The sequence below is a fragment of the Mustelus asterias genome, chromosome 15 (assembly GCF_964213995.1).
Source record: "Mustelus asterias chromosome 15, sMusAst1.hap1.1, whole genome shotgun sequence".
NCBI classification, from domain to species: Eukaryota; Metazoa; Chordata; class Chondrichthyes; order Carcharhiniformes; family Triakidae; genus Mustelus; species Mustelus asterias.
Window position 1 is genome coordinate 10,917,877 of NC_135815.1, and position 144,179 is coordinate 11,062,055.

Consider the following 144,179-nt stretch of genomic DNA (forward strand, 5'->3'; position numbering starts at 1 on the left):
AAGGAGCATCCAGGAGGACTTCTTGAAACAGTATGTAGACAGTCCAACTAGGGAAGGAGCTGTACTGGACCTGGTATTGGGGAATGAGCCCGGCCAGGTGATTGATGTTTCAGTAGGGGAGCAGTTCGGGAACAGTGACCACAATTCAATAAGCTTTAAAGTACTGATAGATAAAGATAAGTGTAGTTCTCAAGTTAAGGTGCTTAATTGGGGGAAGGCTAATTACAACAATATTAGGCAGGAACTGAAGAATGTGGATTGGGGGCAGATGTTTGAGGGCAAATCAACATCTGGCATGTGAGAGGCTTTCAAGTGTAAGTTGATAAGGATTCAGGACCGGCACATTCCTGTAAGGATGAAGGATAAGTATGGCAAGTTTTGGGAACCTTGGATAACGAGAGATATTGTGAGCCTAGTCAAAGAGAAAAAGGAAGCATTTGTCAAAGCTGGAAGGCTGGGAACACACGAAACAAGTGTGGAATACAAGAAAAGTAGAAAGAAAATTAAGCAAGGAGTAAGGAGGGCTAAAAGGGGTCATGAAAAGTCATTGGCCAGCAGGATTAAGGAAAATCCCAAGGCTTTTTATACATATATAAAGAGCAAGAGAGTAGCCAGGGAGAGCATTGGTCCACTCAAGGACAGGGGGGGAATCTATGCATGGAGCCAGAGGAAATGGGCGCGGTATTAAATGAGCACTTTGTGTCAGTATTCACCAAAGAGAAGGATTTGGTGGATGATGAGTCTGGGAAAGGGTGTATAGATAGTTTGTCATGTTCAGATCAAAAAGGAGGTGGTATTGGGGTTCTTGAGAAACATTAAGGTAGACAGGTCCCCTGGGCTTGATGGGATATACCCCAGAATACTGAAAGAAGCAAGGGAGGAAATTGCTGGGGCCTTGAGAGAATTCTTTGTATCCTCACTGGCTACAGGGAGGTCTCGGAGAAATGGAGAATAGTTAATGTTGTTCCTTTGTTTAAGAAGGGTAGCAAGAATAATCCAGGTAATTACAGGCTGGTGAGCCTTATGTCAGTGGTAGGGAAATTATTGTAGAGGATTCTTCGAGACAGGATTTACTCCCACTTGGAAATAAATGGACATATTAGCGAGAGGCAACATGGTTTTGTGAAGGGGAGTTCGTGCCTTACTAACTTGATCAAGTTTTTCTAGGAAGTGACGAAGATGATTGCTGAGGGTATGGCAGTGTTGTCTACACGGACTTCAGTAAGGCCTTTGACAAGGTCCCTCATGGCAGACTGGTGCAGAAGGTGAAGTCGCATGGGATCAGAGGTGAGCTAGCAAGGTGGATACAGAACTGGCTCGGTCATAGAAAACAGAGGGTAGCAGTGGAAGGGTGCGTTTCTGAATAGAGGGCTGTGACAAGTGGTGTTCATGATGTGGAGATGCCAGCGTTGGACTGGACCTGGTTGGCTGTAGAGATTCGCATTCTAATCAGTATTCTGTAACTTGATTTTGTGTCTCTGTATGCCCTGTTTGAGAGCAGATATCCACTCCATCTGACGAAGGAGCGGCGCTCCGAAAGCTAATGGCATTTGCTACCAAATAAACCTGTTGAACTTGAACCTGGTGTTGTTAAAACTCTTACAAGTGGTTTTCCTCAAGGGTCAGTGCTGGGACCTTTGCTGTTTGTAATCTATATATAAATGATTTGGAGGAAAATATAACTGGTTTGATTAGTAAGTTTGCAGACGACACAAAGGTTGGTGGATTTGCGGATAGCGATGAGGACCGTCAGAGGATACAGCAGGATATAGATCAGTTGGAGACTTGGGCAAAGAGATGCCAGATGGAATTTAATCTGGACAAATTTGAGGTACTGCATTTTGGAAGGTCTAATACAGATAGGAAATATACAGTAAATAGCAGAATCCTTAAGAGTATTAATAGGCAGAGGGATCTGGGTGTACAGGTACCTTGAAAGTGGCAAAGTAGGTGGAGAAGGTAGTCAAGAAGGCATACGGCAAGCTTGCCTTCATTGGCTGGGACATGGAGTTTAAAAATTGGCAAGTCATGTTGCAGCTTTATAGAACCTTAGTTAGACTGCACTTGGAATATAGTGTTCAATTCTGCTTGCCACACTACCAGAAGGATGTGGAGGATTTGGAGAGGGTACAGAAAAGATTTACCAGGATGTTGCCTGTTATGGAGGGCATTAGCTATGAGGAGAGGTTGGAGAAACTTGGTTTGTTCTCACTAGAACGACGGGGGTTGAGGGGCGACCTGATAGAAGTCCACAAGATTATGAGGGGCAAGCACAGAGTGGATAGTCAGAAGCTTTTTACCAGGGTGGAGGTGTCAATTACTAGGGGGCATAGGTTTAAAGTGCTAGGGGCAAGGTTTAAAGGAGATGTATGAGGCAAGTTTTTTTAAACAGAGGGTGGTGGGTGCGTGGAACTCGCTGCCAGGAGGACGTAGTGGAAGCAGATATGATAGTGCTAAGGGGCATCTTGACAAATACATGAGTAAGATGGAAATGGAGGGATATGATCCCCAGAAGGGTAGGGAGTTTTAGTTCAGTCGGGCAGCATGGTCGGTGCAGGCTTGGAGGCCGAAGAGCCTGTCCCTGTGCTGTAATTTTCTTTGTTCTTTCTTTGTTCTTTGTATAGTGCAATGTCTCAACGCACTATATAGATGGGACAATGGGCATTCAATGGTCAATGGAGATGAGTTAAAGGAAGTGATCAAAGGTGTAGGTAACGAGATGGAGGTTTGAGGAGTGGAGAAAGAAGGAATGATTTAAGGAGAGCACCTCAGGTTGCAGGTCCAAGATGTCTGAAGGCTTTTTCATTGAAAGCTGAGCTGAGAGTGGTAAATGTAAAGGAAAGCAGAGTCGGAAAAAGGCAGTATCTGCAAAGGCACATACAGCTGAAGAGTTTGTTTTATTATTCATTTAGGGGATGGGCATCACTGGCTATCCCTAATTGCTCTTGAGGTGGTGGGGGTAAGCTGCCTTCTTGAACCACTGCAGTCACTGTGGTGTAAGCACATCCACAGGTGAGATATTCAGTTCACCCACATCGACTCTTAAGGACGACACTGTTGGGGGTAAAGTCTGGAAACTGAAAATTAGAAGTATGCCGATGTGGATAATATATGGTTAATAACATGGATGGTGGATTGGTTAACAGGCAGGAAACTGAACTTAAGGATAAACTGGGCATTCTCAAACTGGCAGGCTGTGACTAGTAGAATGCTAGAAATTCCAGCAAGTACAGACCCAGAGTCCTCAACCATCCCTCATGTGACATTGATATGATACAGAGATATGGATAAGTTAAATGGCTGGGAAATAAGGTAGGCAAATGTAGTTATTCATTGTGGTGGTATGAATAGAAAGCAGATTATTTTTTAAAAGGCATGACATTTTTAAGTGTTGATGTTCAGAAAAAACTTGCATGTACACAGAAAGTTAGCATGCTGGTACAACAAGCAACTAGGGAGGCAAATTGCATGCCAGCCTATTTTGCAAAAGGATTAGAGACTTTTAGGGGGCGATCTTCCCAAAAAAATTCAAAGTCCTGAACTAGTATGAAAACGGGAGCAATTCATGCCGATTTTTTGGACGACTTAATATTGAATCTTACCCGACTTAGTCTAAATCTTGGCAATCTTGAAATCCACCAGCAGGGAGAGTAAATCAGCCTAAAGCTGACTGTACCAGCAGAAGGCACCATTATGCATGTGCAGATGCCTATGCTCTGAGAACATAGAAACCTGTCACTTCCTTCACCAGCTATAGCTGGCCAGCCTTCGAGGCCCATCACCCTCCACTGGGGCTCGGTGGCCAATCACCAACCACCCCCCACCTGGCCTGGACATTTATAGGCATGAGGCTTATCTCACCAGATATCTGATGCCTGTGAGATCGTGAGAGGCAAGATATCAGGCGCAAACCTGATTTCTCAGCTTTCTCGTGATCTTACTGGCTCGCCCCACCCATCGGCCAGCAGGGCAAAATGGTAAGATCGCCTCCTTGGTCTCAAAGAATCAGGGAATATGGGGAGTGTGTGGGGAAAGTGGTGTTGAAACTGAAGTTTAGCCAGGCTCCTATAGAATGGCTTTGAGCAAGTTCAATGGACTATATGGTGAACTCTTCCCTTTTAATGCTAGGTTTTATTCTATTCAATAGATTAGTTACCGAGTGCAGTCATTTTGTCAAGTAGAGTTCAATCCTAAATTAATCTTGTCAGTTTAAATCAATCTCAGACACTGAACTCAATTACAAATTTATAACCAGCAAGCAGTTGATGCTGAATTATTATAACACATCTGAACTAACCTCCATTATTTATTTATTTAACAGCTTTGACAAAGGGTCATCTGGATTCGAAACATCAGCTCTTTTCTCTCCTTACAGATGCTGCCAGACCTGCTGAGATTTTCCAGCATTTTCTCTTTTGATTTCAGATCCCAGCATCCACAGTAATTTGCTTTTATCCATTATTTATTTAACAATTAACCCTATCTGCTAATTATTTAGAAGTTTAATATGAAAGTGTTAATTCTAAGGCTACCAAGCAATTGTTAGTTGTCATTCGACTTATTTGATATTTGGCAAAGTTAATTAATTCACTCAAAGGTTGTGTGGATCATGATAATTCAAAACAGTTGTGTAGAAACATTTTTCTAACTCAATAATTGATCACTGCTGTTGTGCCAATATCACTTACAGAGCTTCGTGTATTCAGTGAAATTCGACCTTCCATGTTGGTGTAATATCTGAGAAGGACATTTTGAAATTAGAACAGAATTACAATGCAGTATATTCTGTTTAAAAAGGCTCTTGTTGATCAGTTTATTTTTAAATTTATGAACTACAACTCTGTAAAAGAGTCATAGAACCCTACAGTGCAGAAGGAGGCCATTCGGCCCATCGAGTCGGCACCGACCACAATCCCACCCAGGCCCTATCCCCATAACTCCATGCATTTACCTTAGCTAGTCCCCCTGTCACTAAGAGGCAATTTAGCATGGCCAATCCACCTAACCCGCACACCTTTGTTTGTGGCAGGAAACCGGAGCACCCGGAGGAAACCCACACACACACAGGGAGAACGCGCAGACTCCACACATACAGTGACCCAAACCAGGAATCGAACCCGGGTCCCTAGCGCTGTGAGGCAGCACAGTTACCACTGTGCCGTCCCTAAATTTGTAAGCTATGAATAGAGATTGCGGATTTAGGATACTATTGGAAACAACAATTTATATAGCGTCTTTACCATATTAAAACATCTCACAGGAGCATAATAAAACAAAATATTAGGTCAGATGACCAAAGATTTGGTCAAAGGAGTAGATTTCAAAAAGTGTTTCAAAGGAGGGTGAGGCAGAGAGATGTTGGAAGGGTATGCCATAACTTAGAGCAGGGGCAACTGAAGACTCAGCCAGATCATTGCACACATCTCAGAGGATTGTGGGAGTGGAGAAGATTATAGAGATAGGGAGCGACCGGGACATTGAGGGATTTGAAACCACCAAGAGCAGAATTTTATAATCAAGACATTGCTCGACTGAGAGTTAACGTAGGTCAGTGAGCACAGGGGTGATATTCTGGAGGTGGAAATAAGCGGTTTTAATCATGGCACGAGTAAGAGGTTGGAAACAGCTTATCTCACATTGGTGGTGTCAGCTTGATGGGATGAGGAATAACTAGAAGGGTAGAGATGCATACACAGCCCAAGGCAGATGAATAGTGTAAAGGTGCAGCATCTTCCTTCTAAAAGTTAGAGATCTCAGGATTCAGAAGTCCACCTCCTTGAAGGCAAATCCTGAAGGTTGTGAGTCCATGGAGGAAACCAGGGTGTATTATTGTCTGCCATTTTGCAGAACTGTCATACAATAACTATACTGATATTGGCCGATACAGTATATTAAAGCTTGTTGTTGAAAATACAATAGGGGCAGTCACTCCAAAGTTACAGGACCTAACGGAAGAAATCTACTAAAAATAACCTTGAAGGCAAATATGAATTTAACAGAGTTTGGCTATGACCATTTAAGTCTCATTATTAACAGGATCAGGGTATGGATTCAGTAAAAGAACTGTGGGAATTTATTCAGTAATCACATTGAAACAAATAAATCCCTTGCTCTGTATATTATCCAGGGTGAGGAATGAATCAATTGGTTTTCCCCAGATATCGTTGGGAACTCTGGAATTTTGTGCGAACTGAAAGTAACGCATCCTTTTTGAAACACCCTCTTTGGGCTGTTAGTCACGCAAACCCCTTTCCTAAGACTTGTTTTGAATACAGATATCAGGAATGGGGTGTTTACTGGCTGGGTTGACTCTCTCTCTCTCTGGTTGCCTACCTCCACACTCCACCTGACTCCCCGAACAGCAGCATCGCCACCGCCCAGCGCCACATGTTCACCACGTGATCCAACCCCGCCCGACCGTTAACCGCCGCGTGCCCGCGCGAGGCCCCGCCCCCTGTAACCGTCTCCCGACCCGCTCGAGCCCCATCCACCCCCAACCGCCCCGCAGCATCGAAGCCCACCCCCGCGTCCCAACCCCCCCCTCCAACCACCCCCCCCACTCTTCACTCCAACCACACCCCCCACTCCAACCACCATCCCTCCAACCCCCCCCACTCCAACCACCCTTTCTCCAACCCCCCACTTTCCCCCACCCTGCTCCAACCACCCCCATCTCCAACGCTTCTTCCCCCGCCACCCCTCCTCAGCCCCTGCTCCAACTGCCTTCCCGTCCATCCAACCGCCCCACCAGTTTCCCACCCAATCAACAGCCTTCACCCTCACTTCCCACTGTTCAACTGCCTGCACCCTCCCTTCCCAACCATCCACACCCTCACTTTCCACGGTCCAACCGCCTGCACCCTCGCTTCCCACCTCTCCAACCACCCACCCATTCACTTCCCCCCCCCGCTTCCTGCCCCTCCAACCACTCACCCACTTCTTGTCTTTACAACCGCCCCAGCCCCTTCAACCACCCGCTCCCTTGATTCCCGCCCCTCAGACCGTCCGCCCACTTCGTGCCCCTTCAACTGCCCACTTACTTCCTCTCTGCCCACCAGCCCACATCCTACCCTCCAACCACCTGCACCCTCACTTCCCGCCCGTCCAACCGCCCACACCCTCACTTCCTGCCTCTCCAACCACCCACCCACTCACTTCCCACGTCTTCAACCACCTGCTGTCACTTCCTGCCCCTCCAACCACCCATCCACTTCTAACCCCTCCTACCACCCACCCACTTCTCACCCCTCCTACCACCCACCCACTTCTCACCCCTCCTATCACCCATTCTCCGGCTTCCTGCCCGTCCAATCACCCACTCCCTCACTTCCCACCCCTCCAACCACCCGCTCGCTATGCCTGGCAGCTTGTCAACAGAATTCAACCCCCCCAATTGGCCAGCCGGTCTCACAACAATCAAATTTTTGATTCGACATCACCTCACCACCCCACATGTGCAATCGACTGAACGGTGGTAAGTGGTACATAAACCTGTCCCTCCCCACCCTCACTTTGAGTTTTATTCAGTTAGATAAGACACCTGACCAGATTTACACAATCTGGATTGGTTCCTACAAATTGGAGGATAGCTAATGTAAGCCCGCGATTCAAAAAAGGGAGGTAGAGAGAAAACAGGGAACTGTAGACCAGTGAGCCTAATGTCGGTACTGGAGAAGTTGCTAAAATCCATTATCAAGGATTTCATAACTCAGCACTTGGAAGGCAGTGGTATAATCAGACAAATTTAGCATGGACTTACAAAAGGGAAATCAAGCTTGATGAATCAATTGGAATTCTTTGAGGCTGTAATTAATAGAGTTCACCAAGGAGAGCCAGTGGATGTGGCAAGGAATAGTGGGAACCAAGAGGAGTGGGAAGCCTTTAAAAGTCAGCAGAGGACAACTGAAAAAGCAATAAGGGGGGAGAAGATGAAATATGAGTGTAAGCTAGCTAGTAACATAAAAGAAGATAGGAACAGTTTTTTTCAATATATAAAAGGTATGAGAGAGGCAGAAATAGCAATTGGACCACTGGAAAATGAGGTTGGAGAAGTAATAATAGGAAATAAAGCAATGGCAGAGGAATGGAATAGTTACTTTGCATCAGTTTTCTCGGTGGAAGACACCAGTGGGATGCCAGAGCTCCAGGAGAGTCAGGGGGCACTGGTGAGTGTAGTGGCCATCACTAAGGAGAAGGATGGGGAAGCTGAAAGGTCTGAAGGTGGATAAATCACCTGGACTGGATGGACTACACCTCAGCATTCTAAAAGAGGTAGCTGAGGAAATTGGAGGTATTGGTGGAGATCTTTCAGAATTCACTGGAGGTAGGAAGGATACAGTAAGAAGTCTCACAACACCAGGTTAAAGTCCAACAGGTTTATTTGGTAGCAAATACCATAAGCTTTCGGAGAACTGCTCCTTCGTCAGATGGAGTGGAAATCTGCTCTCAAACAGTGCAAACAGACAGAATCAAGTTGCAGAATACTGATTAGAGTGCGAATCCTACAGCCAGCCAGGTCTTAAATGTACAGACAATGTGGGTGGAGGGAACATTACACACAGGTTAAAGAGATGTGTATTGTCTCCAGACAGAACAGCTAGTGAAATTCTGCAAGTCCAGGAGGCAAGCTGTGGGGGTTACTGATAATGTGACATAAATCCAACATCCCGGTTTAGGCCGTCCTCATGTGTGCGGAACTTGGCTATCAGTTTCTGCTCACGGTAGGGAGGATACCAGAGGACTGGAAAGCAGCTAATGTAACACTGCTGTTTAAGAAGGGAGGGAGGCAGCAGACGGGAAATTATAGGCCGGTTAGCCTGACTTCGGTCATTGGCAAGATTTTAGAGTCCATTATTAAAGATGAGCTCGCAGAGTACTTGGAAGTGCATGATAAAATAGGACTGAGTCAGTACGGCTTTGTCAAGGGGAGGTCATGTCTGACAAATCTGTTAGAGTTCTTTGAGGAGGTAAGAAGGAAGTTAGATAAAGGAGAACCAGTGGACGTGATATATTCAGATTTTCAGAAGGCCTTTGACAAGATGCCGCATAGGAGACTTAAATAAGTTAAGGGTAAGATCCTGGCATGGATAGAGGATTGGCTGACTGGCAAAAGGCAGAGAGTGGGAACAAAGGGATCTTTCTGAGGATGGCAGCTGGTGACAAGTGGTGTGCCTCAGGGGTCAGTGCTGGGACCACAACTTTTCACAATATACATTAATGATTTGGAGGAAGGAACTGAAGGCACTGTTGCTATGCTTGCAGATGATACAAAGATATGTAGAGGGGCAGGTAGTATTGAAGAAGCAGGGGGGCTGCAGAAGGACTTGGACAGGTTAGGAGAATGGGCAAAGAAGTGACAGATGGAATACAATGTGGAAAAGTGTGAGGCTATGCACTTTGGAAGGAGGAGTGGAGGCACAGACTATTTCCTAAATGGAAAATACTTGGGAAATCCAAAACACAAAGGGACTTGGAAGTCATTGTTCAAGAATCTCTTAAGGTTAACTTGCAGGTTCAGTCAGCAGTTAGGAAGGCAAATGCAATGTTAGCATTCATGTCGAGAGGGCTAGAATGCAAGAGCAGGGATGTACTTCTGAGACTGTATATGGCCCTAGTCAGACCCCATTTGGAGTACTTAGAGCATTTTTGGACCCCATATCTAAGGAAGGATGTGCTGGCCTTGGAAAGGGTCCAGAGGAGATTCACAAGAATGATCCCTGGAATGAAGAGCTTGTCGTATGAAGAACGGTTGAGGACTCTGGGTCTGTACTCGTTGGAGTTTAGAAGAATGGGGGGCGGGATCTTATTGAAACTTACAGGATAATGCGAGGCCTGGATAGAGTGGACATGGAGAGGATGTTTCCACTAGTAGGAAAAAACTAGAGCCAGAGGGTACAACCTCAGGCTAAAGGGACAATCCTTTAAAACAGAGATGAGGGGGAATTTCTTCAGCCAGAGAAGGCTGTGGAGGCCAGGTCATTGAGTGTCTTTAAGACAGAGATAGCTAGGTTCCTGATTAATAAGGGGATCAGGGATTATTGGGAAAAGACAGGAGAATGGGGATGAGAAAAATATCAACCATGATTGAATGGCAGAGCAGACTCGATGGGCCAAGTGGCCTAATTCTGCTACTATGTCTTATGGTTTATTTAGACTTTCAGGCAGCTTTTGACAAGGTCTCATAACAGACTACTATGTAAATTAAAAGCACATGGGATCGCAGATAATGTCTTGAGATGGATAGAAAGCTGGTTAGCAGATAGGAAGCAAAGTGGGCATAAATGGGTCTTTTTCTGATTGACAGTCAGTGATTAGTGGGGTTCCGCGGGGATCTGTGCCAGGACCCCAACTGTTCATGTTATATATTAATGATTTGGAAGAGGGAACTGAATGTATCATTTGCAAATTTGGAGATAATACAAAGTAGGGTGGGAGAGTGAGCTGTGAGTAGGATTCAGAGATGCTTCAGCATGATTTGGACAAGCTGAGTGTGTGGACATATGAATCATAAAATCCTACAGTGCAGAAGGAGGCCATTCGGCCATTGAGTCTGTACCGACCGTTATCCCACCCGAGTCCTATCCCTATACCCTAGCTAGTCCCCACTGACACTAAAGGGCAATTTATCATGGCCAATCCACCTAAACCACACACCTTTGGACTGTGGGAGGAAACCGGAGGAAACCCATGCAGACACAGTGAGAATGTGCAATTATAAACTCCATTTAATACATAATACATTTCTACCCCTGTTCAACTGTGAAAAAGTCTTCCAGGCTTGAAACGTTGACTCGGTTTCTCTTTCCACAGATGCTGCCAGCAGCCCCTATGCTTTCCTCATCACCCTGCAAATTCAGTCTCTCGTCCCTGCCATCATCCTGAATAGTTGAGCTCTTTAACATTCATCCACTTGAACAAACAGGTCCTTCCTTTTAAACTTTTCATAGAAGAACAGCATCTAGCTGGTAGTGCATTATTTATTTAGTATCCCAATGTTCTGAATTTGATATATAATCACTCAAATTCAACATTGGATCATAGAACGGTTACAGCACAGAAGGCAGCCATTTGGCCCACTGTATCTGTGGCAACCCTCTGCAAGAGCAAATCACCTGTGCCACACTCCCACCTTCTCCCCATAGTTCTGCATTTTTTTCTTTTTCAGCTATTGATCCAATTCCCTTTTGAATGTCATGATTGAATTCACCTTCATCACTCTCTCAGATACTGCATTCCAGATCCTAACCAGTACCTTTCCAGCAAAAGCTTCTTTACCAGCTTCCAGACTGACACTTGCAGAGTTCCTGGAAGTTTGGATACTCTCTTGCCTACAACATGCTGTGCTTCAATAACATTATAAAGGCACTGGACCAGCTCCCATATATAGTTAGAATGCCTGCCCACATAACCTGGATGAGTCACAAATTATGCCACAATCTCCATGCTTTTGCCAATCGTCTCTCTCTTCCACCACTCAAGATGAACCTGAGCACTCTCAAGCTTAGATTTTGATTTGACCCTAACCTGAACTGTAAACTCACATCTTACCCATCAGCAAAACTGCTTGCTACCAACCCTGCAAGAGTTCTATCTCCTCACCTCTGCCATCAAAGCCTCAGTGGTACAGCGGTTAGCACTGCTGCCTCATAGCACCAGGGACCCGGGTTCAATTCCAGCCTTGGTTGACTATCTGTCAGAGTTTGCACATTCTCCTCTTGTCTGTGTAGGTTTCCTCTGGGTGCTCCAGTTTCCTCCTACACTTCAAAGATGTGCAGGTTAGGTGGATTGGCCAAGCTAAATTTCCTCTTAGTGTCCCAAGATGTGTAGGTTAGGGGGGATTGGTGGGATAAATGCATGGACTTTTGGGAATAGGACAAGGGTGGGCTAGGTTATGATGCTCTGTCGGAGAGTCGATGCAGAATCGATGGGCCAAATGGCCTTTTTCTGCACTGTAGGGATTCTATTCTATGATTCAAAGCACTTTTCTCCAGACTTAACTGCTCTTAACATTTAATTGTTGGTTTTCCTTCCTTCCAAGGAGGGAAAAAAGTGAAAAAGTTGAACGAGATTGTTTTGAAGGCGACATTATACCTCAGGATCAAAAAGCTCAGGTTGGGATGGGGACATTGGAAGCAGAGGAGGCTCGAGTCAGAGGAACCCAGTGTTAGAGAGGGAGTAAAGGGCTAATGTAAAATGGTGAATTTATAAATGCAAAAATTATTTTGAATTGAATATGCTGGGGCTCTTGGTGTGTCGCACTGATTATAAATGCAAGGAATTGGTATGGTTAGAGATTATTGCGGTAACTGATGAAGCTCAGGATATAGTGGGTTACAGCTGCCACCTTCTGACTACTGTCTGGTAATTTATAGGTGATAACACTTCAAGTACACAAGGTGAATATTAGGAATCACCATCACTAGATTAAATACAAAAGGAACCCTAAAAGGAACAAAAGGAAGAGGATGAAGCTGTACATGTATGTGGTTATTTCTTTTAATTTACAAAAACAGGAAATTAAAAGTTTTGTAACTTGTATTTTATGTGCATAATTGGGCTCCTTTCATGGAAAGGATGACAGTGAACATAAAATATGAAGCTCACATTTAAAACTAAATATTCAACAACTATACAAATAACAACAGTTCATCTATATTATATAACAATCATTTAAATCTCCTAGCAAACGCTTTTAAAGTTTCATAGATCAAGACAAAAACATTACCTAATTGTTTAATATGTAAATAAACAGGGTACATTTGTATAACTAATTTTCACAGTGTTCTGTTATAATACTGCAAAGTTTCATATAATATAAAATGATTGTTCTTCAGCATTTTAAAACAATCCTTAGCAAAGTACACATATCCTTGTTGTTTCCAAATCACTACAAAAGAGGTATAAAAAAATCAGTGTTAATCTTATGCTTTGTGACAACAAATGCATGTTCATGTTACATACTTAAAGACAATATAAATAATACAGCATGGAACAGTTCAGGCATTCAATTCCTCAGTTCAAAACATACTGGCAGAGGGATAATAAGGGAGAGAAATAGCAAGCAGAGAAAGAAGAAAACAACTGGACGTGACAGCAGAGATTTAGCAAAAGAATTCTGATCAATGGGAAAAATGTAAATAATTAACCCATCAAAAGTTATGAATTCATCAAGTGTACCCCATTTGATGACACTGATTACATTATGGGTACTTTTATATAAGAAATTGTACGTACAAATTGTAACCGCAACACCACTATAAATAGTTTGACATTATCTTGAAAAAGTCATGGAGGGAAGAATTCCCTTTGGAGAAGGATAATAACCTTGTAAATAGTAAACATTCGTCTGTACTTTGTAAATTTTAGCCATAGTTTTACTTCATCTAATTTTATCGTATTATTTCTGCAGTCTCTTGGAGCACGAAAGCTACATTGTCACTAATGTACAAATCATTGGCACCTGAAAAATGATCAGTCCTGCAGATCATATTATGTACCAATGCAGTTGGCTTAGCTTAGACAAGGATCAGCACATTACCACATTATTAATATTAGAAGTGAAAGCATTGGTTAAGTAGGCAATAGCAGACCCAAACAAGTTAATAGAGCAGGGTTCAGTTGAATGAATTTGTAAAGGTTGCCTCTTGCTTGATTAATTGAAGCTTGAAGAAAATCTCAAGATATAAAAACAGTTAATAGGATTGAAGGTGCTAGAAAAAATGAATTTCCAAAGTTATTTGACAAGGCACTACTGAAAAGACTTATGAGGAAAACCGTGGCACATTAAATTAAATGTGCTCACATAAATAGAGAGAGCCCCAAAAACCGGAAGTAGGAAATAAGGGACAATGGATGTTTTCCTTATGTGAATAGGGGGTCTGCTCCAGACAGCCACCAGAGGCTAAACCTTGTTGATAATACCAACTTGGGGAACGGCAAACAGAGGAAGAATGTAAGTGGGCACTGATAGGTTAGTGACATTATTGACGAGGTGGTATCTGTAGTTCAATGCACAGAATGTGAACCATAACATTTTGAGGAAAAGAAGAAAGTGGAAGTATACCCTAATGGTTATATTCTTTCTAAGATATCCCATAGTTAAAATGCAGTAGCTCTTTAAAGGTAGAAACACAGAATCATAAAAAGTCAAATTGTTTTGAGTTTTGACAGATGCATTGAATGCAAGGTGAGGAAGTGATGTTGAGATTGTAAGACATCTGGTTGGATGATGCCTTGTACTTGCATAATATTAACATTTTTAGGACCGTCCAACCGACGGGATGACTTGAAGTGTAGTTACTGTTGTTACATAGGCAAAACATGCAGTCAATTTGCATATAGTGATGCCCCATAAGCAGGGCATGAATGAATGACCAAATATTGTTGAATGAGTCTGCCCTAAATAAGTAGTTACAGTTTTAAAGGCTGGCTTTAAAATTTGGAGCTCTTTCACTGGAAGAACAAAGATTAATAAGGGAGACTGGAGAGGATTTTCAAAATTAGGAAAGTTTGACATGGTAAATAATGAAAAATTGTTTGAACTGGTGAATAGATAACGCGGGAATTAATACAAGATCACTAGAAGAATGGGAGGCAGATTTCGTACACTAGTGGGTCAGTAGAACAAGGAATGTTTTACTGAAAGTGACTTGGAGACAAAGCTTACATCATCATTTGAATAGCAACTGGATAAATACTTAAAAGAGAAAGTACAAAAGATATGGGGAAAAAAGAGAAAGAAATGTACTTGGAGAGCTAGATGGGCTGAATGGGCACTATCTATGATGTAATTTTAATCATTCTGGGGATTATAGAAAAAAAAGTGCAACAACCAGAATATTTGTAAATAGGATGAAAAACGAAAAGGAATAGATTCTGTCTCTCCTCATCCCTATTGCCTGGACTTACTACATCATTTCATGAAACGGAATTCCATTCCCCCCCTCAAGTAGGCTACATTTGCACATCTTGGTCTGGCATTGCTTATTTTCCATTCAGTTCATATTTCTCAGTCGATAAATACCGAGAATGTTGTTGCATATTCTCTTACTCCAACATCAGCATAAGGCACGTGTCAAAGATACATTTCAGAAGCAGCGCAATATTATTCCTTTGTTATCACATTCAGTGCATTTTTGGTCTCCATTTACACAGACACAGAAGAGCAATTTACAATTCTGTTTTTAATTAATACTTCCAGCACATCCCAAAACCACCTGGCCCAATTGAATGCAAGCTACCTGTCATCTGTATCACTGTGCCAATGCAGATTAGTTTAGACCAAGGATGGGTAGCAATGTGAAGCTGGAGTCTACTCTGACCGTGCATATTTAAAATGGTGATCTTGGCAACTCTGCACAACCTGGCTTGAAACCAGTTTTTGAAGAGGATAAATTAAATCTTGTTTCCTAGCCTCTCTTAATTCTACTCCATACTTGCCGATTGGAGGTGTACAATGGTAAATGGTGATTGGACCAATCTCTAATTTTTCTATTTATGGGAAGATCATACAATTGCTTAGCATCTCCCAATAATGGCACAGTATTGATTAAGAATTCATTGTTAATTGGAGCATTGGTCACTCTGTTGCCACTGAAGCATACCTTTCTTTAAATGATCAAAATAATCATTCGTTAATATTTGCTTGAATATTGTTCAGTTTAAGCACCTTCCTCCAATAAGAGCAGTGCCCAGAAAGTAATTCTGAATGTGTACTCTGGATAGATGGTCATATTGCTGTTCTTTGCAGTGGGGTAGGTATTAAAAATGAACTTCCAGGTTAGCTGAAGCGCGACTCCTTAAATACAGGTGCATCTCCCACCAATTTTGTTGTGGGGAAGCTTAAGGAACACTGGATGAGACACCAACAAAGGTCATTCATTCTAGTGATTCACTTCAGGTAGATTTATGATCAACAAAAGAGTCAAGGGTTATTGGGGAGGTGGAGGGGGGAAGGTGCAGGAGGGGTGACAGAAAGTGGAGTTGAGGCTACAGTCAGGTCAGCCATGATCTTATCAAATGGCAGAGGGAGCCCAAGGGGCTGAATGGCCTACTCCTGTTCCTAATTCTCATGCTCACTGTTCATTGCTACTCAACTCATATTGAATGCCTCACAGGTAAGATGAACTATCTGTACTTTTCTCATTTGGACAAATACGGAATTGTTTTGCAGAGAAGGCCAGTATTGACAAAATCCTTGTTCTGAAATAGAAATACTTAAGCATTTTCCATTTGTTTTCTATATATAAAATAAAACCCATTGCAAAATTACCACAGTAAGTCCCAAAATTACTCAGACAGTTGCTTCTAACAATGAATCTTCAGTTTGGGCTCCAAGTATTGGTGAGGTATACAGTAATCCGTTAAGTTTGCAGAAATTACTGATAGGCTCATGTTTTGGATCTTCCACACTGTTGATTCCTGTTACAGGACATCTTCACATTATGTTTCATAATGCAACTTCCTCAAATCATAATTTAACCCTCAAAAATAGATGTCCAAGGCTTGTCTAATTAGCAAATTAACCATGATGATCGTCATTAATTATACCACAAATTCTGTCAGTTGTTCTTCTCCAAGGAGGTCCAGGGATAGACAGTTCATTGAACGTTTGCCGTAAAATGTAGACTTAGTCTTGCAATCTGCTGTGGAATAAGTGTAGCAAAATTGGCTATCTTTGTCTTCATAGATGCAGCCAAAAGTGTAGCTCTGGGAGCTGTCTGAAGATAAAGTGTGACCTAAAGGTGGTTGCTGCTGGTACAGACGTACATCATCCAAACTCTGACTATGACGGTCAGTTGAGTTTCGCGGCTTAGATCGCGTTGCCTGTAAAAGTAAAGACACATTTCTCCATTCAGTTTTTTGAAGGTCTGAAAGATTTTTAAAAATTATACTTTCCCTAGAAGAAACTTTTAACTTCCCTTTCTAGTATCTGTGTGTATTCATAACACTGATTTCATTACCCTAGCTGCTTTTAGATATCACAAATGACTTAACAGCAAAGTAAGAACATAGTACAGTGATTGGTTAGTTTACCAAGCAAAATTATGGGAGACCCAAATTATTGGTCTGCTGATCTACGTTGCAAATATGAGTTCACTTTTATATTTCTATACCTTCTGCTGGCCAAATAGTTGATTACACAGCACCTTTTAAGATAGTGTTTAAGCAAATCTGGTTTAATGTGTGAACACAAAGAACTGGGCTCCAGTTTCTTCACAAGATGGCAAAGACAAGACTTCATACCTGAGAGAGCGAGTCCACACTTTGTCCTCGAAGTTTTACTGAGGGATCACACAAACTCAGAGTGGTATCATTGGTAATATCTAAAAAGTAAAACAGACTTCATTGCTAAAAAGACTAATATGATTTAATTTATGATATTTTCAATGTAGGCTTTCTTTAGATTATTTTACTAGCAAATTAAATCATTCCTGTAAGATTATGAGATATTGATGATTTCACTTTCTAGAGTTGTATTTGTTTATAATTAGACCTTTGATCCATGTTGACTGAATAAGTCTATTTATATTGGCTAGAATTCTCTGGCCGTTCATACCAGTGGGGTTCTCTGGTCCCAACAACAGCGCACCCCCCACCACGGGTTTCCCAGCAGCATGAGGTGACTTCAATGGGAATTCCCATTGACAGCGGCGGAACCCAAGGATCCTGCCGCCAGAAAACAGTGTGCAACCTCCTGCCACTGAGAATGACACTAAGGGGATGCCAGAGAATCTCACTCACTGCAAGATGGGATAGTAGTATTTTTCTGTGTGTTTTGAGGATTGTATTCTGTGATTCCACACATCAGTGGCTTTGGCCAAGGCTGTCACTACGGAGCTCTGTCACATGATGTACAGAAGAGATTAATTGAAAATCTTTACAGTTCAATATGTGCCAACAACAACTTGTATTTACTCAGCACCTTTAACATATGAACCACCCCAAAGTGCTTCACAGGAGTGCATTCAAACAGAATTTCACATTAGGGCAAATAACTAAAATCTTGGTTGAAGAGGTACCTGTTACGCACCTTGAAGGTAAGAGAAACAGAGATGCAGAGTGGTTTAGGGAGAGAATGCCAGAACTTTAGAACACTGGCAGCCAAAGGCACAGTAAGAAGTTTAACAACACCAGGTTAAAGTCCAACACAGCCAGTGATTCTCAAAGAGGCCAGAATTGGAGGAACACAGATACCTTGGAGGTTTGTAAGACCTGAGGGATTACAGAGAAGCTATGTGTATGGCCTTTGATAGATTTGAAAATAAGGATGAGAATATTAGAATTGAGAATACGCTTAACTGGAAGCTAATGTAGGTAGTGAGCACAGCGATGATGGGTGAACTGGACTTGGCCCTTTGGATAAATTTAGAAGTTGGGATATGAGGGCTGGCCAAGAGTGTGTTGGTATTGTCAATTCTAGAGGTAACAAAATGATACCGAAGTACTGGCCAGCACATCATCTAATCATAATACCTGTACTCAATTTTAATCTTTAAATAAAAACTATTGATTGGAAAGGGTTTTGTTTGTAAATTGTTCCTAAAATTAGTCACTGTTGTTTTGCAATTTTCTTTGAAGCCATTGGTCACACGTTCCATTCCATAATATTGAATCCATCTCCCTCCATGACCACCCTCTCAGGCTGAATCAGACTGTTCACAACATTGACACATGTGATCTTTAGCTGAGCGGCCAATCCCTCATCACAAAGACTGCCTACTTCCATTTTCATAACCTCTCCTATCTTTGTCCATAATGCAGTCCATCGGTTGATGGAAACTCTCATTCATGCTTATGTTATTCACCAGACTCAACTATTCCACAATGTGTATCCTATCTAACAATAAGTCCCTTTCAACCATTACCTCTGTGCTCGCTGTCCTTTGATTGTTTTTGATGCACAAATCTCTCTGTTTTAAAATTCTCATCTTCCTGTTCAAATCCCTCCATAACCTCACCCTTCTCTATCTCTGTAACTTCCTTCTGAGAACTCTTTACATTTTTCCAATTCCAACTTTTTGTGCGTACACAGTTTCCTTCGCCCCCATCATTTACAACTTTTTGACCATCTAAGCCCCAAGCTCTGGAATTTCCTCCCAAAATCTCTCCGCCTCTTTCTCTTTCAAGAGACTCCTAAAAACTTATCATTTTGACCGAGCTTTTAGTCATCCACCCCATTATCTCCTTGAGCAAGTGTAAATGTTGTTTGATTGTCTCCAGTGAAGTGCCTTGGAACCATTTACTGCATTAAAGGCACTACAAGTTGATGTTATAGTTTTAAATCACACCAGTGAAATTAAGGGGGCTGCATTCACATGGTTCCTTCAGAGCTGCATGCAAATAATAGGACCCCAGGCTGTCCCTGTATATTTTAATGGCTTTTGTTTGGAGCCAACCACATATGCTTCAGTCGGCTCTATGTACTGATCACCAGTGATGCGATCACAGCACAACTACTATGATCATAGCCTGTGAATCTCTACCTATGATCTTTATTTCTACTGACACCCAATCCTACTACAATCTTTAGCAATTTTCACCCACTTAACTGGAGTCTGAGACTCAGCCCTGATCCCTTCTCAGTGAAAGTTACTGAATCAGTGATGATCGTTACTGAGCATGTATCCTATAACCAGTCTGCTCACCTTGCCAATGGTCTTGCTTTAAAATGGGATAGTCAACAGATTCACCTTCGATTATAACATTTTCCTGAGATGTCTCAAGTGGATCATCCACAGGGACCTCCACTTCTGTAGAAGGAAAGAGTGGTAGTTAGTTATTGAAGAGTTAGGTTTAATCAGCAAACAGCCTTATAAAACAAACCTCTTTAAATTTTAAGTCATGACTAGTGTTTTTGTTGATTGATTTAGAAAGTAAAAACAATGCAATGAGGCACTCATCCAATGTTGTTCTCCATGTATGTTATATGCAATGCAGTGCATACTTAAACAACTACTTCACTGCAGTTGCACACTTGACCAACTGAATGGTTTGTAAATAGAATTTGCTAGTTGCCAATATTGTATGAAAACTTGCAAAAAGCAGGTATGTTGTGTAAATCAGCTATCATCAATTTTATTTCCATTGAAGGGAGATCAGTTTGGCTTTACAATCCAGCAACTGTGGAAAGCAAAGTAATTCATTTCATTCATCATTGGGTGAATTAGTATTTAGTTAATTTACTAAAAAGTGCTGCACCCCTGTATCTCTTTGACTTGACTATCATTGACAGAATAGTGTTGGCTTCATGGGTTTAGTTTGAATCAAGTCAAATTGATCTCCACCGATTTCTCCAAACCCTTAGGACGGTCTTAAATTCACTCCATAGTAACAGCTTGTGCATCTAATTTCAAAGTATTTTTGAAATTCAAAGGCAGCCTCCCCCAAACAAAACATTTGGGCTGTTTCTTTGCCTGAATCGGCTGTGATCTCAATAAATGTCACTCCTAAGAAGCTCAACACAAATGCTAAACTGTGGTAGTTGTTACTAGACCTTTTGTACAAACTGCTATAGTAATGTTAAGTGACTGGGAGAATGGTCATATAACTGAACTGATTTAAAATAATTTGCCACCATTCTTACCATCATCATCCCTCCGGTCTTTCTCTATTCCTGATGTGTGGGAACTTCTGCGGCTTCTCATTGAACTATGGTATTTAACCATACTGTGCACTGGCTCCGCAGAAAATGGTTCGTCCACTGCCATCTCCGCTGACATTCTGTGCCTTGAGTCTGCCTCAATTCCAGAGGTATGTGAACTACTGTGGCTAACGGTTGAATGACGGGACAGCTGTTTGTTCCTTACGCTTCCTTGACTGCTCCCACTGCCATGTGAATGCTCATCTAGTCGCTCTAGATCCATCTCAAAGGCATCGCTGATATACGATTCTCTGTAACGCTTTTTCTCTGCATTGTACATTGTGAAGAGATGTAAACGTTAATGTAAATATGAAACATCTTTTCCCAAAAATAATGTAAAATAAATGATTCACTCTCCCAAATATTTGAGAAAGTTAAGAATTAATTGACTGATGTGGCATGTCTAGATTGAGTTTCTAAAGTAGGATTACTCAATGAGGCGCAGTTTTCTTTTTGCTCAAAATCCTTTAAAGTATGGTTTCTAGAGTGGGAATACTGTGCACATTAATCGGTAGTTCCTAAGGGGAGAAAATATCTGAATTGGAAGCATTTCTGAAAGTGATTCACACTAGAATAATGAGGAAAATGAATGTTTCATATTTCTTGCTGGTAGAAGGTGGATGGCCTTTCATAAACAGCCCACAAGATGGCAGCAGTAGCATGATACAACAGAAGTCCAGGCTGGTTAAATTTCAATAAACTTTTTGGTTTAAAGTAAAAACCTTTATGCAAGTTTAATCCGTGCATTTAAGGCTTTCTGCCCTTACCTTCCATTTCTTCAATTTTTCGAATCTGCTTGAGCAGGGGCTGAATATTCATGTACAGTCGATGACTGCTACTGAGGAGCTGCAGCAAATGTCTGGATCGGAACGGACAGCCTGTGTAATAGATCAGCTTCCGAGCCGAGGGTAAACCGTCCGGCTGGATCTCAAACTTCTTCCCCTGCAGCACAAAAGGAAGCAACGGTTTAAAATCGCATGACAAAACTCAACTCGCGTTGGAAATAACCTTAATAATTGAAACAAGAGGAAAATCCTACTACATTCTCCTATGAACCACGGTTGGGGACTTTAGCATTGCTGTCAATGCCAGCATTTGTTGCTCATCCTCAATTGCCCTCCAGATGGTGGCGGTGAACCATCTCATGTGATGTTATGAAGGGAATTCCAGGATTTTGATCCAGCAACATTGAAGGAAAGGTGATATAGTTCCAAGTCAGGATGGTGTGTGTCTTGGAGGGGAATGTGTGATGGTGTCACCTTGAATCTGCTGCCCTTGTCCTTCTAGGTGCAAAGTCTAGAACAAGTAAAGCCTACTTGACCTATCAAGTCCACTTCATGCAGAGTCCATATGTTATTCTATCAGAAACAAGCCATAATCACCACCACCTTTTGGTCACCTACTTTACAGAACACAAATCTACCCTGAAAAATATTAGCTATTGAAAATATCTTCATAATGTCTCAATTACAGTTGCACAGTGATTTGCACTGCTGTCTCACAGCGCCAGGGACCCAGGTTCAATTCCGGCCTTGGGTGACTACAAATTCTCCCCGTTTCTGCTCCAGTTTCCTCCTACAGTCCAAAGATGTGCAGGTTAGGTGGAAAGACCATGCTAAATTGCCCTTAGTGTCCAGATACGTGTGGATTAGCCATGGGAAATGTACGGATAGAGCAGGTGGCTGGGCCAGGGTAAGATGCTCTTTCGGAGAGTTGGTGCAAACTCGATGGACCGAATAGCCTCCTTCTGCACTGTAGGGATTCTATGTTTCTATGGTTCAGCTTCTCAACATTACATTAATTGATGCAAACAAACTGGAGTAAAATAAATGAGTTGCCCCTTCATAGGCAAATACTTGTAGAAATCAGAGATATTCCAGAAGAAATTACATCTCACTTTTCTGCAGCAAGTATTTGATTCACTGCTCTGACACTTGCCTCTGTGGTTAGAAAATAATGCATGTGATAAAATGAAAGGGAAATAGGGTCAGAGAATAAGTCAAATTAAATGCAAGCTTAAAAAAAGCTTTCATAGGACAGTGAATTGGACTTGAAATTTAGAATGAAATTTCTCCTGGAAAGAAAATCCACACTGGAGTGATGTACATGCATGTTCCATACTGCACTGAATCAGCTGTGAAACCTACAGAAGATCCCTTAACAAACTACGCAGAAGTTCTGTTTGGCTAAAGCACCATTATTGATCAGGGAGTATTGTTACACTCTAGTAAGTGGGAGTATGTGCAACGACAGCACATAGGTATTTAAAATGTAATGTTTAAGATCAGGTTATTTCTTCAACCTATCTGCTCTGAAACCCTCATCCACACCTTTGTTACCTCTAAACTTACCTACTACAAAGCACTCCTGCTGAGCTCCCCATTCTCTGTGAATTTGGGGCCATTCAGAACTTGGGGTGATACCTGCTGGGTAAGAGATGTGGGACCTACAGACGCCAACAAGGCCAGTTCCTCAGAGACCGAGGTGCCATTTTTAAATGGCACCCCAATCTCCAGACAACCCTACAGAGATTCCCCCTGGGCATGAACCATATTACGTTGCCTGTGCAAGTAGGAGGAATCTCAAAATGAGTTCTCCCCCAACATAAATCCCGCTATGGCCCCTCTCGCGCGAGTCTCTGGCCATAATGCGATTTGTGCCTGTGCACATGTGAGCCCAGAGAACCACCTCCAACATGTCCAGAGCTTCCTTGAAATTGAACAACATTTGCGGTTAGAAACAAATATCAACTGGACAGTGAGGGGAAACATCTGAAATGCATTTTTGCTGGTTAAAGAATGAATTGTTCAAAACTAGCCTTACAAGATTCCAACACTGGAAGGACAGCATTCCTTCACTTACCAGGAAAGTAAGCTTGCCAACATTTGACCATGGAAAGTCATACAACAACTGTCTGACACGCTGAGACTCCTATAAACAGAACCAAAACAGAAAGTGAATATGTTTGACAATTAATTTCTCCAGAAATACAAAGTGCAAAACATAGGAATCCTAAAGGCAGCTCAATACGGTCACTAATAAAGCATTAGATGAACATTACATTTTTACAGAGTTAGATCCTTATTTGTACCTGATAAATATGTATGCCTTTCAAAGTTAGCCCAAGCACCACCGAGGGGCGCTCATCCTTCTTGTCCTGCAACAAGATAAATTGTTAGCATATGTAAAGTTCAGGAGGTCATCCAAATCTCTGTGACTAATGTCCTAATTTGTACAAAGTCTCATTCACCCATCACCCCCATGCTTAAGCATTTTAAAATTTTCAACCATATTTTCAAATGACTTTTTGGCCTCATCCAATCCCCATCACACTAATCTCTCCCAGTGTGACGTTAGTGTACCTTTAAGAGACTTTTTAAAAGATCATGATCTCTGCAGCTCTCACCATCAGTGCTTCACAGCTCACAGCCTTAGCTGATGTTACCATCTTGACTGAAGGTGTCCTTTTATTGCTACTTAAATGGTTTAAATGGGGTTGTTTGTGTTGACTCTGGGATTAGTTTTATCATCCTCCATTGTTAGGAAGACGGTCATGTGTTTTTGGACAGGGTTTTTTCCCAGTGACCTTAAAGTTTCATTTTCAGTTCTGAGCTGCTGTTGGGTTTTAACAGGGATAGCAAGCTGAACAGAAATCTCTCTCTCCCTGTTTTATTTGGAAATTCTGCTGGTGATCTTAAAGCAAGGTTTTGCCTTCCTGAAGGAAAGAATTTGCTGTTAGTAATTTGCCTAAGGTCCCTGATGTTCTGGGAAGCTGTTCTGACTTCAACCTGTTCTGAGTGAATCAAGACAGAGTTTTCAATTCTCCAACCAAAGGACTCAATTTCTAATATCATGTCAGCATTAGTCTGTGCTGTGTTAAACCAGTTCAAAGACTCTTTTATCAATGGGATTAATTTGATTGGAAAATTATAGATATCTTGATTGTTATCATGATTCTTTATTTCTTGTTTGTAATTGATAAAAGTTTTTGCTCATTTTTGTACTATACTTGTTAACTATATTCTTAAATAAACTTTGTTTGATAAAAGCTCCCTAGTGGGTCACTTGAGTAATACCTGAAGTGGAACACATCATGTTTATCCTAGCTAAATTCAAGATGCAAAAATTATGATCCATAGAACACTACGGAGTTTCTGACCTGAACCATAACACCAGACTACAACTCTCCAGGATATCTGTGGGCCTCTCATTCTGGTCCTTTGAATCTCCTTGATTCTAATTGCTCCTTCATTGCCAGCCAAGTCTTCGGCTGCAAAGACCCTAAACTCAGGAATTTCTTCCCCAAACCTTTCACCTCTCTGCTTCCCTTTCCTGATTTAAGATGCTCTTTAAAACCTATCCCTTCGTAACCCTCTCATCTAATATCTCCAAATATGCCTTGGTGTCAGATTTTGTTGGATAATGCTTCGGTGAGAAGCTTTGGGATGCTTTACTACATTAACAGCGCTGCAAGCAATTGTTGTTGTCAAGATTCCTGACCACCTAGACAAAGTTTGAATCGCACTCTGCACAGCTGGTTAAAGCAAACATTTCAACAACTAAATGTCAACCTGTGTACTTCAGAAGCTGAGCAACCTGAACGTATAGCACATTATGACACAAGTCTTTAGACCAAGCTCCTGCCACAGGCTAGTCCAGATCCAGGTTGGCAACAGCTAAGTACTGATGGAGTTTAACCAGCTGAAACCTGACAGGCTCACTGACACATATTACCGAGAAAATTCTACCTTCTTGCCCAGCTAATCATTAGGCTGACAGAGTTAACTAGAATTGAATGGGAAGAATCATGGGCCCTAGCTAACGGATCCCATCAATGAGCCTGATTGGTTCGAGTACTGCAAAACTGCTTAGCTCCGAAATTGAATTAAAATTCACATGCAAGAAATAAAATTGGTTCATCCATAAACCTCTGATCCAACTAGGTCAGATATTTCAGATAAAAATTGCCTTTGATGTCACTTATTTTTTAAATTAGCTTTTGTTGCATCAGGTCAATGTTTAATAACACACAGAGAGACACACAAGCTAAAGACTATAGACACCAAAACCAGCAGCACGTATAGTATTTGTTCTACAAAATTACTAACTTCCATCTTATTATTACCGGAATGAACGATAAGGAAATATGTTCCTTACTTTTTGGAGCCTGTAATAATGAATGGGTACGTCCTCCAAAAGGCAAGCCTCTTTAATAAATCTCAGCAACCCCTCCTTAGGAGTCAGGCCACGGTGCTCTCGGTGCATTTCTGGAACGTGCTTCAAAATGTAATCACAACCCCTTTTGTTAATTACCTATGAGTAACAAAACAAACATTATTTCATGTTTTAGTTAAAGCGCTAGGCACCACAATATCGTCATATGGGCTAGAAAACACATTTGTTGTTTTTCTTTTGTTACTCGTTCACGGGATGTGGGCGTCGCCAGCTGGGCCAACATTTATTGCCTATCCTTAATAGCTCCTGAGAAGGTGGTGATGTGTTGCCTTCTTGGACTGCTGCAGTTCATGTGGTGTAGGTACACCCACAGTGCTGTTAGGGAAGGAGTTCCAGGATTTTCCTAGTGACAGTGAAAGAACAACGATATATTTCCAAGTCAGGATGGTGAGTGGCTTGTTGGGGAACTCGCAGGTAATGGTGTTCCAATGTATATGCTGCCTTGTCTCTCTAGGTGGTAGAGTTTGTGGGTTTGGAAGGTGCTGTCAAAGGAGCCTTGTTGAGTTGCTGCAGTGCATTTTGTAGATGGTACACACTGCTGCCATTGTGGGTCAGTGGTGGAGTGAGTGAATGTTTGTGGAAGGTATACCAATCCAGTAGGTTGATTTGTCCTGGATGGTGTTGAGCATCTTGTATGTTGTTGGATTTGCACTCATCGATGCAAGTGGAGAGCATTTAATCACACTTATGACTTGTGTGTTGTAGATGGTGGCCATGCTTTGGGGAGTCATCAAATGAGTTATTGTCTGCAGAATTCCCAGCCCCTCACCTCTTGTAGCCATTGCCCACAGTGCAGCATGCATCTGAACAGCAGCACTCCTACAGATCCAAACTACTGTTTTGGTTGCACACAGTTAAGTACATGAAGTGAAATATTGTAGTAGTTGTTATTTAGTCTTTCTTTTAAGAACTGACTGGTCTAAGTGCTTTACTTTCAAGAATTCACAAAACAAGTGTGAATAGAACAAATAATAATTGCGCAGCCCATCAAACCCATTCTAGAGCTACCATAATTACTGTTACTATCCCTTTCCCTCACTGATAGCAATTCAGGCAAAGCAGGAGTCCAACCAAATCATTCAGTTATAGCTTTCTTCAGCAATACAATTAATTTGGGAAAGAACATTGAACTAACAAGGCTACTATGACATTTTGCTGGTAGATACGTTAAAAGTATCACACAAAATCATTTTAGCTTAAATGTATTTTGTATTTATGTCCCTATGTTGTAACAGGACCTGGATAAGCTTAAAGATCAAGACTAACTCGAGAGCAGTGTCTTCTCCGGATTCTGAAGTTCAATGGGGTGGGAACCCCTGGAGGAGGCAACTCAGACCTTGAGTTTAATACCTTGTGGAATGCAACTCCAGTGAGGTGTAAAACCTGCCTTTAAGAAGTCCATGGGCGGGATTCTCCAGCTGGTCATGCCTGTGGGATTCTCCCATCCCGCTGCAGTGAACAGAGATTTGGCTGAGCGCCAAATTCTCTGTCCTTTCTGGCAGTGGTGGCGAGGTGTGAACAGCCAGAGAAGTGGTGGGGTAAGAGGAGGGCTATCTACTGGATCCTCTGTGTATTTCCTAAGCAGACTCCGAATTGAATCAAACCTTGAGAAAGTACAGGTGCTCTTACCAGTGCTCTCAAATACATATTTCCAAGTTTCATCTCAGCTGCAAACTTTGAAATTATACCCTGTTTATCCAAGTCCAGATCATTATATATATATAATATATCAAAAGAGCAGCGGTGTTTATACTGACCATAAGGGGTTATCACTAGACACTCCTCTCCAATCAGGAAAAAGAACTGTTCACTGTTATTCTCTGCCTTCAGTTCACCCTATTATTAGATTTTTACATGGTACTTTGTCAAGCATCTTTTGAAAATCCACATACACATCAACCACGCTATCTTCATCAACCCTCTCTATTCCTTCATTAAAAAACTTAATTAAAGTTACTCAAGCATGTCTTTTACAAATCCATGCTGATTTTTGTTTATGATGTGGAGATGCCGGCATTGGACTGGGGTAAGCACAGTAAGAAGTCTCACAACACCAGGTTAAAGTCCAACAGGTTTATTTGGTAGCAAATACCATAAGCTTTCAGAGCGCTGCCCCTTCGTCAGATGGAGTGGTAACCTCTCCATCTGACGAAGGGGCAGCGCTCCAAAAGCTTATGGTATTTGCTACCAAATAAACCTGTTGGACTTTAACCTGGTGTTGTGAGACTTCTTACGATTTTTGTTTATCCAGCTAAAGATTTTCCAAAAGCCCAACAAAGTTTTCCTGAATTACCATCTTTATAAGTTTCCCCATTGTTGATATGAGGGCTGACAGGCCCATAGTTTCTGAACTTATCTTTCTCTCCTTTTGAATAATGATGATGTCACCCGAATCTTCAATTAGTTTTACTTCCATCCATTCAGGATCCTTGATGTCAGACTGTGAGCAAAATCCACATGACTTAGCGCTGTCTGCACTCTCAGGAGTAATTTCTGTGTCCTGACTCATGCACAATTAAATACAGCCTTGCTTATAGCTGTCAGATCTGGGGAATGTCACTAGAACTCAAACAGGACAGACACACCACTCATTGCCTGCACTTCAGCTACACCTGAGCAAAGCAGTTCCGCCTCAAGAAGGGGAGGGAAAACAGGTTTGTGGGGATTTGTTTTTCCTTCATTGTTCAACCTGATTTCAACGGAATGGCAAAAGTAAATGCCAGATAGTCACATCTTTGATTTACTCATGAACAGGTTTGAAAGCAGCTTGTTTCCTGACCCGATATCTTGTTGGTCTATCTACTTTTTCCAAACAATTATTACATTACTAGCTTATTCTTCAGACTTTTTGAATACATCCATATCTGATAAAATTAAACCTACCAATTATACTTTCAGAAAACACAATTTCCATAAGAATGTTAAAGATTTGCCTCTCTGAAACCCAATACCATTGTCGCTCCTCTCACAGGCCCAAACAGAATTGTTCCTTTCCCACCTCAGCCACCCGCCTCCCCCAGTGTTCTTTCTGTTCTTACCCATTCCTCACTGCTTCCGTGAGCCCAGTGGCATGAAATATCACTCAGCTTCTCTCCAATTCTTCCCCATGGAAGTGCAGAACAAGCACCCACTTACAAAGAAGTCTGGGTTAGTTGAGGGGGTGGCGGGGTTGGGGAGTTGTCAGGAGGAGAGTCTCGCAGGTTTTAGGCTGGGCGGTGTCCCGTTGTGTGCACATGCAGTTCTGTTTTGATTAGTTGCCAGGCCAGGCTGAAAACCAGGCTTCTCACCACTGATCCACTGCTACATTTTGTTAACTCTTGTCTGGGCATAAGGATTTTTATAAGCCCTTAAAATACGTCGCGGTTATAGTTTAAGGCAAGACAATCTGTTATGACCATCATTTCTCTAGTTTCAATGTGTTTTCCACATTGAAGTATTTTGTAGAACTGTTTTCAATAAGTGTCATAATTATCCATGAATTAGTGAGGAGGGCAGAAATTCTCTTCTGTTTACAAGGCAGACAGGATATGAATCATAAGACCAGAAGACATAGGAGCAGAATTAGGCCACTCGGCCCATCGAGCCTGCTCCGCCATTCAACCATGGCTGATAACCAGAATTTCTTTGTTCCATTGACATGTGTCATTGAGGAGTAACACTTTGTACAACTTTAAAAATGTGACGTGATGCAGCAAAATTACATCTGTTAACCTAACAGAGGCCTTTAGCATTATGCAAAGTTATGGTGCAGCAGATGGTGTCTAAATTGGCCATTGATTCAAGATAGTCATCAGGAAATCAAATGATGAGCTCAGAAAAAACTTCTTTACCCTGAGACTAGTACAAATTTGGAACTTACTACCACAGGGATATAGTTCAGATAAGTGACAGAGGTACATTTAAGGGAAAGCTGAAGAAGTATATGAGGAATGGGAACAGCAGGTTATGCTGAGAGAGTTAAATGAGGAACAATGAGAGGAGGCTTGAATGGAGCATAAACACTGGACAGGTTGGGCCAAATAGAATTTACAGCACAGAAACAGCCTATGTTATTCGATGTAGTTATAAGATGTGTATTGGCAGAAGCTAAAGCCAATTATAAACTGAAAATACGTTCTTTGGGTTTGACATGGATTAGTCTTTGGACTTGATCTGAAAAACATGTAGTTTGTGTATTTGAGCTTTGGCGCCAAAAAATGAGATTGAGGAACAAAAGGAAAACCTGACTGAGGAGTTTTGGGCAAAGGGTTTCGGATGGGGGAGTATATGGTTTGAAACTATGGATGAGATTCTCTGGCCTCCCTGCCTGCGTGTGTTTCCAGTGGCGGGAGGCGGCATGCCGTTCGCCGGCATCGGGATCTTCTGGGATTTCCCATTGATTCCACCCCATGCCACAGGGAAACCCATGGGGGGTGTGGGGGGGGGTGCTGTCAGCTGGACCGGAGATTCCCGCCGGTGTAGAATTCCGGCCATAATCTATAAACTGAGTCAGCAAGCAACAGTTTATTAGTTAGTAGGCCCCGATGGACCGGATTCTCTGGCTGAGGGGGGACATGATTGAGGTGCATAAAATTATGAGGGGTATGGACAGGATGAGTAGGGAGCAGCTATTCTCCTTGGTTGAGGGATCAGTCATGAAAGGGCCTAGTTTTAGGGTGAAGGGCAGAAGATTCAGAGAGGATTTAAGAAAAACCTTTTCATTCAGAGGGTGGTGAGAATTTGAAATGCACTCCCTGGGAAGATAGTCGAGGCCAGAAACCTTACACAACATTTAAGCATATGGAACAAGTCATGGAAAATGGGATTAGAGCGCCTTTAGTGGTAGATACTGTTGGTGCAGACTCGATGGGCCAAAGGACCTTTTCTGCACTGTATGAGCTCGCTCGCAGCCAGGATTCTCCCATCCCTCTGCAGTGAACAAAGATTTGACTGGGCACGTGTAATGACTTCAATGAGGCCATTGAGGTTGGCCTATTGGAGTATGAACTCCCTGCTTAAGGATCCAATTGATGGGCCAATCAGGGAGTCTTTGCCTTGTACCTAATCGGGAGTGTCAGTTCCTCTGACACCCCCAGAGATAGACTGGTAACTGCTCGCACTCTGTGTACTGCTGTAGAGTTTGTAAATAAAGAGATTTTGGTGAAGGGACTTATTACAGCACCAAATTCTCCATCCTTACTAGCAGCGGTGGCGGGACGCGAACAGGCGGAGAAGTCCGGCCGACATGTATTTTATATTGTCCCAGCTGTTAGATGTTTTACTCACAATAGATATGCAATATAACACTGCATGTTACAAATGCCGACTGTGCAAATGTTCAGTCTACCTTGAAACTTTGAGGAAAGAAACCCAAAAAGCATATCTCAAACATTTTTTTAAAAAATCTATCAACGTGTTTCAAAATCTTGCAACTGCACAGACAAAACCTGAATGAATTGAAGCAAACAAAACCAAATACGTTTCTTACCCATTGAGGGAAATAATGCTGAGGCTCAAAATATTTTCCAACGTGTACGTGTTTTTTGTAATTCCCCAAGTCCGCTTGCAATGCATACGCTGCAAGCAAAAAATAGACTTCCTCTTTGCTCGTGCATCTCGAACTTAAAACTTGTTCTTTCAGTTGACAATAATAAAAATGCCTTGCCTTCTTGTCACTGCAGGGGGATTGAGAATTTTATGAGAGTTAGGAAATAAACAAAACAGCTGCTGATGGAAATAATATGCATTCAAAGGATATTGTTTTTCACGTGGTATTGCAACCTGCTCATGAAAGCTGTGTGGAACTGAGCTTTGCAGACCAGGAAGATGCTAGAAATGACGACCCAAATAAGGCTGCACTGCAAAAACCGATCCTAGTTCCTGGAACGGTGACAGAAGCCCGGCATTTGTGAGGATGTGGATCAAAGGGTGGGGAGGAAAGTCAGTCACAGGTTAGGTGGATTGGCCATGCTAAATTGCCCCTTAGTGTCCCAAGATGTGTAGGTTAGGGTGATTAGTGGGGTAAATATGTGTGGTTACAGGGATAGTGTCTGGATAAAGTACTCCGTCTGAGAGTCAATGCAGACTCGATGGGCCAAATAGTCTCCTCCTGCACAGTTGGGATTCTAGTTTCAATATTCCCTCTCCTCTCCTGCCATGTGCAGCAGCAGCGAAACAGTACTTCTAACTGCACAACAGAGTCAGAACGGAAGAACCTTTGAAACTACCTTCATTTAAAATGGTTGCAACATCATTGGTGGGCTTTTCCGGCCGTTCCCACCACTGGGATCTTCCGGTCCTGCTGAGCGTTCAAACAACAGGAAACTCCACTGACAGCAGCCAGACCTGAAGATCCTGCTGCAGGCCAATGGCGGGCTGCCTCCGCAACAGCAAAACACATCACGGGGGGGGGGGGGGGGGGGGCGGCAGAAAATCCAGCCCCCTGCCCAATTCGCAGGCCCTACCTTGTTTATAAGTCAGAAATCAGCAGTGGCCAACAGAATTCATTTTGGAGCAGGTGTGCCTTCTGTTTTTCTCTCAGAATTATTTTATCTCCAACTTACTTATTTTGATGGTAAGCAAATGGAAGCAGCTATTTGTCAAGGACACAGTGTTAAACAGTCACACAGTAAATGTATATTTATTACTGCCAGGCTCCCTTATTTTCATATCAGATTAAATTATTCAGCAATTTGTTTTGTGCAAGATTTGACCCACAGTAGGTGTTCATAGAATCCCTAAAGTGCAGAAGGAGGCCATTCGGCCATTCGAGATCCTACCCAGGCCCCGTTCCCGTAATCCATGTATTTACCCTGCTAATCCTCCTGACACTGGGGTCAATTTAGCATGGTCAATCAACCTAACCCACACATCTTTGGACTGTGGGAGGAAACCGGAGCATCCGGAGAAACCCACACAGACACAGGGAGAATGTGCACACTCCAAATAGACAGTGACCCGAGGCCGGAATTGAACCCGGGTCCCTGGTGCTGTGAGGCAGTAGTGCTGACTACTGTGCCATCATGCGTTCTGTGGAGATGGTCACTGAATAGATATGCTTACTTTTTTTCATAAATTTGACTACTGAACAGGAACTCTGTACCTTATTACTTTCCCGTTTTCAACATAGTACTGCACCCTTAAACAAACGACGAATGGAGCGCCAAACATTTCATTGTTCTGTTAAAAAAGGAAAAAGGGGAAGTAAATAAAGAGATGGCATCATTAGAACATAACTCTATATTTCTGCCAAGATTAAAGCTCCATTTTAACCTAACCGCATGGGAAGGGATGGTGTAAGTCAGGGTCAGAAGCTGTTTTGCACAGCTACCTGACTTACCTGACTTCAATTTATATTCTCAAGTTCTACATTCCTGGTTTGATTTGAAGTAACCTTCCATATTACACAACATAAAACTCTCATTTTATATTAGCACCTCTACCATTAACAAAACATCCCAAGTGCATCACACTGCGGATTAAGCCTCAGCAGCAGTAGGAGGAAGGTGGTCAAAGCGCTTTTTAAGTGGTTGCTTTTAAAACTGGACTGGAGATTACCCAAATTAATCGCACATAATATGCTTACAATCTTACAGCAGACAGAGATTTTCATCCCATTTTTCCACAATTGTGTAGTGGAGGTCAGTTAGATCAGTTAAAGTTTAAAGTTTATTTATTATTGTCACGAGTAGGCTTACATTATCACTGCAATGAAGTTACTGTGAAAATTCCCTAGTCGCCACACTCCGGTGCCTGTTCGGGTACACTGAGGGAGAATTTAGCACGGCCAATGCACCTAACCAGCATGTCTTTCAGACTGTGAGAGGAAACCGGAGCACACAGAGGAAGCTGTCTGTGCGGAGTCTGCACATTCTCCCCATGTCTTCGCAGACATGTGCAGACTCCACACAGACAGTGACTCAAGCCGGGAATCGAACCTGGGTCCCTGGCGCTGTGAAGCAGCAGTGCTAACCACTACCTAGATGACTAGAGTATGATGCAGAATGATGCCAAGACACGGGTTCATACCAGATTTGCCCCACGCTTGCCCCTCAGTTATATATAAACAACTATCTCTCTCTAATGGAGAGAGATGCCTGTGGTCTTTTTGTGTACAATGGCTAATTCCTGTTCGCACGCAGGTTCCATGTTTAAAAAAATTAAGATTTCACCTATAATGACACAAATTTCTCAAATAAAAAAAAACTCCTAGCTAAGTGTTTTAGTACACGCTAGTTCAGTTGCAAAGAGAAACATAAAATCCACAGATTGTTATCCTATTAACAGCAGAACACAGGAACTCAAACTAAGCTATCCAAAAGACTCAGAAACTGCAATTGTACTTTCAGCACCCACAATATTTTGCTTTTATAATAAATAAAACTTACTTTGCTAATTTCTTTCTTCCATTCCTTGGGAAAATATTTCGTGAGCTTCTGCTCCAAGTCTATGAAAATGTGTTCATTGTCTGGAAATGTGAAAGTAACACTTCAGTTACCATCTGAGAGAGTGATTGAGAGAAGGACAGCCTGGCCCAAGCTGCAGTGTGGCTTAACATCTCGTTGTTAAACAAGAAACAGAGAACATTTCGTAAATAACAGGCTTTCCAAAATGCTTTATCATCAGGCTCAGCTTTAATGCCTCTTGCAACTGAATATTCTTGGTCTGGTTCACATGTGAGGGATGAATGGGCTACTTAACTAAGGTAGAAGAGCTGTTGGCAACTGTATGTTGTTAAAGGCAATAGGGGGAGAGAAAGAAAACCCTTCACTGTTACTCAAGATGTGTTCCGCATTCAATACTGGTTTACAAGTTTTTTAAAAACCTTTACTCAATCCTCCTGCCAAATAGGTCTGAAAGCCTTCTTCTTAATCCTAATACAGTATGATTCTTTACATTCCTACTTAACTACATCAGTCTCCATTACTCTTGGTCAACTATTGACGTAGCTCAGCAACATTTCCTCAAATACTTAACTGTCCACATAAATTCAATTAGCATTAAAAAAAACTTCTATTTTGCAATGCTACGTTTACATGTCACTCTTTTGTATACTCTCAGGTCGACTGATTTTATAAATTTCTGAAACCCAAACCCTCTCCTTTACTAAAGCATCCAGCAACCACTCTGCTGTTTCTCAATTAAATCATAAATCTTCTGAAACACCCCTGCAGACATGTGCTCATCTCATTTTTCTTTTGTCATTTTCCTAGTGATGGTCTAGCTAATCGCAAATGCTGCACAATTAACATTCTGGCCTTGCAACAGGCTCCCCTGCCAGAATATTTTGCAGCATGTCCCCTGCCTTTGTTTACTAGCCTTGAGCACCATCTGTCAACAGGAGATTCTTTACTCAATCTTCCCGATGACACTGAGCTTTTCAGCTGGTTATCCTATAGCCTGGGGTAGATTCATAAATGTTTTAATAAAACAGTCAGCATTAGTTTGCAAGCTAACAGAGAAACGCACAATTAAGCATACTTTCAATTTGAATAGTGATGAACAAAACCCTTCCTCTTCATTTCAAATTATTCAGAATCCCAGATTCCACTAATAGACCAAAAATGAATCAATCTGATCCAAATAGCAAAATAAATTTCAATTAGCGAGCTTTACACTACTCAACACATCAATTACAAATTGTGTAACACGTGCCAGTCATTCACTGAGCATTTTATGAAAAGGCAACATTTTGCTGAATTAAAACTTTTAATTTTGACTAATTTAACTTGGGCAAATAGTTCAGAAGGAGCAGTCCTAACCAAATTTGTGATCCAAGCAATTTGTGTCTCTCAGGATTTAACTCTTCTTCACACCGAAACTCGCTGAAAGACTGACGAATGTGAGCAAGCAAATTCCAATTCAGGCAACATGAAGCCCTCACTTTTCATTAATATTGAACAAGAAACCAGAGTCAAACATATTTTCATTCCATCTCTCAGTTGTCAAAAGTCACATCACACGTACTGTACCACCCTTACCACTCAGTCTCCAGCTATTACTGTAAATGTTTAATCATAAGATCCCTACAATGCAGAAGGAGGCCATTCGGCTCATCAAGCCTGCACTGACTTTCTGACAGAGCATCTTACCCAGACCCACCCTCCACCCTATCCCTGTAACCCCGTGCATTTGTCATGGCTAACCTACACATCTTGGGACACTAAGGGGCAATTTAGTATGGCCAATGCGCCTAACCTGCACATCTTTGGACTGTTGACAGATGAATTGATAACATGATTAGCATGCTTTGTGATTAATATGTGGAAAGTTCAAATTAATTAAAGCACCTGTTCCACAGAACAAGAAAGGTCCCAGATTTGATTTCTAGTTTGTACCGAGTTAGCAGATCTCACCCAGGGCAGTAGAGACTGGAATCAGCCTCATTAATTAAGCTGAAGCAAGAGAACACAAGCGGGGACAAACAAAAAAAATCAGCCAGTGTGCCTGATCCCAATCAATGCCATCTACTGATCTTCATTGCAAGAGAGGGAGGTCAATTGTGTCACACAAGTTTGGGTAAGGCTTCTCTATGATGGTCCTTGATCAAATGTTTGACTTGTATATAAAGGGCAGCCTTTTGACTGGGAGACTAAAAGGATATCAAAGCTTATTGAGCTCTCCCCTGCAAAGGTTATCACCTTCAGTAGGCAGATAATTGAAACTAAAGGGGGGGCGGGTGGCGGGGGGTGTAGAAATCACTATCTTAAAGCAACTTGATCTATGACTCTATTCATCTCCCCCTGATTAAAGGAATTCCATCTGCATTCCAGACTTAATGAACATATCACTGGGCTTCATACTTGTGGTGAGTTGTCATATGGATGAAAATAACTTGTCTTGATAATGGCTATTCATTCAGTTTAGCTTTTAAATGCATCCTAAGGTGCATGCCTAGACTGAATTCAGTACTCCAGATGCAGGGTAACCACAGCTTTATACAATATTTTAGAAATGTCTTGTGGCCACCAAGCACTGGCTTGTCAGAATTGATGAATTCAGATATTGTAATATGGATGCATTAGCGTGAAATGGAAAGTATTAGAGCCTGATTATTTTCTTTCCTTCTTAATAAGTAAAGCCCCATAGAAAAATAAATGTTTGAACTAATCATAGACATTCCAGACAAATCAAGCAAATAAGCATGTAGTGTTACCACAAATGATCAAAATAAACCAAGCGCTTGTCAAGAATTATCTCTTGACCAATCCATCTTATTTCCTCACAAAGAAGTTTAAAATATTGAATCCCAGCTTACTTTGTACCATACTCAGTCCAAAGAAGTGACCATCCCTGATCTTCAGCATATCACATACTTGGTCGTAGAGGTCCTGGCCAGTAGCTTTTACCTAGAAATGAACAAAAACGTCAGAACAAGAGAGGCACGGCACAAAGCATTTTAAACAAGCAATATAGTCTGTCACCCAACATCGCGTGCTTACAGTGCTCACAGTGAGTGAAGATACTTAACAAAAACAGTGTCATTGTCCAAGAACTTGAGAAAGAGTGACGGCAATGTGGAGTTAATCATGCACACTGCCAATCATCAGTGCAAATCCTGAGCAGTCATGCAGCTTCAAGTTTTAGAAGATACTGGAAGTCTATTTTTAGATCAGTGGGAGCAAGAAGTGGCTACTACCAGGGTTTCTGCTTTCTGCTATCAGTATTTTACTTGCACAAGATCAACCTTTGTGAACTAAGTGTAATGTATCATTTCTAAAATGACAGCAATTTGGCTAACTGTTCTGAACAATAGAATGGAGAACGAGGTTGGTGGAGCATCAAGCTGAATCCTGATTTTTATTTGAATTGTTCTTTACTGAGCAATGTCAATAGTTGGCAACAGATGAGGTGCTGAAAGTGATCTTCTGCAGCCTTTAACATGTTTTTAAATTCCTCCATGAGATGTGGGCATCGCTGACTGGGCCAGCATTTACTGTCCCTGAGGAGGCAGAGGTGAGCTGCCCTCTTGAACCGTTGTAGTCCGTGTGGTATAGGCACACCCATAGTGCTGTTAGGAAGAGAGTCCCAGAATTTTGATCCAGTGACAGCGAATGAACGGTGATATATTTCCAGGTCAGTTCTTTGAAGCACTCACGTGCTGTGGATAAAGGGGAATCAGTGGATGTACTGTACTAAGATTCCAGAAGGCTTCTGCTAAGTGGCCACATCAAAGGTTGTTGTGGAAAACAAAAGCTCATGTAGGTAACATATTGGTATGGATAGAAGATTGGCTAGCCAACAGCAAACCGTTGGTATAAATGGGTCTTTTTCTGGTTGGCAGGATGTGATAAGTGGTGTGCCACAGGGATCAGTGCTGGGGCCTCAATTTATATAAATGACTTGGATGAAGGAACGGAAGGTATGGTTGTAAAATTTGCTGACATAAGGATAGGATCATTTGTGAAGAGGACATAGGGAGGTTCAAAGGGACATGCATAGGTTAAACGAGTGGGCAAAGATCTGGTAATGGAGTGTGATGTGGTAAAACGTGCAATTCTCAATTTTGGCAGGAAGAATAAAAAATAAGCTTATTATCTAAATGGTTGAGAGATTGCCGAGGTCTGAGATTCAAAGTGACCTGGGTCTGCTAATACATGAATCACACGAAGCTAGTATACTGGCCCAGCAAGTAATTAGGAAAGCTAACACAACGTTATTTATTGTCTTTTGTGAGGGGAATTGATTACAAAAGTAGGGAGGTTATGGCTCCAGGAATGAGAAGCTTCAGTTATGAGGATAGGTTGGAGAGAAGAAGGCTGAGAGGAAATTTGATGGAAATGTCCAAAATCATGAAGGGATAGGATAGACCAGATAGGGAGAAATTGCGTTTCAGAAAAATTCGGTGTAATTATGATCAGCCATCATTTATGCATTGTTAACTATATAAATGAAGTGTTTCCATTTAATGTTCCTAAATAAAAAGCAATTAAGTATTTTTGCATACACGGTGTAACAGAGTTGCCTATCAGAATTGTGCCAAAAAGGCCCAACCTGAGCCCTACTTGATTTATCTTGATTAACACATCAAATTACTAAATGATTGGCAATGGATATTATTAATGTCAACATCAAGCGCTCCTACATAAAGTAAACTCAATTAGTAAACCTCCCTCTGGCCCCTCCACCAGAGTCCAAATAGTAAACCCCTCCACAGTGCAGCACTGCAAATTGTCCCATTATATTTTCTCTTTAAACTGAAATTAAAGTACCTGGCTTTTAATTACTTCCCAATTTATTAAGTGCAGCTTCAACTGTCAACCAATTTGTAGCTTCAAAATTAATGTAATATTGTGTTCAAAGTACTCCCCAAAGTATCCTCCTTCATTTCCATAAAGAAAATAATTACATGTTACCAGCACTAAAATACTTATTTACTGGTTTCTGTCATTTCAGCTCTTCCTTCCTCCAGATTCACTTCTGAAACATCAGTTAAGAGGCTATATACATCCCATAGCGTCTCCGTTCATTTCCATAGGTGGCGAGTGGGATGGGTTAGCATTTTAGATTGGACCTCAAACTAATCCAGCATTATGCAGACCCAGATCTGCTCCTAGGTCGGGCAAGTAGACCAGCCTCACAATGAAATAAATTAGACCACTGATTTGACCCCTCTCTATCTATCACTACGACGCAACACAAACTGAAAGGTCAATGAAATCAGAAAATGAACAGCAGATAAATAGTGAAAATGCTTCAAGTTAGGACAGATATGAGACAAAGAGTACTTTGAACAGAAAATACACCTCAGAGTCTTCTCACAGAATTCCTACAGTATAGGAGGAGGCTATTTGGCCCATCGTGACTGCACCAACACTTACCCAGGCCCTAACCCCGTAACCCCATGTATTTACCCTACAAATCCCCCTAACTTGTATATCTTGGGACACTAAAGGTAAATTTAGCATGGTCGATCAAGAAACTTCTCTTTAACATAGCATATTATTTAATAATCATTTATTTGTGTGATGAAGTTCTTCCTGATTTCACTCCTCACTCCACTCGGACCTAAAAATTAAAGCTATTTTAAGTTTATTTATTAGTGTCACAAGTAAGCTTACATTAACACTGATTTTACATTAGCAATGAAGTTACTGTGAAAATCCCCTAGTCGCCACACTCCAGTGCCTGTTCAGGTACACTGAGGGAGAATTTAGCATGACCAGTGCACCTAACCAGGACAGCTTTCAGACTGTGGGAGGAAACCGGAGCACCCAGAGGAAACCCACACAGACTCAGGGAGAACGTGCAAACTCTGCACAGACAGTGACCCAAGCTGGGAATTGAAACTGGGTCCCTGGTGCTGTGAGGCAGCAGTGCTAACCACTGTGCCATCATGCCATATCAGTTCCAGTCGATGAAGTGTTAATGTGAGAGTACTGCTGCATAGCTGGAGTTAATCAGAACCAGATGTACGGATTGATTGTTTATGTTTGGGTTGTGACTATGGCTCAAGGCTCATTAAGAACTCTCACAACACCAGGTTAAAGTCCAACAGGTTTATTTGGTAGCACAAGCCACTAGCTTTCGGAGCGCTGCCCCTTCATCAGGTGAGTAGGAATTCTGTTCGCAAGCAGGACATATAAAGACACAAACTCAATTTACAAAATAATGGTTGGAATGCGAGTCTTTACAGGTAATCAAATCTTAAAAGTACAGACAATGTGAGTGGAGAGAGGGTTAAGCACAGATTAAAGAGATGTGTATTGTCTCCAGCCAGGACAAGAGATGTGTATTGTCTCCAGCCAGGACAGTTAGTGAGATTTTGCAAGCCCAGTCAAGTTGTAGGGGTTACAGATAGTGCGACATGAACCCAAGATCCCGGTTGAGGCCATCCTCATGTGTGCAGAACTTGGCTATCAGTCTCTGCTCAACGACTCTGTGTTGTCGTGTGTTGGGGAGGCCGCCTTGGAGAACGCTTACCCGAAGATCAGAGGCCAAATGCCCGTGACCGCTGAAGTGTTCCTCAACAGGAAGAGAACACTCTTGCCTGGTGATTGTCGAGCGGTGTTAATTCATCCATTGTTGTAACGTCTGCATGGTCTCCCCAATGTACCATGCCTCGGGGCATCCTTTCCTGCAGCGTATCAGGTAGACAACGTTGGCCGAGTTGCAAGTGTATGAACCGTGTACCTGGTGGATGATGTTCTCACATAAGATGATGGCATCTGTGTCGATGATCCGACACGTCTTGCAGAGGTTGCTGTGGCAGGGTTATGTAGTGTCGTGGTCACTGTTCTCCTGAAGGCTGGGTAGTTTGCTGCCACTCACCTGACGAAGGAGCAGCGCTCCGAAAGCTAGTGGCGTTTGCTACCAAATAAACCTGTTGGACTTTAACCTGGTGTTGTTAGACTCCTTACTAGTTTGCTGCCACCCAGCCTTCAGGAGAACAGTGACCACGACACCACACAACCCTGCCACAGCAACCTCTGCAAGACTTGCCGGATCATCGACACAGATGCCATCATCTCACATGAGAACACCATCCACGAGGTACATGGTACATACACTTGCAACTCGGCCAACATTGCCGACCTGATACGCTGCAGGAAAGGATGTCCCGAGGCATGGTACATTGGGGAGACCATGCAGACGCTACGACAACGGATGAATGAACACCGCTCGACAATCACTGGCAAGAGCGTTCTCTTCCTGTTGAGGAACACTTCAGCGGTCACGGGCATTCAGCCTCTGATCTTCGGGTAAGCGTTCTCCAAGGCGGCCTCCACGACACACGACAACTCAGAGTCGCTGAGCAGAGACTGATAGCCAAGTTCCGCACACATGAGGACGGCCTCAAACGGGATCTTGGGTTCATGTCACATGATCTGTAACCCCCACGACTTGCCTGGGCTTGCAAAATCTCACTAACTGTCCTGGCTGGAGATAATACACATCTCTTTAACCTGTGCTTAATGCTCTCTCCACTCACATTGTCTGTACCTTTAAGACTTGATTACGTGTGAAGACTTGCATTCCAATCATTATTTTGTAAATTGAGTTTGTGTCTTTATATGCCCTGTTTGTGAACAGAACTCCCATTCACCTGATGAAGGGGCAGCGCTCTGAAAGCTTGTGGCTTGTGCTACCAAATAAACCTGTTGGACTTTAACCTGATGTTGTGAGACTTCTTACTGTGTTTACCCCAGTCCAATGCCGGCATCTCCACATCAAGGCTCATGACCAGGGCCCTGATCACAGCAGACAGTTAACGTTAACATTGCCAGGCAGATAACAAGATCAGAATGCAACACAGGGAAGGCCCTTGGTGACAGGGTTAAAAGGAAAGGATTCAGAAAGGTTCTTTGTCCAGATTTTGAAGATGATAGAGGGAGGGAAAAAACAACAGAAGTCACAATCAGCCATGTGCAGCATCTAGAGTCAGTGGGAAGCAAGAACCATCTGAACCAGCATGTCTACTGCCTTCTTTTGTTAAGTATAATTTTTGTTACTTAATAAATTGTTCTGACACCACTGCATCAAAGGGCTCCTTGTCCAAGTTTGGTTGTCCGGGCTCTAAACCTTTTGCACTGCAGACTTCTGAATGTTGCGCGTGTGGAAAATGTTCCCTGACATTGGAGGTTACTGGTAGATCATAATCAAAAAATATTTTTGAACACCTCACAATGTACAAGGTATTAATTTCAGATTTCTAAAGAACCAAAGCAATGTAAAAATAAGAAGGTATAGAATCATAGAAACCCTACAGTGCAGAAAGAAGCCATTTGGCCCATCGAGTCTGCACCGACCACAATCCCACCCAGGTCCTACCCCCATATCTACCCGCTAACCCACACATCTCAGGACATTAAGGGGCAATTTTAGCATGGCCAATCAACCTAAACTGCACATCTTTGGACTGTGGGAGGAAACCGGAGCACCCGGAGAAAACCCACGCAGACACGAGGAGAATGTGCAAACTCCACACAGACAGTGACCCCAGCCGGGAATCGAACCCAGGTCCCTGGAGCTGTGAAGCAGCAGTGCTAACCACTGTGCTACCGTGCCGCCCATAACATTAAAATTGGAGAGACTTGGAATGGGGAAATCCTAGATTAAGTGCCTGCTTGACTTGTACCAGGTTATGTTTCGGGATTAAGCTGGTCCAGACATTTAAGCATTTTCTTTGCTGCAATACTAGTGACTATTGTCGTATACAAGTTGAAAACTAAGAATGTGGCCAGTCCAGGGAGACTGGAACACCACCACATGTTATAATCTACTGTTATATAAAAGATGCAGCACACTTGGCAGGGTGGCACAGTGGTTAGCACTGCTGCCTCACAGCGCCAGGGACCCACGTTCAATTCCGACCTCGAGTGACTGTGTGGAGTTTGCACATTCTCCCCGTGTCTACGTGGGTTTCCTCTGGATGCTTTGGTTTCCTCCCACGGTGCAAAGATGTGTAGGTTAAGTGGATTAGCCATGGTAAATACGCAGGATTACAGGGCTAGCACAGGGGGGTGGGTCTGGGTAAGGTGCTCTTTTGGAGAGTGAGTGCATACTCGACGGCCTGAATAGCCTCCTTCTGCACTGTAGGGATTCTGTGGTTCAATAGTTTTGATACCAAGAAATGGCATAATGATGTAACTAACTTGCCACCTCCACATAGTTAACCTTTTCATTCGCGTCAAAAATCAATTCTGAAACCCACTCGGAATTACAATAGGTAATATCAATTGATACTCCAGCTGCAATAAATACTAAGCTCTAGCCAGTGCCACAAAAAAATCCTACTTACTCCAACGAGAACTTCAAGCTGTTCCTTGTTTGGCAGAAGTACAGAAACAATGCGTTGGCCTGGCATCATTTTATTTTGGAATAGCTGGTTACTCATGTCGAGATTGTGGGAAGATTTCAATTTAATTAATCTCTGTCCAGCCCAGTTCTGTCTTCTACAGGTTATGACGCTCTCTTCACTGAACGCAGGACCACATCCAGTCTGCCCTCATCCTCCCTGCCAAATAACATGTTCCAACGTTAATGAATGAAAACAAAGCAAGCAACACACTAGGATTTGTGGATTTAAACACGTAGAGGCATAAACAATTTAGAAATTCATGCCACAGATGGGGTGCATCATTTAAGTGTTACACACAAACATAAGCATTTTTGGCATCCAAAGAATGACGGAAGCGGGCTTAAGAGAATTCAGACTCCTAGTCGAACCTAGTCATCAGCATTGACACAAACTTTTATGAAATAAAATCAGATTCATAGACAAAGACAAGTCATTCCAGAAAACTTTTCTCCCAAAAAAGGCAACCATAACACTGAAGGTAGCGTTGGAAACAACTAAAAAGTTTTTTAAAAAACATCCACCCACTTTGAGATATTGAGCAAATAGATACAAATGCTTCCAATGATCACCTGACTTAGCAGATCCCTTATGTCCCGCTTTATCTGTGGTGCAGTCCAAAATATGTGACAAATATCAACTGTGCCATTACATGCATTCATGTACATTTGTATGTAACAGGTCTTTGAGCACATTGTAAATACAACCAAATCCCCAATTTAATCAAACATGCCTTACGAGAGAGGAGGAGGAATAGACCATATGAGCCATAGAGCCTGCTCTGTCATTCAATTTAATCAAAGCTGATCTTCTATCTCAAATTCCCCATACTGCTTAACTCCCTGAGCGATGAAAAATCGATCTGAATATACTCAACGATGGAGCATCAAAACCTGGTAGAGAATTTGAAAAATTCACAACCCTAAAGAAATGTCTCCTCACCCCCATCTTAATTGATCAACCCATTATCTGTGCCCCCATCGTGTTCGAGATTCTCCAGTCCCGGGAGACTGTCTAGCCTGTCAAAACCCTTCGCAATCCTGTACATTTCAATGAGATTCTTCTAAGCTCCAGAGAGTATAGGCCCAATTTACTCAGCCTCTCATCATAAGACATGCTACTGTGCAACACGCACTTTCGAGGATTTTGATGATAAATGCTTTGTCAGAATTTCTTTCCTCCAACTGTAGTTTTTCTTTTAAGAATTTTACTTTTTCTCTTCTCAGCCTTGGTGTGCACCCGTGCTGTGTGCTTTGGCCCCTCACATTGATTGCTCTCGATGAATAACACAAAAAACGTGCTCTCAGCAACAAAGGTAGGAGGGGCTCAGACCAAAGTCAAAAATAGAAAAAGAAGCCATGCAAAGACTGTAAATAAAATTTAAGATGATCAAATCCCTTGAAATTTATGTCATCAGAATCAGCTGACTAAATTCTAGAGTTGTAATTCACTCCCACCTATCCAATAACTATGCAATCAATTTACCATACAGACTATATGTACACATCAGTTACATTATTCCGGTCCTAATTAAATATTAAATATGAGGTTGAGCAACACCTCGATTTTAAAATTCTCATCCTTGGGTTTAAACCTCAGCAGAACCTGGCCCATCCTTATCTCTTTCAGCTCCTACAACCTTATAACCTTCCACTTTGTGTGTTGCATAATAACATATTGCAAATAATTGGGGATTTGGTGGTATTTGCCATTTCTGGAGGATTTGTTACATACGTATATATTTCTGGTGGCACTGTAGATATTTGTCACATATCTTGGACTCTAACAGGTAAAACTGAACACCAGAGGTCCACTAAATCAGGTGGTCTTTGGAAATATTTACATCTCTATGCTCAGTATCTCATTGTGGGTGAACTTTCTTTAAAACAGCATTTTTCTCCCCCAAAGCTGTCAGTGTTATCTGAGTATAGTTTTCTACAATGATTGGCAGTAGCCATTATCAGGGGGCTCCTCAAATTCTGGCCTCCTGTGCATCCAAGATTTCCATCACTCCATATTGATAGCCGTGGGGGAGTCGGTTTAGCTCAGTTGACTGGACGGCTGGTTTGAGATGCAAAACAACGCCAACAGCATGAGTTCAATTCCTGTACTGGCTGATGTTATTCATGAAAGGCCTTACCTTCTCAACCTCGCCTAAGGTGTGGTGATCCTCCAGTTAAACCACCACCAGTCAGCTCTCCCCCTCAAAGGGGGCAACCAGCCTATGGTCATCTGGGACTATGGCGACAGGATTCTCTTAAAGTTAACTTGCAAGTTGACTTTATAGTTAGGAAGGCAAATGCAACATTAGCATTCATTTCGAGAGGACTAGAATACAAAAGCAGGGATGTATTGCTGAGGCTGTATAAGGCTCTGGTCAGACCACAGTTAGAGTCTGGTGAGCAATTTTGGTCCCCGTATCTAAGGAAGGATGTGCTGGCCCTGGAGAGGGTCCAGAGGAGGCTCACAAGAATGATCTCAGGAATGAAAAGCTTGATGTATGAGGAGTGTTTGAGGACCCTGGGACTGTACTCGATGGAGTTTAGAAGGATGAGGGAGGGATCTCATTGAAACTTACAGAATACTGAATGGCCTGGAGAGAGTGGACTTGGGAAAGGTGGTTCCATTGGTAGACGAGACTAGGATCCGAGGGCACAGCCTCAAAATAAAGGGATGACTTTTTAGAACCGAGATGAAGAGGAATTTCTTCAGCCAGAGGGTGGTGAACCTATGGAATTCATTGCCACAGAAGGCTGTGGAGGCCAGGTCACTGAGTATATTTAAGACAGAGATAGAGAGGTTATTGATTGGTAAGGTTACGGGAAAAGACAGGAAAATGGGGTTGAGAAATGTATGAGCCATGATTGAGTGGCGGAGCAGACTCGACGGGCCGAATGGCCTAATTCTGCTCCTATATCTTATGGACTTTATTGATAAATCTGACTTCAGCTGCCTAGGCTCCAAGTGCGGGAGTTCCCTTTCAAAACCTCTCAGCCTTTAGAAAATTCCTGACATCCACATCTTTGACTAAACTGTCCTATGTGGCTTGGTGCCAAGTTGAAGCTCCTGTGAAGTTAGGATGTTTCAAAATTTTAAAGGAACCACATAAATGCAAGCTGTTGCAAATCAGGTATTGTTGCCTCCCAGGAAGTGAGTGTTCCCTCTAGGAATTCAGACTATGCATTTATCCCCCCACCGAATGCAAAGACTCCAAGCAGACTATAAATTAACTGTAATTAATATCATAGACGGGGGTTAATCATCTTCTCATGCAGTATGAATTATTGTTCCCTTTATTGTTGATATGCTTGCAATATGTCCTGGTGAGTCATTATGAAAAGCTTAGACAGCTTGTCTCTTTTTTTCAGCAATACTATAGACTCTATTAAAACTATAAGAGTCTTAAAGAAGTGTGTTTGCATTGAACATAGAACATAGAACATAGAAAGCCACAGCACAAACAGGCCCTTCGGCCCACAAGTTGCGCCGATCACATCCCCACCTCTAGGCCTATCTATAGCCCTCAATCCCATTAAATCCCATGTACTCATCCAGAAGTCTCTTAAAAGACCCCAACGAGTTTGCCTCCACCACCACCGACGTCAGCCGATTCCACTCACCCACCACCCTCTGAGTGAAAAACTTACCCCTGACATCCCCCCTGTACCTACCCCCCAGCACCTTAAACCTGTGTCCTCTCGTAGCAACCATTTCAGCCCTTGGAAATAGCCTCTGAGAGTCCACCCTATCCAGACCCCTCAACATCTTGTAAACCTCTATCAGGTCACCTCTCATCCTTCGTCTCTCCAGGGAGAAGAGACCAAGCTCCCTCAACCTATCCTCATAAGGCATGCCCCCCAATCCAGGCAACATCCTTGTAAATCTCCTCTGCACCCTTTCAATGGCTTCAACATCTTTCCTGTAATGAGGTGACCAGAACTGCGCGCAGTACTCCAAGTGGGGTCTAACCAGGGTCCTATAAAGCTGCAGCATTATCTCCCGACTCCTAAACTCAATCCCTCGATTAATGAAGGCTAGTACGCCATACGCCTTCTTGACCGCATCCTCCACCTGCGAGGCCGATTTAAGAGTCCTATGGACCCGGACCCCAAGGTCCCTCTGATCCTCTACACTGCTAAGAATGGTACCCTTCATTTTATACTGCTGCTCCATCCCATTGGATCTGCCAAAATGGATCACCACACACTTATCCGGGTTGAAGTCCATCTGCCACTTCTCCGCCCAGTCCTGCATTCTATCTATGTCTCGCTGCAACTTCTGACATCCCTCCAAACTATCCACAACACCACCTACCTTGGTGTCGTCAGCAAACTTACCAACCCATCCCTCCACTTCCTCATCCAGGTCATTTATGAAAATGACAAACAGCAAGGGTCCCAGAACAGATCCCTGGGGCACTCCACTGGTCACTGACCTCCATGCAGAGAAAGACCCCTCCACAGCCACTCTCTGCCTTCTGCAGGCAAGCCAGTTCTGGATCCACAAGGCAACAGCCCCTTGGATCCCATGCCCTCTCACTTTCTCAAGAAGTCTTGCATGGGGGACCTTATCGAACGCTTTGCTGAAGTCCATATAGACCACATCCACCGCTCTTCCTTCGTCAATGTGCTTGGTCACATTTTCAAAGAACTCAACCAGGCTCGTAAGGCACGACCTGCCCCTGACAAAGCTGACTTTAAGGGATACTGTCAGAGAAGTTAGTATCTAATAATGCAACCCCTTCATGCCAGGCCCAATTCATTAATCCAGAGAGCTGCACCTAACTATGAGAGTCTAAGCTGTATGGGCAGACCCATGCACCAATCAGATATACTAACGATTGGTGTTCCCAGGTGTTTAATTTAGGGTGATGTTGGGGTGGAATGGGAAGGGACAGAAAGAATTCTTTCAACTGGTTTATAATTTGAAAAGACGTGACGATGGCTGAGAATCTCTTCATAAAGGTCACACTCAGATGCCAATTGGCAGCTCTTTCAACAGATCTTAAAGTCTACCTGAAAATAAAATGTCAGCAATTACAAAGAAATGTAAAGGAGAAGAAAAAGCCAAGCTGAATACGCACAGGGCAGAATTTTCTGCTCCCGCCCACTGCGTGAATTGAGCTGACAGGACAGAAAATGCAGCGGACCATGTAAAGGTCCATTGACCTCGGGCGGGAATTTCCGGTCTTTGGGTGTCGGCAGCCAGAAAATCCCACAGTTAACAAAATTAACACTCTTGCAAGTGAGAATTTTTTCCTTATTCTTTAATGGGATGTGGGCTCTACAGGCAAGTCAAACATCTGCTTCCCATCCCCAATTGCCTTTGAGTGGCTTGCTAGGCCACTTCAGAGCACAATTAAGAGTCAACCACATCACTCTGGGTTTGGAGCCATATGTAGGCCAGACCAGGTAAGGATGGCAGATTTCCTTCCCTAAAGGACATCAGTGAACCAGATGGGTTTTTACTTCAATTAATGATAGCTTCATGTTTACCATTAGTTTTCTACTCTGGATTTATTAAATTCAACCAGCTGCCATGGTGGGATTTGAACTCATGATCCCTTAACATTAGCCTGGGCTTCTGGAATTACTAGTCCATTGACATTGCCACTAAACCACCATCTCCCCCTATATATGAGGAGAGACTAAGTCGGTTAGGATTATATCCATTGGAGTTTAGAAGAGTGAGAGGGGATCTCATTGAAACTTATAAAATTCTAACAGGATTATGCAGGTTAGATTCAGAAAGAATGTTCCCAATGGTGGGGGAATCCAGAACTAGAGGTCAGAGTTTAAGGGTAAGGGATAAACCTTTTAGAACTGAGGTGAGGAGAAAATTTCTTCACCCAGAGAGTGGTGAATGTGTGGAATTTGCTACCACATAAAGTAGTTGAGGCCAAAACATTGTGTGATTTCAAAAATAAATTAGATATAGCTCTTGGGGCTAAAGGAATCAAGGGATATGGGGAAAGGCAGGATCAGGGTATTGAATTTGATTATCAGCCTGGATCAAAATGAATGGCGAAGCAGGTTCGAAGGGTCGAATGGCCAACTTCTGCTTCTATTTTCTATGTTTCTATGTATACGAATGAATAATCGCTTTTAACAGACCAGGAATCAGTTGATCAGTTCAGAACCAAGTCAAAGATTTGAAAACAGTCTGATCAACCACACACAAAGTGAGGGCTAACAATATGGCAGGCAGAGGCACCGGCATATAGGTGGACACACCCACACACGTCTGGGATTTTCCAGTCCCACCGGCGGCGTGAATGGGTGCATGTGAGACCAAAAAATTTGGAGAGCATCCAAAAGTCTATTGGCTTTGGACAGGAATTCCTGGTCCTCAGCTGGTGGTACAGGAAATTCTGCCAATACACACCAGACACTTGCTAATGCACGAGTTAGTGAGCCAGTTTCGCACTTGCACAGATAACATCAGCCTCAATTCCACATGCGTGCGTGATATTTTTCACAAAAGCTAACATTTCAAATATTAGCCCTGTGACACCCCTTCCACAACCCCCCCCCCCCCCCCACCCACGACCCCCCCCCCCCCCCCCCCCCACCCACGACCCCAGCCCCATTGCCATGACCATCCAAAATACAGACTACTCTGGTCGAAAATCCAGATGGGTTCTCACCCTACTTTCGGCCGGAACAAAACCTGGATTTACTTTTCAGTAAGCCGCTTGCTCGGGGAGGTTGTTTTTGTTCTCCCAGCAATTAAAAATAACAAGGATTTTCAACAAGGAGCCAGGGAAAACCAGCCCAAGCATGTCCATTCTTTGACCCACACCTACTCAGGTACACACCATGTCGTTCCATGGTAAGTAAAATAGATGTAGTTCAAGAGGGATAATAGCAAAGCCCTGACATAACAGTAATATGGATAATGGACAAAAGGGATATTACTTAATCACCACCTCCCAATGACAAGATGTTTAGTGTAAAGGCGATCAGCACAGTTTCATCAAAACCAAAAAGGATTAGCAGCTAAAGATTAACTACAATCAGTATGCTCTCTCTCTAATTCTTTGATCATAATTCATAGTCCCACACCTTTGGGTAAGCCCGCAACAACACACACACACAAAATTCACTGTCACAACATTTATTTATGAATCTTATGTACAGTCAAACAGATCCAAATTCCCTCTCCACTCCCATAATAAATGGAAACCTCCAAGCAGACCAGAAAGCAGCTCTTGGCCACTGAGAGCATCTGTGGTATCGATATTTAGTTCTGAATAGCCAAATGGATCCATCAACAGAAATTAAAGCCCCAGGTTTTCAATTCCCCTCCCAGAATGGGCACCGGGGGGGCTAAATGGCCTACTCCTGTTCCTATGTTCCTAATATTCATCTGCTGCTCTAACCTTGAAATCAGACAGATTTCTCAAGTATTGACTCCCATTTGGATGACGGTAGGAAGTCAACATCTTTCTGCAGTCTCATTCCAAATGCAAACACCAGGGGCTGGATTTTCTATGTGGAGATCAGGACCCTGTCAACAGGCCCAAATGGCTTGTGTCAAGACAGTTGAGCATTTTCCCCGAATTGGCCCAATTATTGGCCAGAGCTGTCTACCGGGCTTCTAAAGCTGGGAGAACAGTGGGCGAGACTCCAGCTCAGAAGCAGCATCAGGATGCCAAAATGGAGGTGCCCTCTCTCCAACTCTTATTTTTAAATGAAAAAATTAGTAGCCAGGACAAATTGAGAGCTAGGGGAGACAGGGGAAAGTCTTGCACAGGGAGGTCTATTGCTGTAGATGAAACCAGGCAGGAAAGGAGCCTGGAGTACTGGCTCCTCAGTTGGCCTCCAACAATAGGCCTTTAATTGGCTACTCGCCACTGGTGGGCAAGTAGCCACCCCCCCCCCCCCCCTTCATTATACCTCTCAAAAAATGCCCCAGGAATGGGACGAAGCCGGGGAATGAGCCACTGGCGCAAAGTTCCACACCTGCCTGTCTCAGTCTCCCCTGTACAACCACCTCCACCTCTTCCACCAGAGCCTAAAAATACAGCTCAGCCATTGATCATTGGAGAGCTATTCAACAATGGAAGGAAGTGTTACTGCTGATTCCAAACCTGCCCTGAATGGGCAGTTTCCATTGCGAGTTACCAGGGTTTGGATACCAAGTTTCTCTGCTCCTCAGCCCAGAGCACTGAGGTCAATTGTAGAACCCCTATTGGCAGGCTATGTGCAGATTAGCCTCAAAGCTTTCACTAAGAATTCCAGGAATGTCCATTCCACCCACTGAGTATCAAGATCCAAAGTGCAGTTATTAAAGCATTTTGTGATAAACTGGCGCCTGGCTCAATATATGCATTATTTGTCTCTATCACAAAACAAACAACTCAGTTGACTGATGTTGGGGAAAGTATTAATCTGTAAAGATCATTCCTCACGAGTTACAGGACATTAACCTCTGTATCATAACAAGCCAACTGATTCATGCTGCAGGGATTTGCTGTAATCAGATATGTTAGGTGTCCAACAAACCTTTGTACTTTACCGTTTGTATTTATATTGATACAGAATTATTTGACTGCACATCTCCCCCAGCTCCAAAATGCTTGGCATTGTAACTAAAAGCAGTTGCATTATTGTGGCTGAAATGTTTGATCAGCAACAAGTCACAGATAAAATAATTTTAGCTTTGATTTATACATTAGAGGAGGAAAAAAGAATAAGGTTTTTTCGATGGGGTGAGTTGAAGTTGGGTGAGAGGAGGCTCAAAAACTGTTTGGGCCAAATGGCCTATTTCCATGACTTCATTCTATGGCAGTCTAGATTAATAACAAATAGGTTTTCAAAGTGGAACCCCAAGCTTCTGGGACTCCAAGAGTGCAATAACTCAGGAAGCCAACTGGAAAGGAACAACATTTTATTTGTCAAAGTAAAAGTTAAACCACAGTCCTGTGGTACATGTACATGAATCCCATCTGGGACGATAGAATAGATCCCACTCAGGGGTCTGCCTTATCAAGGGCTCAGGATAGGATTTCCACTGGGTTAGGCAATTGCCTATCACCACTGGAATTCATATTCCGCAAGTCCTACTGGAAGGTCAATCAGTGATTCGCCATGTAAGTCCTGGTGGTTATCACAGAGATGATGGTCAGATTTCCCTGAAGGCTCCACCCAAGATACAGCAGGGGTTGCTCGACCGTCCACTCTTATTTGCACAAGCCTAAACAATGGGTGTTGTTGGCCAGCTATTTGCCTGAAATCTAACAGCATTCACACTCATCTTCGCCAGGGGGTGCTGATAGCGATCTGGAGTAGGCATTGTAGTGGCAGGGTGGGCACTGTAATGACTTCAATCAGGCCATTGATGTTGGCTGATTGGAATATGAACTCCCTCATTAAAGATCCAATTGATGGGCCAATCAGGGAGTCTTTACCTTGTACTTAACCAGGAGTGTCAGTTCCTCTGACACCCCCGGAGGTAGACTGCAAACTGTTAATACTCTGTGTACTGCTGTTAAACTTCGCAAATAAACGGATTTTGGTGAAGGGATTTCTGTCTCCGAAGACTTATTACAGGCACAAACGGAGTATCATTCTGAGATGAATAGGTCAATTTGCATCACCTACAATCTCTGAAATGCTATACGCTGATTATATTGGTTAAAGGAAGCACTTCAAGATGAAAAGCCAACATCCAGTTATTACAGTTAAAGTTTGTGATATGTATTTTCAATTTGGGCTTCCTGAAAGAGTATAAATCATCTCTGTTGCAATGTCACATTCAATGCAGATAAGTGTGACAGATCGTACAGAATAAAGGGCACATACGTTATTAAAGAATGTATGTAATGTAGGAGGACACACTCAAACTGTGTGCATTGTGGGGAGAACACCCTACCCAAGTGCATTTCATTCCTCTTTGAAGCTTCAGCCCCAAAGGAATTCAACCACTCGGGCCTACGCACAGTTGAAAGGGCAATGGCACCATGATGCATCATGCACCGTTCCCTTTACCGCAACACATGTGACAAACCTCAAAAAAGAAACGCTGGCACCAGACCAGGTAATCACTTACACTGCTGTCAGCTCACCCCGATGCTGTACTCCCAGTTTGAAATATTTCAGTACCTACACTTAGGTATTTGGAAACATCCATCTCCATGAACCATGGTGGCAGAGCGGGTAGGGTGATTCTGGGGTGGGAGCAGGTGTGCCCCTGAGTGGCTGAATTTCTTTGGGGCTGAAGCCTCAAAGCGGAATGAAATGCACTCAGATAGGGTGTTCTCCCTGCAATGCACACAGCTCGAGTCTGTCCTCCTACATTACGTACATTCTTTAATAACATACTTGCCCTTCATTCTGTACGATCTGTCACGCTTACCTGCATTGAATGTGATATTTCAACAGAGTTGATTTGCACTCCTTCAGGAAGCCCAAATGTTCAGTTTAATGTACAATGTCATAAAAGCCAAATCAAACAGTTAAGAGAATGGTTTACAAAAGAAAAGGAAAGCAGCAATTTTCCTTTGTTTATCCCAGGGTAGAAGCTAGTATTTATTGCTCATCCCTGGCTGCCCTGGGAAGGAGGAGAGACCTTCTTCTTGAACTGCCAGACTGCATGATGACAGTGCTCCCACATTGATAGCAGGAAGGGAATCCCAGAGCACTGACTCAGTAACGATGAAGGAACATCAATGTACATCCAATTTAGCTATCAATACTACAGAAACCCACCTCCATAACCTTCAACTCCCTTGTCAATCAAAAATCTCACTCAGCCTTGAGTATATTCAATGACACTGCCTCCACTGTTCGGTGGAGAGGAAAATTTCAAAGTCTAATAACCCTCAAAGAAGAAACTCCTCCTCATCTATGTCTTAAAGGGGAGACCACTTATTCTTAAACTGTCCCCACTAGTTCCAGACTCTCCCACAAGGGGAACTATCTGCCAAGCATTCATCCTTGTGTTGCTTACAATGGCTCAAGATGTTCCTTTTAGGCACAGAAGATTGAAATGAGCAAATCTCAGGGAGCTTTCATCAGTCAGGTGGCTACACTACAATAATCTTCCCTGCTCACCTTTACACCCTACAGAAATCCGAGTGAAAGAAACGCTTCTGCTATTTTCCAACACTTCCAAATCAGTGTCATCAATGTGATTTTATTAAAGCCACTGGTGCAATGGGAAATGGCATAAAGTACTTCAGCATGAATCCATGCACAGGATTCTCTGGCCTTTCCATGACATGTATCTCATGGGGGGGTGGGGGGGTGGGGGCGCTCCTTCTGCACCCACCATTTCCCATTGACTCCACCCCAAGCCACCGGGGTGTGTCGTCGGCATGCCCGGAAGATCCTGCTGGCACCAACAGCCAGAATGTTCCGGCCCATGTTTTCAGGGAGCAGAGGGCTAGCCAACAGAAATGGTGAAAGGAAATAAAAAAGATTCAACAGCCCATGCAAAGAAACTTGCATTGGCCTATTTGACTTTGAGTACACATGAGGGGGGATTCTGTGTTACCCTTTTCAGGAGTGGGGGGCATCGGCGATGGGAGCAGGAAATCGCACGGGAATCCCAAAACATGGTTTATGCTGGCGGGAGTTGCTATCCCAATTGTCCCCACCAACACCTCTCCCCCCAACCCAATGACATTGAGCTTCAGGATCCCCATTTAAATGCATTTAAATGTAATTATTAAGCCTTTATGCCTGATAATGCACCCCCGCCCCTCAATCCTCCTCGCCACCACCCCCTCAACCCCCCTCACCCCCCCACCCCCTCACATTAGATTGTCCATTCACATGAGGGCCCTTTGCTAACATCTAAAATTTTAGAAGCTCCAAAGCCAATAGGACAGCTCATACTTCACTAACATTGCACCATGATTTGAATTTCACACAAATGCTTTGCTCCATTTAACCTAAATAACGTGGTTTACCAGGTAAAACAGGGCAGTCTGACTCCACTCCAGAGACCCATGTAAATAATCTTGTTGACTGGCAGTCCCAGTGCATATTGAGGGTGACTGCTTCCAAAATGGGCTTCCTATTGGCCCTCCAGCTCCGAAAACCTGCTCACCTTCCTTAATTGGATGGCAAGGTCACTCTCTCTGGCTATTAATTGGCAAAATATCAGGTGGGTGACTGTTCCTCACACAGTGCGGGCTTCTGACCCCCATTCGAGGCTGACAGCCGGGTCTTGAAGACCGCAGGAAAATTCTACCCCAAAGAATTTTCACTTTAAAAAGTGGCAAAATTCACAGAACACCTAGAACCAGGTGTCACTGTTTAAAGATAAGCGGCGCCAATTTAAGACAGAGATGAGGCAATTTTTTTTCTCTCAGAGGATTGAGAGTCTTTGGGAATCTCTTCGTCAAAAGGCAGTGGAAGCAAAATCTTTAAATATTTTTAAATCAGAGCAAGATAGATTTATGATAAGCAAGGTGGTGAAAGGTTATCTGGGGTAGTTCAGAATGTGGGGTTGAGGTTCCAATCAGATCAGCCATGATCTTACAGAATGGCAGAGCAGGCTCGAGGAGCCGAGTGGCCTACTCCTGCCCCTAATTTGTATGTTCGTATGTAACATGTTTAATGTGAGAGCAAACAAGCTTGGGCATATTTCTGGAACAAGACTCTTTCAGTTTAGCAAAGAGAACCTTTTCACTGAACAAGTTAAATTATATAGGGCACAGCTTGTTCTGAAAATGCACACAAATCTAAAAATAAAGGGAAGACATTTATTGAAGCCTACAATTTACAGCCTATCATAACAATTCAAGATTTGTAATGAATATAAGGCAGTCACCCAGTCACTGGTTTAGTAAACTTTTAAGAGGTTCCATATTCTTATCAAAGACATACAGGTAGAGTACCTCAAATCTGACTACTCAAAACTGCAGTGTCCCAAAACCAGACATTTTTATAATGTTCCATGCAACAATTTCAATTAAGTAATTAAAAACAAAAATATCTGAACAATTCAGCTAGGAGCTGCATTGGCACCATGTGGCTCCAGACCAGTTACTGGCTTCGGGTGCCACTCTGACCGATGCTCCAAGCAACCTTTGACCCCACTCAACCTGGCATGACCCAAGCTGCTCATGGCTGAAACCACCAACTCGAAATGCAGCAATATCAGAAATCCGGCACAGCCTCGGTTCTGAGGGTGCCGGATTTAAAGTACTGTACCTGTACCTCCTAAAATTCTTTAAAACATTGCTTTGCCAGACTGAAAAGCACATGATTCACCTCATAAATCAGAAGCAGTCTTAGTGCTTTTCCCTCTACCACCATTTACACTTAACTATCTGCTGTGTTTCTCAACAACCAGGAATGGACCCTGTGTTCAAGGTACACTCAGGCCAAGGCACTAAACAGTTCATTTAGGTTTTCCTCTGACTTGTAATCTGCTCTTTTAGTTATATTGTTTAGCATTCTTCTAGTCTTGTTGACTGCTGCTCTCCATTGGTTGCAAATGTTGAGTCTACTAAAATACTTATACTTGTTGAACAATCCAACAACCAATTTAAGATTATAAATCAAGTTCATAATATGGCTCATTTACACTTAATTGCTGGAATTGACACACTTTCATACGCAGGGACCAGTTCTCTGCAAACAAAAGGAATATGTTCAAGGCTTAAACCTTTGCTGAAGTGCCAAAGAGTTAGGGGAGGTTACAGTTTTCTGTGGCTTTCTCCATGGTGATGCCTCAACCAATCAAGAGTCAACTTGCGAACTAATCAGCACCCTTTTCCCCTTAGTATAAATCGTGATGGTTGAAAATTTGATATTCTTGTGCTTGTCCTGATGAGTCAAATAAGAAAAGCTTCAGGAACATGTCTCTTTCCAGCAATATTCAAGTTCTGTCCTCCCAAGTGACTGTTTACTTAGATGTTCTTTCAACATCCTCCCCATCATCAGTCAGGAAATAGGTACGTTGCCCATGTTTTCTTTCCTATACACGACAGCTTAAATTTAAATTTCATGTGTCATTATTTGATCCACCCACCTATTTTTCTTAACCTGTAATTTCTTGGCTGTCTTCTTGGATTCCACTGCCCCTCCAAGTTTGATAACAGAAAAGATTTTCTGGTTCCAACTGTGACAGGACCGGTCGTGGGCAGCCAGCCAGAAAGTTCATTGACTTCCGGTGGCCCTGGAAAATCCCAGCTGTGTGCAGGACAGGAAGATCCCAGCCTTAATCACACTAAACAAGAACCAACATCCATAAAATATCTTAGCCACAAGGTTTGGTCTGCTGACAAAGCAATTGCATTCTCTCTCTCAGTTGGCTCCAAAGAACTGAAGCGCATTGCTTGTGATATACCTCTCATACCCTTTGACCCTTGAGGAAGTTAAAGTTGGCTACCATATTTAAACAAGGCTGCTCAAATTTCCTGGGCCCTCCTCAGATGGTAGACTTTAGCATGTTACCTAGCCCTTTTCCTTCCAAGTGATTGATTTCACAACAAAGCGTGCCCTTTCTTTTAAGTAGTTTCTACTTATTTTGCTATTCCCATTGAAACTACCTTTGAAGTGATATATTGGATACCAGTCACTCAGACATACCCGCTCCAACTTGTGTACAGGAAGTTGGTGGAGGGATAGAAGCAACTGAGGGACATTTTCTCACAGTAATCAAATTTGAAGTAACCAGCCATTATAAATATGTTAAGTCTTGCAGGTAGTCAATATGTTCTGTGGGTATTATACCTGCACTAAGTAACACGTTTTCTGCCATACTTCGTTGATAACCTCTTGGATTATATGAAGTAGCTCACTGAGCAATTCCACAGCAGATTTACTTTGGATATGAAAATTATAGATGGGACTTTGCATAGAAATACAACATGGAAGCAGGTGTTCAGTCCAACTAGTCCAAATCTCATATGCTCACTCAGTTCCTGCAAACCTTTAGTTTCCTTTACTTGAACCAGCAGGTTGTTAAATGTTGATATTGTCTCTGTTTCAATCATTGCCTCTCGACATGCTTTCCACAGCCAAGTTATTCTCTTAGCCTCCTTTCTTTCAGTCAGCTAACCTATTCTTAAGTGTTGACATGGTTTCCACTTCAGTCACTAACTCCAGCAGCGCATTCCACACTTTCACAAAATGTTTCTTCTCTGTTCTCTCCTAAATCCCTGACATTCAATCTTGAATCTTTGTCCTTCATCCTGGGCCACCCCAGCCACTGCAAAACTTTCTGCACTGTGTCCCATCCCTTACAGTGTGAAATCACCTCTGTATAATGTTAAAATGTCCCCATTTTTCAAGTTTGTGCCCACATTTCCTTGAATCAAGCAGAGTCCGAAGGAATCTGCACAATGGAATTTTGATCCATCACTGAGCTTAATCAGATCATATTCACTTCATGACATAAATTGTACTTATAGACTGAACCTTAAACAGGGCAGAAACGATCTGCACTCAATTTGAACAAGTGACTTTTTTTCAATTCAAGAAAGTCAACACAAGTTTGTTAAGGGCAAATCTCGTTAACTTGCTTGAGTTTCTTGATGAGATAACAGAGAGAGTTGATGAGGGTAATGCTGTTGATGCATTGTACATGGACTTCCAAAAGGCATTTGATAAAGTGTTGCACAACAAACTAATGAGCAAAGTTAGAGGTTACGGAATAAAAGCAACATGGGTACGATATTGACTGAGTGACTGGAAACGGAGAGTCGTAGTGATAAAGTTTATAGTGGAGTTCCCCAAGGGTCAGTGTTAGGACCCCTGGTCTTCCTGATATATCTTAATAACCTAGACCTTCGTGCAAAGGGCACACTTCCAAATCTGCAGATGATACAAAACTTGGAAGTATTGTGAACTGTGAAGTAGAACTTCAAAAGGGCACCAACTGGTTGGTGGAATGGACAGAGAAAAAGAGAAGAGTGAAGTGATTCATTTTGGTAGGAAGAGTGCAGAGGGACAATGTAAAATAAAGGTACAATTCTATAGTGGGTGCAGAAGCAGAGGGATTTGGGTGTAGATGTGCAGAAATCATGGAAGGACAGGCTGAGAGAACAGGGTTAATAAAGCATTTGGCATCTTGGAATTTATCAATATAGGCAAAGAGTATAAAAACAAGCAGGTTATGTTAAACCGGTATAAAGCACTGGTTCAGCCTCAACTGGAGTAGTGTCCATTTCTGGACACCACACTTCAGAAAGAATGTGAAGTAATTAGAGAGGGTGCAGAAAAAATTCACAAGAATGGGTTCCAGGGATGAGGAACTTCAGTTAGGTAGAAAGATCGAGAAGTTGAGACCACTCTCTTTGGTGAAGAGATGGTTGAGATGAGATTTGATGGAGGTGTTCAAATCATAAGGGTCTCACAGAGCAGATAGGGAGGAACTGTTCCCATTGGTGGAAGGATTGAGAACCAGAGGTTTAAGGTCATTGGCAAAAGTAGCAACGGTGACATGAGGAAAATCTTTATCCACACAGTGGGTGGTTAGGATCTGAAATGCATTCCCAACAGTGTAGTGGAGGCTGAGCTTTCTGAGGCTTTCTAAAGGGAACTGAATCATTATCGGAAAAGGAAAGATTTGCAGTTTTGGGCGAAAAGGCAGGGGAGTGAGACAAGTTGAATTGCTCCTTCAATGGGCCAGCAGAAACATGAGGTGCCAAATGGCCTCCTTCTGTAGCTGTAACCATTCTGATTCTCAGTGCAAGCACAATTTTGTTTAGCCACAATGCAAGCTACCCAAACATATCACACAGGACAAAACCGCTTCATTGTTATGGATTTACCATGGTTTGGTTGCTTGTTTATGAACAATCGCTCGATGGGACTTTATGATATTTGTAACTTAACACAACAATCCCAGTCACGTGTTTCCAAAGACTTTACACAAAAGCTAAAGTGCGCACCGATGTACAGGTAAACTTTTCCACGTGTATAAAGGCAACTGAAGCTCGACTAACGTCCCAGTGGTGTGAAGCATATTTAGTGGATACACATCGAGATTATTCCAGTTCAGTCAGCCTTCTTGTAAAAAAGAACCACAAGCCCCCCCCGATCCCCCTCTCGCAATTAGCTTTCAGTATTTTGTTTCATTCACCAGAGGTACTGACAGGGGCTGCCATCTTTGCAACATATCTCAGGCTGGCTGATGAGGAGCAACCACCTACCCCCCCCCCCCCTCCCCCTCCCCCAAGGGCATTCAAGATCTTTAGCATCCGAAAAGTCACATTTCAGTTGCCAGCCTCTCGAAGCAGCAGCAAAACAGGTGGCCCTGATCAGGAGGCCCAGTATTGTCTGATGGCTTCTTTTAAACAGGCAGAGGTTAAATGGTTCAGCTGGAGTTAGTCTGCTGACCCACATAACTCCCAGGATGTGTCACGTTAGGTAATCTCAGCAAAGGCAGGAACAGGGACATTATAATTGCCAGTGGTGCCCCAGACGAGCAAGATGGCAGGGGTTGTGCAGGGAGGGGAACTGCAAGGTTTCCACTCTGGAACACGACTCAGTGACCCTGCAAATGTGTGGATCTGGCTGTCAGATGTGAAGATGGATAGGTTCAGCTGTCATGTAGCCTCCAAACTTCCCCTGGTTATATCTTCTGCTGTTACCAAATTACTAGCACCCATCACCGTCATTAACAACCAGTGACGACCATTGTTTGGACATATATGAAGAAGGGTAACTTTGGTAAGGTACCACTGAAATCCCAGTGAAATTTGACAAGGCGAGATTTTCCGGCCCTTCTCCCCATTTGGACCTTCTGGGCCTCCACACGGCGAGTCAGGAAGATCCTACCGGCAGCCAATAGTGAGCTGCCTCCACAGCTGGAGAGAGGGGGCTGCAAAGTCCCACCCAATGTCTTCAGGGGACAGGAGAATCTTGGAATGGTAACAGTCCAATTCCTCCCTCTCCAGCTTGCGACACGGAGGAATAATAGATAGCTGGGAGTGAACCACAAAGCCATAATCAAGGAGTTCAGGTGGTATCAAAGCTAAGAGATTAGGTTACAGCCTGGCAACTCCATTGCTGATACTTGTGTGTGTTATAGAATTACACACATCACACAGCCTGCACACATATAAAAACAACACTTCTGAAAAAGAAAAAGAACAGCCTAACCAATCACAAAAGTTGCCTGGGAATTGTTGAAACAATAAACACTGAAAAGTTTAATTGCTAAAAGTTAGCCAAAAGCTACAAAGCAGTTCAGCAAACATAGCAAGTGATATGAAATGTTCAGATCATGTCTCCATGATAAAACACTTGATGTTTAGACACCCTTTATTCATATTAAAAAGAAAGCTTTGAAAGATTGATATTGTGCACATCAGCCCTCAGGACATTCCAAAGTAATTTACAGCCACCAGCCAGGATCTTCCGGTCCTGGTGCAGTGAACAGCTCCCGCTACGACGGATGCGGCAAGCCATTCAAAAGTCCATTCACTTCAGTGGGATTGCCTAGATCCTGTTGACGAGAATGGGCCGGAAAATTCTGGCCGCTGTTATAATGTAGGAAACGCAGCAGCCAATGTGTGTACGGCAGGGTCCCATAATTCTCTATTTTTAGTGGCACTGGTTGAGGGATAAATATTGGTCAAGACACCTCTGAACATCTTTGGAATCGTTCAGAAAGATCTTTAACATCCACTTGGAGGGCGGGGGTGCGGTCTTTTGTTTAATGTTTCATTCAAAAGACAGCACCCCCAACAGTGCAGCACTCCCTCAGTACTGCACTAGATTGCCAGCCTGCATCTGGTGCTAGAGTCTCCGGGAGTGAGACCTGAACCCACAGCCTTTTGACTTGGGGGCGAGGGACTGTAGCTGGATCGTTTACATCCACTCGAGAGGGGCAGACAGAGCCTCGGTTCCCATCAAAAAATGGCATCTCCAACAATCCAGCACCCCTTCAGAATTGTACTGAGACTTTCAGCCGGGATTATGGGCTCAAATCTCTGGATTGAGGGCAACACCCACACGAGCCACAGCCAACACTGCGGTGATAGTGGGAGCAGTTGAAGAGAACCATGTTTATAAAGCATATTAAAGACTTTTCCTGTTACATGCTGATGCCGTTGCACTAAGTAAACCCGGTGACTGTGATATATGTATTTTCTGGATGACTCCCTGCCCCCACACCAGAGCTGTCAGACGATGGCCTTAGCCAGCAGTGCATGTCAGCTGCAGTACTATGAGGGTAACCCGAGTATGTAAGGCCACTAACCTGCTCATCTAATCTCCTCACAGGAGCACAGCTGTTTGCTGTACTTCAGCCTATAACACAAGGGAACCCATTCCTGACCCGACCCCCACCACTTATTTCTTTCACACTGCTGCCTAACACTTTGTAGGAATCCAATGAAAGCCAAAAAAACATTCAAATCAAAACATTAATTTTTTTAAAAAGTAAACCAGATCAAAATGCTCATCAGGGGAATGGCAGCTTTTGACAAGACACAAGCACATTGCTGAATATTCCAAGATGTCAGAGATGAAAAAGATGGCAAACGAGTGCTTTGATCACGTCTGTTTTCCATGATTCAATCTTTCCTTTCACCACATTCCCAGCAATGGGCAAAAGGGGTTTCTTGAAGCACAGACAAGAAAGGCTTCCTTTCACCCACATGTTAAAGGGCTTCTGAGCTGCCCTGTTTCTGCTGAGCATAAAGGTGTACTTAGGTGCGAGGGCAGACTTCATAGCAACATCACTGCTGAGACTGGACGGCACTGCAATGGTGAAAAATCCTGCACACCTGCCTCCGTGGCATCTCAGCTGATGGTACAGCAGTTAAGCAACACCAGAAGAGTGTTTCGCTTTTGATATTTCCAGCTTGCTTTTGTCAATTTTATTTGAAATATACTCTACAAGTAGTTTCCAATCTAGAATCAGGCTGCATTGTTTCTACGTGTGTCATGTCACTGTAGCTGAACTGGATCTTAGGTCCAAGGGCAGTGACAAAAGTTGGTGGATTGACAAGGTGAGGCACGGGAGTGAGTGGGGCATGGGTGGGGGTGAATGCGAGAGTAATTTCCGTTATTTTTTTCAGACAACTTGTGTTGGAGGTTATTGATGTCCAGCATCCTGGTGCCACTGACATTTGGGTTCATGCATACTCACAAAATTATAAATCTTTTAGTTCCCTGTGTGCACCCCACTCACCCACTTTTACAATTGGCAACGCCAGCTGGGCTCCACAGTGTGTAAACTGAGAGGACAACACCCCAAAGTTGGCTTTCCTGGAATGAGCACTCTTCACCCAACAGTAGTTTGGCATTCCAAATAACTTTGGTTCTCTGAACCCCAATTATTTCACACACAACAATTGACTACAATCACCCACCACAGAAACATTTCTAGAGTTGTGTTCCCAATCTCAGTCAAGCCAATCTGAGGGAGCGGGCGATGGTGTCAAGCAGAAACAATTTGAGGAACAATGTAAGGAATTCTGCACACAGTTCAATCCAAACCATGGGCTACATGTCTGGGATCAGATTTTGTACATTAGGCGGTATGATGCGGAAGGCTGGGGTGACATCTTGGTGGGGGAGGGGTGTAAGTGTGTCACTGGTATGTGTAGGGCAACTCCCTAAATGAGGTGTCCCTCTCTTCCTCCCCATCCTTTTTCATGTAGGCCACAGAAACTGGCCTGCCCATGTCAGCTGTATTCGGGAATAGACCTTGTATTATCCAGGTCAATGAGGCTTGCTAACTAAGGTGATTATCTTTATGGTGGGCGGGCTTCCGACTGATGCCCGCCCAGCTTGAGCATTATGAGTATCAGCTCAAGGATGGGCAGAAAGATGGTAGGCTAGGCATCTGAACGATTTTATGTGCTCCACCAAACTCTCACCAAAAACACAACTAGCAGGGGTCACGTAAAATCCATCCCATTGTTTACTGACAGGAGGTTACAGAAGATTGGCCTCAGCTACAATGCTGCATACAGTTTTGGTCTCCTCACCTAAAAAAATGACAGTAACATAGGAGGCAGTGCAAAGGAGATTCGCCAGGCTAATTCCTGGGATGAGAGGATTGTCCTATCAAGAGAGACTAAATAGTCTGGGTCTGTATTCTTGGCGTTTAGAAGGGTGAGGGGTGACCTTATTCAACCATGTAAGATCCTGAGGGGGCTTAACAGGGTAAAGGTGAGATGTTTTGTCTAGTGGAAGAGTCTCAAACAAGGGGACACAACTACAAGATAAAGGGCCGGTCATTTAAAACTGAGGTGCGTAGAAATTTCTTCTTGCAGAGGGAGGTGGATCTCTGGAATTCTCTGCTCTAAAGGGTAGTGGGGGCTGGATCATTAAAAGTATTTAAATGGAGGTGGATAAATATTTGATAGATTGAGGAATAGAGGGCAATGGGAAATGGCACAGAAAAGGAGTTGAGGCCAGCAGAGATCAGCCAAGATTGTATTAAATGGCGGGGCAGACTTGAAAGGCCTCCTGGCCTACTCCAGTTTCTAATTCTTGTGTTCGTGATTGTCAGAAAGTTAGCTCCCTGGCCTCTCAACAGGAACAAGACTAATAATTCCCAATTTTAAAGAACTTAAGCATTTTTAAAAATACTCTCAGCATGACTGAGGAAAAGATAAAAGGAAGATGGACACTAATGGTTGTTTACTTTATGAAAAACATCAAGGATGAACTTTACCTGTAAACAAATATTTTGATGCATTAATTCCCTGTTGAATGAAATAAGATAGCCTGTCATACCGGTTTCCTTGGAATAGAGGTTTACTCTCTTGTAACATTTAAACAGCATCATAATGCCGTGTTTTTGCCATGTTTATTTTGAGGTCATCAAGATCACACTTCACCGACACAAATTTCCAAAAGAATCTCTTGCTCCATTCAAAACTTGGTCTTCTATCTATACAGAGGCTTTTCTGAAACTCCAAAAACTTTTCATGCTGCTTATTTGTTCAAAATAGGGCAAAACCAAACACCTATTTCTATTCAATGGGGAGGGAGGGATTGGCGCTATGGTATTGTCACTGGGCAAGTAATCCAAACACTCAGGGTAATACTCTGGGGACCTTGGTTTGAATCCCACCGCAGCAGATGGTGACATTCGACTTCCAATAAATATTTGGAATTAAATGTTGATTGTCGTAAAAACCCACCTGCCTCACTGATATTCTTTAGGGAAGGAAATCTGCCATCTTTACCTGGATTTCCCACATGTGGCTCCAGTTACACAGCAATGTATTTGATCCTTTAATGCCCTCTGACATGGGATGGGAATAAATGCTTACATTCCAGGAATAAATGTGCTATTTAACAAGATGGTACAGCTTTATTTGGTAGGCTTTATTTATTTGAAACAGCAACAGATAATGATCCACCTATTTAAAAAGTATCAGTGATTGGACACAAACTACAGGACATTTCCAGTTGGAGTTAAGAATAGACCGGGAATTCTCTGGCCATTCACGTCCCACCGTCGCTGCCAGAAAGAACGGAGAATCTAGTGCTGAGCCATATCTCCGTTCACTGCAGCGGGACCGGAAAATCCCAGCTGTAGACGAGGTCGAAGAATCCAGCACTGTACGTTCTGCGTCATTACTTGTGGTCTCACCTTTCTGCGGGACAGGCCGTATGAGTCAGGATTTTGAACTGTACAAACACCATGGCTAACACTAATGGAGTTAAGTGAGGTTTGATCGGTATAATCACGCCTAGTGGATCGGAGAGAGAAAAACAGCTGCTGCCACTGACATCTGCACCCAAAGTCTTTTTGTTAATGACCCATGGCGATTGTAGATCTAAGGTCTGAAACAGGAGACCGGAAATCTGTCAGATGATTTAATGCAGTTGGCAGAAGGTGTGGTGTCATGATGAAGAGTTTAAAATACTTGTCCTCCTTATTTTTCTCATTAATTCTAAATTTGGAATGGGATTTCACACACAGCTAGTTGCTATGATATGCCACTCATCCAATCAAATACAAGTAAAGATTTTCTGATGAAAAATAGGGGGGAAATCCTTCACTTTCCAAATTAAAATACCTGAAATGATCAGTGGAAATTTCTACAACTTTTTACTGATTGAAGTTATCAGTGGCTCAGTTTAATGTATGTGGTTGACTGTGACACACAACTAACGTCAAGCATGTCTCAGATATATTTCCGATCATCAGGGAGTTATGTGGGTGCATTGAATACATCAGATTGATTTTGAAAGACTGAATGCTCCCAAACTTGCTCAAAAGCAGACACATAGATGGAATATTACATCCAAATGCCCAATAATTAATGAATGGGGTGGGAATTCTCATCAAAGAGTGAAAATCCAGAGTTTGGCTACCTTATCCTGCTGAAAAATAAGTCTCCTTTTAGCTGATTGCAGAACTTCATTGGCATCAAATGGGAGGAAGGGGCATCAAGTCTGGAACCACAGGCTCAGAATAAGAGGTAGGCCATTTAGGAATGAAATGAGAAGGAATTTCTTCACTCATGAGCGTTGTGAATCTTCTGAATTCTCTACCCCAGAGGGCTGTGAAGGCTCAGTCATTGAATATGTTCAAGACAGAGATCATTAGAATTCGAGATATTAAAGATATCAAAGACTATGAGGATATTGCAGGAAATTGGCGTTGAAGTAGAAGATCAGCCATGATTTAGTTGAATGGTGGGTTAGGCCTGAAGGACCGAATGGCCTGCTCCTATTCCTACTTCTCACGTTCTTAACTGCTATAATGACTGACTGCTCTTCCCAAATGGGTTATGGAGAAGACAAGAAAACATACCATCTACAAAGTTAAGAACATAGATATAGGAGCTGAAGTGGTCCATTCTGCTCCTTGAGCCTGCTCCGCCATTCCTGAATATATTCAATGACCCAGCCTCCACTCTCTCCCTGGGGGAGAGAATTTCATACAGTAACCACCCTCAGAAAAGATATTCCTCCTCATCTCTGTCTTAAAAGCCTTCTTTTGAAATAACCTTTATCTTGAAATAGTACCCCCAGTTCTAGATTCCCCATGAGGGGAAACATTCTTAACATCATGCAAGATCTACAATGCTGAAGAGATAAATACAAATATTTGTTGGTCTAATTTTATTCAGGTTCAACAATATAAAATATCTTGGCTTTAAAATTCTCCATGCCCTCACTCCTTCCTATCTCAAATGTCCTCAAGTCCTACCATCCTCCAAGATCTCTGTTCACCCAATTCAAACCTCTTGCACATCCACTATTTAAATGGTAGCCATGCCTTCTATTGCCTAGACACCAAATACCGACATTCCCTCCCTTAACCCCTCCACATCTCTCTCTCCCTTCCTTTAAAATACTCCTCAAGACTTATCTGTTTTAGCAAGTTTTTGGTTACTTGTATAAATAAGTGGCTTGATATCAAATTTTGCCCAATTTGCTCATGAGTAGTATCTTTGGGTGTGTCAGTTAAAGGGTACTATATAAATGCAGCATGTTACGGTTGAAGAACAACAGATCTCCAGTAACAGGACAAAGAATGGATAGTTGAGCACTGGATCAGGTTGTTTGCTGTTGACATGGTGGACTATCCAGTCGAGACAGAGCAGGTGGAAGTCCGTCCATTAACACTTGTGCAAAGTGTGTTTGAAAATTTTAACCCCAATTTGAACCAACAGCACAAAAGTGACACAATGGAATCTGGCATTCAGAGAAGCCACTGTGTGTGGAAAATGGAAAATGTCCATTGTGGAGTGCGCTTCCAATTTTCAGGCTCAAGGGGCATTACTGGAGGTAGAGTAGAGAGAACCTTACTCTGTGTGAACTGAGTACTTGATCATCGAATCCCTACACAGGCCATTCGGCCCAATGAGTCTGCACCAACTCTCTGACAGAGCATCCCATCCAGTCCCTATCCCTGCAACCCCATGTAATTACCCTGCTAATCCTCCTAACCTACACATCTTGAGACACTATGGGATAATTCAACATCGCCTATTCACCTAACCTGCACATCTTTGGACTGCAGGAGGAAACCGGAGCACCCGGAGGAAACCCACGCAGTCAGGGGAGAACGTGCAAACTCCACACAGTCACCCAAGGGCAGAATCCCCCGCCAGTACTTGGAACTGAATCTGTCCATGACTTAGCTTCAGGCAAGGAAGATTGGGGAATGTGAACGGCCGTTGAGTCAAATTAGGTTACATCCTGAGCTGCCATTCTTTCCCTTCCTCAGAAAATAGCAAACAAACACAACAAAAAGACAGCACTTGTGTGTCTGGAATCAGTAACAAGAAGTGTTCAGGCGAGTCTAAAATATTCCACCACTTAAAGCAAGGTCAAAATAGCTGTGCTCCTCAAAGGAATAAGGAATATAAGCTCCTTATTTTGGTTTAGCGAAACAACTTGATTTAAAGGGAAAATCACAATTTAAAAGCAATTTTTAAACAAAATTTTGAGGCCCAGAATGCAAAAGTTTTTATTCTGTCCCTTCATGAAGTCGATATCTAAGCATATCATAGAATCATACAACACAGGAGGCCATTCAGCCCATCATGCCTGGTATTTGAAAGTTATCCAGTCAGTCATATACCTGTAAAGTTTTCAAATATATTATATATAACATATATATATATATAATTCCCCTTTGAAAGTTACTGCTGAATCTGCTTTCATCATCCTTTCAGGCAGTACATTCCACATCTTAACAACATTTTGCTTTAAGACATGCTCCACAACTGCCTCTCCTCCCAATTCTTTAGCCAATCACCTTAAATCTGCGTCGCCTGGTGGTTACTGATCCTTCTGCCAATGGACAGTTCTCCTTATTTGTTCTATTAAAACCTTTTGTAATTTTATACATCTCTATGAATCATAGAATCCCCACAGTGCAGAAGGAGGCCAGTCAGCCCATTGAGTCTGTACCAACTCTCCATGGTGCCCCCCGTTACCTTACCCGATTGCCCCATGTATTTACCACTATATATCTTTGGACACTGAGGGGCAATTTAGTATGCCCAATCTAACCAACCTGCACACCTCTGGACTGTGGGAGGAAACCACAGCACCCGGAGGAAACCCAGGCAGACAGTGCCCCAAGACTGGAATCAAGCCAGGTCACTGGTGCTGTGAGGCAGCACTGTGCCACACTGAAATCTCCCCTTAACTTTCTCTGTTCTAAGGATAACAATCCCAGTTTCCCTAATCTCTCCACATAACTAACATCCCTAATCCCTGGATCCCTGATACATCCACCGCACACTTCAAGAAGCATGATCCCAAAACTCGATACCATTGAGTAGTAGCTTCAAAGTGACTTGCCAGATTAAACAGTGCCATCTTGCTAAATAGTACAAGTGTTCCACACTTCAGATCACCCATCTGCAATACAGCTAATATACCTGGGGATTTCTTTATCATTCAATATTGGATTACGTTATTAAGAATCTTAACAAGCACACGTTTCTCCCATATTTTAAAGCAAAGAGCTCCTCTTGAATTCTTTAAGTCCTCTCATTACACGCCACAATGTCAAACACTAATTAAATTGTTTAAAAACTCTGACGCAAACCAATAAAGTTACACAAACTAAATGTAATGAGCGGCATGGTGGCTAGTACTGCTGCTTCACAGCGGCTAGCACTATTGCCTCACAGCAGCTAGTATTGCTGCCTCAAGGCGCCAAGGACCTGGGTTCAATTCCTGGCATGGGTGACTGTGCGGAGTCTGCACATTCCCCCTTATGTCTGCATGGGTTTCCTCTGGGTGCTCTGGTTTCCTCCCACAGTCCAAAAGATGTGTTGGTTAGGTAAAGTAAAGTTAAAGTTTATTTATTAGTCACAAGTAGGGCTTACATTAACACTGCAATTAAGTTACTGTGAAATTCCCCTAGTCGCCACACTCCAGCGCCTGTTCGGGTCAATGCACCTAACCAGCACGTCTTTCAGAATGTGGGAGGAAACCAGAGCACCCAGAGGAAACCCACGCAGACATGGGGAGAACGGGCAAACTCCACACAGACAGTGACCCAAGCTGGGAATCAAACCCAGGTCCCTGGCGCTGCGAGGCAGCAATGCTTGCCACTGTGCTGCCCTTGCATTGGCCATGATGAATTCACCCTCAGTGTACCCAAACAGGCGCAGGAATGTGGCAACTAGGGGATTTTCATAGTAACTTCATTGCAGTGTTAATGTAAGCCTACTTATGACTAATAAATAAAATAAATATACTGCAAAATGAAGACTAGCAGAGGTTTGTGAAAAAACTGGCCACATGACAAACAGACCTACATTACATTACTGCTACAATGAATGGCTTTGTTTCTGAATTCTTAAATCAGACTAACAAGTTTCCGATGTTCCTTTGATTATCAACTGCGGAAAAATATGATTCCGATGCCATTGCTCGTCACCAAGTTGAGCTTAATTAAAAATTCCAAATGCAACAAAATACAACAGCAGAAAGTGAACTGCTTGCAAGAGCCAGCACAAGCATGAAGGTAATGAAACTAGGAATTGCTGGAAGTGCTCAGCAGTTTCTATTGGGAGAGAAAGAGGTCGGGATTCTCTGGCCATTCACACCGGCAGGATTCTCTGGTCCTGCTGCAGGGAGTGGAGATTTGGCTCAGCGGCAAATTCTCCGTCCTTGCTTGCAGCAGCGGCAGGGCGTGAACGGCTAGAGAGTTTACGTTTCAGGTCGATGATCCTTCATCAGATCCAACTGATTTCCAATATCTGCAGAACACAAGAATTAGGAGGAGTTGGCCATTCTGACCCTTGGGCTTGCTGTGACATTCAGTAAGATCATGCATTAATCTAACAGTGGCCTCAATTCCAATTCCTTGTCTGCCCTGTCCCCACCCACATAACCCTTGACTCCCTTGTTGATCAAATATCTATCTAATTGAGTATTGAATATATTCAATGACCCGCAGCCTCCATGCTTTTTGGGAAAAGAGAATTCCACAGACTAACAGCCCTCCAAGAAAAAAAAAGGTTGCCTCGTCTCAATTTAAATGGAAGACGATTCTTTGGTTTTAGACTCCCCAAAAGGGGAAACATCCTCTCAGCATCACCCTGTCAACTCCTTTAAAGATTTTCAGCATAACTCTTCCATCCCACCCGAGGTGGATTTGGTAATGGGCAGGAGCGGAGAATCTAGTGGGAGCCAAAGAGTCAGAGGCCCACCATCTTAAAATCACGCTGTAATTCTCCCAAAGGCAAGTTAATGGCAGGGCGCCTGAGGAAGACCAGGGGGGCATTGTGGAAGGAGGCCGGTGCAAGGAGTGCAGTGGGAAGGTGAGGCTCATGATGCTAAGCAAGGAGATGGATGAAGAAGATGAATAGTAGAAGACAGAGGGAAGACTGGGGATGCGAAGCAGCACTTCAACCAGGCTACATGAATCAAGAGAGTCAAAGGGATACCACATAGTTTACTGGAAGGGGATGGATGAAAGACTCTAGATGCAGTGGGTAGACATCTAAGTGATGTGCTCAGGGGTATTTGGTTGAATCAAGTTAAAGACTTCCTCTTGAGGCTTTTCCCTCTGGGTTGCTGACATCCTGCACTGTCTGGTGAAGACAGGTGGGCAGGAGAGAGTGATACGAGTGTGCTGGACTGATATTTAAATATGGTGCCAGGACCTTCAAACATGTCAGTTCAGGCTGGATGGATGAATAAGCTGCCAGCCCGCCAAGTGACTCAGAGGGAAACTCGCCTGTGCATAATTAATGAGGTTCCAAGCGTGGGATCCCATCATTCTGGCCAGCGGGAAAGATGCTGCCAGAGCCATCCACCACCACAATTAGTCTAAAAATGGGAGAATTCTGCCCCATATGTTTCAATCAGATCACTTCTCATTCTGCTAAGTTCCAGTGGGTATAAGCCCAACCTTTCCTCACAAGATAACTTCTTCATCCTTGGAATCAGTCAACTGTACATTCCCTGAACTGCCTCTCTTGCAATTATATCCTTTCTTAAGTAAGAGGCCAGAACTGTACACAGTACAGCAGATATGGCTTAACTAAGGCCCTGTACAGCTGTAGAAACATTTCCCTACTTGTGTATTCCATTCGCCTTGCAATGAATAACAATACTCCATTTGCCTTCCTAATCGCTTGCTGCACCTGCACACCAAAAATTTGTGATTCATGTACCTGGGCACCCAGATCCCTCTGTATTGTAGAGTTCTGCAATCTCTCCCCATTTAATTAGTATACTGCTTTTCCATTCTTCCTGTCTTAGTGAACAAGTTCACATTTTCCCACATTATACTCCATCTGCCAATTCTTTGCTCATTCACTGAACCTATCTATTTGTGAATTCTTCTGTCATCTTCACAACTTACTGTCGTCAGCAAATTTAGCTACCATACATTTGGGTCCTTCATCTAAATCATTGATATTACTTGTAAATTTCTGAGACCCAGCAATGGTCCCTGTGGCACTCCACTAGCTACAGATTGCCAACCCCAAAAATGACCTGTATATCTCCACTCTCTGTTTCCAATTTAACCAATCCTCTGTTCATGCTAATATGTTACCCCTTATACTTTGACCTCTTAATTTCTGCAAAAATCTTTGATGTGACACCTTGATCTTTTAGAAATCCAAGTACACCGAATTGAAAGGTGCCCTTGTATTGACCTTGCTTGTTACTTCCTCAAAGAACTCGAATAAATTAGTCAACACAGAATTTCCCTTTCACAAATCCATGTTGACTCTGCCCAATTGTATTATGATTTTCTCAATGCCCACTATTAACTCTTTAACAACAGATTATAGCATTTTCTCAATGACAGATGTTGAGCTAACTGGTCTATAGTTTCTTTCTTTCAGTCTCCCTTCCTTGAATAGAGTTGTGCAGTAACAATTTTCCAACCCTTTGGGACCTTCCCAAAATCTCTGAATTTTTGGAAGCTCACAACCGTTATCCTTGCAACTACCAAGACCCCAGACTTGGGAATCAGGGACTTCTCAGACTTTAGGTCTAATAGTTTTCTCTTTATCTCAACTCTCCTACCAACATCCAGCCCATATTGTAAGGGTGAAGCTTGCTGGAGTTGCGGACATGCTGGGACGAAAAAATTTGAAAAGAATTTGAGTACTGGGAACCTGGGAGGATGGGAAAATCCTACAAGCAGGCAGCAGTTTTGCAGATTGGGGTGTGGGGAGAGGAGGAAGCTGAATGGGGACTTAAAATGTCAATCAGGTCTTGGAATCTGTTGGGTAGAGGAAAGGGAGCTGAGGATTGTACAGAATGTAGTCTGAAGGGGAGGCAGTGGTGCAGTGGTATTGTTAATAGACTAGTAATCCAGAGACCCAGAACAAGATCTCAGGACCCGGGTTCAAATCCCGCCAAGACAGATGATGAAATTTGAATTCAATAAAAATCTGGAATTAAAAGTCTAATGATGACCATGAAACCATTGTCGAAAAAATCCATCTGGTTCACTAATGTCGTTTAGAGAAGGAAATCTGCCATCCTTACCCGGTCTGGCCAACATGTGACTCCAAAGGCACAGCAATGTGGTTGACTCTCAAATGTCTTCTGAAATGGAGGGCAGTTCGGGATGGGCAATGTGATGCTCCCGTCCCATAAAATGAATTTTTAAAAACTAAGAATCTAGGGAGAAGGGGTGGGAAAGGGGGGCTGAATATTTTAAAGAAGAGGAGATGAACTCAGAGCTGGAATGAACGTTTAAGAATCAGTAGCTGAGAATTTTGAAGGAGTAGCACCAAGAAGGCCAGAGAGCCGAGACTTTCGCCAGGAATATGAGAAGGGGGGCCAGGAAAGCAGTCAGAAATTGAAAGGAACAGAACTAACTCATCAAGAAGATAGGCAGGCAGCCAACAGAGGATCAGTGACGGGATAGAGAGCCTGTACAGTGCTGTAGTGGTGGGCAATGGAGCCAACAATGCAATGACAGACAAGTGTTTACAATGGGAAAAGGTCTTTGTTAATGCTGATATTAATTAAAAAATACACAAAATGTTGTCCAGCAAGTGCATGCACATACAGTACATTTCACCGAGATGGATTAAAATACTGAAGCCACACACACACACACATACACACACACGCACGCACACACAGTGACTAGCTTATTTGTAGCTAATAAGAAAATTAAAAATGCTGGCTATCTGAAATAAAAACGTAAAAATGCTGAAAAACAATCAGCATCTGGAAAAAACCTGTTGAGACATAAGATCTGGCCCAAAATCTTAACATGTCTTAAAAGCAGAGAACCATAGAAAAGTTACAGCACAAAAAGAGGCCATTTGGCCCAACTTGTCCATGCGAGCCCAAGGACACCCAGGTGTCCTTTCTAATCCCACTTTTCTGAACCTGGCCCACAGCCCTGTAGCTTACAGCACTTAAGGTGCAGATCCTGGTACTTTTCAAAAGAGTTTCGGGTCTCTGCCTCCACCACCAACTTGGACAGCAAATTCCAGACACCCACCACCCTCTGCGTAAAAAAGTTCTTCCTCGTGTCCCCTCTATACCTACTGCCATTTATCTTGAATCTATGTCCCCTGGTTCTAGAATTCTCCATGAATGGGAACAATTTTATCCCGTCCACTCTATCTCTTCCTCTCATAATTTTGTACAGATACTGATGGACCTGTAGTGCATTTCCTGCATCCTCTACCGTTATTCTTGCTGGAGCCTGACATGTTCAATAGCTACAATAACAGTTTTAAAGACACAATCCTGCTCAGCTCCTCAAATGTCCTATTACACCAAAGTGAATCAAGATCCAGCTTGTGAAAAATTAAAGTGTCAACGGGATGTCAGGTGCACAGGTCGTGTGTCCCAGCGATTAGCAGAGCACCTCAAACAGCATGTTCTTTTGGTTGTTTGTAATAGATGCTCAACCAGCCCAGGCTTGCAAAACCCAAAACAAGATGTCAACAGTTAGATGTGATTCCATGATTGGGCAGCACTTAGTGAACAATCCTCAAATCCTCAGTGCGCTAATAGCTACACTAACAACTGATTTAAGTTAATCAGTCAAGCTCATAACGTGTCTCATTTACTTTTGCCAGAAGTTACACATATATTTATATGAAGGGACTGGTTCTCTGCATACAAAAGGAACATGTTCAAGTCTTTCGCCTTTTTTGAACTACCCAGGAGTCTATATTTAAGAGATTTATAACTTCACGATCGGGACCATATATAAGGTAGTGTGCAGTGTATTTCCTCATACCGCTAACCTCTGACCTTTGTCTCATGTTCTAACTGACAGCAACCTGAGTCAACAAGGCCTGTTGGTGTCAAGTGCACACAAATCTTACGCTACAGCTCGCAAGAGCCATCATACAATGAAGATTTTAAAATTCAAAGCATGGGTAACTTGTTCCACTGTCACCTAGCATCTACACAGAGCATTAGAATTCCTCTACTTCACTGCTCCCCATCTCTGTATCCTCCTCCAGACCCACAACTCTCCGAGAGCCTTCCTCCAATTTTGGCTTCTGGTCCATTCCACACTTGCTTTGCCCTGTCATTAGCGATGGTAACTTTAGATGTCTAGGCCCTAAGTTTTCAATCTCCACATCTCTTCCTCTAAGATGCTATTGAAAACCTACCTCTTTCACTGGGTATTTTGTCACCCATCCTTGGCTCCGTATCAATTATTTTGTCTGATTATGCTCTTGCAAAGCATCTTGGGATGATTTACTGTGCCAAAGGTGCTATATAAATGCATATTATTGTTGTTTGCATATTTCTTATTCCTCTACCTCCAAATTAGCAGCAGAACGGGGAGCGTGCCAGACTTCCCACAATTTATTTTTTCCTGATGCAACATTTGATACTGGTTGCCTCATTTTTTTTTAGAAACTGTATAATTTAGGTGGTTGTCTGGGAAGGCCTGGAGGACATTATTTTTAAAGACATAAATGCAACATTCCAACAAATTCATTTAATTAACAAGGAAAGACAATTTTAGATTCAGGCAGAGTGAACATTTCATTTAACAGCTCTTTAACCTGTTGAAAAATTGACATACAATAATTAACGCTGCACTTAAACAGCTCCAGGGACTCAGGTTCAATTCTGGCCTTGGGTGACTGTGTGGAGTTTGTACGTTCTCCCCGTGTCTGCGTGGGTTTCCTCCGGGTGCTCCGGTTTCCTCCCACAGTCCAAAGATGTGCAACTTGGGTGGATTGGCTATGCTAAATTGCCCCTTAGTGTCCCAAGGTGGGCAGGTTAGATGGATTAGCCATGCTAAATGAGCAGGTTGGGAACAGGGAGGTAAACCCGAGGGTATTTTCCAGCCTTTGTCCACGGATGACGAATGCGATTGCAGTTGTTTGTAAACAGTAGGGCCTGGATATCTGCACACGCCCACTGAAACCTTTCAAAGCACAGTAGTGTTTATGAGTGTTTTAGCATCGTCAGTGACTGCCTCAGCCAACTCGTTCATCTGTCCCCGGGGCAAACGAGCTGGTGGTGTGGGAGAGACAAGCACAGACTTTAATCACAACAGCTACAGCTTTAAGCATAAAGTCGTCTATCTTCTTTCCATTTTAAGAAGGGTAGAACAACTTCAGATGAGGTGTGATCTACATGAACTCGGTTGAAACGCCTGCTGCTAGTCTTTATTCTCCCCTTGTTACAGAGACAGATTTTTAAATAGTCGAAAATTCTCCCTTGTGCTATTTTTGTCAAATGATAATCTCCAAAATGATCATTCAATGACTTAAGTACTTGGTTACTAGAGATTATTTTACTTATTATCAAATATATGGTCCTATAGGGTGAAGAAATGTTGATCGCGATTAAGATTTTCTAAAAAAGAGATTTATTTTAACTTTATTCCTTAGAATGTGATTTGCTGGCTGACAAATGGGTTGCATTCTTTAATCCACAGATAAAATGCACCATTTACCAACATAACAAAGGCGCAAGGCGACACTGAACTATTCAACGATACAATCTGAGTATGGACAACCTACCGAGTGACTTCAGGACCGTAAGGCGACCTGGACCTTATTGTAACCAGCTTCCCTGTTGCTGCAAGCCAAGGGGAGAGGTGGCTAAGATGGCAAATGGAATTCACAGTTCCCTTCGCCACCCAGACAGATTCTTCTCCCCACACTCCACCATTCACTGCTGTTTCTTTTTTTAATATTCAGATAAACGCCTAACACCCCCAACAATATTGATCGCGATTTGTATCCACCCCCACCCACTTCCCCAAAAGATAAAGGGCAGCAAGCAGGCTGTTAGACTGAGAGGACACGACGCCAAGTTCATAGTAGTGGGGACTTGCCAAACCGTCTGCTTCCTAAAAGCTTTAATCTGTTTACATGCCTGGACAAAATGAATCTTCCACAACACGCGTTAGATTGTAATTTACCTTGTACCGAGGCTAATAAATATCAATTCCCGGAAAAAAAACTATTAAAAACAAAAACGCCGAGACCATAATAATCCAGACTCTGCCTATTGCTAGCAGAATACTTAGCCTGGATTGCAGGCTAATGTTTAAATCTGAAGCCTGTGTTTAACTCCTGATCTAAACCAAGCAACAGGTTCGGCATGTAATTACACCGCCACCCAGTTCCACCATTCCGCAAACAAGGGAGACACTTGCCACTCACTGCCAAGGAGATGAAGCTAAAATTGTTCCTTGCCCCGTGTCGCCGTCTCAATCCTAATTCCAAGAGCCGCCTCGTCAAGCACTGGTGGTGATCTCTCTCCCTTCCCTCTCTCCAATATCTGGTAGGCAGTGACAACTGGCCTCCCTTATTTTAAGGGGGCAGCGGTTAGGCGTGAGTCACGGAGTAAACACTGGGCGCTTGTGAATGAACTGCAGCAATGTCACTGTCTGGATTTCAGCCTTTACAAGGGTAAATCGGCGAGATATTTACAAACACACACTATATAAACTTGCTACCAAACACAAATGGCTACAAACCATAGATCTCGTCCTCCTTTCCCCAGCTATGGTGTGAATGGGTTTGCTGATACAGGGTTGCCAGAGCTGGGATTCCCAGCCGCAGTGTTGCAACATGATCTGTGAATGGGGACGCAAAGGTGAGCCTCCTGTGGGCGTGCACACGCGGCGGCAGGAGACTGAGTGCGCGGGGGGCGCGCTTTGCAACGTGCGCGTTCGCGGGGCGTGCGCTCGCGGCGCGGAAGCGTGGCCCCAACACACAAGGTGGAACACGAGCAGATTGCTTCATTGCTGTCAACAGTCTGCAAGGCTAATGCAGCAATTAAAGAATCCTGCTGCATATCCCTTGAGATGATCAGATTCAGGGTTAAGCTGCCAGGTGGATTTATAGAGCTTGTATAAACCTGATCCTCCTCCAGCTACTTTGTGGGGGGGGGGTGGGGGGGTTACATTCTGGGAATGCCTCTCAGATAAGGGTTGGGACTAAAAGAGTCGGTGGATCTGTAAGCTTGCTAAGTGGCATAACATGTGGGTGCCTAGAACATCACCATCACTGGCAAGCCATCAAAGTAAGTCCTGTTACCCCGGTGGGGGGCAAAAAACAACCTTAATTTGCTGATCACAGCTGCTAGAATTTGCATTTGAGAAGCATTTCTAAAGTTTTGATGAAACTGGAGAGACACAGACGCTTACCCTCCAGCTGCTTATGGCAAATGGTTTGTGTCAGGAAAGTACCAGTAAGTTCACAGACTTCTAGAGAAGCTGCGCTGCTGACAGGGAAGAACTTGCAGTGGATTCACACTGTTCACAGAGTCAAACCAATGCTTTTCAGTGGCCAGCTGAGAACTGATAACCACCTAGCCACCCGCAGGAGATGCACTGGCTTATTTTATCAAGTAAGAAGTTTAACAACACCAGGTTAAAGTCCAACAGGTTTATTTGGTAGCAAAAGCCACACAAGTTTTCGGAGCTCCAAGCCCCTGCTTCAGGTGAGTGGGAATTCTGTTCACAAACAGGGCATATAAAGACACAAACTCAATTTACATGAATAATGGTTGGAATGCGAATACTTACAACTAATCAAGTCTTAAAGACGCTCCATAAATCACTGCTTTTTTGTCAGTTTCAGTTCGGACACGTTCCTTTCAAATCAATGCCCAAACTGAGAAGTGCTCTTATCTAGTCAAGCAGTGGGAACCAGTCTTAATCTGTGTTGTTTTAACCAATTAAATCTCCACTGTACTTTTGTTTTTTATTCATTGGAGATAGGTATCGCTGGCTGGGCCAGCATTTGTTGCCCATCCTTAATTGGACTGAGTAGTTTGCTTGGTTTAAGAATCAACCACCATATACACTCTGATTTCTCTTGATCCTATAAATATTTTAGAGGATCTTGCTTCCTCCTGGAGTGTAAGAGGCTTGAGGGTGATCTTATAGAGGTCCATAAAATAATGAGGGGCATAGATAAGGTAGATAGTCAACATCTTTTCCCAAAGGTAGGGGAGTCTAAAACTAGAGGGCATAGATTAAGGTGAGAGGGGAGAGATACAAAAGGGTCCAGAGGGGCAATTGTTTCACTCAGAGGGTGGTGAGTGTCTGGAACAAGCTGCCAGAGGCAGTAGTAGGGGTGGATACAGTTTTGTCTTTTAAAAAGCATTTAGACAGTTACATGGGTAAGATAAATATAGAGAGATATGGGCCAAATGTGGGTAGTTGGAACGAGCTTAGTGGTAAAAACTGGATGGCATGGACAAGTTGGGCCGAAGGGCCTGTTTCCATGCTGTAAACCTCTATGAGTCTATGACAGTGAGTCACAGACCGATGGCAGATTTCCCTCCGTAAAGGGCATTGCTTTTACAACAATGGTTTCATGGTCATCATTAGACATTTTAATTCCAGATTTTTATTAAATTCAGATTTCACCATCCCCCAAGGTGGGGTTTGAACCTGGGTCCCAGAGCATTATCCTGCAACGAGTGACAATACCACCGTGCCATCACCTCTCTATTTCCTAATTTTTGCACCTAAGTTCCTTTGGTCTTGGCTAAGTGGCGTGTTCCCTCATGTCAATGAGAGTATGTGTACTCCATATCAGGAAGCAGGAAAGTGGAGTTGAATCATAGAATCCCTACAGTGCAGAAGGAGGCCATTTGGCCCATCAAGTCTGCACCGACCTCAATCCCACCCAGGCCCTATTCCCCTCACCCAACATATTTACCCTGTTAGTCCCCTGACCATGGAGTCAATTTGACATGGCCAAACAACCTAACCCGCACATCTTTGGAGGCTGAGATGAGATCAGCCATGATCCTATTGAATAGCAGAGCAAGTTCAAAGGGCTAAATTGCCTACTCCTGCTCCTAGACCTTATGATATCAGATAACTGCAACTGCTTATGCAGGAAGGCTTAGTTTGCAGTGTCTTACACACACTTGAAGTAGATTTTTCTGTGTCTTTGCAGCCAGGGGCATTCGTAATTCATAAATACTTGCCAAAAAAAATCAACCAAACCCAAGTTGAGGTGTTACTGTGTTATTCATGTATTTTTTAAAAATCTTTCATGGATTGTGGGCATCGATGGCGAGGCCAGCATTTGCTGCCCTAATTACCCCTCAAACCGAGTAGCTTCCTGGGCCATTTCAGAAGACAGTTAAGAGTCAATCACAAGACTGTGGATCCGGAGTCACATGTAGGCCAGACCCGGTAAAGATGGCAGATTTCCCTCCCTAAAGGGCATTGGTGAACCAGATGGGTTTTTACAAAAATGAGTGATAATTGCATTACGGTCACTATTACCAAGGTTTGCTTTATCTCCAAATTTTATAAATTGAATTCAAATTTCACTAGCTGCTGTTGTGGGATTTGAACCCATGTCCCCCGTGCATTAGCCTGGGCCTCTGGATTACTAGTCCAGTGACATTGCTCACTGCAAGTCCACCCCCGCCACCACACCTGCATTTCCTCATCGTTTTATGTCAATTCCTGCTCTCTTTTGCACATCGGCTTATTATATTGGCATCATCTCCTGGGTAAAAGAGTTTCCTACTATTACAAAATCAAAATAAATTACTGCGGATGCTGGAATCAGAAACGAGAGCAGAAAATGCTGGAAGATCTCAGCAGTTCTGACAGCATCTGTGGAGAGGGAATGGAGCCAATGTTTCGTGTCTGGATGACCCTTTGTCAGAGCTCTGTAGGTGCATTCAGTGATTCCAGTGCTAAATGGGTCATTTTGGAAAGTATTATTTTCTCCTTGAGTTTTTACACAAAATCGCTCGCATTTCACCAAACATTAAATTTGTCATCAGGCAACGTTTTCAAAATAAATCTGCTATTCCTTAATATATTTAAGAATGGCAACTTGGCAAAATTTGATGAGTGCAACTGAAAATTGGTTTGACACAAAACATAAGGGTTTTGTACCATAGGATCAATCCAACACCTATGAGGAATCCAACTTAAAATGACTGACAATGAGTTTTGGAAAATGTGCAAAACTATCATTTAGTGAGATTGCATACAGTAGCCAGTTCCTTGATAGCTTTAAAAATAATCATTCTGGACCTGACAAAGAAAATCTATTACCAAAAGAGAAAGTGCTGGAAAATCTCAGCAGGTCTGGCAGCATCTGTAAGGAGAGAAAAGAGCTGACGTTTCAAGTCCAGATGACCCTTTGTCAAAGCTAAAAGGCATAGAAAGTGGGAGATATTTATACTGCAGGGTGAGGGAATGAAAGATGTCTGTGCGCAATCAGGACCCTGACCTTCCGGTTGCTTGCCATTTTAACACACGATCCTGCTCCCATGCTCACATGCCTGTCCTTGGTTTGTTGCAATGTTCCAGTGAAGCTCAACAAAAACTGGAGGAACAGCATCTCATCTTCCGGCTCGGCACTTTACAGCCTTCCAGTCTCAACATCAAATTCACCAACTCCAGATGATTTGCTCTACCCCACCTCGGCCCCTTTGTTTTCATTCTATTTTATTTAATTTTCTACTATTCTCTACCTTTTATTTCTTTATTGTCTTTCTTCATTTTCCCCCTCCCCACTCTTTCCCCCCACTTTATCCCCCTTCCCTTATCTTTTGTCCCCCTTTTCTAAATTTTACCTCAGTCCCATCCATCCCACCCCCCCCCCCCACCCCCGCTCCCCCAACATCTTCATCTGTCATAGTTTACAGCTTCTTTGTCATTTGACCATTCACACCCTTTATTCTCTCTGCGGATAGCCATCGTCTTTTCCCCTGGTTTCTGTGGCTATGATTCATCTTTCATTCCCCCACCCTGCAGTATAAATATCTCCCACTTTCTGTGCCTTTTAGCTTTGACAAAGGGTCATCTGGACTCAAAACGTCAGCTCTTTTCTCTCCTTACAGATGCTGCTGAGAATTTCCAGCATTTTCTCTTTTGGTTTCAGATTCCAGCATTCACAGTAATTTGCTTTTATTGAAGAGTACCTATTGGTGTCCATGCACCCCAAAAATCCAGCTTAATCTTTGGAACCCCCTCAAAATTGCTTGTTTGCACAATTAGCGGCAACTAGTTCACCAGGCAAATCAGCCTCTCATCCACTGACTCCGTCTACACTTCCCTCTACCTCAGAAAAACAGCCAGCATAATCAAGTACACCACGCACCCCGGACATACTCTCTTCCACCTTCTCCCATTGGGAAAACCATACAGAAGTCTGAGATTACATACCAATCAACTCAAGAACAGCTCCTTCCCTGCTGCCTTCAGACTTTTGAATGGACCTACCATATATTAAGCTGATCTTTCTGTACAGGCTAGCAATGACTGTAACACTATATTCTGCACCCTCTCCTTTCCTTCTCCCCTATGTACTCTATGAATGGTATGTTTTGGCTGTATATTGCACGAGAAACAATACTTCTCACTGTATCCCAATACATCTGACAATAAATCAAATCAAATCAAACTATTAGTTAATGAGATTAGTGGTAATTTATGCACAAGACAATATTGGCGAATGAGTGCACAAATAGGCATAATTTCCAATTATGGCCCCTCAAGAAAGTCCATGCCACTAATGAATTTTCTATCTGTGTCAGTAATAAAGTCTGGGCTTTCTTCCTTGATTACAAATTAGTGTGGGGTTCATCCTCCCTCAGGTACAGCACCCTATGAGACCATTGGTGACCATGGACATCCATTGGATTGGTCCATGATCATGCTTGGCAAAGTACTGCAGTGGTTCTTCTGCAATATGACTGACCAGGAAACTCTCCCACTCTTATCACCGGCCATCAGGCGTATTGGAAGGATTTACAGGCTGATAATCAACCTGTTTGGCCACAGTATGAACACCCCTATCCATGGCCATCATGAGCTGAAGTGGGACTTGAACCTGGAGTATCAGGTTCAGAGGTAGGAATACCACCACTGCACAACACTTCCTAACATGGGCTTATGTTTGAATTTAAACTGTTAGCTACACTGCCTGAGCGATAAAGACCTTTGCATGTTATTTAACCTTGGAGGAAAAATAAAATGGGATGTTGGGTTGGGCACTTGATAATTATCTTAACATTCCATCAAATTAATCATGACTGTCATCTCCAAATGGACTGACGACATTGTATGACTCAGATTTCCAGAGAAATTTAATGAATGTCGGAATAATGTTATCAAATGATTATCAAGAAAATGTAGGTGACCTGAATATAATGTTAGAATGTGAAGCTGATATTAAGATATCCATTATCTACAGGGCTGGGTGAAACTGAAGGGCATCTAAAAGGAGCCTTAAATCTAATTCCACCTCAATTAAAAGAATCAATAATAATGCAACTATGACCACATTCATTCTAAGCAGTCAACTGAAATTATCGCGATTGAGTCCTAGAGTCCTAGCACAGAATAATACGGTATATTGCCGGTAAATGTTGAGCGTTAGAATAAGCCGTTAAAGTCTGTTCCCCCACCGTTCAATCAAATTGTGGCTGAACTGTTGTTCACTATTGTTTAGGAAACTTTACACTTTACTCCCAAGAGTGTGCGGTGTAGGATAATAAAAAGAAGGCCATGCTCAAAGACCTGCGCAGGAAATTAGAAGGAAACTCCAGTAGACAATAAAACATTGAGTGCTTTTTATCTGTAAGTTTATTTTAGGTAAGTTTACTTTTCATGCTGTTTTATTAAATGATGTTTTTATCTGATGACATTGTTGAACATGCATTGCACAACAGCATTGGAATGTTGGCATGTGCCATGACTAATTGTGGTGTCACACTTCATTTTGAAATCCGCAGTCGGACTTGCATTTTTATTTGCCAGCTATTAACTTTTAAAGGGCCCAAATGTGTAAATGGGTTTGACTGAAATGCATTCTAAACAGGGGCATATTAACCTAGAAAAGGGAAGGGAAGGGTGCAAGACTGGCCAGAGAAAATCAAAGTTCCAACCGCACTCATTGCTCCCATTCCCACTCATATTGATTAACGGTCTAATCAACAGTGGAATTTGAGTATTTTACTGGGTCACATGCCCATCAGTCATTGTGCTTGCCTGGGCCTTCCTCTGGCGCATTCCTGGTTTGAGTAGTAATGAGAGTTTCTGTGAGAGGGCACCTTTAATTCTTACAGTGGGAAGTGTCAGTGGTCCCTGCTGAGAAAGGAAATTGCCATGCGGGCGGCTCGGTGGCACAGTGGTTAGCGCAGCTGCTTCACAGCGCCAGGGGCCCAGGTTCATTTTGGCCTTGGGTGTCTGTCATAGTGGAGTTTGCACGTTCTCCCCATGTCTGTGGGTTTCCTCCCACAGGCCAAAGATGTGCAGGTTTGGGACTCGGAAACTTGCCGGCACAAATCGCGCTTTCTGGATTTCAGCAGACAGAGAGTGCAGGCTCAAAATCACCCCCAGTATAATTACCTCCCTTGACGTTCAGTGGCATCCCCGTTGCTGAATCTCCCACTGTGAACATCGTGAAGGTCATCATTGACTGGAAACTTATGAGACCAGCCACATAAATATTATGGCTACAGGCTTGGGTCAGAGGATGTATATTCTGCAGTGAGTAGCTTGCTTCCTTTCCACCATCTACAAGCCACAAGTCAGGAATGTGATACTCGCCGCTTGTTTGAACGAATGCAGTTCCAACAAAACTCAAGAGGCCTGTCACTATTCAGGACAAAACAGTGGGCAGGATTTTCCCTAAATTCAGCAAAAGCCGATAACGGGCAGGAAAAGTGACATTGAACCCGTCGGCACCAACTTTCTCCGCTGTATTATTCGGGACTTAGGCTCAGAAACTTTGAGGGGTGGGTCCTAGTAGGTCACACTGGTGAGGTGTGTTCTACCAGAAACTTTGTTTTTCGAAGATTGGGGCACCGTTTTACAGGTAGCCCCTGTGCACAGTAGTTCACCAAGAACACTCTCTCCACGCAACACCCCACGCCCGGCACTGACCCCTGGCACTGCCTAGGCACAACCCCTTCCCCCCCTGTGCGACGCAGTCTCCTGAGCTCCTCTGGAAGATCTACTCACCAGGTGCATGCCTTTGGAGACCAGTTGTGATTGACTTTCCTACGGGGAAATGATTCAGGCATAGAGGCCTGATAATGATACGCTGATGTACGGAAATTATGTTGTGCTATGTCACTGGCGGGGCAAGAGACAATCGCGTCATGCTTTTCCATCAGTGTGAAACACAGTTTGGACATCCTCTGAGATTTTCCCCTCCCATTACTGAATCCGCCAATGAAAATGGGAGCAGAAAATTCCAGTCCACATCTCAAATGCTGCGTGCAGTTTTAGTCTACTGATATAAGGAAGGATGTAAATGCATTGGAGGCAGTTCAAAGGAGGTTTACTAGGTTGATACCTGGGATGAGTGGGTTATTGTATGAGGAAAGGTTAGACTGACTGGGCTTGTTTCCACTGCAGTTTATAAGGGTGAGGGATGACTCGATTGACGTATATAAGATCCTAAACAGTATTGACAAAGTGCATGTGGAAAATATATTTCCTCTTGGGGCATTGTTTTAAAATTAGGGGTCACCTTTATAGGACAAATGAGCAAAATGTTTTTCTTTCAGAGAGTTTGCGACTTTGAAACTCTGCCTCAGAAAGTGGTGTAAGTGGGGGCCATTGAATATTCTTACGGCGGAGGTAGATAGATTCTGGTTCGGCAAGGAAATCAAAGGTTATCGGGCATAGATTGAAATGTGGAATTCAAAACACAAACAGATCAACCATGATCTTATTGAATGGCGGAGCAGGCTCAAGGGGCCGAATGGCCTACTCTTGCTCCTATTTTATATGTTTCTAATTTCGAACAACAAATAAAGGTTGAGAGTGCAACAGCTCCCAGGCTTTACAAGGTGGGATGCAAATGTCAAGTTATGAGTGATGCACCTGCAACTGTTTTCCCTTTAATGGCTTAGCAATCAGAAATTAAATTTTGTGATCTGTCAGTCTGCATGCATTAATATTTCACAGAGACAATATCCTCTCCGCATGGTGGAAGTGTAATCAATATATGAACTTTCCGTCATCTTTCAAAAGCATTATAATCTGGTTGCCTTGGTCATTTCTTCTCGTCACCGGTACAACTTCAGGGGTAGTGTTTGATTCAACTTTTCATCCTTAAAAATTATAGATGTATAATGTGCATATTTCAGAATGAAAACTCTGCCAGTACCAGAACCAATGCCAAGCGGCAGATGGATTGATTTTATTTGATTTCATTTTGTTGATTTTGTTTAACAAATAATGAAGATTCCTTTGTGTCCTACTGTGTGCAAAGGACATGTAAAACCAGCTCTAACCCAGCAGGGATTCTAGAACAGAAATTACAATGATGGGTTACTAATTAAGGGAAAAGGAAGCAATGTGCAGCCTAATGTCATAACAACTCAACTTTGCGCTGGCTGCATTGAACTAAGCAGGCCTGAGAGGCATTTCAGGGTGACCCATATGGGTTTATTAGCCTAACAAGTGTGCAAAAAAAAAAATCAGCGTGTATTGACAGCAGTACACAATCAGTACCTAAACAGATCGATTTCGCGCTGAGGAGATTTATTAGAATGGGACCAGGGATGAGGGGCCTGAGTTACACGGAGATGAGAGAGAAACTGGGATTGTTCTCATTAGAGCAGAGCGGTTAAAGCGAGATTTAACAGAGGTGTCCAAATTCATGAATTGTTTTAATCGAGTAGAAAAGAAGAAGCTGTTTCCACTGGCAGAAAGGTCGGTGACCGATAATAGATTCACGCTAAATGACCAAAAGAGTCAGAGGGAAGAAAAGGAGGTTTTATTTTTAACACAATGAGCTGTTGTGGTCTGGAATGCACTGCCTTTACGGGAGGTGGAAGCAGGTTCAACAGTAACTTTCAAAAGGTAATTTATAATAAAAGGTAATATTGTTGAAAAGGAATAAACAATTGCAATACTATAGGAAAAAGTAAGGGAGTGGAACTAAGTGGACAGCCTTTTTGACGATCATGCACAGAGATAATGGCCAAATGGCCTCCGTCTTTGCAGTATGATTCTAATGTCAGAGTGCCTGATCCAAAATATCACTGAGATTCCTTTCACTGTATTCTTTCCAATTTCAGAATGCAGTGTATCCCTGCTGTAAAGTAATAAATGCCAGTTATTGCGGTGTTGCAATGCGTCACTGGTTTTACTGTATGAAACTAGGGCTTGTAAAACAAATCACAAGAACTGAATCAGAAGCTAATTCTCCCAAATGAAGAGAGGTTGTTGGTGCATCTCTCCCTTGGTAATAATTAAGACAGTACATATCAGTCACAACAGGAAAGAATGTTGGAATTCTTTTAAATTTATGAATGGGAATTTTATTCCTCCACACCTTAAATATGTGGAAATCAAGTCTCTTCTCATAGTCTCCATCTCTTCATTCTCTCTGTTGTTAAAAAATGCATTACCGCTCTGTCTTTCTTCATTTACACAACCTTCAACTAGTTAAAGGCCAAACCTGGTAACATTTAACCTCAGTTTCCTGAGATACCCATGACCTTTAGTTAACTCAGCACAGAGCGAGAATCAACCCGAGGACCTTCTGATCCATATTCCTCCCAAGGTCCTAAAATTACACATGTGCTTCGCAAAAAAAAAGTCTTGCATTTATGTATTGCCTTAGCGTATCAATGGGAATGGTTTCAATATGCTCCACACAAATTAAATTTGAAATGCTATAATTGTTGGTGTGGTTAAAATGGGATCCTCGAATCGAGAGGAGTTTCAGCAAAGCCCAATGGTGCACTGATAGCCAATAGCCGGATTTGGTGACAAACAGTTATATTGGTTGTGTGCCATAGTTGCGTGCCATAGATGTTCAAATCCATGTGCCTTGAACTTAAGGTGGCATATATGGCAACCGAACCAAGTGGAAGGACCGGGGTGGATGAGAGTAAGGGTTTTTACAGGGGCCAAGGGACAATGAAGCTGAAGGTATGATTGAGAAAATCAGTAACTGCAAATGCATTATGGCAAATGGAGTGCTAAAGGCTACACATCTGGGAATTTCAAAATACCATTGGAAGCAACTTGGAGGAAAAAATCTCCAGCTCAGCAGTGTTATCACTACTGGCTACACCATTCACCTGTTTTCCATTCATTGTTCATAGAATCATAAAATCCCTACTGTGCAGAAGGAGACCATTTGGCCCATCGAGCCTGCACCAACATCAATCCCATCCAGGCCCTATCCCCATAACCCACATATTTACCCTGCTAATCCCCCTAACACTAAGGGGCAACTTACCATGGCCAATCAGCACATCTTTGGAAGGAAACCAGAGCACCCAGAGGAAACCCACGCAGACACGGGGAGAATGTGCAAACACCACACAGACAGCCACCCAAGGCCAGAATTGAACCCGGGTCCCTGGTGCTTTGAGGCAGCAGTGCTAACCACTGTTGAGTTTTGTTACATGTCTCCAGCCACTATTAATTGGTCACTATCCAAGCAATGTGGATTTTATGCCAGACACGGCAAATGTTTTTTCCCGCTGAGATAAAACCCAACCGTTTGTTGGTTGGTTGGTTCAGCTATTGTCTTCTTGCCTGTGAAATATTCTGGGAGGTACACCTGTTGTTGGAAGTCTGACTGCATGGCAAGTATTGTATAGCGTCCTGAAGGCCTTATTATTTTGGCTGAGCCTTGAGAGTCACTGAAGATTTTCTAAATAGAATTACGGCGTTTGCTCATTTTGCATACATCGCATTACATCATCCAACAAAGCAGCTTTCAGGCCGTCTTGCTACAATATAAAGAGGTTGGCTCCTTTCAATTGAGGTTATTTGTTGTCCTGGCAACAGTGCATTCCAGGATCAGCTGCTAACGCGCAGTGCGTAGCACTGGAACCTGGACAGACATAGACCATGGGAAAATTCCAGCATACTTCAACATCAATAGAAATAGACCTAAAATAACCCTTAAAATAACCTGCATCTGTCATTCCCAGCTCTTCACTGTATTAAAATTGGCATAATGCTGCTGAACATATCCTGATGTACATGAACTGCATAATCCAGGGATCATTTGCTAATATTTAGGTGACAACAGTTTGCAGAGATTGTGTTAGAATCATCAGTCAACTCCAAAATGCGAATTAACTATCAATGTCCTCTGAGCACTATTCCAGTAAAATGAGTACAACATTTCACATACATCTTCTAAATAGTGACTCTGGACTAAACCAAAAAGCATCCACAAGCAACACTGGAATAGAAACTCTCAAGCTGTTTTGTTAATGTAAAGACACCAAGAGTGGTGGGGCTGGGGTGGGGAGGGGGGCTTGCTGTGTACACTTCCACTGACTACAAAAAATAATTTTTACAAAATAATAAAATTCCACTCACCTTTGAGAGAATTTTATCTCTTCCTGTTTGTTCACCTTAGCGAATAAGTGGTTCAGTGAAATGAAAATAAAATCTGCAATTCCAACGTTTTTAGCCATTCAGACCAAACAGTTACAAAGACTGCACCCTGTATCATTTGGAAGCATCTTATTAGGATAGATCTTTGTTCAGTGGTGCACAGAGCACCAATTTTGAAATCCTTCAGAAGGCAATAAAATACGAAGAAAAGCTAAAATTTAGTTTTGCAAAATAGTTATCAACAGATAATACTTTATCTGATTTCTAGCAAATGCTTTGTCTTCTAAATACAACTGTTACCACTCCTATTGCTTTATGTCCCATTGACACTTTTCATTACATTCCTCTGCCCTCTACCCTATTCCAGACATTCCCTTTGTTCTTCCTCCCCCTCCCACCTCTTTTGAAGACATGTAACTCACCACATTTCTACCCCCCTTCAGTCCTGAAGGAGAGTCATATTCAGCTCAAAACAATGGCCAGAATTCTCCGGCTGTTAGCTGGCAGCGGGATCTTCCAGTCCCGCTGACAGCCCACCCCCTGCCACAGGTATCACGGCAACGTGGGTTGGATTCAATGGGAAATCTCACTGACAGCGGCGGGACCAGAAGATCCGCCACCGGCAAATGGTGTGGCATCTCCCACCGCCGAGAAACACGTGTCCCGGAGGCCGAAGAATCCCGCCCACTAACTCTGTTTCTCTCTCCGCTGATGCTGCCAGACCTATTGAGATTTTCCAGCATTTTATGTCTCTATGTCGGATTTCTGGCATCCACAAAATTTTGCTTCTGTCAGATTTACATGTCAGCTATGGCACAGTTGGTAGCACCCTCGCCTTCGATTCACAAAGTTCTGGGTTCAAGTCCCATTCCTGCTTACATGGGCACATAAATCAAGGCAGATACTCCAGTGCAGGACTCTCTGGGTGAGATATTAATCCGAGCACCAATCTTCTCTCTGAGATGGATGTTAAAGATTCCATGGCACCAATTGAAGAACAGTAGGGGGTTATCCCCTGTGTCCTGGCCAACGTCTATCCCTCAATCAACATCACAAAACAAAATGACTGGGCTTCATCCTTGCTGAGTCAGAAAGGTTCCGTGGACCAGGACCCTAACCCAGGATTCCCGGCATTTTAAGGACGCGGGACTGGTTTGGGATGTGAGCCCACAGCCTGCATTCCCGACCTGGCTTGCTTCATTCTGGGGCTGGGTGTGTCTTGGTCCTCTGCAATGTCATGGAGTCAGGTCAGCTTTGCAAAGAGTCGTGCTTCACTGCACCTCTGTGGTGTCATGAATCATGTGTGTGAAGGAACCTTTTAAAAAGTAAGTTTGAATGGTACCCATTATGCCCCCCTCATGCCAAGGGACACTGTTCACACATCCCATATTGCCTGTCATGTCCTCTATGCCAAGGAATGCCCTTACTCACCCCTTATGATTTTGCCATGCTAGGCTATGGTGCTTCCATGCCCATTCACCTACTATACACTACATGGAACAAATGACCCTATAGTGAAAACAGAATGAGTAAAAAGGCTTTTTTACAAATCAGTGATTCATTGATAACTTTCTGCCTTCTTTAAAATAAATTCCTTTTTACTACAGCCCAATAAAATTTTCAATCATCCAGACCCTTTAAAATATCAATAGCTGAAACTGAAAGCACTTGAAACATCTTTATCTTCAATAATCAAACATTGTGCAATTGACAGCATAGACCAGAGAGCCAGAGCTGTCAATCATGCAATGTTTTCCCAAGGGTTCAGGTGTTTCAAAAGGCAAATCGATTTCTAATCCAATCCCCCCAACAACATCCCCATTCCCATCTTCAATGTTATACAATATTTTATATCTGGTGAAGAGAAAAGTTCAAAGAAAAATTTTTTAAAGTAATTTTTTTAATGTCCTGATGGTTTTTCTCCAGGGTTGCACACAGCAGGGACCTGGAGTTTGAGCTTCAATTCCCGGAGGCTCCAGGCCAATCCTGGAGAGTTGGCAAGCCTACTTCCAGGTATGGGCAGGCAGAGTTGGGAAGGGGGATGAAAAAACAAACAGGACCCTTGGCTTTTTAAGTAAACACATGGAGAGCCGAAAGCACGGAAGTCATGATAAACTGTCTAGTTTGCAGCATTGCGCATGCGCTGATCTGTCAGCGCCAAGATCAGTGCATGTGCAGTAGTACCACGCTGCCGGCCTCCCAATTGCTGGCAAGCCCCGCGACCACCGCAACGCCGGCTCTCCACGCCCCACGGCCCGATCTTACTGGCCCCCATGCATGCCCGGCCCAGCCTCAACCCGCCCCCCTCCCGATCCCCCCGCCCCCACTGCAGTTCAGAACACACACCTTCCCCAGTCCCAACCCTCCCCCAGCAGGCTGGTGCCCCCTCCACCCCCGATCGCTGGTCTGCCCCTCCCCCACTGATCCCAACTGCAGAATGGCAGTAGGGCCCCCCCATCCCCACCGACTGTCCCACCAGGCCCTACACCGTCAGGCCCTGCCACCCCCCATAGGCCCCCTGGGCATTGGCACTTTTCCCCTTGGGCAACACCAGGGGGCATAGGCTGCCAAGATGCCAGTGCCAAGGGGGCACACCCCCCCCCTCCCGCGCCTGACCCTCTGCAGGGCCCCAATTGCCCCCGCTTCACTCCAGCGTGATCAGGCCACTAGCTTCCCGAAAGTGGGGAGCTATAGTGTTCCCTGCAGGAGCGAACCACTCTGGCGGCAGGGGTGAGATGCTAGCGGGCACGGAGACCTCAGTCCCGGGCCCGCTAATGGGATTTAAAATACATGATAATGAGTCATAGTTTATGCGTCTCCCCACCGATTTCCAGCATGGAGATGAAGCACCAGAAATCCGGTGCTGGGAGACACTAGCGAGTTGGGATGCCCAGCGTGATTCCGCACATTGGGGGCTGCTGGAATCTCCTGGCCCGCTGCACTAAAAAATTAGCACTGCGGGATGGGAGAATCGCCCTCATGGTCTTTTAACCACTGTTCCATTCTGGGATCTTCCCATCTAGTTATAACATCAATTGGATTGTAACAAACAGAAACAACATGAGGAAATTTATTTCACATCAGCAAGTCATTATGATCTGGTATTCAGGATGGTGGGAACAGACTCAATCAAATCTTCAAATGTGAATTGGGTGAACATATTAAGGGGAAATTTTGCTGGGCTCTGGGATTTATCACCTAAAGAGTTGGCAGCAGCATGATGGGCTGAAAGGCCTCCTTCTGTGCCACATGAGTAACTCTATGGATCTGCCTGCAGCAGGTCAGCCATGCTGTTTCCCAACTTCCTGGCCATCCCAACCTTCCTCGCTATTCAACAGGCATCCAGCGTGCAGAAGTGAATCATGTGACTCTGGGACAACTGCACAGTTCCAATGTATCTGCCAGTGTTGTGGAGTCTGTTCCGTAATATCAGTCGAGTGAATTATACAAGGCTATTACAGAGCCCTGTTATCTGAAGCAGTTCAGTACCATAAACCCAACTTAAAGTGCCACTATAATGAAAGATTACCTCTGAATGCCTTGTGGGAAGATCTGGTGTGTCCACTGTTTCCCACAGAATTGTAAATTGGTTCTTTTAGAACGTGTTTTACAATTTTACTGATAATTGCGAGCAGAGTAAAGCTTCCCACCGTGTTTACGATGTCAATAACACTCAGTGACCACAGGAAAAGTATCCCCCTGTGTTTACGACATCACTAGTACACACTGATCGCCAGGAAACCTCTCTGCAATGTCCTTACTCTTCAGCTGAAGTTACAGAAATGAGATTGGCTGTCCTGGGCCATTTCAACCTCCTCAGAGTAGGCTTCATTAGAGAAGGGGCCCTGACTCCGCCCAAACAGGTACTTAATGTTCCAAATGTTTCCATCACACAAACCAGCCTCCCATCCATTGACTCTGTCTGCATTTCCCGCTACCTCAGAAAAGCAGCCAGCATAATTAAGGACTCCACGCACCTCTGACATACCCTCTTCCACCTTCTTCCGTTGGGAGAAGATACAAAAGTCTGAGGTCACATACCAACCGACTCAAGAACAGTTGTTTCCCTGTTGCCATCAGACTTTTGAATGGACCTACCTCGCACTAAGTTGATCTTTCTCTACACCCTAGCTATGACTGTAACACTACATTCTGCACTCTCTCCTTTCCTTCTCTATGAACGGTATGCTTTGTCTGTATAGCGCACAAGAAACAATACTTTTCACTGTATGCTAATACATATGACAGTAATAAATCAAATCAAATCAACTCAAAAGTGCATAATGGCATCTCCTAATGATAATTAAGAGGGATAACAGTGACATAGTAACATTTGGCTGGCTGCTTTATGTGCAGTTGATGTCAATAAGGAGGCTCAGGGCACGAATACTTAAGTTTAAGTTTATTTATTAGTGTCACAAGTAGGCTTACATTAACACTGCAATGCAGTTACTGTGAAAATCCCTTAGTCACCACACTCTGGCGCCTTTTCGGGTACACTGATGGAGAATTTAGCATGGCCAATGCACTTAACCATCATGTCTTTCGGACTGTGGGAGGAAATCGGAGCATCCGGAGGAAACCCACGCAGACATGGGGAGAATGTGCAGCCTCCACACAGACAGTGACCTGAGTCCCTGGCGCTGTGAGGCAGCAGTGCTAACCACTGTGCCACCAATATTGTTTTAGATCATCTCATTTTGATTTTGATTTGATTTACTATTGTCACATGTATTAGTATACAGTGAAAAGTATTGTTTCTTGCATGCTATACAGACAAAGCATACTGTTCATTGAGAAGGAAAGGAGAGAGTGCAGAATGTAGTGTTACAATCATAGCTAGGGTGTAGAGAAAGATCAACTTAGTGTGATTCAAAAGTCTGATGGCAGCAGGGAAGAAGCTGTTCTTGAGTCAGTTGGTACGTAATTTCAGGCTTTTGTATCTTTTCCCAATGGAAGAAGGTAGAAGAGAGTATGTTCGGGGTGTGTGGGGTCCTTGATTATGCTGGCTGCTTTTCTGAGGCAGTGAGAAGTGTAGATGGAGTCAATGGATGGGAGGCTGATTTGCATGATGGATTGGGCTACATTCATGACCTTTTGTAGTTTCTTGCAGTCTTGGGCAGAGCAGGAGCCATTCCAAGCTGTGATACAACCAGAAAGAATGCTTTCTATGGTGCATGTGTAAAAATTGGTGTGAGTCGTAGCTGACCTGCCAAATTTCCTTCGTCTTCTGAGAAAGTAGAGGCATTGGTGGGCTTTCTTAACTATAGTGTCAACATGGGGGAACCAGGACAGGTTGGTGGTGATCTGGACACCTAAAAACTTGAAGCTCTCGGACCCTTTCTACTTCGTCCCTGTTGATATAGACGGGGGTATGTTCTCCTCTACGCTTCCTGAAGTTGATGACAATCTCCTTCGTTTTGTTGACATTGAGGGAGAGATTATTGTTGTTGCACCAGTTCATCAGATTCTCTATCTCTTTCCTGTACTCTGTCTCATCATTGTTTGAGATCCGACCGACTACGGTGGTGTCATCAGCAAACTTGAAAATCGAATTGGAGGGGAATTTGGCCGCACAGTCATAGGTGTATAAGGAGTATAGTAGGGGGCTGAGAACACAGCCTTGTGGGACACCAGTGTTGAGGATGATCATGGAGGAGGTGTTGTTGCCTATCCTCACTGATTGTGGTCTGTGAGTTCGGAGGTTCAGGATCCAGTAGCAGATGGAGGAGCCGAAGCCCAGGTCACGCCTAGAGATGAGTTTCGTAGAATAATGGTGTTGAAGGCTGAGTTGTAGTCAATAAATAGAAGCCTGACATAGATGTCTTTGTTATCTAGGTGCTTCAGGGTTGAGTGTAGGGCCAGGGAGATGGTGCCTACTGTGGACCAGTTGCGGCGGTAAGCGAACTGTGGTGGATCCAGGCAATCCAGGAGGCCGGAATTGATTCGTGCCATAACTAACCTTTCGAAGTACTTCATAATGATGGATGTCAGAGCCTTAGGATGATAGTCATTAAGGCACGCTACTTGGCTTCTCTTTGGTACCAGGATGATAGTCATCTTCTTGAAGCAGATAGGGACTTCAGATTGTTGTAACGGGAGGTTGAAGATGTCTGTGAATACCCCTACCAGCAGATCTCATTTGGAGAGGGAAGGATTGGGAATCATGCTGCAAATTCAAGATGCAAATCTCTTACTTATGTAAAAAGATGTGATTTCTGAATGATCCACCAGTCAAAAGATGTGAAGAAACCATCAATTCTGGCTCTGAGAATTCAAAGAGGAAAGGGTCAAGTCGGAAAAGGAGATCATAGAATCATAGAATCCCTACAGCGCAAAAGGAGACCATTTGGTCCATTGATTCTGCATCGACTCTCTCTGTCAGAGTATCTTACCTGGCCCTCTCCCCCGCCCTATGCTCATAACCCCACACATTTACCGTGGCTAATCTCCCTAATCTACACATCTTGGGACACTAAGGGGCACTTTTGCATGGCCAATCCACCTAACCTGCACATCTTTGGACTGTGGAAGGAAACCAGAGCACCTGGAGGAAACCCACAGTAAATTAGAAGTTCTCAAACTGTGGGTCATGACACACCTGATGAGGTCACAGAGGTCACATCTGAGGTCGTGAGCTCACCCTCCTCTGAGACAGCAATGGTTCTATGGGGCAGAGGCTCTGGCTGGATGCTCTCCGGATCACTGCCACAAACAGCAAGGGGCAGGCAATGAGTCCACGGTGCATTTTAATCTTAGGAATGAGTACGATATGAGCCAGGGGACCCTGGGCATCTCCAGCCCATCTGACATCCCCCTCCCTGTGAACGATACACTTCCAGCCACTGACACTGCGGAGAGAAGCAGACGCATGTTCTCCCCATGTCTGTGTGGGTTTCTTCCGGGTGCTCCGGTTTCCTCCCACAATCCGAAAGACATGCTGGTTAGGTGCATTGGACATGCTAAATTCTCCCTCAGTGTACCCGAACAGGCGCCAGCGTGTGGCAGCTCAGGGATTTTCACAGTAACTTCATTGTAGTGTTAATGTGAGCCTACTTGTGACACTAATAAATAAACTTTAAAAAAAACTTTAAACTTAAAACATCTATGCTACCCAAAAGCAGGCCTGGACCCTCAAGGTCCTGGTCCTCGAGAGGACGCCCCCCAGGGTCATCTCAGGTAAAAGGGCGTGGAAGTCAGCAGGTCATCTCAACCTCAGCTGCAGACATAGTGGGAATGTCAGGAAGATTAAGAAACCGTAGGTACTTACTGAGCATGGGTGAATGTCGGCACTAGTGTAGACAGGTTAACATTTTGTTTTGAATGTTTGGCAATAAATTTTACTTTGTTCACCCACAGAGCCTCCACCCTGTCTGTTCATCCCTGAGAATGGCAGTGCTCTGTCCCTCCCACCCTCTTGCCAGCCCCCATTAAGGAAGGGCACTCCCTCGACTGCACTATGGACAGAAACCCAGGAAGGAGGACACAGGAAGCGCTGCCTGCATACCAGCCTTCACAATCTCTTTAAAGCAAGGGGTGTCCCGACATGAAGGGAAGGTAAGGTCTGCAAGTGACCCCACCTGACCCACCCCTCCCCAAAATGGTGATTCTGGGCCCCCCAGCCCTGGCCCTGAGTAGAATTATCTGTGTCCCCTGTGTCCTCTCCGGTGCCCCCCGAGCAGCACACGCCGCGGAGGGTGCTGGCTGCCTGAGTGTGCACCTCCAAAATCCCTCTCGGAGGTGAAGGCGCCAGGTTCATGTTTAGGTAGAGCCATTGTAATGTCACCTCCTTCCCCACAGTCGTGGAACCGTCATTCTTTATGGCATATTTTATCGCAGCCTATAATTGTACCTGTAACCTTCAATTCCATTCCTAATCATATATTAAACCAGCCTACGTTTGAAGGAATTGCTTAACACAGCATTGCATACTTGCAGTGGGAGTTTGCACCAACTAGCTACACTGTGTGGGAGCTATTTATTTTCAATCACTATCTTGTTCAAAGCTTGTTAATTTGGAACCCTTGAACTTTTAATTCAGAATGCACAGTTAATAGTTGACTTGCGTCTATACTTTCTGTGCCTCTGCATATTTTTAAATCATAAATCTTGACACCGCCTCAAGCAATTTTTATCCCTTTGAGATAAAGCTGTTCTGTCGATCTCTCTTCCTAACTTGCGAACACCTAAGGATTGTCTAAACTTCAATTAGCCTACGTTACACCTGGCAATAATTATAACAGAATCTAATAAATTCTGAATGAAAGTCTTGTATTTGTTTATACCTTACATACATATGCCCAAACAAACAGAATGGAGCAAAGAAGGCCATTTGGCCCCTCAAGCCTGCTCCGCCATTTGTGTCTACCCCCAATAACCTTCTCAAGTCTCTCAGAAATTTTCCAAAGTGCCAAATATTTCAAATATTCCGGAGAAGTTGTTCACATTTGAGTAAACACAGCAGCTTTCTCCAGGAATGAGGTTAATGACCTTTTTATCTATGTTTGGTGATCAGGCCATCAGAGGGTTTGAAGCTCTTCTGTGAATAGTGATGTTGGGGATGATTTTGAGCCCACACGCTCTGTCTGCGGGAATGGTGATGAACGCTCAAAATCTGGAGAGCGCAATTCTTGTCGGTGAGTTTCCGAGTTCCAATCTTCTCGGCTCCTCACTGACGGAGTGGTGTGAAATTCGCCATGGCACTGCAGAGAGCTCATCTTAATATATTAGCATGTCATTAGTGAGCACTATCTCCGCAATGAGCAAGTCCGTTTGAGGCTGGATCTTCCTGGGGTTTTCCGACCCTCGGGCACAGCAGGAGCCCGGTGAGAATCACACATTCAAACTAACAACACCAGATTGATTCTAGGAGCTCTTGTCTGTGCAGAGGATAAATTGAAAATAAATCAGCCGCCTGACATCTAATGATGTTGCCATCAGATCATGTGATCAGCTCTTAAAGCAATTTCCAACCACTTAAATATATAATGGGCACCCAGTCAGCAATTCTTGTACAGTGTCTCCCCCTGCCCCCACCCCCTCCCCAATCGAATGGTGGGAGTAAGGAGGCTCTGACGTATGGATGGACAGGGTGGTGGAAGTAAACAAAATAATTTAAGTATGGAATGTTCTTTTAAAGGCTAGAACAGAATGCTGATCAAGAAACAAAATAAAAGCAAAGTTCACATTTTGAGAGAGAGGAGAACAGAGGAAGAATAAATAATGCAGAAAGAATTACATTTATATAGCGCCTGTCATGGCCTCAGCTTATCCCATTGGTGCTTTACAGTCAATGTAGTGCTTTTGAAGTGCAGTTGCTGTTGTAGGAGCCAACCTGTGCGAAGCAAGCTCCCACAAATAGCAATGTGATAAAGGACAGATAATCTGTTTAATGTCTAAATGGAAAAAAATTACAACATGCTACTGTGCAAAGGGACCTGGGGGTCCTTGTGCATGAGACGCAAAAACCCAGTCTGCAGGTGCAACTGGTGATCAAGAAGGCAAATGGGATGTTGGCCTATATCATAAGGGGGATAGAATATAAAAGCAGTGATGTCTTGCTGCATCTGTACAGGGCATTGGTGAGGCCGCAGCTGGAATACTGTGTGCAGTATTGGTCCCCTTATTTGCAGAAGGATATATTGGCCTTGGAGGGAGTGCAGAGAATGTTCACCAGGTTGATAGCAGAAATGAAGGGTGTTGATTATGAGGAGAGACTGAGCAGATTGGGTTTGTACTCGTTGGAATTTAGAAGGCTGAGGGGGGATCTTATAGAGACCTATAAGATAATGAAGGGGCTGGATAGGGTAGAGGTGGAGAGATTCTTTCCACTTAGAAAGGAAGCTAGAACTAGAGGGCACAGCCTCAAAATAAAGGGGGGTCAGTTTAGGACAGAGTTGAGGAGGAACTTCTTCTCTCAGAGGGTGGTGAATCTCTGGAATTCTCTGCCCACTGAAGTGGTGGAGGCTACCTCGTTGAATATGTTTAAATCACGGATAGATGGATTCCTGATCGGTAAGGGAATTAGGGGTTATAGGGATCAGGCGGGTAAGTGGAACTGATCCACTTCAGATCAGCCATGATCTTATTGAATGGCGGGGCAGGCTCGAGGGGCTAGATGGCCTACTCCTGCTCCTATTTCCTATTTCTTATGTTGAGGGAAATAAAATGGGGCAAGTGCAAAGTGGCAAACATTGGAGTAACACAGCCGTTCTTGACATTTGATGCCTTTATTACTGTAATAGAAACGTTATTTCCAGCACAGACTAAAAAAAGCAAAGCTCTGCACCTCCACACCATCTGTGCCACATATTGTGTGATGAGCAGCAGCATGTGCCCATCATGGTGAGATGTGACAGCAGAAAGGGGGAGTTATTGACACCTTGCACAGCTTAATTCTGCAACTCTTTTGCACGTATTTCTTCAGCAGCATTGGCAGCCGGACTCACTTGACTATGTTGTTATCCATTTCTTTTTTTTTTAGCAACTTTGATCCTCAAAGTATGACCACAGAACTACTTCTGCAACTTATGACTCTTGTAACCGTAATTGATGAATAAATGATCAAAAGGTGCTGCAAGTGAGTTGTGTCAGCAACTTAGGGTGGACCTCTGTTTGTCGGTGTTATACGCAGGGTGAGCTGCCAATGATTTCATAACTTAAAATTGGAAAATAAACAGCATAACTTTTTAACATCCTTGATTTTTCTCCCTGATTGCTGGATCAGTTGTGCCTCGTTTAGTGGCACTCTTACCTCAGACCTAAGGTCCCCTGGGTTCAAGTCCCCCTCCAGTGCTTTAGTGCGTAAGTTAATGGTGATGCCTCAGTGCTGTACTGAGGGAGTGCTGCGCTGCCACAGGTGCACTCGTTTGGATGAGGCCCTGTTCGAGTGGATGTTAAAGATCCCACGGCACCATTTAGAAGAAGAGCAGGGAGCTTACCCCAGTGTCCTGGCCAATATTTATCCCTCAATCAACATCTCACAAACAGATTATCTGCTCATTGTCACATTGCTGGGAGTGGGAGCTTACTGTGCACAAGTTGGCATCCACAGTTCCTACGTTACAACAGTGACTACACTTCAAAAAGTATTTCATTGATTGTAAAGTGCTTTGAGGCACCAAGTGGTATAAGATGGGTGGCACGGTGGCACAGTGGTTAGCACTGTTGCCTCACAGCACCAGGAACCCAGGTTCGATTCCCGTCTTGGGTCACTGTCTGTGTGGAGTTTGCACGTTGTCCCCGTGTCTGCGTGGGTTTCCTCCGGGTGCTCCGGTTTCCTCACACAGTCCAAAGATATGCAGGTTAGGTGGATTGGCCATGCTAAAATTGCCCAGGGAGACTAGCTAGGGTAATGCATGGGGTTATGGGGAAAGGGCCTGGGTGGGATTGTGGTTGGTGCAGACTTGATGGCCTCATGGCCTCCTTCTGCACTGTAGGATTCTATGATTCTATGAAGATGATAAGGGGGATTGACAAAGTGGACATGGAGAGGATGTTTCCTCTTGAAGGACAATCTGGAACAAGAGCTCATAGTTTTAGGATAAGGGATAGCAGATTTAAAACAGACAGGAAGAGAAATTACTTCTCCCAAAGGGTCGTGTGTCTGTGGAGTTCATTACCCCAGAGCATGGTGGATGCTGGGGCTGAGTAAATTTAAGGAAAAGGTGGACAGATTTCTAATCAGCAATGGGTTGAACGGTTATGGTGTACAGGCAGAAAAGCGGAGTTGAGGCCAAGATGAGATCAGCCATGATTGTATTAAATGCAGAGCAGGCTCGAGGGGCTGAATGGCCTACTCCTGCTCCTCGTTCTTATGATTCTTATGAAAAATGTATCTAAATGTCAGTCTTTCTTTTTATCTGATTGTTCACAGCAGTGTTCAAGGGATTCATTTAAATTCCTGGAGGATTAGCAGCCTGATTACTATACAATTAAGCATCTGTTCTGTCTTGTGCCAAGGGGAAATGATCACAGGCCTCCAGAGAGCTGCTGAAGTTACTTACCTAGGCCTCTCTTAAGCCACGAGCACCTGCTTCTTCAGAAGTCTCATACACACTTGAAACATTAACTCTGTTTCTCTCTCCACAGATGCTGTCAGACCTGCTGAGTTTTTCCAGTGTTTTCTATTTTAGTTTCAGATTTCTAGCATCCGCAGTATTTTGCTTTTGCTTCAGACTGCGGAGGGGTGGATGGAATATTGCTTAGACTGCTTTTGCAATCCCAGCCAGAAAATCATTCGCAGGGGACGCGATATGAAGTACAGAACACAGACACGCAAATCGCAGCTTCTGACGCGGCCTAAATCAAAATAGAAACTTGCCATAATTCATTGGAAGTTATTCAGATGAAAATCTCATTTAAAAAATGGTTCACTTGTGGGTCCTGATCTCTTCAATGGTGCTGATGCCTTAAGACCCTTTTCTCTCCCAATCTTCATGGCCCTAAACTCAATGGGCGTGATCTTACCATCCGTTCACACCACGCTCCCGCTACAATGATGGCAGAGAATTTGGCACCCAACCAAATCTCCATTCACTGCAGCGGGATGGGAAAATCCCGCTTGCGTGAATAGTCGGAAAATCCCGGCCAATAAAATAACCTTCCCCAGCAGCCGCCAACACCCCCAATCCCCCAAGTTCGTGTTCATCCTTCATCTCCACCCAGCCATGCACGAAATGAGAGTTGGCCAGGATTCCCAAGCGGCAATGCTTCCTGGTCAGGTGCTGAGAAAGGATTATTGGCCTTTTATCTCCATCGGGATTTGGGCAACTGAGAACTAAATATATAGAAGGTTGGATTAAGTGATATTTGAAAAGATGGGATTTGAGGAATGGGAAATGCCTAAACACTTCCTTCAAGTAAAAAGAAAGAGGAACCGTGAATGCTGAAAAATCTAAAATAAAGACTGAAAATTCTGGAAATATATCAGATCTATCGTATTTCCGGGGAAAAGGGTGGGGGAGGAGTGATTTTTCAAGTTGATTTGATTTATTATTGTCACATGCATTGGGATACAATGAAAAGTCCTTGTTTTTTGTGCGCTCTACAGCCAAAGCATAGAGTACATAGGGGAGAAGGAAAGGAGAGGGTGCAGAATGTAGTGTTACAGTCACAGCTAGGGTGTAGAGAAAGATCAGCTTAATGCAAGGTAGGTCCATTCAAAAGTCTGATGACAGCAGGGAAGAAGCTGTTCTTGCATCAGTTGGTATGTGATCTCAGACTTTTGTATCTTTTTCCCATAGAAGAAGGTGGAAGAGAGAATGTCCGGGGTGCGTGGGGTCCTTGATCATGCTGGCTGCTTTGCCGAGGCAGTGGGAAGTGTAGACGGAGTCAATGAATGGGAGGTTGGTTTGCGTGATGGACTTTGTGTTGCAGGAGGGGGCCAGAGAACTATGTCCTCACATAGCAAGAAATCACCGGCGGAGCTCTGGGTCTTCCAACTCTTAAAATCAGGAGTTGGGAAATTCAAGCAAATTGTGCCCGGAATTTCCCCAACAGGAAAAGCAGGTGGGTGAAGGTCCCTGCTGTAAATCAACCTTCAGGTAGCTTAAGGTTTCAGAAGAAGGTCTGTTTTCAGACCCAGTGTTTCCATGCTCCTTCTCCCCTCCAATAGTGACAGTTCTGCTGTGCATTTCCGGCATTTTCTCTTCTCTTTAGATGCACGTCATTGGAAAAGTACCCACAATCGAGAACCATTCCCTTTATTATTAGCCAAGTCTTTTTGTCTGAGAGAAGAACTGAACAACCTAATTTAATATTTCAAGTGCCTCAAGACTAGGAAGATGCCATCAGCCATTGAATTTGGACACTGTGGCACTTCAGTCCAGTGCAGTATTAGATTACGCTCGATTCACTTGCTAAATAATTGTCAAGAGCAAGCATACATGTAAGCAAGTGTGGGAAAGCTCCCGAGTGAAGCCACTTGAGCTTGTTAGGTCTGAAGAAGAATGTTAGCAGCATTGGTGATCTAGCTTGGTTACTGACAGAGTCAGTGATCTCAGAATTCCTTTGCATTTACCTGCGGTAGCAGATGACCCCTCCAGTAAAAGAGGTCCTTACTGTCTGACACTGGGGGCTAAAAGGTACATTGAGAATAATAAATACTTTCAGTGCTGTATCATTTCACAATCTAATTACAAAATGGACCTAGAAGTGGAGGACTCACTTTTGCCAGCTGGATTCAATAGTCTGAATCATGCTAACTATTTAAACAATAGTCGGTGAAATACCCATATAATGTAGCTCTTAAAACGCCCTGGCCTCCAGAGTCCTGTTCTCAGAGGAACAGAGGAGAGTCGGGAGTGATTTGATAGAGTTTTAAATTATGGCGAGATGGGACAATACTAATAGAGAATTATTACTGTCCATAGCTCCAGACTACAACTTGCATGTAATCGTGTCTGTTGCTACAGGAATTGGACTCCCTGTTTGAAATGGGTCCCCAATACTACTATCTCATATTGTAAAAATATAATACTCAGTGCAAATTTTTACAGAGCACCTTTTAAGTATCACATCATGCAGCAGTGCCTGATGTGGTGTGGGAGCAGAGTCACATTGACAATCACACAGATCACACTGGAACTCAACACCTTGACCAGCTGTAAGCCCAGACTGTGGTTGTGTTATCACAGTGGAAACAGGATCACAGTGCCTGCAGTCAACTTGATTGTGATTCTCTGGTAGTCAGTGCCACGATATAAATGCACCTTAAAGACCATAGTCACATCATTTCTTGTCCTAATTACAGGGACTGAAATTGGCTCCATCAGATTCTGTAGCCACCAGAAACAAGCTTGTTGCCTTACAATACCACTTGACTAGGCCCAATACATTTCAAATCAAAGCTAATATTTGCAACCGGCTGAAAAAGTAAGTATTTATGACAAATTTAATTCCTATCAGGCACAAAATATCAACATTAAGTACAGATGTAAAATATTTGGCTGTATGCAACAACTCCCTCAATGCAAACATAAGGGTGTAATTTAACTTTTTTATATATACTAATTCTATGATACTCTCCTCAATTATGAACTCCTGGCAGATGGACGAAAAATCATGGAAAATAACACATTTGACAAGATAACACATTATTGCAGAAAAAGAAGGCATAACACAGCTTCCATCTGTGTTTTTAGTCTCTGGGTTAGTAGAACCCTGTGATATCTATTAGTTATTCAGTCTTAGGGATCCAGTGGTGGACCCATCTGTTGGTGAGAGGAGATTTCAGATGTCACTCATGTATGAAAGGGTCTCATTAATGCAGCCTGACAATGCAACAATGAGAAACATGCATGGCTATTTCTGTGCTGGAAGCCTTTCTTTTGCACTGTCTCCCCAAAGAGCTTTGCCAATGCCTCTTTGGTGACATCATAGCTGCATTAAAACAGGAAATAATAACACCCAATGTCTGTTTCCCAAGATCAGAGGCAGAATTTGAAATTGGCCAAAAGTCATACGCATTGTGTAGTTTAAGGGTTTGGCACATGCAGGGCTCCTGTGGGACTGAGAACAGTACCGCCCACACAGTGATGTAAGAAGGCACATGACCTAGACCTAGTGTTAGTGTGGTGTTGGCTAGAGTCATATTAAGACCCAGTCATGGAGCTGGCTCCTCACCTGTATACTGTATATATATATATATATATATATATATATAATATATATATTGTATATATTATATATAAATATAATAGAGTGGCATGGTGGTACTGTGGTTAGCACCACTGCCTCACAGCACCAAGGACCTGGGTTCGATTCCCGGCTTGGGTCACTGTCTGTGTGGAGTTTGCACGTTCTCCCCGTGTCTGCGTGGGTTTCCTCCGGGCGCTCCAGTTTCCTCCTACAGTCCAAATATGTGCGGGTTAGGTTGATTGGCCATGCTAAATTGCCCCTTAGTGGGAACCCTGGCGCTGTGAGGCAGCAGTGCTAATCACTGCGCCACTGTGCTACCCTAATTGGTGCAGACTCAATGGGCTGAAAAGCCACCTTCTGTAATTAGGGATTCTATGTTACAATTAGTCAATAAAAAAAGCAAAATACTGCAGATGTTGAAAATCCAAAATAAAACCAGAAAATGCTGGAAAAATATCTCAGTAGGTCTGACAGCATCTGTTGGGAACGATTACGCTGTTAGACAATGTTAGCATTATAGTTAATGAAGACTTGCTGTTTTCATACTGAAGACTATTTAGACTGATTTAACGACACATTCTGCAACCAACACTAATCCCAACAGATTGGTTTATTTTTAAACAAGGACAATTTGCTTGTCCTTGTAGCACCTTTAATGTGGCAAGGCATCCCATGATGCTTCGGAGGAGCATGAACAAAAATAATTTGTCACTGTTAAGTATCGACCAGGAGTTTCGACAAAAAGAAAAGTTTCAAAAGTTAAAGTCAGACACAATGCAGGTTCATTAAGGAGATGTTGCTCGGCCAAGGTCCAAGGTAGCAGTACCCCAAAAGTCCACAAACCTCTGCTTATAGGTCATTATAACATTCTACCAGCAGAGATGCAAACACTTTAAATACAATACCAGCCACCAAGCCACATAAGGAAATATTAGGACAGGCAGGTCAAAGCGGTCAGATTTCAAGGAGCATTTTAACTGAGAGATAAATATGGCAGAGATTCAGGGTGGGATTTTCCGACCGTGCTCGCCCCAAAACCAGAAAACCCCGCCCAACATTCACGGACCTTTGCATCGTCCATCTCCCGTCGGTCTGATTCTCGTGGTGGGTGGGACGGGAAATTCCCCCCTCATAGTCTATCAGCAGCTGAAGGCAAGGCAACCAATTGTGGAGCAGGGAAAATTAGGGCCTCGCCAGGGGCCAGAATTGGAGGAGCGCAGGGATCTTGGAGATTTGTAGGGCTGGAGACGGTTATGGAGGTGGGGAGGGGCAAGTACTTGAAGGGATTTGAAAGGAGGATGAGAATTTTCAAGTAACTTGTTTGGTTGCCTGAATGCAAGTGCATTCAGAGCACAGCTAAACAGGTTGAGTATAAACCTTCTAAACACACCAATGGCTGGCAGTAAGAGCAAGAGAGACTCCTGGTTGGCCGTGGAGTAGCGCCTCTCAAGCTATAAGTCCCTGGAGACAGACTAATGATCTGTTCCAAGAATTACTATCTATACTCTGCCTTAGCGCACCAAGAATTGGAATGGAATAGAATGCCTAAATGTAAGGCAACAAATAATTCTTAGAATAATCATTGGGCTGATTGGTCTCCTTCTGTCCTGGAATGCTCGATAGCTCTGAGATTCATTTCAAATTCTTCACAAACCACGAGTTATTTCTAACCCGTTCTTAGTTACATATATAAATGTAGTCTTTCTTTCAGCAAAATGATGATAAAGTAAAGATTTTCTTATGAACGGGGCTGTGAAATGCAATGAAATGATGTCAAATGGTTCATGTTTTTCATTCCAATTATTTTTCAATTTGGAAGAAAAATCAATTGCCTCATCCTGCAATATTGAGAAGTTCAGTCTCCAGCTCCTGCCCAGGTTATTTGATGTGTGTAATTATACGTGGGAGTTCTTGCAGTGTCTCAGAGATGCTGGTTGATGCTTTTTGCAACCAAATACCTGAATGTCTTGCTAAAAACAATTAGATAGTAAATTCCAATAAGAGATGAAGGGATCTGTAGGAACTAATTCATTGCAACACAGCAGGGATCCTCCCATTCTCTGCATTTAAAATGATAATTCTCTCAACCTTCTTGAGAAACAGAACGAAAGCAGCAATGCGTTCCTTTACCCCGTCCATGATAATTTAGTTACAAATAATAAATATTGAGCCTGAATTTCTGAGGATTATATTATTACTGAGAATCCTTGCTCATCAATAATGAAGTTTAGAAGAGTGAGAGGTGATCTTATTGAAATGTGTAATATCCTGAGGGAATTTGACAGAGTGGCTTCTGAGAGGCTGTTCTCCACTTACTGAAGGACTGTGGAACTCAGGGAGAAAGTTTAAAAACGAGGGGCCTCCCGTTTAAGATGGAGCAAAGGAGAACTTCTTTCTCTCAGACAAGACAAGTCTTCAGTGAGGAGAGCAGGGTATAAAGAGTGAGAGAGAGTGGGTCATTAGGATTTGAGATCAGTGAGGAGAGCGGAGTATTAGGAGTGAGAGCTCAGTGGGTAGAGCAGGGGATAAAGAGCAAGAGTTTAGTGAGGAGAACTGGGCATAAAAAGTGAGATGCTCTTCTCAATCTTCCTTGCTGCAAGGCTCCATTTCACCCTCCAGGAGTGGGGCTAAACTAGTAGCACAGTAGTTAGCACTGCTGTCTTATAGCCCCAGGGACCCGGGTTCAATTCTGGCCTTGGGTCACTCTCTGTGTGGAGTTTGCACATTCTCCCCGTGTCTGCATGGGTTTCCTCCGTGTGCTCTGGTTTCCTCCCACACTCCAAGGATGTGCTGGTTAGGTGGATTAGCCATGCTCAATTGCCCCTTAATGGCAGTGAGATTTGCTGGGTAAATACATGGGGTTACAGGGATAGGTGGGATTGTCGGTGCAGACTCGATGGGCCAAATGGCCTCTCTGCACTGTCGGGATTCTATAATTCAAAATGGGAACCTATTCAACTCCTGCCACCTGCAGGCCAGATCCAAGGTCGTCCCATCCTCTGTCATTGAACTACAGTATGTGGATAATGCTTGAATCTGCTCACACTCGGAGGATAAGCTCCAAACCTTCACCAAGGTGTACAAGAGCATGGGCCTTACACTAAACATCTGTAAGACAAAGGTCCTCAACCAACCTGCCCCCCACCCAATCAAAATCCACAATGAGGCTTTGGACAACATTCCATACCTTGGGAAACTACTGTCAACAAGGGCAGACATTGACAATGAGGTTTAACACTGCCACAGTGTGCCAGCGCAGCCTTCGGTTGCCTGAGAAGAGTGTTTGAAGACTAGAACCTCAGACTCGGCACCGGCACCAAGCGTATGGTCCACAAAGCAGCAATGATACCCACCCTCCTATATGGCGCAGAGACGTGGACTATGTACAGCAGGCACCGCTAGCGGTTCTTCCATAAGATCATGATTCCCATTGGCAGGACAGACACACCAACATCAGTGTTCTTGCTCAGGCCGACAGCATCGAAGCATTGACCATGCTCGATCAGTTCCGCTGGGCAGGCCATGCTGTCTGTATACCTGACATGAGACTCCCATGTTCTACTTGAAGCTGCGATATAGCAAGCAAGTCCCCTGAGGGCAGAGGAAGCACTTCAAGGACACCCTCAAAGCCTCCTTGAAAAATGCAAAATCTCCCATCAAAACCTGGTCATCCCCAGCCCAAGATCGCCCGAAGTGGAGGAAAAGCATCTGGGAAGGAGCTGAACATCTCGAGTTTCATTGCCGAGAGTAAGCTGAAGCCAAGCTTTGATAGTGAAAGGAGCACGTGGCAACTCATCCCATCCACCCACTCCTCCAATCACTATCTGCTCCACCTGTGACAGAGAGCGTAGGTCGCACTTTGGACTCCTCAGTCACCTGAGAACTCATTTTTAGTGTGGAAGTAAGTCACCTTGGACTCCAAGGGACCGTCTAAGGGAAGAGGGAGTTTCATGCTTAGGCATCAATTCAAATTAGTAAGCAGTTGGAGATGTATGGAATAAAGATAATTAGGTAGGGATCGACAGACAGATAGACAAACAGATAGGTGGACATACAAAGACACACAGACACACTAAAACGGCCATATCTCTGAAGAACTTAAGAACATAAAAAATAAAAGTGGGAGTAGGCCATTCAGCCCCTCGAGCCCACTTGATGTTTTTAATATGTAGAAATCTATCGTTCTTAGTCTTGAACATACTCAACGACTGAGGGTTCACCGTCGTCTGGGGTAGAGAATTCCAAAGATTCATCACCTCCGACTGAAGAAATTCCTCCTTATCTCAGTTTTAAATGATCTACCCCTCTCAGATCCCTCCCAGACCAAGGGGCACCATCCTTCCTGCATCTACCCTGCCAAGCTCTGGAAGAATTTTACACACTTCAGTGGGATCACCTCACATTCTTCTAAACAGATTGCGAACGATTGGTCAAGATATTGTGGTCCTGCTGCAAAATGTAAGAGTGGCTTAGAACCATAGAATAGAATCCCTACAGTGTAGAAGAAGACCATTTGGCCCATCAGGTCCCCACTGACTCTCCAAAAGAGGATCTTACCCAGGCCCACCCACGCCCTGCCCTATTCCCATAACCCCGTGCATACACCATGGCTTATCCACCCAATTTACACATCTTTGGACACTAAGTGGCTTCTGTCCGGTCCTTCCTCCTTTGGTTTTTCTGCATCGGGCCCTCATTGGGGTTTCTCTGCTTTTAGCTAAGATGACAAGATGATCTGGCTTACAGATTTCTACATTGCCATCAATACGGCTCCATTAATAGTAGGTACTACTCCAGAGGGGCGTCACTGGTTCTGCCAGTTTCTTTTTCAGTGATTTGGCTGCCATACAATGCTTCATCTGTAGCAGCAGCCTGACCTAAATACTCTCCAAAGAGAAGGGAAATGTGCGAGAAAAGCAACATACCAAATGGAAGCATGAGTAGTCCATATGGCCTCTTGAGCCTGCGGCGCCATTAAATAAAATCCTATCCTATTCCCATATCCCGAGAGTTCCTTAAATATCTAAAGATCTCACTCTTGAATATACTCAATGACTGAACTCTCCAAGATAGTGGGTTCCCAAGGTTTATTTAAAGTTTATTTATTTATTAGTCACAAGTAAGGCTTACATTAACACTGCAATGAAGTTACTGTGAAATTCCCCTAATCGCCACATTCCGGTGCCTGTTTAGGTCAATGCACCTAACCAGCATGTCTTTTGGACTGTGGGAAGAAATCGGAGCACCCGAAGGAAACCCACGCAGACACGGGGAGAACGTGCAGACTCCACACAGACAGTGACCCAAGCCAGGAATTGACTCTGGGTCCCTGGCACTGTGAAGCAGCAGTGCTAACCACTGTGCCACCATACCGCACTTTTGAATGAAGACGTTTCTCTTCATCTCTGTCCAAAATGTGCACTATCTAGTCTGGAGACTATCACCCTGAGATTGAGACAGCCTCTCACTACGTACCCTGTCAAACTGCTGCTGGAATATTTTAATATAGAGTACTCATTAATCATAGTTAGAATCTGTCATTGTAAAGATCAGGAGGAGATGTTAAGAAACATTACTTCATGTAAAGGCTGTCAGGAACTCTGATAAGAAATTCTCCCAGTAGGCGGTTGTTCAATTAATAATTTTAAATCTGCGATTGATCAATTTTTACCAATCAAGGATGTAAAAAGTTAGGGGGGTGATTCTCCCAAAAAAATTCTAAGTTTCGAATTTGTGTAAAAACTGAAGTAAATCCTGTTGGTTTTTTTCAGCAGGAGTTTCAAATTGAATCTCCCACACTCTGTTCACTGCTGAGTGCACTCACATGATTCACTCCAGAAACCAGGGAGCAGGGCCTATTCCTGCTGGAGAGGGTGGCAGCATAGTGCTGAGCGAGCCACTGCGCATGCGCCAATCTGCCAGCGCTGAGGTCAGCACATGCACAGTGGTCCCTGTCTGCCGGCCTCCCAATTGCTGGCCAGCTCGATCGCTGGCCAGCCACGCATCGCATGCCGTGCGACCCCCCCGCTCCCCCGACCCCATGGCCAGATGGCTGACCCTCCGGACGTGTCCAGGCCAGTCTCAACCCGCCCACCCCCCCCCTGATCTCCAGATCCTCCCCTCCCCAATCCACCCTCACTCCACCGGCAGCCCCAATCTCCAGATCCCCCCGATTCCCCCCTCCCACCAGCAGTCCTGATCCTCCTCCACCCCCAAAATCCCAACCCCCTCCCTGCAGTCCCAACCCCCCCAGCAGGTTGCCCGCCATCCCCCCTTCCCTCCCCACGCCGATGGCCAGCCCTGATCGCTGGCCCCCTCCCTCTGTCACTCAGCCCAAAGTGCAGAGTGGCAGCGGGACCCCCCCCCACCCCCACAGATCGCCATCCAGAGGCCCCGCCTCCAACAGGCCCCGTCCCCATTAGGTCCCTCCCCCTTGGCACTGCCCAATGTCCCCTGTGCATTGGCACTTTGCCCCTTGGGCAGACTAATGGGCCTGGAAATGTCAGTCCCAAACCCGCTAAAGCTGTTTAAAGTATATTTAAATTAGACTTTGAATATATTAGGCAGCTCCGTGCCGATCTCTGGCATGGAACTGACAGCGCCGGAAATCTGGTGCTGGGAGACACGCGGAGGCAGTGGCACCCAGCAGGGAGCCCGCGAAACGGCCTCCGCTAGAGCCACACAGACCACTGTGCTGCTTTTGTAGCACAGCGGGATGGGAGAATCACTCCCATGGAGTCAAAACAGGTGGATAAGAGATCAACCATGATCCCATTGAATGGAAGAACAGGCTCAAGGGGCTGAATGGCCTTCTCCAGTTCCTATGATTGGGAGCTTTGTCTTACCGGTGATAGTACGTTCACAAGATCCACTTCCCACAACACTCAAAACAAACGCTGATATTCACTGTATCAAAACTTTGCATTATTTTTATCTCAAAACAAGCAAGCTTCTGTTGCAAAGCATTTGACATAAATAGATGCAGGAATCAGTAACTTTGATGTGATGCTTTTGAAAGTATATAAAACAAAAGCAGACAAATCGCACACAGTACAGAAGACATGTTATTTTGTCTGAACGTTTGAGGTGATTGATCAACCAATCACTCATAAAATTTGTCTAGGAATTATTACAGAAGTGAGTACTTCTTACAGGATGTAAGGGACAAAGCAGAGCAATTGTAACTCAATCCCCCACCCACTAAACCAGTTTGGCAGTTTGCCACATGCGGACCACAAATTTGGATGGTCTGAAAGGGATCCTGTTTTAAATTGTCTTCACATAAAATCAATACTTGAAAATAGTAATGTGGGGTAGAAATGGAAGATTACAATGCTTTTGTTCCTGTTACTTTGTGAATACTATAAATGAGGAAAATTCACTTGGACAGTGAGGTTCTAACTCATTAACCGAACTGTATTTCTCCCCAACAATTCCAGTAATTACCACAGAATGTACGGCACCAAGTGGAGGAACAATTGTACAGGGTCGTTGAAAAGGCAATATTCCGGCTACAAAGCCACATTGCAAAGAAAATTACATTTAAGAATAAGTTTGATAATGCAAGGGGGGGAAGAGGAAGAGACAGTTATCCTCAGAGAGTTAAATGAGGAGGAGTGGGGAGGGGGCTGATAAGGAGTATGAGTTGAGCCAAATGGTCTTGTCACTTTGAATCAATATTGCAGTCCGTCCTCTCAGTAGAAAATTGGCTGCTTAGATTACTGATTGCAATATTCTTAAAAATAAATTCAAAATAATATTGCAGATGTGTCCACCATCTCCCAAAGCTGATGAAATCCTAATCCACTCCATTGTCATCTCAAGGTATCATTCTTTACATCCATTATTTTTTCCCACCCTTCGAAAACTTGATCATCCAAAACTCTTGCCCCTGTACTGACTTGTATCAAGTCCTGTGCTCACTGATCTGCATTGTCTCCTGGTTAGATAACACATCAAATTTAAAACTCACTCCATGGTCTTGCTCCCTCCCTGTATCCATAGTCCTTTCTCCTCTTTCAGATGCTTCTTACATTTTTTTTGTCCAAACTTCCCATAATCTTACAAAAGAGTCTCTGGCTCTTTCACCGGGCCGATTCTGTTTCCTCCAACCTCTACCTCAGCATTGCCGGCAACTTCCTTCTTAAGGTTCTTTTTGTTCATTCGTGGGACATGAACATCGCTGGCTGGTCAGCATTTATTGCCCATCCCTAGTTGCCCGAGGGCAGTTAAGAGTCAACCACATTGATGTGGCTCTGGCATCACATGTAGCCCAGACCAGGTAAGGATGGCAGATTTCCTTCCCGAAGGGACATTAGTGAACCAGATGGGTTTTTCTGACAATCAACAATGGTTTCATGGTGATCAGTAGATTCTCAATTCCAGACTTTTTTTTATTGAATTCAAATTCCACCATCTTCCGTGGCGGAATTCGAACCTGGGTCCCCAGAACATTAAGTGAGTTTCTGGATTAATAGTCCAGCGATAATACCACTTGGCCATCATCTCCCACATTTCCTACATTACAACAGTGACCATACTTCAAAGAGTACTTCATTGGCTGTAAAGTGCTTTGAGGCGTCCGGTAGTCATGAAAGGCACTATGTAAATGCAAGCCTCTTCTTGTTTTCTTTATTTTAAGCCTCTCTACCTTGTCCCCTCCCTTCCTAATTTCAACACTCTTACTAAAACATTCCTGTTATACCTTGCTCTATCCAGCCTCACCTTTCTTTTTAGTGCAACCCTCCTGGCTGTGTTTAACTTGTAATTTGTGCATACAGTCTCTCAGTACATGAATGGCATTGTAAAAATGTGAGTTGGGTGTTTCTCTTGCTGCTGTTGTGTTTTTGCAGTGAAGTTGGATTTCCCACCAACTAGCTTAACACCAAAGGAGTATACAACAGCATACTTGCTGCAAATTCCAGCATAATTACTGTAAAGGGGCGGGGGGGGGGGGGGGGGTGCAGATTTGAACCTGATTATAGTATTAGTTTTTAGTTATAGATTAGAAAACTGAGGCATTTCAGAAACCTGTTTCTGCTTCACAGAACATCTGGAATGAGAGCTGTTTGCTCCTTGTTCTGTGAAGAGATAAGCTCGCAGCTCGATGCAGAAAAACCCAGCGGAATCCAAGTGATCTGGCCAAATGTCTGGTCACTAAGGGGTTAATGTACAAACACATGTGACATTGTTGTTCACATTTTCACAGTAAATTAGATTAGCATCCATCCAATGACTTGCAGTCATTTAAGCAACGCCTAACATCTGTGGAATTCACCAGCACAGAGAGTAGTGGAGGCCAAAACGTTGTTTCATTTCAAGAAGAAATTAGATATAGCTCTTGGGCTAAAGGGACCTAGAGATATGGGGATTGGGATCAGGATATTGAATTTGGAGCAGGCTCGAAAGGCCAGAGGGCCTCCTGCTTCTATTTTCTACGTTTCTATTACATGACAACTAAGCTGATGTTTCTCTCCATGGTAAAAAGTATGCAGCAAAAATATTTGATCATTCCATCTGGGTTGGCTTAAGATACCGTAGTAAAAATGCTTCAATTCATGCACAAGCTGATTATGCAACTGGTATTTCAAGTAGTCAGGCATTTAGTTTCGAGTATCTATATCTAGATATGAAATTTATATGCTTCTGACTTTGTTTATGATATGCAAATGTTTGATTTTATTAGAGATGTCTCAACTGTTGTAGTGTTCAACAATTCAATTGTTCTGTGTTTGATTATGTAAGTCTGTTTACTGTTAATGCTCACTGTGCTTGATTGTTCAAGCATGGGTGCAGACTCTGAGGAAAATGAACAAAGTTATAGAAGGATGTGGAAGCCAGAGTTAGAGCATGGAGTAGACATATAGGGTTAATGTGGAGCTGAGTACAATACTGCTCACACAGCAATGTAAGAGAACACATGGCCTGCATGTTAGCCTTGTGTTGGACAGAGCTGTGTGCACAAGCAAGCATGGAGACAGCACCGAGCTTGAACCCTTTATGTATATATGTACATAGTTCTTGTGGTTAATAAATGTAGTTAGTAACCTACTCAAGAAGACGTCATGAAGATCTACAAAATGGTATCCAAACCCTACAGCAGAAACTAGTGTCGTCTCTTCTTAGATCCGAAATATAAAATATGCAGCGTACTTCAAGGAAACATCTTATAGCTTCAGTGATTGTTATTTCATAAAATCCCGAAAGTGCAGAAGGAGTCCATTCAGCCCATCAAGTCTGCACCGACTCTCTGACAGAGCATCTTAACCAGGCTCTATCCTGTAACCCTACGTATTTACCCCACTAATCCCCTTAACCCAGATATCTTTGGAAACTAAGGGGCTGTCTAGCATGGCCAATCCACTTAACCGATGCATCATTGGACTGTAGGAGGAAACAGGAGCACCCAGAGGAAACCCACGCAGACATGGGGAGAATGTGCAAACTCCACATAGACAATCACCCAAGGCTGCAATCGAACCCATGTCCGAGACACCATGAGGAAGCAGTGCTAACCACTGTGCCACCATGCCACCCTATTTCTTGTAATAGAGCTATGTGCTCAATAATATGGATACTATACTCAGGGTGGCACAGTGGTTAGCATTGCTGCGTCACAGCGCCAGCGATCTGGGTTCAATTCCAGCCTCGGGTGACTGTGCGGAGTTTGCAAGTTCTCCCCATGTCTGCATGGGTTTCTTTTGGGTGTTCTGGTTTCCTCTCACAGTCCAAAGCTGTGCGGGTTAGGTGGATTGGCCATGCTAAATTGCCCCTTAATGTCAGGGGAATTAGCAGGGTAAATATGTGGGATTACGGAGAGAGGGCCTGGTGGGATTGATGTCGGTGCAGGTTCAATGGGCCGAATGGCTTCTTTCTACACTGCAGGGATTCTATGATGCTATGATTCAGTTTGAACCTCTCTTTGTGTGAGTTACATTCATAAGTGGGTAAAACACAGATGTGCCTTAATATTCAACATGTTGTTGTAACCGAGCAACCAAAATGAGCACAACCATTGACAAACTTAACAAGTGTGCTTAACAACATCGGAGGTGTGGAGAACCAAGTCACAAAAGGCCAAAGAATTGAAATATGATAGTTCTTGTTGGTTGGAATAATTTGTGCGTCAATTCATGCTTTGCGTAGGGTAAGTAATTATGTTTCTTTGATCGTGCAACTCGCTTATAAAACAGAGAACCACTTGTCCCATCCCCTGCTCGCCTGAATGTAGCAGAAATCAATGCCCCAACCCAACCACCTTAGATTCATCCTCGGCATGCCCCCCCCATGACTGCCACATAGGCCCCACCCTCACTCAGGCCCCACCCCAATCAGACCCCACTCCCACTCAGGCCCTACCCCCATTCAGGCCCCATCCCCACTCAGGCCCTATCACCAATCGGGCCCCACCCCCAATCAGGCCCCACCCCAATCAGGCCCCACCCCAATCAGGCCCCACCCCCACTCAGGCCCTATCACCAATCAGGCCCCACCCCCAATCAGGCCCAATCCCCACGCAGGCCCCACTCCTACTCAGGTCCCACGTCCTCGGCACTGCCCAACTGGCACTGCCAGGTTGTCCAGTGGCCATTGCTGGATTGTCCAGTGGGCACTATTGAGTGCCAGTTGGGCATTGCCTAGCCATGCACCCAATCAGTCAGGGGATTCAATGGCCCTCGAGCACCCACCCCCCAACATCACCCCTCCCCGCCCCCCCCCCCCCCCCGCCCCCCCGTCGCCACCACACATCCCCACCCCCGGTGTGACCATCTTGCCAGGTCTTCGCTAATGGAGACTAGTGGTGATTTGCATCGTTGTGATCTCCCACCGGAGAAGTGGGAGCATTCTGGCTGGGACAGGAGGGGGGGATAGGAGGGCATGCAGAATTCGCTAATGAGATTGAAATCCAGTCAATCTGATGGAAATCAGCCTCACACTCTTTTTGGGCGTGATCCGGTTCGCAGGGCAATTGCAAACTGTTTGGCGCCGGGCACAAGATTGATTTTTATTCTGGCTTGTTATTTTCTGGGATCGGGGCGATCTGCACCAAGCGCGGTGAGGTTAGAGAATTGGCCCCAACATTTCTAAACATCTGAGGGATTGCATTGCCACATTCCTTGCAACACATTATCCTGTATTTACTTGTCAAATGGCCTCGATGTATGTTGTTACGATAAAGGTGAGAATAATCCCTGTGCGATGGATTGGAGGTAGATCATATTGCATCTTGAAACAGTCTGGCTGATTGAAGTCGACGAACCAGGGTGATCAGCAAAGTACAGTAGGCAGTGTGCAGTCTAATCTTTGATGTGCTGTAAAACAGTCCCTTTCATGTATAACCTCTTTGCAGCCATCAATCAAGATTAGTTTTCATTACCAGGACTGCAATTATATTGCTGACAAGCTCAGAATCCTTCCACAGCAACAGCATTCTGAGTGACATTGGGAACATTATTTTTAAAACTGTGTCGGAATAAAGCGTCAGATGCAAGGGTGCAATTTAAACAGCTTGTATTTATAAAGCACATTTAATGTAGTAAACTGTCACAGTTGCCTCACTGGTAGATAATGACACTACACCACGGAAGGGAATATTAGTATGAGCTACCCAAAGCTAAGTGAAAGAAAATGGCTTTAATGTGTGACTTAAAGAAGGAGAATAAAGGTCGAAAAGCTTGAGTAGGGAATTCCGTAGCATCGATCCAACACAAATAATACTTTATCCACCTAGGATGGACCAAAGGGAACAAGGCGATATTTGGAGGAATGTCGTAAAAGCTGGCATTTAACCTGGGCTCCTTACTCCATTCCTAATCCATGGAATGGAGAAGCCTTAAGGATTCTTTGACTGTAGCCTACTCTTAATGTCCCCGCTGTGTTACTCTATACATATTGTAATGCACCTGTACAATCTGGTACCACACCAAGATGTTAAAATACAAAAATGACACCCAAAATTCTTTATGATTTTATAGTATGATCATTTAAGCCAATACAGACAAGACCCTTTGTTCTTCCTGTTTTTCGGGACATAGGCGCAGGTGTAGGCTATTCAACTCCTCAAGTCCATTCTGCCATTCAATTAGGCCACTTTTATTCACTCAGTACCTCTATTTCTCCTGTTTTCTTTTGTGTGCAGTTATTCTTGAGCAGCTGAGAAATAAATGGCATTGGAAGCCCTCCAGTGGCCCATCCATATCACCACCACACTGTCTAAGCCTGGAGATTGAATATTGTTGGGGTTATAGAATCTACGGTGCAGAAGGAGGCCATTTGGCTCATCGAGACTGCACCGACAACAATCCCACCCAGGTCCCATCCCCATAACCTCACTTATTTACCGTCCTAATCCCCCTGACACTAAGGGGCAATTTATCATGGCCAATCAACCTCTTCAGACTGTGAGAGAAAACCGGAGCACTCAGAGGAAACCCACGCTGACACGGGGAGAACTTGCAGACTCCACACAGACAGTGACCCGCAGCTGGAATTGAACCCAGGTCTCTGGCGCTGTGAGGCAGCAGTGCTAACCACTATGCCACCGTGTTGTGTGGGATGTGAGCACCAGTGCCAAACCTGATCCCACCCTCACCCTACTGTCCACTAACTTACCTGTTTCACCTTGGGTAGACTTAGAGGTGTCCCTTTGATAACAACCAAGTGGTTAGAATGTGGAGCTTTGCACCACAAGGAGTAGTTGCGATGAATATAACATAAATATATTTAACAGGAAGCTGGATAAGCATATGGGAGAGAAAGGTGTTGAAGGATTTGGTGATGAGATTTAATGAAGAGAGGCAGGAGGTGATTGATGTAGAGCATAACACTGGCATGACTTTATTGGGCTTTGAAAGTCCCATGGATCATTTGTGCCATCGAAGAGGACAGATAGAAGCTCAGTTTTTCATCTCATCTGAAAGACGACATCTCCGACAATGCAGCTCTCCTTCAGTATTACACTGGAGAGCCAGCCTAGATTTTCATAGAATCATAGAATCCCTACAATGCAGAAGGAGGCCATTTGGCCCTACGAGTCTGCACCAACTTTCCAAAAGAGCACCTTTGTGTTCAAAATTCCTGGAGCGGGTTTATCAATCCACAATCTGACATGAGAACTAGGAGCAGAAGTAAGCCACTCTGCCCCTCGAGCCTACTTTGCCAGTTAATAAGATCATGCTGAGGCTTAGAGATGACCATGCTAGCAACTGAGTCATTTGGAACACCAGGTTCTATCCTCACTGAGGTAAGTGAGCTCAGCACAGGCTAGCCTGGGATTTTATGGTCTAAAGGAGGTATTGTTATAACGGGAGATTTGGTTACAATTGGAGTTATGGACAGAATCCCCTTAATGAGTAGTTCACTTTAAATCTTTTGAGTAAAGTTGATGGCCCATGATTGGACCTTCTAATTCTGTTCATCAGTTCACTGCTGTCAATTTTGTCAAAGGTCAACTAGTTTATAGTCACTGGCTGAGGTGAACGTGTGCATTATTCACACAATTATTCACCCTAAGGCACTATGGTGCAGTTCACACATGATGGATGGGGATGGCTCAGGTACTGGCAGGCACCTGTCCAACTGTACCACAGCCCTAAGGTAACCAGGAGAATAAAATTGGTCACACACGCTGAGGTGAGGGATGGGGGGGAGGAAAGAGTGAGTCGCAGTGCAAACATGTAAAAGGAATGGCCAATTTAGTCACTCCTACTCAATCCTTGCCAAATGATGCTTTATTATCAGGAAAAGTAAAATTAAATCATGCACAAGTTAATGTTCTGATCCTATCTAATGCAAACTTACAATGTACTGCAGGAGACAGGGTCAATTATGCAGCAAACCTGTTTCACTGGCTTCTGTTCCAACAAGGAGTGAACCGTCAACACAATGCTAGACAGGCAAATGATTTTAACTTGATCACTATCAGCCTCTGAGTCTGGCTTCTTGGTAAACCAGACCTCCGTTTCTCTTCCTTCCAAAATGTCCTCAATAGCCATCTTTCCAGTCATGCTTTTGTCACCCTCCTCATCTTTTCACTGGTTCATCATCTGTTTTTGTATAGAATCCCTACGGTGCAGAAGGAGGCCCTTCGGCCCATTGAGTCTGCACCGACAACAAGCCCACCCAGGTCCTATCCTTGTAACTCCATGTAGTTACCCTGCTAATCTCCCTGACACTGAGGGAGAATTTAGCATGGCCAATCAACCTAACCTGCACATCTTTGGAGCGTGGAAGGAAACCGGAGCACCCAGAGAAAACCCACGCAGACACGGGGAGAATGTGCAAACTCCATACAGACAGTGACCCAAGCCGGGAGTCAAACCCGGGTCCCTGGCGCTGTGAAGCAGCAGTGCTAACCACTGTGCTACCATGTCGCCTGTAATGATTGTACAAAAAGGTTTAATTATTAAACAACAGAATCAATGGTGAATATTATCCTCGATGATGAATAACAGACTTCATTGTTTTAATAAACTAGAGAACAAAGAACAAAGAACAATACAGCACAGGAACAGGCCCTTCGGCCCTCCAAGCCTGCGCCGCTCATGTGCCCACTAGACCATTCTTTTGTATCCCTCTATTCCCAGTCTGTTCATGTGGCTATCTAGATAAGTCTTAAACGATCCCAGCGTGTCCGCCTCAATCACTTTGCTTGGCAGTGCATTCCAGGCTCCCACCACCCTCTGTGTAAAATACGTCCCCCTGACATCTGTGTTGAACCTTGCCCCCCTCACCTTGAACCCGTGACCCCTTGTGTTCGTCACCTCCGACCTGGGAAAAAGCTTCCCACTGTTCACCCTATCTATGCACTTCATAATTTTATACACCTCTATTAGGTCGCCCCTCATCCTCCGTCTTTCCAGGGAGAACAACCCGAGTTTACCCAATCTCTCCTCATAGCTAAGACCCTCCATACCAAGCCTCCACGTCCTTCTGGTAGTGTGGTGACCAGAACTGGATGCAGTATTCCAAATGTGGCCGAACCAACGTTCTATACAGCTGCAACATCATTTGCCAACTTTTATATTCTATGCCCCGTCCAATAAAGGCAAGCATGCCATATGCCTTCTTCATCATCCTCTCCACCTGTGCTGCCACCTTTAAGGATCTGTGGACTTGTACACCCAGGTCCCTCTGTGTGTCTATACTCCTGATGGTTCTGCCATTTATTGTATAGCTCCCCCTTACATTAGATCTACCGAAATGCAACACTTCGCATTTATCTGGATTAAATTCCATCTGCCATTTCTCCACCCAATGTTCCAGCCTATCTATATCCTGCTGTATTCTCTGACAATGTTCATCACTATCCACAACTCCAGCAATCTTCGTGTCGTCCGCAAACTTACTGATCACACCCGTTACATCTTCCTCCAAATCATTTATATATATCACAAACAGCAGAGGTCCCAGTACAGAGCCCTGCAGAACACCACTAGTCACAGACCTCCAACCGGAAAAAGACCCCTCCACTGCTACCCTCTGTCTTCTATGGCTAACACAGTAAGAGTTTTAACAACACCAGGTTAAAGTCCAACAGGTTTATTTGGTAGCAAATACCAATATTTGGTAGCCAATGGTATTTGCTACCAAATAAACCTGTTGGACTTTAACCTGGTGTTGTTAAAACTCTTACCTTGTTCACCCCAGTCCACTTCTATGGCTAAGCCAGTTCTCCACCCATCTAGCTAGCTCACCTTTTATCCCGTGAGATTTAACCTTTTGCACCAGCCTGCCATGAGGGACCTTGTCAAACGCTTTACTAAAATCCATATAGACGACATCCACGGCCCTTCCCTCGTCAATCGTTTTTGTCACCTCCTCAAAAAACTCAACCAAATTTGTGAGGCATGACCTCCCTCGTACAAAACCATGCTGTCTATCGCTAATGAGATTATTCAGTTCTAAATGCGCATATATCCTATCTCTAAGAATCTTCTCCAACAACTTCCCTACCACGGACGTCAAGCTCAACGGCTTATAATTACCCGGGTTATCCTTGCTACCCTTCTTAAATAACGGGACCACATTTGCTATCCTCCAATCCTCTGGGACCTCACCTGTGTCCAGTGAAGAGACAAAGATTTCTGTTAGAGGCCCAGCAATTGCATCTCTCACCTCCCTGAGGAGTCTAGGATAGATGCCATCTGGCCCTGGGGATTTGTCTGTCTTAATGTTTCCTAAAAAACCTAGCACTTCCTCCCTTGTAATTGAGATTTTTTCTAACGGGTCAACACATCTCTCTGAGACAATACCAGTCAACATGTCCCTCTCCTTTGTAAATACTGATGCAAAGTATTTGTTTAGGATCTCACCTACTTCCTTTGGTTCTAAGCATAATTCCCCTCCTTTGTCCCTGAGAGGTCCGATTCTTTCCCTAACAACCCTCTTGTTCCTAACGTATATATAAAATGCCTTAGGATTCTCCTTAATCCTGTCTGCCAAGGACATTTCATGACCCCTTTTTGCCCTTCTAACTCCCTGTTTGAGTTCTTTTCTACTTTCTCTGTATTCCTCCAGTGCTCCATCTGGTTTTAGCTGCCTGGACCTCATGTATGGCTCTTTTTTCTTTTTGATTAGACCCATAATTTCACTGGTTATCCACGGCTCTCGATTCCTACCTTTCCTATCCTTCCTCTTTACAGGCACATGCCTGTCCTGCAGTCCTATCAACTGCTCCTTAAAAGACTCCCACATGCCAGATGTGGATTTACCCTCGAACAGCCTCTCCCAATCAACAGCCACCAAATCCTGCCTAATCCGGCTGTAGTTAGCCTTCCCCCAATTCAGTACCTTACCTATAGGACAACACTCATCTTTTTCCATTACTATCCTAAAGTTTCCAGAATTGTGGTCAATATTTGCCACATGTTCCCCTACTGCAACTTTGATGACCTGACCGGGCTCATTCCCCAGTACTAGGTCCAGTATAGCCCCCTCTCTAGTTGGACTGTCAACATATTGTTCCAAAGAACCTTCCTGTACGCATTTTATAAATTCTTCCCCGTCCAGGCCCCCAGCCCTAAGCAATTTCCAGTCTATACAAGGGAAATTAAAGTCTCCCACTACAACAGCCCCCATTTTTTCTGCACCTGTCCAGAATCTCCTTACATATCCATTCCTCAACTTCCCGTGGGCTGTTGGGAGGCCTGTAGTACACCCCCAGCATAGTGACTGCGCCCTTCCTGTTTCTGAGCTCCACCCACAGTGACTCGTTACCTGACCCTTCCATGTTGTCCACCCTCTGTACCGCTGTAATATGCTCCCTAACCAGCATTGCTACTCCCCCACCTCTCCTCGCCCCTCCTCTGTCTCACCTAAAACACTTATACCCCGGAATATTCAGCTGCCAGTCCTGTCCTTCTTTTAACCAAGTCTCCGTCACTGCAACCGCATCCAAGTTCCGCGCAAGCATTAAGGCTCTAAGCTCGTCTGTCTTGCCCGTGACGCTCCTTGCATTGAAGCAGATGCACTCCAGACCTCCAGGCCCACTGAGGTCATCCTCCCCCAGAATGCTCTTCCTCTTAGACAGCCTTGTCTTGGCCCCAACCTCGTCCCCAGCCTCTATGCTTATTGACCTATTGTTCTGATCCCCACCCCCCCTGCCACATTAGTTTAAATCCACCCGAACCACACTCGCAAAACTCCCAGCTAGGATATTCGTACCCCTCCAGAACATGCATAAATGATCTACACGATTACATCTCCTGAAGTGAACACCTTCTGAGTCACAAAAAAGATTAATTTTAGTACCTTTTGCTTAAATTTAGCACCTTCCAATCCTACGGTCTCTACCAATTTCAAGGACAGGGGCAGCAGATGCATGGGAGCACCACCACCTGCAAGTTCCCTTCCAAACCGCTCACCATCCTGACTTGGAAATATATCAGTCACTGGATCAAAATCCTGGAATTCCCTCCCTAACAGCACATTGGGTGCATCGTAAATGCTCACATCCTGTGAATGAATAGAAAAACCTTCTGAAAGAGCGGAAGAGCAAAACTGGAGGCTGCTGGAGATTAGAAATCCAATAGGGATTTCCAAGGATCCTTCTTTACCCGAAGAATAATTAGAATACTATGACCTCTGGCAAAATAACATAGATAGATTTAAGGGTGAATATGCAACTGTAAAAGGGACTGTTTAAAGTTTATTTTATTAGTGTCACAAGTAGGCTTACATTAATACTGCAATGAAGTTACTGTGAAAATCCTCTAGTCACCACGCTCCAGTGCCTTTTTGGGTACACTGAGGGAGAATTTAGCATGGCCAATGCACATAACCAAACATCTTTGTACTGTAGGAGGAAACCAAGAGCACCCGGAGGAAACCCACGCAGACACGGGGAGAACGTGCAGACTCCGCGCAGACAGTGACCCAAGCCAGGAATCGAACCTGAGTCCCTGGCGCTGTGAGGCAGCTGTGCTATCCACAGTCTGCCCCCTGGTGGAACCACATCTGGAGCACTGAGAGCAATTTTGGCACCTTTTTCAAGGAAAGAGATTATTTCATTGGAGGCAGTTCAGAAAAGGTTCACTAGGATGATCCCCGGTGTGGAGGGATTGTCTGATGAGGAAAGGTTAAACAGGTTGGGACTCCACTCATTGGAATTTAGAAGAATGAGAGATGATCTCATTAAACCATATAGGTTTCTTAAGGGGCTTGACAGGGTAAATGCTGAGAGGATGTTTTCCCTTCATGGGAAAGTCTAGGACGAGAGGGCAGAGTCTCAGAATAAAGGGGCAGCAATTTAAGACTGGGATGAGGAGGAATTTATTCTCTCAGAGGGTTGAGAGTGTTTGGAACTCCTCATTGCTCAGAGAGCTGTGGGGACAGAATCATATTTGAAGGCAGAGATAGATAGATGTTTGGTCAGTAAGGGAATCAAGGGTTATGGGGAAGGGGCAGGAAAGTGGACATGAGGAATGTCAGATCAGCCATGATCCTATTGAATGGCGGAACAGGCTCGAGGGACCAAATGGCCTTCTCCTGCTCCTATTTCTTATGATCTTATGGTGATAGGGAAGGGAATAGAGGAGATTTGCTGATTAACTTAGATGAAGCAAGATGGGAGGAGACCTAAGTGGAGCAGAAAGGCATGCATGGATCCTTTGGGCTGAATGCCTATTTCTGCCCTACATATTCTATGGAATTCAATGTAAACCACACTTGCCCAGAGTGCTCCCAGCCTCTCAATTAGTATTCGGTGACAAGGAAGTGAGTCACTGCAGCATGTTTTCTCAACTATGTTGTCAAAGGCAAAGTTACATTAAAAATAGTTACAGTGAACTGGAGAAGGCAGCAGCAGGTTGCTGAGCTGCAGTCTGGACTATGTTAGCTAATCTCCGTGAAGTGGTCTGGGTGTGGTAGATGTGCTATACTTAGAGCTGCTGGTTTAGGAAAAGCTGCTAGAATTTCTATCCTGGTGACCATCTGTGATCCCTTCATCCCTGGGACGTCACCAGATCTTAGAACCGTCGAACCCCACAGTGCCATTCAGCCCACCTAGTCTGCAAAAGAACATCTTACCCAGGCCCGCCACCCACCCCATGCCCGTAGTCCCACATGTTTACTATAGAATCCCTACAGTGCAGAAGGTGGCCATTCAGCCCATCGTGTCTGCACTGACTCTCTGAAAGAGCATCCCATCCAGCGCCCCTCACTCCCATCCCTGTAATCCTGCACATTTAGCATGGCTAATCCACGCAACCTAGACATCTTGGGACACTAAGGGGAAATGTAGCATGGCCAATCTACCTAACCTGCACATCTTTGGACTGTGGAAGGAAACCAGAGTACCCGGAGGAAACCCATGCAGACTCGGAGAGAACATTCAAGTCCAACACAATTCAAATTTTCAAACTCCCCGTGGGAAGATTTGATCTATTGTTCCACAGATTTATTAGTCTAGTCTTCTGAATTGCCAAAGAGGCAATAGCAGGGGAGGCAATGGTGTAGTGGTATTATCTCTGGACTAGTAATGTGGGGACCTGGGTTTGAATTCCATCAAGGCAGGTACCAAAATTTGAATTCAATTTTTTTTTAAAATCTGGTATTAAAAGATGATGGTGACCATGAAACCATTATCGATTGTCGAAAAAACCCATCTGATTCATTCATGTCCTTTAGGGAAGGAAATCTGCCGTCCTTACCTGGTCTGGCCTATATGTGACTCCAGACCCACAGCAATGTGGTTGACTCTTAACTGCCCTCCAATGAGGGGTGGGCAATGAATGCTGACCCAGCACTGATGCCCACATTTCTTTAAATTACTCAGGGGATGTGGGTATTGCTTGTCCCTAGCTGCCCTCCGTTTCAGAGGGCATTTGAGAGCTTTGAGAACATTGCTGTGGGTCTGGAGTCACATGTAGGACAGACCAGGGAAGGATGGCAGATTTCCTTCCCTAAAGGACACTAGTAAACCAGATGGATTTTTATGACAATCGGGTTCCATGGTCATCATTTAGACTTTTAATTCCAGATTTTTTAAAAATTAAATTCAAATTGCACCATCTGCTGTGATGGGATTTGAACTCTAGTCCCTGGATTTTGGGATTACTATTCTAGTGACAATACCACTTCACCACTGCCACATCCCATGAATGAATGGAAAAGAAAGAAAGTGCTTTTCGCAACTTCTGGATATGCCAAACTGCTTTACAGCCAATTACATCCCAATCCATTGACACGAGTACCAGACAAACATTCTGTCCCATACCAGATTGTGTGTAGGGTATCAGGTGAGGATCAGATCAGGAATGGGTGTGATTCCCTCCCTTCCCAGTGCCCTGCACCAGAGGATGTGGTTTGGGGTTTTATGTCAACTGGTTTCAAATTTCAGAAATCTAATTTGAATTATGGGAAAAGGGGAGGAAGTCAAAGAGAATATTTGAGAATTTGATCTACAAGAAAGGACCGTTGTGTCATTTCGTGACACTCACAATGTTTAACTGGGATTAAAACTCAGTCAAATTGACCCTTTAGACAAACTTAGCTTCAATCTGTCAACGAATTATCGCAGATCGTACAACGTTTTACATTTATTGTCTCTTAAAATGATATTGAACAGTCGGACAGTGTGATAGAAACAACGTGGTTTCGGTTCTAAACAGGTACAATATTTCAGAAATGTTGAGCATCAAACTCGGATTTGAAGTGAGGTCGGAATCTCGCCACACTAAGAGCGCCCTCTGATGGTCTTAGAGCTCACTTCATCAATCTTTCTTTCAACAAGTTGCATTTATTTATATTCTAGTGCATTTAATGTAGTACACTGCCCAAGGCTCTTCACAGCATGATCAAATAAAATTTGGGCCAATGGCCCAAAGAGGTGGGCCTTGCTTAAAGATGATGTGGAGATGCCGGCTGGTGTGGGCACAATAAGAAGTCTCACAACACCAGGTTAAAGTCCAGCAGGTTTATTTGGAATCGCGAACTTTCGGAACACTGCTCCTTCATCAGGTGAGTGGAGAGGTAGGTTTCACAAACAGGGCATATATAGACAAAGACACAATTGCAAGATGATGGTTAGAATGCTTAAAGATGGCCCAGATAAGGGTGATGTGCTCAGGGTTACGTGTCATGGCCAACAGATGGTGGAAGAGCTAGAATCTCGAGGAACAATAGCTGTGTCCGGTTGGAGCATCCTTCGGGAAGAAAGCTTGTGTTTCCTATGAGCACACATGAGGATAACAAGAAACGACCTCATATATTCTTTATCCCAGTTATCTTGCTCATCACAGCAGAAGAGGAAAGCGCAAGACCATGAAGCATGGAGACATCAGCAGAGGGCCCGTACTCTCGGGAAGATCATCAACATGCTTGAAGATGGAGAGAAGGGGGAAAAGATTTAGGGCGGGAATTCCAGAAATAACGGCCTCAGCATGGCTGCTAATGGTGGAGCAACAAAGATCTGGGATGTGCAAGAGGCCATAATTGGAGGAGGGCTGATACCTCAGAGCACTGTAGGGCTAGAAGAGATTCCAGAGATAGAGGGGGAATTTGTAAACAGGAATGAGAACTTTAAAATCGAGGCACTGCTCAAGCTGGTTCCCAGATTAATGGATGATTTTCTTTTTATTTTTTTCCATTCTTTCATGGATGTGGGCATCGCTGGCAAGATCAGCTTTTGTTGCCCATCCCTAATTGTCCTTTAACTGATTGGCTTATCACATCACATCAGAGGGCAGTTAAGAGACAACCATTGTTCTAGTTCTGGAGTCACATGTAGGCCAGTCCAAGTAAGGGTGGCAGGTTTCCTTCCCTAAAGGACCTCAGAGAACCTTTTCTACAACAATCATTTTGTGGTGACCATCACTCAACTCCAGATTATTAACTAAATTCAAAATCCACCAGCTTCCAAATGGTGGGGTTCAAATCTTTGTCTCCAGAGCATTAGCCTAGGCCTTTGGATTATTAGTTTGGTGGCATCACCACTGCTCCACAGTCTCCCCTCCGAATGGAATGTGGTGCGAGTTAAGACACAGCGGGGAGCATTTGGTTTGCAGATGACCTCAAGTTAACAGAGGGTAGAATGTGGGAGGCCAGTCAGGAGTGTGCTACAATAGTCAGGTGTAAGGATAGCATTTATTCTCAAAAATAGACCGTGCTTCACAGTGACTATTTAGGTAACCATTATGGTAACATATTTACAAAGAAACATGCAATAAATAGATAGGTCTACACTTTAAATCTGATCCCACAAAAAGAGTCACAGGATTACCGAATGGATTTGGATAAGTACACATTTTAGTAATCACATTCTTTTCAAATACAATCCATTCTCCCAATATAAACATCTTGTTACCATCTTATATTAGTTGAGTATCCAGACCTCAAACATTCTTCCTGGCACCACTGTGGCATGATGTGGAGATGCCGGCGTTGGACTGGGGTAAACACAGTAAGAAGTTTAACAACACCAGGTTAAAGTCCAACAGGTTTATTTGGTAGCAAAAGCCACACACATTTTGCTACCAAATAAACCTGTTGGACTTTAACCTGGTGTTGTTAAGCTTACCACTGTGGCAGCCATTATTACACTACTAATCTACATGAGGACATGAATCACTGTCTGCATGATGAAAATATAAAAGTTGTATAATTTGCCATTATCACCCAGAGTAATGCCAATTTCCTGGTTAAAACAGAAATGAAATAGCCCAGCAAAGTTCGTAAGGTAGGAATCATTAATCTGGGCCCTCACTGGGACAGTATTCAAATTAATAACTCCCCCTTTTGTTTTGCGAGGGGACCATCGAATAAGTAATCTCAGGCTCCGAGCAGATTAAATTGCGATGGTTTCATTTTGTGCTGCTGCGCGTATATTCCACTGTATCCGCTCAACAAAATATGTTCATCTGTCCATTTGGTTCTTGAATGCTGACAAAACTACCTTGTATTTCAAGCCTTGCTTTATTTTCAAATTAACAGCCCTGATATAAATCTGCCTTTAAGCCAAGTTACCCAAATTCAGAGATAAGGGCCCCATGATGTTCAGGGTTCCGAGCCAAGGCCAACAGTAGAACCAGTGAATTTCTTGTGGTCAGGGTGGAAGAACAAGGACTCAAAATGTTAACTGTTTCAACCCACAGATCCTCCCAGACCTGTTGGCATTGTTCCACTGTTTTCGGTTTTAATTTCAGATCTCCAAACCCACCGTGTTTTTATTTTTAGCTAGAATAAATAGCACCTTCTTTCACAAAGTGGCACAATACTTTAAGTCATCAGCAAGGACTCATTACTGCATCATTACACTGGCATTTAGAGGCTGATTTCAATGCCCTATACTTTCATCCAAATGGTAGTGTTTGAAATAACTCCTCAAAGGCAGGTGTTCCTTCACCAGATTCCCTTTATTTACAAACTCTATTTCACTCCTAAAGTGTTTCAGGTACAAAGTCAGAATCAGAAGTGCTAGTGGACTTGACAGTCCTTGCTATATACACAGGTGAGGCTCCCAGATTGGGTAGGCAATCATTACCTCAATCAGGGATTTCTTTTGATACCAATCAAGTAAACGAACTCAAATTAACTTAGGGACAAACTAAAAGGGGCAGCTCCCCAAAAGGAAGGGGGGAACAGCCCGAACCAAAAACAAAGTCGAAAGGAAACTTAAAACGTCAAACCAAAAGGTGATTATCGGGGTCGATAATACACCCCAGCCCCTGCGGCGCCCAGCGGTCGTGGAACATAGAACATAGAAAGCCACAGCACAAACAGGCCCTTCGGCCCACAAGTTGCGCCGATCACATCCCCACCTCTAGGCCTATCTATAGCCCTCAATCCCATTAAATCCCATGTACTCATCCAGAAGTCTCTTAAAAGACCCCAACGAGTTTGCCTCCACCACCACCGACGTCAGCCGATTCCACTCACCCACCACCCTCTGAGTGAAAAACTTACCCCTGACATCTCCTCTGTACCTACCCCCCAGCACCTTAAACCTGTGTCCTCTCGTAGCAACCATTTCAGCCCTTGGAAATAGCCTCTGAGAGTCTACCCTATCCAGACCTCTCAACATCTTGTAAACCTCTATCAGGTCACCTCTCATCCTTCGTCTCTCCAGGGAGACCAAGCTCCCTCAACCTATCCTCATAAGGCATGCCCCCCAATCCAGGCAACATCCTTGTAAATCTCCTCTGCACCCTTTCAATGGCTTCAACATCTTTCCTGTAATGAGGTGACCAGAACTGCGCGCAGTACTCCAAGTGGGGTCTAACCAGGGTCCTATAAAGCTGCAGCATTATCTCCCGACTCCTAAACTCAATCCCTCGATTAATGAAGGCCAGTACGCCGTACGCCTTCTTGACCGCATCCTCCACCTGCGAGGCCGATTTAAGAGTCCTCTGGACCCGGACCCCAAGGTCCTTCTGATCCTCTACACTGCTAAGAATGGTACCCTTCATATTATACTGCTGCTTCATCCCATTGGATCTGCCAAAATGGATCACCACACACTTATCCGGGTTGAAGTCCATCTGCCACTTCTCCGCCCAGTCTTGCATTCTATCTATGTCTCGCTGCAACTTCTGACATCCCTCCAAACTATCCACAACACCACCTACCTTGGTGTCGTCAGCAAACTTACCAACCCATCCCTCCACTTCCTCATCCAGGTCATTTATGAAAATGACAAACAGCAAGGGTCCCAGAACAGATCCCTGGGGCACTCCACTGGTCACTGACCTCCATGCAGAGAAAGACCCCTCCACAGCCACTCTCTGCCTTCTGCAGGCAAGCCAGTTCTGGATCCACAAGGCAACAGCCCCTTGGATCCCATGCCCTCTCACTTTCTCAAGAAGTCTTGCATGGGGGACCTTATCGAACGCCTTGCTGAAGTCCATATAGACCACATCCACCGCTCTTCCTTCCTGGAAGGCGTCAACCGCGCCCGTGGACACCGCATGCTCCCTCTCCAAGGACACGTGGCCGCGAATGTAGCCGCGGTAGAGGGGCAGACAGTCAGGATGGACGGCCCCGTCGATCGCCCGCTGCCTGGACCTATTGATGGCGCGTCTCGCCAGGCCCAGGAGCAGGTTCACGAGGAGGTCGGCATCCCGACCCGCCCCTCTCCGCACCAGGTGCCCGTAGATCAGGAGCGTGGGACTGAAGTGCAAACAAAACATCAGTAAAAGGTGTTTAAGGAAACCAAAAAGGGTGTGCAGCCTAAAACACAGAACGTCGACATGGTCCACGGACTCCACGAGGCCACAGAAAGGGCAGTCTCGGGAGCCCGTGTACCGGAAAAACCTACGGTTGCACGGCACTGCTGCGTGCAGCACCCTCCACCCCAGGTCCCCGAGATAATTGGGGGAGATCCCTCCGTAGAGGGACCTCCACTGGGGACCTCCGCCGCCCGGCGGCAACAAGGCCCGCCAAGGTGTATCCGGGCGACGGGCGAGGACGCGGTAGTGAAAGGTGTGCAGCAGCAGCCCGTACAGGAAATGCCTCCGCGCGGTGGAAAAGGGCATGGAGGGCATTTCCGCGAGGCGGCACATGCAGTGGGGCACCTGACCCGGGGGGGGAGATCTAGGCTTCGGGCCAATGTGAAATTCCGTCCGAGCAGGGGAACGCTTGGGCGGGATCCCACCGCACGCCTGCGCCGCCTCCAGACCGCGTGCGCACTCGGGGCCGAGCACGACCGTCCTAAGGTCTTGGATGGCTTTGGCCGCGCGCCGGACGGTCACCCCCGCGCGCTCAGCCAGAACGTCGGGGCTCATCCAACCCGCTCCTCCGCCATCCAGCACGTCCCCGATCCTGGTCACCCCGGCGTCCACGGCCCTCCTCTCCGCCAGCCACCTGAAGTCGTAAGGCTGGAGGTGCGGATTCCTGAGCAGCGGCTCTCACACGAGAGCAGCTACTCCTTACCTCAATCAGGGAGCTCATACTCCAAGAGACCAACCAATCTCATGGACCTCGTTGAAGTCGTTACAGGGTTAAAATGTTCTCAATGAATTTGTAAATTAAATGAGGTGTTGGAGAAATATAGATCTTATTTTGATTAGACCAACTGAAATAGGGTGAATAATCTCATTCATTTGTATCCACTTGAGTTGAAAATTCAAATATTGAAAATTATGAATCAATGTGAAACAATCATATCTAAACTTGTAATTCACAAACTAGAATAATTTCTAGTCTCAGTAATTTTCCTACAGCAGTATGAACTATGTGTTGATGTGCCTAGTTCATGGTCAGTAACTTCCAGCAATTTAATGCCTTGATAAAAGATGGCGGCGCATCACGTGATATTCCAAGGAATCCGGAACCGTTCCGTGCAGCACGGAAATGCTTCCCATCGACATCCGTTCCCCTGACCATCAGTTCCGGGAACCGTCGCCCGCAGATGTGTAGCCGCCATTTTTAGCTCAGTGGGGAGTGAAGGTTGTGGAGGAGGAAGGAGCCTGGAGGTAAAACTTTAATGAAATAAATCACATTCTATTCACTGTTATATGATCGGATTAAGGATTTTGATGTCGTCACAACTCCCCGGCAGCAAAGGTCGTAATGGCCAGACTTAAGTTGAATCAACAGCGGAGTCCCCAGCACCAGGCCGCAGCTGTGTCCCCGAAAACCTGCCCCCCAATCTGTCAGATACTGACCCGTAACCCCCACAGACACTGACCCCCTAACCCCACAGACACTGACCCCCTAACCCCACAGACACTGACCCCCTAACCCCACAGACACTGACCCCCTAACCCCACAGACACTGACCCCCTAACCCCACAGACACTGACCCCCTAACCCCACAGACACTGACCCCCTAACCCCACAGACACTGACCCCCTAACCCCACAGATACTGACCCCCTAACCCCACAGACACTGACCCCCTAACCCCACAGACACTGACCCCCTAACCCCACAGATACTGACCCCCTAACCCCACAGACACTGACCCCCTAACCCCACAGACACTGACCCCCTAACCCCACAGACACTGACCCCCTAACCCCACAGATACTGACCCCCTAACCCCACAGATACTGACCCCCTAACCCCACAGATACTGACCCCTAACCCCACAGACACTGACCCCCTAACCCCACAGATACTGACCACCTAACCCCACACACACTGACCCCCTAACCCCACAGATACTGACCCCTAACCCCACAGATACTGACCCCCTAACCCCACAGACACTGACCCCCTAACCCCACAGATACTGACCACCTAACCCCACAGATACTGACCCCCTAACCCCACAGATACTGACCCCCTAACCCCACAGAGACTGACCCCCTAACCCCACAGAGACTGACCCCCTAACCCCACAGAGACTGACCCCCTAACCCCACAGAGACTGACCCCCTAACCCCACAGATACTGACCACCTACCCCACACACACTGACCCCCTAACCCCACAGAGACTGACCCCCTAACCCCACAGAGACTGACCCCCTAACCCCACAGAGACTGACCCCCTAACCCCACAGAGACTGACCCCCTAACCCCACAGATACTGACCACCTACCCCACACACACTGACCCCCTAACCCCACAGACACTGACCCCCTAACCCCACAGACACTGACCCCCTAACCCCACAGACACTGACCCCTAACCCCACAGACACTGACCGCCTAACCCCACAGACACTGACCGCCTAACCCCCACAGACACTGACCCCCTAACCCCACAGACACTGACCCCCTAACCCCACAGACACTGACCCCTAACCCCACAGACACTGACCGCCTAACCCCACAGACACTGACCGCCTAACCCCCACAGACACTGACCCCCTAACCCCACAGACACTGACCCCCTAACCCCACAGACACTGACCCCCTAACCCCACAGACACTGACCCCTAACCCCACAGACACTGACCGCCTAACCCCACAGACACTGACCGCCTAACCCCCACAGACACTGACCCCCTAACCCCCACAGACACTGACCCCCTAACCCCACAGACACTGACCCCCTAACCCCACAGACACTGACCCCCTAACCCCACAGACACTGACCCCCTAACCCCACAGACACTGACCCCCTAACCCCACAGACACTGACCCCCTAACCCCACAGACACTGACCCCCTAACCCCACAGACACTGACCCCCTTACCCCACAGACACTGACCCCCTTACCCCACAGACACTGACCCCCTAACCCCACAGACACTGACCCCCTAACCCCACAGACACTGACCCCCTAACCCCACAGACACTGACCCCCTAACCCCACAGACACTGACCCCCTAACCCCACAGACACTGACCCCCTAACCCCACAGACACTGACCCCCTAACCCCACAGACACTGACCCCCTAACCCCACAGACACTGACCCCCTAACCCCACGGATACTGACCCCCTAACCCCACAGATACTGACCCAAACTGTACAGATACTGACCCCCTGCAGCTACTTTATGATAAACAGGACCGATGTTTATGACCAGGGGCCTGTTGGCTCGATGCCTAACATGTTTTGTCAGATTGATGCAACAGCATGAGGTTGGATCCTTGTTCTGGCTCACGCAGACTCCGGGTCTGCCTGCACACTTTACCTGGCGTTAAAATCCATGGACTTTACATGGATCCTTCAATAATTGCCAAGGATCTGACTTTGGATAGGGAACACGAGAAAAAAACAGTTTACATAAACAAAAGGGATTTGTGACTCGCTAATCTGACATTGCTGTGGTAAACTGTTCACTTCCTTTTCCAAACAAAAAATAATTTGTTTATTATCAGACAATGTTGCTCATTATCCTGTTGCGCGTGTAGGTGTGCAGTTTATCTAATTTAGCTTATTTTCTGTTTTGACAATCCACTGCTGAATTACACATTATTATTTTCTCTCCTGTGCGTGGACCAGTAAAGGGAGATATTTGATCAGCCAGTGCCTCATGAGGCTGCTTCACAACTCACTCTCTGCCTTAACATCCAGTTATGTGCATGTGACTGGTTTGGAGCTGACTTGCCCAATCATCCTGGTCTCTGGTCCCTCCTCCCCTCTGTCCCTGTGTTGAACTGTGTAGCCTTCACTTTGCACACTCCACATGCGAGAACAGTCACATTGGGAATCTCCGAGAGGAAAGCAGCTTCCGGAAAGGCAGAGGGAAGTAGAAAACAAGCGAGGTGGAAAATAATTTTATTTAAAAGGAAAAATTTGGTTTGCATCATTGATGCCAGGAGACATTTGAATTACATCAGAGTCCTGGACTCGCCCTTGCTGCTGGATTGATCCTGGGGCAACGGTGGCATTGTGGTGATATCACTGGACTAATAATCCAGAGGCCCAGGCTATTGACCTGGGGAGGGGAGTTCAAATCCCACCATGATGGAATTTAAATTCAATTAATAAATCTGGAAAATAATGGTGACCATGACAACTATCACAGTGGCACAGTGGTTAGCACTGCTGCCTCACAGCGCCAGGATCCCAGGTTCAATTCCAGCCTCGGGTTACTGTCTGTGTGGAGTTTGCACATTCTCCCCGTGTCTGTGCACGTTTCCTCCGGGTGCTCCGGTTTCCTCCCACACTCCAAAGATGTACAGGTTAGTTTGATTGGCCATACTAAATTGACCCTCGTGTCAGGGGATTAGCAGGATAAATATGTGGCGTTACGGGAATAGGGCCTGGGTGGGATTGGTCAGTGCAGACTTGATGGGCCGAATGGCCTCCTTCTGCACTGTAGGATTCTATGATTCCATCATCGATTGTTGTAAAAACCCATCTGATTCACTAATGTCCTTTAGGGAAGGTAATCTGTCGTCCTTACCTGGTTTGGCCTACATGTGACTCCAGAGCCACAGCAATGTGGTTGACTCTTAACTGTCCTCTAAAGTGGCCCAGCAAGCCACTCGGTTGTGTTCAAGAGGGTGGCTCATGACCACCTTCCCCGGACCAACTGGGGATGGGGAATAAATGCTGGCCTTGCCAGCGATGCCAGCGTTTTGTGAATGAGTGAGAAAGAACTGTACTCGGTTTCTGTTGCTGTAATGATAAAACCCTCAGAGACACTTGAGAAAGCCTTTACTGTACGGGCAGTCCTTGACTCTGCAACGTTCCAGTCGTGACACATGGCACTTGCAACATTTATAAATTGACACCCCATTTTGACTTTACAATGTTGATTTTGACTTTACGACGCCATACCAGTGCATTGGTGTTCTGCGCCGCTCACCTGTATGATGGACAGGTCGCACTGTCTTTATTAGGAAACAAGTATATTATTCTGTACAATGTTTTTGGCACAACCGCCGGGTTTTCAGTACGTTTATGTTGTATTTAATAAACGTTCAAGAAGTTCAAGGTTAAACAGGTAACTGATAGTGAACCATGGCATCATTATAACCTCCACACTAATCGAAGAACCTGTGCCAAGGTGTGTGGACATCAACAGTCACTTCAGTGAATTTACTGTGCAAGAGCTGAGAGCGTTTAACAGCGCTGGGTGCTCCATGCGTGATTTCCAGCCTTGCTTCAGCAACCAATCCTCCATTTATACTACTGGGCTTTGACAAAGGGTCATCTGGACTCGAAACGTCAGCTCTTTTCTCTCCTTACAGATGCTGCCAGACCTGATTAGATTTTCCAGCGTTTTCTCTTTTGGTCCCCCATTTATACTATTGTTCCTGTGGGGAAATCAGTTCCAACGTACGATGTTTTGACTTGCAACAAGAATCAATTCTGTCATAGGTGTGAACAAAGAACAGTACAGCACAGGAACCTTGTCTATGCCCCTCATAATTTTATAAACTTCTTTCAGGTTGCCCCTACCTGGCAACATACCTGGCAACATCCTGGTAAACCTTTTCTGTACTCTCTCCAAAGCCTTCACGTCCTTCTGATAGTGTGGCGACCAGAATTGGACACAGTATTTCAAATGTGGCCTAACCAACGTTTTATATAACTGTCACATAATTTGCCAACTTTTATACTCTATGCCCCGGCCGATGAAGGCAAGCATGTCATATGCTTTCTTCACCACCTTTTCCAACTGTGCTGCCACTTTTAAGGATCTGTGGACCTGTACTCCCAGATCTTTGTGTGTCTGTGCTCCTGATGGTTCTGCCATTTATTTCATTGTTCCCACCTGAATTGGATCTACCAAAATGCATCACCTCACACTTGTCCACCCAATTTTCCAGCCTATCTATATCCTGCTGTATTCTCTGACAATCTTCTTCACTATCTGCAACTCCAGCAATCTTCGTATCATCCACAAACTTGCTAATCAGACCAGCTACATTTTCTTCCAAGTCATTTATATATATACTACAAACAACAGAGGTCCCAGCACTGATCCCTGTGGAACACCACTAGTCATGATGTGGAGATGCCGGCACTGGACTGGGGTAAACACAGTAAGAAGTTTAACAACACCAGGTTAAAGTCCAACAGGTTTATTTGGTAGCAAAAGCCACACAAGCTTTCGGAGCTCCAAGCCCCTTCTTCAGGTGAGTGGGAATTCTGTTCACAAACAGGGCATATAAAGACACAGCCTGTCTTGTCTGGAAACAATACACATCTTTTTAGCCTGTCTTGATGCTCTCTCCACTCACGTTGTTTGTTTCTTAAAGACTTGATTAGCTGTAAGTATTCGCATTCCAACCATTATTCATGTAAATTGAGTCTGTGTCTTTATATGCCCTGTTTGTGAACAGAATTCCCACTCACCATAAGACCATAAGACCATAAGACATAGGAGCGGAAGTAAGGCCATTCGGCCCATCGAGTCCACTCCACCATTCAATCATGGTTGATTTCAACTCCATTTACCCGCTCTCTCCCCATAGCCCTTAATTCCTCGAGAAATCAAGAATTTATCAATTTCTGTCTTGAAGACGCTCAACGTCTCGGCCTCCACAGCCCTCTGTGGCAATGAATTCCACAGACCCACCACTCTCTGGCTGAAGAAATTTCTCCTCATCTCTGTTCTAAAGTGACTCCCTTTTATTCTAAGGCTGTGCCCCCGCGTCCTAGTCTCCCCTGTTAATGGAAACAACTTCCCTACGTCCATCCTATCTAAGCCGTTCATTATCTTGTAAGTTTCTATCAGATCTCCCCTCAACCTCCTAAACTCCAATGAATATAATCCCACGATCCTCAGACGTTCATCGTATGTCAGGCCTACCATTCCTGGGATCATCCGTGTGAATCTCCGCTGGACCCGCTCCAGTGCCAGTATGTCCTTCCTGAGGTGTGGGGCCCAAAATTGCTCACAGTACTCCAAATGGGGCCTAACCAGTGCTTTATAAAGCCTCAGAAGTACATCCCTGCTTTTGTATTCCAAGCCTCTTGAGATAAATGACAACATTACATTTGCTTTCTTAATTACGGACTCAACCTGCAAGTTTACCTTTAGAGAATCCTGGACTAGGACTCCCAAGTCACCTGAAGAAGGGGCTTGGAGCTCCGAAAGCTTGTGTGGCTTTTGCTACCAAATAAACCTGTTGGACTTTAACCTGGTGTTGTTAAACTTCTTACTGTGAACACCACTAGTTACAGACCTCCATTCAGAAAAACACCCTTCCACCGCTACCCTCTGTCTTTTATGGCAAAGCCAGTTCTGAATCCATCTAGCTAAATTCACCCTTGAGCCCATTGATTTAACCTTTTGCACCAGCCTGCCATGAGGGGCCTTGTCAAATGCTTTACTAAAGTCCATGTAGACAACATCCACAGCCCTTCCCTTGTCAATCATTTTGTCACCTCCTCAAAAAATGTAATCAAATTAATGAGACATGACCTTCCTCGTAAAAGACCATGCTGTCCGTCGCTAATAAGACCATTCAGTTCCAAATGTATATAGATCCTATCCCTAAGAATCTTCTCCAACAGTTTCACTATCACTGACGTCAAGCTCACTGGCCTATAAATACTCGGGTTATTCTTACTACCCTTCTGAAATAACAGGACAGCGTTGGCTATCCTCCAATCCTCTGGGAGCTCACCAGTGGCCAACGAGGAAAAACAGATTTCTGTTGGAGGCCCAGCAATTTCCTCTTTTGTCTCCCTCACTAATCTGGGATAGATACCATCTGCCCCTGGGAATTTGTCTATCTTAATGCTTTTTAATACACCAAACACTTCCTCCCTCGTAATGATGACTTGCTCTAAAGCGTTTACATTCCCCACCGAGACACCATCAATCGGTGTGTCCCTCTCCTTTGTGAATGCCAATGCAAAGTACTCATTAAGGATCTCACCCACTTTCTTTGGTTCTACCTATAATTTCCCTCCTTTGTCCTTGAGTGGACCAACTCTTTCTCTAGCTACCCTCTTGTTCCTAATATATGTATGAAACGCCTTGGGATTCTCCTTAATCCTGCCTGCCAAGGACATTTTGTGACCCCTTTCTGCCCTCCTTGCTCCCTGTTTGAGTTCTTTTCTACTTTCCCTGTATTCTTCAAGTGCTTCATCTATTCTTAGTTGCCGAGATCTTATGTGTGCATCCTTTTTCTTTTTGACTGGACTCGCAATTTCCCTGGTCATCCACAGTTCCCGAATCCTGACTTTCTTTTTCACGGGTACATGCCTGCCCTGCACTCTGATCAACTGCTCCTTAAAAGACTCCTACATGTCAGATGTGGATTTATCTTCAAACAGCCCCTTCCAAACAACAGCCTCTCCCAAACAACTGCCTCCAAATCCTGCCTTATCCGGTTGTAGGGGAGGTGATGGCCTAGTGGTATTATCACTAGACTACTAATCCAGAAACTCAGCTAATGTTCTGGGGACACGGGTTCGAATCCCGCCATAGCAGATGGCAGGACTTGAATTTTTTTTAAAATTGGAATTAAGAATCTACTGATGACCGTGAAACCATTGCCGATTGTCGGAAATCATAGAAACCCTACAGTACAGAAAGAGGCCATTCGGCCCATCGGGTCTGCACCGACCACAATCCCACCCAGGCCCTACCCCCATATCCCTACATATTTTACCCACTAATCCCTCTAACCTACGCATCCCAGGACACTAAGGGGCAATTTTAGCATGGCCAATCAACCTAACCCGCACATCTTTGGACTGTGGGAGGAAACCGGAGCACCTGGAGGAAACCCACGCAGACACGAGGAGAATGTGCAAACTCCACACAGACAGTGACCCAAGCCGGGAATCGAACCCAGGTCCCTGGAGCTGTGAAGCAGCAGTGCTAACCACTGTGCTACCGTGCCGCCCGTCTGGTTCTCTAATGTCCTTTAGGGAAGGAAATCTGCCATCCTTACCTGGTCTAGCCTACATGTGACTCCAGAGCCACAGCAATGTGGTTGACTCTCAACTGCCCTCGGGAAACTAGGCATAGACAATAAATGCTGGCCAGTCAGCGACGCCCATATCCCATGAATAAACTTTTTAAAAGTTAGCCTTCCCCCATTTTAGCACCTTAACCCCTGGGACAACACTGCATCAGTGTACCCGAACAGGTGCCAGAGTGTGGCGACTCAGTGATTTTCACAACTTCATTGCAGTGTTAATGTAAGCCTACTTGTGACACTACTTGCGGCACGGTAGCACAGTGGTTAGCACTGCTGCTTCACAGCTCCAGGGACCTGGGTTCGATTCCCGGCTTGGGTCACTGTCTGTGTGGAGTTTGCACATTCTCCTCGTGTCTGCATGGGTTTCCTCCGGGTGCTCCAATTTTCTCCCACAGTCCAAAGATGTGCGGGTTAGGTTGATTGGCCATGCTAAAATTGCCCCTTAGTGTCCTGGGATGCGTGGGTTGGAGGGATTGGTGGGTAAATCTGTAGGGATATGGGGGTAGGGCCTGGGTGGGATTGTGGTCGGTGCAGACCCGATGGGCCGAATGGCCTCTTTCTGTGCTGTAGGGTTTCTAAGATAATAAATAAACTTTATGAACTTTAAAACTATATCCGTATTAATATAAATTAGGTATCATTTCTCAGGAAGGATGACTGCTCCTACAGCCGAGGAGAGGAAGACATGTTGGGGAGCGAGGGATAGGTACTGGCAGTGTCTGGATGAGAGCAATAAAGATTCTCCAGAGTGTCAGAAGTTAAGGACGGTATTTGAAGGCAACTGCCCGCAGCAGTGGGTGAGTATTAAAATCAAGGTTGTGTTTCCTTTTAAGTAATAACACAAGCTTTTAAGATTCAGCCGATCTTAACATATCTCGCGGTGCCAGGGACCCGGGTTCGATTCCAGCCTCGGGTCACTGTCTGCGTGGAGTTTGCACGTTTTCCCCGTGTCTGCGTGGGTTTCCTCCGGGTGCTCCGGTTTCCTCCCACGGTCCGGAGATGTGCGGGTTAGGTTGATTGGCCAGGTTAAAATTGACCCTAGTGTCAGGGGCATTAGCAGAGTAAATGTGTGGTGTCATGGGAATAGGGCTTGGGTGGGATTGAAGTCAGTGCAGGCTCGATGGGCCGAATGGCCTCCTTCTGTACTGTAGCGATTCTATTCTATTCTATTCTATCTAACTCAAATAAACCTGCTCCCACTTTACTGCAACAGGTCTGCAGCGAGATTTCTGCATCATTCAGTTTTAGGGGTTATTTCCAGCACTGGCCCCTCACTGGGGGAACTAACCTTAAATCAGAACAGAAGATCAGTTCGCAACTTGAAAGATGTGCAGGTTGATGAGAATGTGGGTTTAATCTATATACAAGAGCCCACAGCTAATTAATCATAGAGTGTAGAGGTATATATCACAGGAAAAGGCCCTTTGGTCCATCGCATCTGTGCTGGTCAAAGACAAACCACCCAACTATTCTAATCCCCTTTTCCAGCACTTGGCCCAGAGCCTTGTATGTCTTGGCATCGCAAGAGCATATCTAAATACTTCTTAAATGTTATGAGGGTCTCTGCATCCACCACCCTTTCAGACAGTGAGCTCCAGACTCCCGCCACCTTCTGGGTGAAAACGTTTTGCCTCACATCCTCTCTCAGCCTCCCGACCCTTATCTTAAACCTGTAACCCCTTGGTCATTGATCCCTCCAACAAGCAGAAAAATGTCTTCCTGTCTCCTCTATGCCCCTCATTATTTTATACATCTCAATCCTGTCCTTCCTCAGTCTCCTCTGCTCCAGAGGAAAACAATCCCAGTCTATCCAATCTCTCTTCATTCCTAAAACACTCCAGCCCAGACAGTATCCTGGTAAATCTCCTCTGCATCACATCCCTCCTATAATGTGGATTCCAGAACTGCTCACTAACACTCCAGCTGTGGCCTAACCAACATTTTATATAGTTTCAGCATAACCTCCCTGCTGTTAATCTCTATGCCTCGGCTAATAATGGCAAGTATACCATGCGCCTTCTGACCACTTCACTTGTCCTGCTGCCTTAAGGGACCGGTGTACATGCACACCAAGGTCCCTCTGATCTTCTGAACTCCGATGAAGGGTCATCCAGACTCGAAATGTTGGCTCTATTTTCTCTCCACAGATGCTGTCAGACCCGCTGAGATTTTCCAGCATTTTTTGTTTTTGTCTATCTGATCTTCAGTGCTTCCCAGGGTCCTGGCGTTCATCATGTATTCCCTTGTCTTGTTTGTCCTGCCCAAGTGCATCACCTCACACGTATCTGGATTGAATTCCATTTGCCACTGATCAGCCCATCTGACCAAGCCGTCTATACCCTCCTGTCATTTAAACTATCCTCCTCACTATTTACCACCCTACCAATTTTCATATCATCAGTGAACTTACTGATCAACCCCCCCCCCCCCTACATTCAAACCTAAATTATTTATATAAACCACAAACAGCAAGGGCCCCAACACTGATCCCTGTGGGACCCCACTGGA

At 44.2% G+C, this 144,179-nt stretch overlaps 2 protein-coding genes across 6 annotated transcripts in view; one reads left to right on the forward strand and one right to left on the reverse strand.

Moving 5' to 3' along the window:
• Positions 1-14,164: 14,164 nt before the first annotated feature.
• Positions 14,165-78,571, reverse strand: LOC144504322 (FERM domain-containing protein 6). Of its 3 annotated transcripts, none has more exons than XM_078229480.1 (14): positions 78,141-78,251; positions 43,596-43,811; positions 37,113-37,203; positions 34,243-34,322; positions 32,958-33,034; positions 31,344-31,530; positions 25,799-25,954; positions 23,733-23,798; positions 23,504-23,572; positions 21,409-21,583; positions 20,585-20,908; positions 19,647-19,751; positions 17,245-17,324; positions 14,165-16,824 (listed from the first exon to the last, which is right to left on the reverse strand). In XM_078229480.1, the coding sequence occupies exons 2-14, from the start codon at positions 43,689-43,691 to the stop codon at positions 16,543-16,545; spliced, it is 1,788 nt and encodes a 595-aa protein (XP_078085606.1). In that variant the 5' UTR covers positions 43,692-43,811; positions 78,141-78,251; the 3' UTR covers positions 14,165-16,542. The 3 variants fall into 3 exon arrangements, with proteins under 3 accessions (XP_078085606.1, XP_078085605.1, XP_078085607.1); XM_078229479.1 differs by lacking the exon at positions 78,141-78,251 and adding an exon at positions 78,465-78,571 and having other exon boundaries at positions 16,422-16,824; XM_078229481.1 differs by having other exon boundaries at positions 16,422-16,824; positions 78,148-78,259.
• Positions 78,572-133,767: 55,196 nt separating this feature from the next.
• coa6 (cytochrome c oxidase assembly factor 6) overlaps positions 133,768-144,179 on the forward strand; it is a 15,022-nt gene continuing 4,610 nt past the window's right edge. Inside the window, exons 1-2 of one of the 3 annotated variants that reach the window (XM_078229485.1) lie at positions 133,768-133,855; positions 142,320-142,468. In XM_078229485.1, the coding sequence (XP_078085611.1) occupies positions 142,325-142,468 (144 nt within the window). In that variant the 5' untranslated portion in view covers positions 133,768-133,855; positions 142,320-142,324. Of the gene's footprint in view, positions 133,856-136,448; positions 136,542-142,305; positions 142,469-144,179 lie in introns of those variants that run through there. The other 2 variants (XM_078229484.1, XM_078229483.1) reach the window with 2 other exon arrangements.

What these genes read in the sequence shown, in the direction of transcription:
- LOC144504322 (XM_078229480.1), bottom strand. Translation starts at nt 43,691, where the DNA reads ATGAGTAACCAGCTATTCCAAAATAAAATGATGCCAGGCCAACGCATT. An exon ending in AAGGCATACATATTTATCAG is followed by an intron (nt 23,573 to 23,732) that starts GTACAAATAAGG and finishes TTCTGTTTATAG; the next exon opens with GAGTCTCAGCGTGTCAGACA. An exon ending in AAAAATTGAAGAAATGGAAG is followed by an intron (nt 20,909 to 21,408) that starts GTAAGGGCAGAA and finishes TGTACAATGCAG; the next exon opens with AGAAAAAGCGTTACAGAGAA.